This window comes from Miscanthus floridulus, chromosome 9, assembly GCF_019320115.1.
Source record: "Miscanthus floridulus cultivar M001 chromosome 9, ASM1932011v1, whole genome shotgun sequence".
Classification (NCBI taxonomy): Eukaryota; Viridiplantae; Streptophyta; class Magnoliopsida; order Poales; family Poaceae; genus Miscanthus; species Miscanthus floridulus.
In genome coordinates, this window is record NC_089588.1 from 122479853 (window position 1) to 122624031 (window position 144179).

General features: G+C 45.4%; 6 protein-coding genes and 3 pseudogenes across 6 annotated transcripts; 5 read left to right on the forward strand and 4 right to left on the reverse strand.

Moving 5' to 3' along the window:
- Positions 1–7683: 7683 nt before the first annotated feature.
- On the reverse strand, positions 7684–27458 carry LOC136480783 (RHOMBOID-like protein 2; annotated as a pseudogene).
- Positions 27459–32510: 5052 nt separating this feature from the next.
- On the forward strand, positions 32511–35951 carry LOC136482829 (scarecrow-like protein 34). The gene has a single exon (XM_066480016.1). The coding sequence runs from the start codon at positions 32806–32808 to the stop codon at positions 35197–35199; it is 2394 nt and encodes a 797-aa protein (XP_066336113.1). The 5' UTR covers positions 32511–32805; the 3' UTR covers positions 35200–35951.
- Positions 35952–36123: 172 nt separating this feature from the next.
- Positions 36124–38987, forward strand: LOC136482830 (scarecrow-like protein 9). Its single transcript, XM_066480017.1, has one exon. It carries the CDS (start codon positions 36492–36494, stop codon positions 38496–38498), a length of 2007 nt encoding a protein of 668 aa, XP_066336114.1. The 5' UTR covers positions 36124–36491; the 3' UTR covers positions 38499–38987.
- Positions 38988–39324: 337 nt separating this feature from the next.
- LOC136480784 (scarecrow-like protein 14) lies at positions 39325–42495 on the forward strand (annotated as a pseudogene).
- A 3030-nt stretch (positions 42496–45525) lies between these two features.
- Positions 45526–47929, reverse strand: LOC136480785 (ankyrin repeat-containing protein At2g01680-like). Its single transcript, XM_066478237.1, has 3 exons — positions 47628–47929; positions 46387–46969; positions 45526–46290 (listed from the first exon to the last, which is right to left on the reverse strand). Exons 1-3 carry the CDS (start codon positions 47927–47929, stop codon positions 45526–45528), a joined length of 1650 nt encoding a protein of 549 aa, XP_066334334.1.
- Positions 47930–55175: 7246 nt separating this feature from the next.
- On the reverse strand, positions 55176–57330 carry LOC136480786 (uncharacterized; annotated as a pseudogene).
- A 2232-nt stretch (positions 57331–59562) lies between these two features.
- On the reverse strand, positions 59563–62800 carry LOC136480787 (ankyrin repeat-containing protein At5g02620-like). Its single transcript, XM_066478238.1, has 3 exons — positions 61771–62800; positions 60454–61022; positions 59563–60342 (listed from the first exon to the last, which is right to left on the reverse strand). The coding sequence occupies exons 1-3, from the start codon at positions 62798–62800 to the stop codon at positions 59563–59565; spliced, it is 2379 nt and encodes a 792-aa protein (XP_066334335.1).
- A 9949-nt stretch (positions 62801–72749) lies between these two features.
- LOC136482831 (uncharacterized) lies at positions 72750–74442 on the forward strand. The gene is made up of 2 exons (XM_066480018.1): positions 72750–73941; positions 74178–74442. The coding sequence occupies exons 1-2, from the start codon at positions 72780–72782 to the stop codon at positions 74210–74212; spliced, it is 1197 nt and encodes a 398-aa protein (XP_066336115.1). The 5' UTR covers positions 72750–72779; the 3' UTR covers positions 74213–74442.
- A 24192-nt stretch (positions 74443–98634) lies between these two features.
- On the forward strand, positions 98635–99932 carry LOC136480789 (uncharacterized; the record flags this gene model as incomplete). The annotated part of the gene is made up of 5 exons (XM_066478239.1): positions 98635–99015; positions 99132–99191; positions 99280–99298; positions 99393–99450; positions 99539–99932. Coding segments are annotated over 5 exons (537 nt in total), but the record flags the coding sequence as incomplete, so codon positions are not given.
- Between the last annotated feature and the right edge of the window lie 44247 nt (positions 99933–144179).

Consider the following 144179-nt stretch of genomic DNA (forward strand, 5'->3'; position numbering starts at 1 on the left):
ACTCTTATATGTTGTTGGTCCAAATAAGTCCATGTGAAGGGGCTCTAGCACTCTTGTGGTTGACATGAAAGCTTTTGTAGGATGAGTGTTTGCAACTTGTTTGTCGGCTTGACATGCACTACAAAGCTTGTCCTTCTCAAATTTCACATCTATCAACCCTCTCACCAATTCATTCTTCATAAGCTTCTTGAGTGAACTCATCCCAATATGAGCAAGTCTTCTATGCCATAGCCACCCAAGTGATGTTTTAGTGAATAGACATGTCTTCAAATTAGCATCTTCGGAGGTAAAATCCACTAGATATAGGTTATTGTATCTAAATCCCTTGAATATCACTTGATCATCATCCTTCTTAGATACAACAACTTCCTTCTTGGTAAACAAGCATTGGGAGCCAAGATCACACAATTGTCCAACGGATAGCAAGTTGAAACTCAAAGAAGCAACATATAGCATATTTGAGATAGAATGATCATTTGATATTGCTACTTTGCCCAATCCTTTGACTTTGCCCTTTGAATTATCTCCAAATGTAATTCTTTCTTGGCTATCTACTTCTTCATCTAGTGAGGTAAACATACAAGGATCACCGGTCATATGTTGTGTGCAACCACTATCAATTACCCAATGACTTCCATCGGTCTTGTAGTTCACCTAAACACAAGAGATCAAGCTTGTTTAGGGACCCATACTTCTTAAGGGCCCTTAACTTTCTCTACTAGTAACTTTACAACCCAAATTTTCTTAGGCCTATTCTTGTTGGGAGGTCCTAAGAACATGACTTTCATTCTACCACTAGAGTCCTTTCTAAGCATGTAATGAGCATTGAAAGCAAAAGGTCTAGCATGCTTGGGCAAGGGTTGTGGTGGTGGAGTTTGACACTCATGGGCAAAGTGACCTTCTTGTCCACACTCAAAACACCTCTTTGTCTTTAGCTTTGACTTGTGTTGTTGTTGTTGAGCTTGAGCCTTCTTCTCTTGATTTGCCAAATACCCAATTCCACTTCTATCCATCTTCATGATGGTGTTCATGAGTAGCTCACTTTGAAGATGTTGGCCTCTTATGAATTTGCTCAATTTGGTCTTGAGATGTTCTGTCTCTAACTTGAGCTTATTATTCTCTTCTTTGAGCTCATCATGATTTTTCTTTCTTGAGTCTCTTGTTCTCTTCTTTGAGCTTCGCATTCTCAAGAGCTAGATCACTATCATGGTCAAGGTTTTCTAACACAATGGTGTTGGTTATTGATAGCTTTTCAAGATCTTTCTTAAGCTTCTCATTCTCATTCTTGATCTTGACATATTCATCATAGTTATCGGACTCAACCACTTGCTTACCTTTGCTACTAGAACCTTGCTCAATGCTCTCAATAATCAAATCATCACATGATGTAGCTATATCAATCTTAACATCGTTAGTAGCATCATGTGGCTCATTGGATAAAAACTCATGAAAGATAACTAGATTATCATGATTAACCTTAAGTTTGGTATATTCTTCTTTTAGCATGTTATAGCTAGTGATGAGCTCATTATGTATCCCCTCAAGTTTATCATGTTTTTCTTTAAGCTCTTTCTTAGAAGATTTGAGCTCCTTGAGTTTGGATGACATAGCATCATTTGCTTCTCTAAGCTTAACACTAGCCTTTTCCGCTATGTCACATTTAGCTAAAAGAGAATCATTCTTAAGTTCTAGCTTTTCATTCTTAGCTCTTGACTTTCTAATGATCTTAGTGTATTGATTTAGCAATTTAATAAGATCATCATATGAAGGTGATTCAAATTCATCATCTTCACTATCACTATCATCATTGCAAGCATTTTCATCACCACTACTTTCATCATCATTTGATACCTTTCGTTCACCCTTGGCCATAAGGCATAGGTGTGTAGAGAATGATGGCGATGGTGTTGGTGAAGATGATGAAGAGTCAATCACAATAGCGCCCACCTTCTCATTCTCACTATCATCATCAGATGTGCAACTTGATGAATCAATATACTTGAGCCAATCACCGACGATGTATGCCTTGACATTCTTCTTCTTCTTGTGGAAGTCCTTCTTGCCATCCTTCTTCTTGTATGACTTGTTTTTCTTCTTCTCATCTTCATCTTCATCACTTGAGTCATCTTTCTTTCCCTTGTACTTCTTCTTGTGCTTGTCTTTCTTGGGCTTAGGGCATTAGTGAGGTAGATGACCAAGTTCTCTATAATTGTAGCAATCCATCTCTGAGATTGGCTTCATTCTATTGTTAGTGAAGAACTTCTTTTTCTTGCCATCAAACTTGATGCCGTTCTTGTTTAGCTTCTTAAGCATCTTGGTGCTTCTTCTCACCATGAGAGCAAGACTTGCATCATCAATTTCATCATCACTTGAGCTCTCATACTGAATTCTTGCTTTGCCCTTCTCTTGGCTAGCCTTAAATGCAAAGTCTTTGTCTTTCTTCTTGGTAGAGGATGAGCCTTCTTGTGGTGTGGTGTGCATATACATCTTATGAGCATTGATCTTTCCCAAGATTTGGGTTTGTGTAGCGGTGGAAAGATCACCTTGATGAAGCACGGTCACAATATGCCCATATTTGTCAATGGGGAAGACACTCAAGATTTTTCTTACAACATCAGATGGTTACATTTGAGTGAGTCCATGCCCATTGACTTCCTCTACAAGAATATTTGAGCATGAGTACATCTCATTAGCACTCTCTTTAGGAAACATCTCAAAAGAATTAAGCTTTTTCATGACGAGATGATAGCGTTCCTCACGCTCACTCTTTGTTCCTTCATGGAGCGCACAAATGTCTGACCATAGTGCATGGGCGTCCTTGTGGTTCCTCACATGGTTAAACACATCTTTGCAAAGGCCTCTAAAGATGGTGTTTCTAGCCTTTGCATTTCATTTTTCATAATTCACTTCATCGCCTTGAAGGTGCGTGGGATCCCTAGGTTTTGGGAACCCTTGAGAGGCGGCTCTAAGAATTTCAACATCTAGAGCTTCTAAATACGCCTCTATGTGGATTTTCCAATAAGGAAAATCATCTTCCTCAAAGATATGAGGAGGTCCATTCCCGTGAGACATCTTTCTCTAGGCAGTTAAGCCTAAATACGTGAGCACGAGGCTCCGATACCAATTGAAAGGATCAAGATGCCCAAGAGGGGGGGTGAATTGGGCTAATTCTAAAATTCTTTGCAATAAATAAACCCTAACTTAGCCCACTTCACCCCTTGTACCTAGAAAGTGATTCTATTGATCTACCGCATAAAAGTTTAGCATCCTAAGTTCCAATCCTACTTAGCATGACAATTCTAAGAATGTAAAGACAAGAATTAAATTGCTCAAATGTAAATGCTTAAAGTAAAGAGAGGAGAAGGAACACAGAGGTGTTTTGCCGAGGTATCGAAGAGTCGCCACTCCCCACTAGTCCTCGTTGGAGCACCTGCGCAAGGGTGTAGCTCCCCCTTGATCCGTGCAAGGATCAAGTACTCTCTACGAGTTGATTCTTTGACACTCCGTCACGGTGAATCACCCACAACCGCTCACAACTTGAGTTGGGTCATCCACAAGCTTCGCCGGATGATCACTAAACTCCTAATCACCACCAAGCCATTTAGGTAATGGCGATCACCAAGAGTAACAAGTAAGAACTCTCACTTGACCACAACAAGCCTAATGAGAAGGGTGGATGCACACTTGCTACTCTCTTTTCACTAATGAGACCATAATCTTGGATTCTCAAATCTCAATCACCTCACTAGGCTCTTGCTCTCCTTGGCACTCTCAAGGATGTTTCTTAGCTGTTGAAATAGGCAAGAGTACTCTCTTGAATGAATAGAGGAAGTATTTATACCCCTCATTCAAAATGAACCGTTATGTGCTTGAGTCAGCACTCTGTGGGGTGACAGGACACTCTGGTCAAGGTGACCGGACGCTCTAGTTAGTTCTCCCCACCACAGAGCCGTTAAGTTGTGACCGGACTCTGACCAGCCTCCGGTCAGCACTGACCGGACGCGTCCGGTCACAAAAACTGCTCTCTAGACCCTTACTGATGTTGACCGGACGCTGGAGCCCAGAGTTTGGTCACTTCGCTGTTCAGCGTCCGGTCAGTAACCAAAACCTGACCAACGTCCAGTCAGCACTGACCGAACATGTCCGATCAAGATTCTCCCTCTCTGGAACCTTACTGGAGTTGACCGGACTCTGGCACCCAGCATCCGGTCACATTTCTCTCAGCGTCCGGTCGCAACCAGACGACTTCACCTTGATCAAATGAACTGACCAGACTCTACTACCAGCGTCCGGTCACACCGGGACCAGCGTCCAGTCAACATTTGACCCTCCATTCACTTCCAACTCGAAATCATATGTGAATGAAGTTTGCTCCAATTGATCTTAGGGCTACTTTAGAGCTACCTAGTGCTAGATTTGACAAGTTGCACCACACCTAACCGACAAGACTCGCCTAGGTCAAGCTACTAGTCCATACCCCCCTTAATAGTATGGCCAAAGGAAAAATAAAGTCCTAAACTACTCTAAGTGTCTCTTCAACACCAAATGACACTTAGAACTAGTCCATCCTTAACCTTGTCATCCATCCTTTGAAAACCGAAATGATTTCCATCGTAGGGGCATGACAACCATGATTGCCCTATCAATTGACATTACCATGACCTAACTTAATTGCCTCTGCAAAACACACGTTAGTCATAGTAATCACGTATTGTCATTAATCACTGAAACCCAACTAGGGGTCTAGATGCTTTCAAGGTGGAGAGCAAGACGAAGTCAACGACACCGCTAGTTTGGGCAGCGTTGATCACCAGCAGATGAAACATCCCTGAAATCTCTGTAGTGTAAACATAGAGCATATTTGTAAGCTGTTCAATTAAGTAGTGTTGATGCAGCTTATAAAGTTATAGTAGCCTACAGAATGGGTGTAGTTGAAGGATACAAGCTAAATGGGTTATACTGACAAAACTATAATGCATGCATATGGCAGAGAAACCAATAGCCCTTGCTATTAGTGCAAGAAGGGTCACCAGGAATAACTACGATAACAGATAACTTCTCATATTGCATACTGTGAACACGCATTTGCAGGCATACAAACATGTGAGATCACCAGGATTGCATGCATGTATTCATGTGAAACCCCAAGTACCAACAAATCAACAGGTAATGGACAAACCCCTAGTAACAACAAATCAACAACTCTTAGTGGCTAAAAACTCTCCATTCTAGGTACACTACAAACACACTGGTACTCAAGTAAAAACAACCTGAAATCTGAAGTAATAGATGAAGCATTTGAAGCCAAAACAAAACACTGGAACCTGTAACCTATCATAAAGAATTGAACATCCAACTAGAAATGGCTAGGCTAAAGCCCCGTTTGTCAGTGATTCCCGATTTCAGCATCACTCCAAGAGCACAGATAGTAAGTAGAATCAACATCCTGATCCGAATTAATACCTTGGGTACCAATACTAAGGTCAATCATTTCAGTGTAAACAAAAGCACTCTAAGTAATTCCTAGCCTATGATCAAAAAGCAAATAGCAAATTTGGAAATGATGGGCTAAACTCTAGCACCCCCAAGTGCAAGAGCCCCTAACTAATCTTGCCACAAATCCTATTCGATCAGTAAAGCTAGCTCTATAAAAGACCAGCTGCATGACCTCAAAATTGACACTAGCCAGCTCCAGAAGTGAGTGCCAGATCCGGGGTACCTTGCTGGAGCCAGTCGGTGTCGATGCAGACGGGGCCTTACAAGGAGGACGGCGGCTCAGAAACACCTGGAAGGAGCAGACGTTGACCAGGTCTGGCGGTGATGAGGGGTGCGGCGTGGGGGTAAACCTACAAGATGAGGCAGTGGGGCTCAGATCCGGCCGGGTGAGACTGCGGCGGCGTGGGATCTAGGGGGTTATCGTGCTAGAGGGAGTCGCTGTCGATGGAGGCGGGGTCGGGGAGGGAGGCAGAGAGCACTGTCACCGAGGTCCGACGAGAGTGCGGGGAAACCGTAGCCGCTCGGGGGTCAACCTACAAGACGACGAGCTGGGGCTCAGAGGCGGCCGGATGTGAGGACGGCGGCGTGGGATCCGGAGGTTACCTTGCTGGACGAAGGCATCGTCGATGGAGGCGGGGTTAGGGAAGGAGGCGGAGGTCACTGTCACCGCAGGCCCGGCGAGGAGGACGGCGTAGAGAGGCGGGCGCGGACGGATCTGGTGGCCACCGACGCGGCCAGGAGACGCGGTGTTGACGACCACCGAGAATCGGGCGCTGAGACGCGGACGAGCGCCGAGAGGGCAGGGAAACCCTAGCCGCGCGGGCGAAGAGGAAAAGAGGACGCAGGGAGTGGCACACAGTGCCCGGCCGTCGCTTATCTCCAGCCGTTCGGTTGGGGCTGGGCTGCCGAACGGCTGGGCTGAGCACATTCAGCTCAGCAAGGCCTGCCGAACAGGCTGTTCAGTGCATGTTTTTTTTTTTGTATTTGTCATGTGGGACCCACATTGCTTTTTACCATAAACGGATTCATCCCTTTGGTTGGATTACGTGGCTATACTACTTCCGTGCGCTGTAGATGCTCTAACAAAAAGATCGAGACGGCAGTAAATAATCAACAATCTGTTTTGGAACTGTATGTTTGTTCCCATTCTCCCCGGCGAACGACGCGTCCACCCGCACGGATCTCTCCGTTCCTTTTCCTTTAATTACTCTGTACGGTTTATTTCTTTATAGGTTCCACTTCGTCCTTAAATATTTTTCGCCTTTCCATGGTATGTAGATATATTCGGTACATTGGTCAGATTTATCCCATGGCATTGGCTATTGGCTGCACCTGTACGAACATTTATTTTTCATTCTTTTTTTTCTACCATTTTTTTGTTACATATTTATAAGTTATACTATATAGTTATTTTTCGTACATAGTTTTATATTTATGTTATTATATTATGATATTAATTTGTACAACTAAGTTATGGAATATAACTTATACGTCCAATTTTACACCTAAGTTATTCATCAAGTTATATATATTTAAGTTATACAAACAAGTTATACACTTAATTTTTCTTTTTTTTTTGAAAAGTTATCAAGCTATACACATAACTTTTATGCACAATATATGGCCACAACTTATATGTCATACCTTTTACAATATAAAATTCTGCAAAGCAGAACTTATTAACACAAGTTTTTATCTTAACTTTTATTAGGCAGCGTTGGCAAGTTGTATAGAATAACTTAAGTACATAAATTTTTAGAATAACTTATTAACATATGTTGTGTTTCATAACTTTTTGTACATAAGTTGTGTTTTCATGACTTTTGTATTTAAAAGTTTTTGGCATAAGTCATATGTTATAAGTTATACGTTATGAGTTAGTACACATAAATTGCCAATAGAAAAAAATTATTCGAAACACATATAAGTGGGGTCTAGTTTTATTTGTCTCCTCACGTAGAACATACCGGTGCAGACGAAATTAAAAACGGATACACCGTTCAGAAGTTATATCATTTTGAAATAAATATTTTCCTTTTTTTAATAATGTCAGCAGCTCGAGAAAGCGCGCGTTGAGAGGAGAATGGCTGCTGCGCGTGTTGTTCCATCCAGAAAAGGATAAAGTTAGGATTTTTTTTTTTTTTTTGCTAGAAAAGGAAATTTAGCCTGTTCGAAAATCGTTCTGGTCGATTGTTTGTTCATCGTCTCACTCTGCCTCTGACGTAAAGTGAGTAAAAAATGGAGCATATATGATCTATCTATTCCTTCCTTCATGTACACAAAGAATAGGGACTGAGAGGCAGTTGAAAGCAGCTCTGCTCCAAGAATACTAGGTGCAGAGCTGGTTGCAGAGGTCGTTGATCCTGTCCTGCGACGCGTCCGCGGCCGACGCGACGACGTACGTCTGGTTCCTGCCGCCGGCGCAGACGACGGTGAGCGTGTTCTCCTGCAGCGTCCCCGTGCACGTGGTCAGCGACGCGTCGCACCTCCACCTCTTGGTCGGCACGCAGCTGAGGTAGTGGCACCAGGGACAGTGCTCGTTGCGTTGTACCGACGGAACAGCAGCACGGTGGCCACCGTGAACCCGACGACGAGCAGCACGGCGGCGGCCAGCCACAGCACGTACTGGTACGTCTTGTGCTTGCGTTTCACCGAGACCGGCGGCTGAGCAGCCGCCGCCGCCGTCGTTGGTTGCCCGCCAGGCTGCGGCGCTTCTGCCGCTGCTGCTGATACTCGTCTCTGCCAGGCGAACTGCGGGCGGATGAAGACGACGAAGCCGAGGAGGAAGCCGGAGATGAGGCCGCCGATGTGGGCGAAGTTGTCCACCCGGGGGAGGAGCCCCAGCGCCAGGTTCACCACGATCACCAGCACCAGCGTTAGCAGCGCCGCCACCTGAATGAATAAAGAGTTACATACAACAGAGACTACTGTTTAGTGTTTACTCATTAATCAGGCAGATCTTTTGCAAACATACCTTGTTTGCGTAGAGTGACCAGTTTGTTATGAGTTCAGAGAGCATGGAGCCAATGAGGGCGATCAGAGCACCGGAGGCCCCAACGGAGACATTGGACTGTATGAAGAGAGCAGACATTGGACTGTAGATGAGGTAGACCAGACCGATCCTCACTGCACATTGCATTTGCATCATAGGCATAAGTACTCGGACGAAATGAAAATCTGTTTACTTTTTTTTTCTCCTTTGCAGAACAGACACGAAACTGGTCATGAGCACGTTGTCAATCAAAGACTAAACTGTAGTAGTAATTAGTTAGACAATTGAACTGATACCGACTCCAAAGATTTTGTGGTCAGAGAGAGAGGGAGCTAGACACGCCATACATTTCACATTTTGGGTTGGTTGACAAATCAAACCTGCCAAAGCAATTGCATTGCTTGCTTTGCACAATGTCTTATATGCTTCATCAATAACTACTGTCTGTCAGTTTCAGAGGATGACATCACCGGGCCCAAAGTCAAATGATCAACTCAGCAAGCAAACTAGGCTTTGCACACAACAGAACTGAACAGGGGCATGCAACTACCCCAGATCTGGACATCACTGCCGGTTCAAAAACCCATTTCACTGCCAAATTTTGAACCGACAGCGGCATACCGGTAGTGATGTGGGATTGATATCACTGTCGGTCCTTAAAAACCGACACTGATCTACAGGAAACAGTGTCGGTTCCTGGCTCGCCCCGACAGTGTCCAGTTGAACAACACTGCCGGTTTATAGTGCCAACCGACAGTGACGGTTGCTTCAAGAGTGTCGGTTCTTGGCTCAAGCCAGCAGTATTGTGCAAGCCTACACTGTCAGTTCATGGATCAAACCGGCAGTGTTGTCGTAACCATCAGTGTCGGTTGATGGATCAAACCGACAGTGTTGTCGTAACCATCAATGTCGGTTCATGGTTCAAGCCGGCAGTGTTTCCCAAACCACACTGTCGGTTCATGGATCAAACCGGCAGTGTTGTTGTAACCATCAATGTCGGTTGATGGATCAAACCGACAGTGTTGTCGTAATCATCAGTGTCGGTTGATGGTTCAAGCCGGCAGTGTTGAGCAAGCCAACACTGTTGGTTTGTTGCTAACCGGCGGTGATGGTCCGTTCGTATTTTATTATTTTATAATTTATTTTAATTTGTATTTTTTTCATGGAATCGGGTTTCGCTTTATATACGCTACGTAGACGACATGTCCATCAATATTAAACATTACAAATGTTACGGTTACAATTCAAATGTTCTTATCCAGATCTTGATCCTTCAAAATAAAAAAGAAATGTTCTCGGACTTCACAGATTGTGCAATGCTTCTCGACCTTCTTACAATAATCCGGCGAGCCGCTCTGGGCCATACTGGTCCTTGGACTTCATGGATTGTGCAATGAAAAATAGTCCATCTTTTTCCAATACCTCGACTAAGATGAATTTTGCCAGCTCCGATTGTAGTGCGACGATCTCCATGTCTAGCAGCCTTTTGTGCTTAAATTTCTTGCGCCGTCGTTCAAAAAAGATGATATCCAAAGAGGAACAGTAAATCATTTTATTGAATTATTAACAGACATAAATGAAATGGGGATTATACACACCAACTTATCGGCTTCTTTCGATTTCCCGCCGATGTAGCGAAGCATTGCCCACATTACATAAAACCCGCATTCATTGTTTCCCGCCGGCTGTGATAGGTACTTCCCCTCTATTTTGACAACCTTGAATGGGACCGGCTTCCCACCGATATGTCTTCTTCGGACACTGAGCAACATTAAAAGGAGAAACATTAGAAAGCGGTATGTGTGATTAGAAAATAATATGTTATTAAGATCGCTTACTAATTCAGCACTGACACCAGTGCATCCAGATGATGAAATGGTTTTTTCTTCGAGTCCCACACCTCAAGCAGATTTTTGGCAAGATTGACACAAATGAAGACGAAATGGTTGCTGCAATCACAGAATCCTAATTATCGAATAATCTTAACGAAAAAAGAAGCATAAAATTAAAAGCCGAGAACACATACTCGTAGTTGTAGGCTAGAAGTATGTGGGTTTTCTTCTTCATCGTGAATTCATCGAAAACAACAATCAATCTCTGTTTCAGGTCTTCCACATCACATCCATAGAGGCCTAGACATGTCCTCTCATTGACTCGCATGGGTCCAAGAAGCCTATGTAATCCCATTTGCTTTTTAGAATGCAAAATTTTGCTATACACCTACATAAAATTATGGGATGTGCTCAAAAGTTAACAATTTGAGTCTCGAGAGAGTAGTTAATTGTAATATCATGCGTGTAGGGTACTTACATAGTCCACAGTGTCAACAGTTGAACATCGAGATCGCGTTTCTGGTATAGCTAGAACAAGCACTCCCACTCGACATCGAACTTCTCTTCTTCAGGATAATTGAAAACATGTGGCGAATGGATAATAACCTCAAAACCAAAGCTGTCCGTCTCTGTTGCTTAAGCCATGTAATATTCATGTAAATGGCGCATATATATTGTCAGATTTTTATACTCATGATCGGGAACCAAAATATTGCCCCTTACATACTTCATTGCTGGTGTTGTCGTCCCTTGTACATCATAATAGATGGTCGCAGTCTCGTCCATGGTTAATCCTGGGTTGTCTTCGACGTACTTATGTATGTTCCTTAAATCTTTATTGTGTATTTCTTTGTCTCTTGTTGTAGCGTATTTATTCTGTGTTTGCCTTTCGAATTCAAACTTCAACATAAACGAAGGCAGTGAGGCACAAAGATTGAAGAAACTAATACAATCTTCCTTCTTGACGTGTGCTGTAATTTTTTCTTACATCAAGGAGGTAATGCTGCCACTGAACGACCTTTTTCTTTTCTATTGGTCCACTTTGGGAGCACTAGCGACCGAATCCAAGGACCTTTTCTGTGACTGCGAGGATGTCCTTGATCTTGTTTTGGGCTGAGGTGGAGGAGGAGGATGACGACGAGAATTCTGTTTTCCCGTCACTGATGAAGATGGAGTCGAACGAGGAGGAGGAGGAAGAGTCTCTTTTGTCGGGGCTGATGAAGATAGAGTCGGACGAGGAGGAATAGAAGGAGACCTCTGTATTCTCGGGGGTGATGGCTTCGGATGAGGAGGGGAGTGATCTCTGTTGGGAGATGGTGAGTTATCATCACGGGTGGGCAAAGACTCGCAGTCGTCCTCATCATCAGAGGACAATTGGTGGTCAAGCTTAATGAAGCGCTTGCGCCAGGCCACTTAAGAGCCCTTGTTATGACCAAGTTTCAGCCTGTCTTCCGCTACATGGTACTCAATGGGTATCTTGTTATACTTCTTATCAAGTATTATGTCAATGGTGATGCGAGCGTACCCTAGTGGAATTGGGTGGCCATTAATTGTCCCGTCTCCCACAGGCCAGGCCTAGCCGAGCGCCACCTTATCCTTTGTCCATTCCTGTCAGATGTACAACCTGACATTGACGGGTTTAGTGATGTCGTCCACCAGATGAGGCACATTCGCCTCTTCTTCATCGAGCGGGGTCAATCCACAGCTGCTGCGACCCCTAAACTGTGGGCTAAAGGCAGTAGAAGTAGAGTTTTGTGGTACTATTGACCCCTTGGATAGCAAAATTTGCCCGACTCGCACTTCAACGGTCGCCTCAATCTGTGCTTCCATTCTGTCTTCCAACTCTTTTAGTCTCCTCAAATACTCTGCCTCATGTTCCTCTCTACCCCTCAAGCGGCTCCGGTAAGTGTTAGATTCTTGGGGGAATGCTAGTTTCCAAGGAACAACACCGGTTCCTCTAGTGCGACCAGGGTGCTCCTTGGTTCCAAGTGCTTGGGTGAGCATGTCTTTCTCCCTATTAGAAGTGCGAGTCCCTTGCCTCACCTCCTCAGTTACCTAGGAGATCCTCTGGATGAGTTCGCTCATGGGTTGATTTGAGGAGCTAAAGCTCCCATCCTCGGCGTGCCATACATTCCTCCCCATACAGTATATTACCGATCTGGGCTCCCAATCGGTGGTCTCAACCTGAGCGCCTTCCTTAGCAAGGCGATCCATCTTTTGAAGTTCTGCTTCAAATTCTGGCATCTTTTTGGCGTAGCCACGAGAGCTGAGATGATGAGGATTCATCACTTTCTATGAATTCTCCTTATTCTTCCTGCTCAGTTCTAAGTACTCCTCGGATAACCTGTATTCCTTGAAAGCCTGCCAGAAGTCCTTCTGCTTGCTAAACTGTCCACCATCGAAATCTGGCTCTTTATTTTGGAGGACAAAATTCTTGTACAATGTCCCTTGAAATTCTTGAAGCATGTCCCCATGATTTCTTTTGCTTTTTTCTTGACTAACTCCCTGTCATACTCGGCTGGGAAAGTGAAATACTCTAGGATCTTGACATCCTATATGTGATCCTTCTCGCTTTTGGGAACCCTCCACCGGTCATCATCTTTCCCAATCCACTTCCTGTACTTAATCGGGATGAAGTCACTAACAAGTAACCTGAGGATAGTCTTGTATTTGGTCAAAGCTATAGGTGGTGAGAGTGGATCCCCGAATTCATCGAACTCAGTAATGTACCAGTGTGAATTCCTACCAATAGGAATCTTTGACATGCCTCACTTGGATCTGACCTTCCTGCTACCCGAACCCTCTGGCTCCTCGGCCGGCGGAGGCTCCTGCTAGAGACACTAAGTAAGCTATGACCCTATCAAATGATTAGCGTGTGTGGCTACATAGTGATATGATACCAAAGTTACCTAGCCATCTTGGTCATTTTGACCCAGATCGAGCAGGTCGGACGGGGTCCATGGCTGCTTGTTCTCACCGACCTGATTAACACCATCACCGTTTATCGGATCATGCAGCTCTCCCGTCCTAGCGATATGAGCCACTTCTTGTTGCCGATCAGTTCTTCGACGACGGGGTAACAGGCGATGATGAGTCATGGCTGTGACACGATCGTGGTTAGTTTTGGCCGTGGACAACTACTAATAGCATATGTTCATATATATAATATGTTTAATGCAAAGTCTAATAATAAGTCCACATACAACAAAGTCAAATAATAGCATATGTTCACCTAGAACAAATTCATTGTTTGATTGACCACATACAACAAAGTCCACCTACTCTTCTATGAAACTAAGCCTACATTAACTTCCAAATAAGAAAAGTGATGACCATAGCCATAAATAAAAGCATGACATCTTTCCAAGACCAATGAGCAATTCTCCTAATCTTCACATCTCCGGCGGGTGGCTTCTCTTCGATCTCCAGTGCCAGCAGATGGCCATGGTTTGCATTCATTGGACCATAGTAGGCCAGTTGCCCATGGTTTGCAAGGTACGCCGGATGACTATAGTAGGCCCTCAAAGCTTCAGCTTCTGTGTTGTATTTTTTGTGCAAATTACCAGGGTAGCGATTGACTTGAGCATAGCAATCTTCCCATGTTCGATAAATCCCAGGTATGTGACCAACGTGCACTACATACCATGCCATGGTTGCCTATACATTTAAGTAAATTAGGTTGTCATTCAAACATGATGTATTCTTATATAATTTAACATATTTATGAATAACACACGACCATTGCATAGATAGGAGTGTTTAGAAAATAGCTATTCATGTGCCTTAGTAATAGTTGTTAGATGTAGGAAAGATATAAAGAATATTTTTTATTCGTTAAAAACCAAATGATAATTTAGAGAGCCAGTTTAAGACTTTTGGATATACTCCTAGAGATGTCTAAGAGTCTTCAGTCTCACTATAAATCCCCCAACCATCGGCGCGAGGTTCTTTCACAAGTATCAGTGCAGGTAAGCATCTTTCCAAATTAGTGATACTTTGATCTGAAACTTACATGGTTGGTAGGGGCAAATATGCATCTCATACTATCTTAGGAAAGTGACATGCAAAAACTCATAATAAGATAGGATTGTTGGAAAATATTCCTAGTTTAATGCACAAGGCTACATAACTATGTATTACTTGTAATCTTGCATAAGTTAATAATTATGCATCTTTATGCTGATAGCATGGAGAATTCCATGACAAGTTTGGACATATAATAGTTCTATAGGTCTAAAGTATATATACTCCATCCTCACATCCAAAAACATTAAGCATCGGTGGCACAGTTCCAAAAACATTGAGTACCCGCCTGATGGGAGCGCAGTTGCAATTGCAAGCTACGAGGTGAGGCCAACCATTGGTTTCACATATGTATCCGGCCAAGCTCCAATGATGCAAAAGATTGTTTCACAGAGAAAACATAAGTTTGTTTCACAGAGAAAATGCAAGTACTCCAAAAACAAACTACCATTAATGTTCAGAGAGCAATTTCTTTCAAGTATTACGAGTCCCTGCTATGTTTATCCTGATAACCAAAAATAAAATTATGCTTTTGTTCTTATCAGTATACTGATGAATAGAGCTAAGCAACGTGCTACTAAGTAACAATGTACTACTTACTAGCAATGCGTCCAGAAACACAAGGAAACAGATAGCACACACTGTGTGGCAAACCTAGGTTATAGCATTCACAGCTGCATGATCAAACTGATTCAAGTAAGCAGATGTGGGACATTTCATCAGACACGTAGCGGGCAGTGAGCCACGCACTCACCGTGGGGGTGGGAAAGCAGTTGTCTGCACGCTCCTGAAGGCCTCGGTGGTGGGACGGATGGCGCGGTGCTCCAGCTTGGCACGGACGGTGCGGTGCTCCGGCTTGGGCGGTGGACGGCATGGGGCGGTGCTCCGGCGTGGGGAGGTGCTCTGGTGTGGGGTGCTACACTGATGTGGGACGGTGCTCCAGCATGGGGCAGTGCTCCGGCGTGGGGCGGTGGACGGCGTGTGGCGATGCTCCAGCGCAGGGTGGTGCTCTGGTGACGTGGGGGCAAGGGTTGGCACGGGGTTGAAATGAATTGGGATAATTTCAACCCGCGCCACTTTTATAGCAGTAGCTCATCATTGCCGGTTCTGCTTGTAAACCAACAGTGATGGGACACATCACTGTCGGGTCACTCCCTAAACTGGCAGTGATGTGTTGTAGCAGTTAGGTGTTAAGTTAGGTGTTAAGTAGGATAAGTTTTCGTTTTCTTTCGAACTCCTCCTACTGGCGCAAGACCCCTCAACTTAGCCCCCGAGACCCGTGTTCAAGTCCCAGGCGGCCTAAATTTTTTGTTCTATTTTATAAATTATTAATTTATTTTGGGAAATAGCTCATCACTGTCGGTTTTGCTTGCAAACCGATAATGATGGTGTACATCACTGCCGGTTCATTCCCCAAACTGGCAGTGATGTTCTGTAGCAGTTAGGTTTAACTTAGGTGTTAAGTAGGATAAGTTTCCATTTTCTTTCGAACTCCTCCTGCTGGCGCAACGTTTAAGATCCCTCAACTTAGCCCCTGAGACCCGTGTTCGAGTCCTAGGCAGCCCAATTTTTTTGGTTTAATTTTATAATTTATTAAGCGGTCTAAAGGTCAAAATGATAAAATAAATGTGTTGCATCCCTGAATCGAACCGAAGCCTACAAGTTCCAGAGCAGCGGACAAACCATTGAGCTATCACCTGATTTTGGAAAGATTGAAGGAATTTATTCCTTTGACTGATTATCTATCCCTGCTTTGCGCATAGGCCCTTCAACTCCCCGACCACGCTGATCGCGCGGTTCCTATATGAAGAGCCGCTGTTTTAATTACCCGGTGCATGAAGCGTGGTTCCCATGAAGAGTCGTTTAGTTCCCCACGAAGAGACGCCACGTTTATTACCCATCCATTGGCTGCTCGTGCCGATTCCCAATTAAACACAGGCGCACTCTGTCTTCCCAACGCAGGCGTGCTCCGTCTTCCCAACGCAGGTGCAATGGTGGTTCAACTACGGTTCCCAACGCAATGGCGCGCTTCATCTTCCAAGGGGTGTGAGTTATTGCACCGTGACCAGTTCCACCACTGACACGCCTATATAAGCCAGGCCTGGCCCCCATGCACACAGTCGGCCGCCACACCACCGCGCATCAAGAAAGCGAAGCACCGCCCTTCCCACGCACACCTCGCCCTGGCCCTCGACCCGCCGCCACGCACAATGCCTCACCGCTTGAAGACAACATGGGCAAAGCTGAACCCTTCATCCTCACGTCGCCCCCTGATGCCTCCACCGATGTCGTCGTCTGAATCAGACCTTGAGGTGAACCTCGAGGACGATCCGGACCGTGAGACCGCATCGAAGGAGGAACCGGAACCTCTTCCGGTGGAGGAGGTCATCTTCAACTCATTGGAGATGGCTCAGAAGGAGGAGGAGGACCGGCACCTCTACGCCATCACATAGAAGGAGACTGACGACTACATCCTGAAGCGCGTCGTTGAGATCTCCAAGGAGGAGGAGCGCCGCCGCGAGGAGGAGGAGGAATGCTGCCACTAGGAGGAGACCGAGCGGCGTCTCACGATGGATGCAGAATGGCGCCAGTGCAGGGCTGAGCGAAAGAAGCGCGAAGAGGAGCACCAGCAGCAGGGGGACGATGCATGTGGCAGCACCAGCAGTAATTAGTAGCACTAGGGATTAATCAATGCCTTAGGTCGATGTAATAATTTACTGGTGCTAAAAAAACCGTATCATCGAATCCTTTTGTTTGATCATCATCACTTGGGTTGATACTTTGCATTGCATATGACCTCTTGTTTTATTTGCTTACATATTGGATGTTGCATTTTGTATGACCTCGTTTTGCTTACCTCGTTGTCACGAAGACCGTAGTATATGATATGCTACGTACCAGAGATCGAGGGAGACCAACAGGACTGTTGCTCTTCTAGATAATACCGTGTTGCAGCATGTCTGTCATCTATCACATCACTATCGGGCCATTCTTTAAACCGGCAGTGATTTTCGTGTAGTGGTTACAGCATAATTAACTTATCTTTTCCACATCTTTCGAACACCTCCTACTGGCTCAACGGTTAAGACCCCGCAACTTAGCCCCCGATACCCGTGTTCAAATCCCGAGCGGCCCAATTTTTTTGGTATAATTTTATAATTTATTAAGTGGTCTAAAGGTCAAAATGATAAAATAAATAAACCATGACACACATCCTATACTAACGTAGCGGTTAAGTGTCTGAACTCTGTAGCCCGAGACTCGAGCTCAAATCCGAGGGCTGGCACAATTTTTTTTAATTTTTCATATATCATAGCTGGTTTTCAAAATAAACCGACAGTGATAACAAGTATCACTGTCAGATTCTTCTCATCACTGCCGGTTTCTCGAAATCGACAGTGATGTTTATATATATTAAAAAAATTCTTTTATATACTGAATAAATAGAAGCATATGTATTCCTATGTCGAAATGGCTTGAATTTTTTTTTGACAAGCGTGTACACCTAAATTAAGATTCCACACATGATCTTAGGTTTTTTTAATCATTTTTTATTAATTATATTTTTCTGTGTGCTGAATGAGACAAAAGAGGGTGAATTTTATCTTGGACCCAATAGATTTTTTCATCCACCTCCACAAAATTCTTATCCCTAGGGCACATTAGAGCCTGTGTAAAGGTTTGGCACCATTTTGGATCTTTTTGTGGGTAGACTCAGTCCAACCTATAATTAAACGGTGTCGTCGCGTGGAAATTCAATTAAACCTAAGAAAGTAGCAAACCTTCTCCGGAAAACTCCAAACTTGGTGTTTCCTTCACACGTGGCACGTGTAAGCCTAAGAAAAAGTTTGAGACCAATACGACACCGGAATGCCTATGAACCACAGAAACCTTGATAACCTATGTGTATAGTCATGGTTCGATGAAAGGGCATATGTACCTTTGTGAAGCATGTATACTCCGCCTATGTCGAAATGACTTAAAATTTTTTTGGCAAGCATGTACACCCAAATTAAGATCCCACACAGGATCTTAGGTTTTTTTGTTCATTTTTTTATTTATTATATTTTTCTCTATGCCAAATGAGACAAAAGAGGGTAAATTTCATCTTGGACCCAATAGATTTTTTTCATCCACCTCCACAAAATTCTTATCCCTAGGGCACATTAGAGCCTGTGTAAAAGTTTGACACCATTCCGGATCTTTTCAAGGGTAGACTCGGTTCAACCTATAATTAAACGGTGTCGTCGCGCGGAAATTCAATTAAACCTCAGAAAGTACCAAACCTTCTCCAGAAAATCCAAAACTTGGTGTTTCCTTCACACGTGGCACGTGCAAGCCTAAGAAAAAGTTAGAGACCAATACGACACCGGAATGCCGATGAACCACAGAAACCTTAATAACCTGTGTATAGTCATGGTTCAATGAAAGGACACATGTACCTCTGTGAAGCATGTATACTCCGCCTATGTTGAAATGGCTTGAAATTTTTTTAGAAAGCATGTACACCCAAATTAAGACCCCACACAGGATCTTAGGTTTTTCTATTCATTTTTTTATTTATTATATTTTTCTCTATGCCAAATGAGACAAAAGAGGGTGAATTTTATCTTGGACCCAATAGATTTTTTCATCGACCTCTATAAAATTCTTATCCCTAGGGCACATTAGAGCCTATGTAAAAGTTTGGCACCATTCCAGATCTTTTCGTGGATAGACTCAGTTCAACCTATAATTAAACAGTGTTGTCGCGGAAATTCAATTAAACCTCAAAAAGTAGCAAACCATCTCTGGAAAATCTCAAACTTGGTGTTTCATTCACACGTGGCACGTGCAAGCCTGAGAATAATTTTGAGACAAATACAACACTGAAATGTTACATGAATTACATGTATGACAATAATTAAACACACAAAGCCGTACATATTAAAATTAGAACCCAATTAAACTATGACCTTAAAAACCTAGCCAAATAAACATTAATTACTATCAGAATCACTACCGGGATCGATCGGGCCACACACACAAACATACCTTTGTAGCTATATATGGTAATTGATGTCACAGATTATGTATCCGCTTGTATTGATGAAGTCTAATGCCCGTATGAGTGCACTCTCTCGTGCCTCACAATACCGAAAGAATGGTCAGCCATAGATGTAACCTACTGAACGACCACTGTCCCTGTTAGTAATCCTTATGCACTACTGGCGTCCTTCTATAGTGAGCTGGTCAAGGTTTCCATTGTAGAAGTCCCAATCGTACCCGAGTTGCTCCGTAGCTTGGTCTAGAATGGTCCACAAGCCACATGCAGCATAGGTAAGGTCCTGTAGCGCAATCTGCATGTGGAGAAAAAGAAAAAAAATTAGAGAATGTTATTACAATAATAAACAACAAATAACCATGACTCAGATATAAGTGACCATTTTACCACATCCACATGGTTGTAGCTCGCAAACCATTCGCTTGCTTGTGGGATGGGAATATCACCAGCATTCAAAGCAAGTGCCTTGAAGTGCGAGAAATCAGGCACATCATGGCAAATACGTCGAAGTGCCTCTAAACAAATGCGCACGACAGTTAATTGGGTGCTTATCATGTCCGGGCTCTGTATTCCTGTCCCATGGATATGGTTCCGATGATTTGAACCCCTCACATGGATGAAAAAACTGAGTTCACACGTCCATAGCCGACCACTTGCATTAGATGACGTGTTCTCGATGATGTCCAAGGTAAAGAACCAGCTAAGTGTTGTTCGCAGCCAATCTATTGGGGATATAGTCTATGACATATATGCTTGCAACAATGATATTAAACTAATTACAATTATTTGTTAGCATAAAAAAAACAAAAGATGTTGGAAAATATTTCATACAATAGCTGGAATAGGGAACCGTGGAATGGCCATATTAGGAGCGAATGACTCATCGCCAGAGTGGAAACCTGGTTCTTGTGGTGGGGGAGGTCCGTTGTTCATACCATCTGATCGATAAAATGCAAAAAACAAATGAACATAAATTATATGTACAAAAAATTCTTCCAAGTAAAATGTGGCAACATAATTAAATATAGACCGAATGCAAGGAATAAGAATATATGTAAATGTAGAATGCAAAGAAACATGAATATAAATATAGATCAAATGAATATAGATAGAATATTGGAGAAGATAACATATCAATACCATTGAAAAATGCAGGAGCCATAACCAAATCACGTAGAGAGAGTGGATGTCTTGAGAAGTGAGAGTGAAATGTGAGAAAAGAGACTGAGAGAGTTTGTGGGTGGGTGGGATCGATGTATGTGGTCGGCAGTTTATTTTATATAGGGGGGCATGGACATCGCTGCCGGTTTTTAAATAGAACCGACAGTGAAGATGACTATCACTACCGGTTTCTAAATAGAACCGACAGTGAAGATGTACATATGTAAAGGATATATTTATTTAGATACTACAGTGGGAAAGTTTTAACAACAACGATATATTTATTTAGATAGTAATGAAATACATCAAAAAATTACAAAAAAAATTAGAAATAAGTTACATATACGATAACAAAGACCTTACACTAAAATTCCATATACGATAACAAAGACCTATTTGTGTACATGTCAATGTTACCATCAATGTGTATCAACACATTGTAATTTAACCACCTCAGTAGCATTCTTCTAGCACCAACTAGGGTCAAACAACAACACCGAGGTGGTCTACGAGCTATACCGGTTGGAGATGATAAGGTGGCATCGATGAATCCATGCCTCTGCTATACATGGCCTTTTTCTCGGTACAGTCCAGGGCGCATCGGATTCAGCTTGACATCGCACCGATGAACCAATGCCGCTCTGGGACAAGAAATTGCCGAGAGCACACCAGGTCTCTGTGGACATACAGTCCAGAGCGCACCATAGCGGATGGCTCTGTGAACCTCATGGCATCTCTAATCTTTGGCGTTGTTCTATCTTCAGTAGCATTCTTCTAGTATCTCATGTGTGCACCATTTTGGTGGACTACGATGCATAACGATATCTGTGGTTTGTTGTGAGAGGAAAACATTATATCATGGCTGATAAGGCCTAGCTGAAACCAACATGCATGGAGAGGCTAGCTCCTGGCCGATGGCCATTTTATAGGGGCTAGCAGTCGTGGTACATTTTTATTTCTAAACTAAAGTTGTCGGGTAGGTGGGAGCAGTGTTCGAACGGTTGTGGTCATGGGAGCACTATTGGCATGTGAGGAGCATCTACACATCACTGTCGGTTTTAGTTTAAAAACCGACAGTGAATTAGGTCTTCTGTGTCGGTTTGAGCAACCGACTATGATAGAAGCTATCACTGCCGGTTTTAAAACCAAAACCGGCAGTAAAGGGCAATGCCGCCAACTTTAGGTAAAAAAATATAAAAAACAGTGTCGGTTTGGAGCATACCATCGCAGCCTTTTGTAAAAAATATAAAAAAGTTTGGTCCGCCTGAGATTCAAGCGCGGGTCATGGGGTCGAGAGTGCGCGGCCTTAACCGCTGAGTTAGGATAGGGAGTTCTGTTAGAATGGTTTTATTTTTTCTTTTATCCCATTATAATGCACTACTAAATAATAAATACAAAATCAAAAAAGTTTGGTCCGCCTAGGATTCGAGCGCGGGTCTCAGAGTACAGAGTGTGCGGCCTTAACCGCTGAGCTAGAATAGGGAGTTCACTTATTTTTCTTTTCTTTCTTTATTAATTAAAAGAAATAATGCAGTTAGTTTATATTCTAAAATAACACAAAAATTTGTGTCTTGATTATTTAATTCTATGATAATGAATTAATGGTCTATAATTATCAAATAATAGTATTTGTGAACATCATCTTAATGTTTGATTATATAGTCAATAATTAAATTGTAGAGATGCGCACAAAATATAAATTAAATATTCAGTGCGAATTACTGATACAATGTCTGCATAATGATTACATAGTTAACAATAATCTAACTATCTTTAGGTCCATCAACAATGAGGGCCTTATTGTGATCAATTCGTACATAAGCAGGTTCGTCATCCTCTTGAAGGATAGGTAGGGGTACGTTCGCCCTGAATGGAGGCATTTACTGATAGCCCCTGTAGTCTTCTTCGTCCGTCACTCCATCGACACCGACAATCTTCCTTTTTCCTTCTAGGTCTACTTTTAGCCTTCCTTTTGTCTTGTTGTCCCTTGCATAGAAGACTTGCATAACATCTCTTGCAAGGACGAAGGGGTCGTCTCTGTATGCGGTCTTAGTGAGATCAACGGTAGTGAACCCTTCACTGTCAGTGTTGATTTCCTCGAGCTGGACCCACTGGCAGTGAAAAAGAGCTGCCTTCAATGGACCATAGGCTAGCTCCTATATCTCCTCTATGAAACCATAGTATGTCGCCTGCACGTTGCCGTTCTCGTCGTGAGCATCAAAACGAATAAGACAATTTTGGTACGTGCTCTTTCTATCTTGCTTTTTTGTATAAAATGTGAATCCATTGATCTCATACCCTTGGTACTTAAGATATGTACTCGAAGGTCCCTTGGCTAAGGCATCCAGTTGATTATCCAACTTCATTCCAAGCAAGCGACATCGCAACCAGCTGACAAATTCCTCTTTATGTTTTTTATCCAGCCAAGCCTGTGACCTGCTCGGATACAGAGTTTGCAGTGATTGCCTGTGCTCATCAATGTATGGCATCACACCCTCGGCTTGCTGGAGAACAGCGAACTATGCTTGTCTAAAAGAAACAGGGTTGTCTACTATAACAGATTTCTCCCCGATCGTTCCTTTACCACGTAGTCTTCCCTCGTGACGAGATTCTAGAACTCCGACCCTTTTGATGTCTAGATAATATGTGCATAACTCAATGGCCTCCTCCGTTGACCATCCTTCAACCATGCCCTCTTCTGGACAGAATCTATTCCTAACATACCTCCTGAAAACTTTCATCAATCTTTTGAAAGGAAACATCTAATGCAGGTACATTAGGCCAAGGGCTCTAATTTGGTCAACAAGATAAATGAGCAGATGCAATGAGATATCAAAGTCGATGGGAAATGTATCTCAAGCCTAACGAGAGTTTTGGCTATGTCCCGCTGCAGCTGCTCTAGTGTGGACACATCAATGACCTTTTTTGAGATCGTGTTGAAGAACAAGCAAAGCTTTATGATTAGGGCGCGGACCTTTGAGGGGAGGATACCACGTAGGGCAACAGGGAGCAGCTGAGTCATAACGACATGACAGTCATGGGCCTTCATAGGGCCATAGTTGAACTTGAGTTTTCTTATGTTCACTAGCCTCTTCGGGTTCGCATAGTAGCCCATCGGGACTTTGAGTTCATTGAAGAAAGAAATAAGTGCACGCTTTTCTTCCTTCTTCAATGTCCATGACGCAACCGGAAGTTCGAACTGGCCATTCTCTAGCTCCATGGGATACAGCTCCTTCCTGATTCCCATGTGTTGCATGTCTAGGCGTGAGGCTAGTGAATCCTTCGATGTCTCCCCAGTGTCCATCAAGGTGTTAAGAGTGTTAGCGCACACGTTTTTAGTGATGTGCATGGGATCAAGACAGTGGCGTACACTCAAAAATGGCCAGTATGGTAGTTTCTAGAAAATCGATTTTTTCTTCCAAATGCTCCCATCAGGCACTGCTACTGCATTGTCCCCCTTCCCAAGGACAACCTACAGTCTGTTGAGTTCTCGAAGTATCGTAGGCCCGTCTCGATATTTTGGAGCTAAGTGTTTCTCAATAGTACTGTTGAAATCTTTTCTGTTCCTGCGGTAAGGGTGATCCTTAGGTAGGAACCTACGGTGTCCCATATAAACTATCTTTGAGTTATTTGGTAGATTTATGGCATCGGTGTCGTCCAAGCACTGACACATCCAGTATAGCCTTTTGTCTTCTCTCCGAACAACGAACCTCGACCTGGCAGGTCGGTGATTGTAGCGATAAGTACTCCCTTGATTATGACATGTTCCTTTTTGTACTCGTCCCAAACATCTAACACACCCTTTTCAAACATCTCCACTAGTTCATCGATCATTGGTTCCAGAAACACATCGATGTCATTCTCAGGCTATCTTGGCCCTTGGATCAGTAGTGGCATCTAGATGTATGACCGCTTCATACAGACCCAAGGTGAAAGGTTGTATATACAGAGCGTCACTGGCCAGGTGCTATGATTGCTTCTAACCTGGTCAAAAGGATTCATCCCATCTGTGCTCAAAGTGAACTAAAGGTGCCTTACCTCTCCATTGATGTCCTTATAGAACATAGTATTGACAATCCTCTAGTCATACCCATCGGCGGGGTGCCTCATCATTGTATCTTTCTTACGCTCTTCGCCATGCCAACGCAACAGCTTGGCTGACTTTGCATATGCAAACATCCTATGCACCTGGGGAGCTATAGGGAAATACCAAACGACCTTTATGGGACCTCCTCTGGTCTTGATATCCTCATCTGACGGCCCTTCCTTGTACCGTGGAGTTTCACACTTGGGGCACTTGTCCAAGTCTTTGTATTTTTCTCCATGGTACAATATGTAATCATTGGAACATGCGTGGATTTTTTTCAACCTCGAGGCCGATGTGGCAGATCATTTGCTTGGCCAAGTATGTCTTTTCTAGGAACTCATTTTTTTCTGGGAGCATTTTTCTTATTATACCTAACAACTGATCGAAGCATTTATCGCTCAATCCGTTTGTCGATTTGAACTCTAACAGTATGATGTCGGCTTCCAGTTTGCTCATTGGACAATTTTTATACAATGATATTTTGCCATCTTGCCTCATTTTCTCTAGCTTTCTCAGCTATCTTTCACTAAGACATCCGGTCTCTACATTACGTAGCAGCTGAGAAATACCATCGTTATCCTCGGTGTCGTCAGCTAGCGTGTTTCTAAACACATTATTAACTGTGGCCATAGGTTCCGTGTTGACACCGGGTTCCTCGTCAGCATCGTGGATGGCTACGTCAGGCATGTCCACATCATCATCGTTTTCCTGCAGAACATTCACACCAACCTCGCCATGTATAGTTCATATCGTATAGTTTGGCATGAACCCCCTGGTAATCAAGTGCGATCGTATAGACTCAATTTGACGAAAGTTTCTATGATTCTTGCAATCTTTGCATGAGCAGAAGACATGGTTCCCATTCTCAGCATGGGATTTGGCATCGGTGATAAACTGGCTGACGCCATGCATGTACCGCTTGTCTGTTCGAGACAGATACATCCACTCTTGATCTATCTCTGCACAAAAAAATATTGAGACAGTAATTACAAAGAATTAATAAGAAATCGAGCTTCATGAACAACAATTGTAGCTCGAAAGTATAATTTTTGGAAAACATTATTGTACACTAATTATTGAAAAATTGAAATTGATAGCTCCGGCCCTATAATTGAAAATCGTAGTAAAAACAATTATTGCACAATATTAAAGAACAACTATTCTACTCTACTTCTAAGAACTAATTATAGCATCACATACTAACAATGATGATCTTGACCACCATGGAATAATTAGCTAGGAATTTAAATGTGTTCATAGACACCAACCGTTTGGATGATGGATTCATCATAATTTGAGCCTTGCACAAATGTCCAATTAAAAAAATACTCTCTAGAATGGAGAAAGAACTAGAATGAGAATCAAGCAATGTAGTCATCAAAACGAAGCAACAAAATCAAAGGAGTGGATGTTTGTTACTAACCTTAAAGCAAAAAGATCAAACCATTCTTTAAAATCCAAGCGCTAGCTTCATGGTGAAGAGCAGCCGCAACAATGGAGGGAAGGGCCCAAACGCGCGCCTCTGTTCTCGGGATGGAAGAGAGGATGTCTGCAGCCTTTTTGTGCTGTAACCTTATCACCGTCGGTTCTTGGCTAGAACCGACAATGATATAGCCAAATCACTGCCGGTTTGTGGCTTGAACCGATAGTGATAAGTGCCCGCCAAAACACTGTCGGTTCAAACCACAAACCGGCAGTGATGTGGTCCTTCACTGTCGGTTTTAGCCCAGCCCCAATCATTTTCTCATTTTCAAGCTCATAACCGACAATGAAAGTACATGACTGCCGGTTCTCACAAATCCGGCAGTAATGAGGCCGGCAGTGATGTGCAAATCTGACGTAGTGAATGCAATGCAATTTGACAGACTCAACTCTACTGAGTGCTTCTTGGGCGTGGGCCCATACGTACATGTACATTGTACTACAAGTCTACAAGTATATACCATCACGATGAATCTGTAAGATTTGCTGGTTGATGCTTGTGCTAGTAAATCAAATGGTTTGCAGTTGCCAAAACTCCTCTCAGGGGCGGGCATTGTAGCTGCAGCCGGCCAGCGCCAAGAAAAAGTATTTTTTTAAAAATTTACAGATACATCTATATTAATAAATAGTAGAGTAAAGTTGTCATCTTTGGCATTTCTAGAAGAGGTGAATATTAATGGCGCAAGCAAAGCAACCATTTTTCCCCATTGGAAGGAAAGAAGGAAGGAATGGTGGTGGACTGTACGTACGTGGCGGAGGAGGGACCGAGGAGCGGGTTCTCGCGGAGCGGCTGGAAGGCGAGGCGGCCGAGGAATCCGGCGGCGCAGTTGGAGTTGTGCCTGGGGCAGTCGTTGACGTACATGGTGACGAGGAAGATGGCGACGCAGGCCACGGTGGCGGCCGAGACGAGCCACGGCGACCAGCGCCGGTAGTAGGGCCGCGCCCTGATCACCTGCTGCTGCCGGTGGTGGTGCGGGGGGCTGGCGGCGGCGCTGGTATTACTAGTAGGCAACGAGGCGGCGCCCTGCTGCTGCTGGTGGCGGTCCTCGTGGGAGAAGGAGGAGGGCCGCTCCACCAGCACCTGCACGGCCTCCTCATCGCCGCCGCGCGCGCGCTTCATGGGTGATGGAGGGATGGATGGGCCGGCGGCCCCGGCAGGCAGGCAGAGGCAGGCCGGCCGGCGTCGGTGGATGGATGCGTTTGTTGTGAGTTGTGCGGATATGATTGATGTATGGTGGATGTGTTTGTCGTGTGGGATTGATGATTATTTGTTGGAGAAGACAAGAACAAGATGATTGATGGGATGGGAATTGGCGGCCGGGAGAGCGTGAGGAGGGAGGAGACGAATCACTCCGATCGATCTGTAGCCTGTAGCCACTAGAAGGAAGGAAGGAAGGAAGCAGAGGCAGAGCAGAGCTGGGCAGGCGAGGTAGACCGTAGACAGACTGCACGAGCCACAAAGGAGAAGCAGCTTTCCTTCCTTGAGAGTCGAGACCTTGACAACGTAGGTGGGTTTACTGCTTCTTCAATTCCGTGATTAATTGCTTCCTTTATACTCCTCTATTGTATTCCAAAAATATACAGCTGCTGCAACGCGTGATTGCCCAGGTAGTGTGTATATACATTTATTTAACCGTACGCAAGGAAATTAGTTAATTAATAAAAGTGAATAAATGGAAATGAAATAATAAAGAAGGAAATAATTAGTCAACTGCTCTGCAACTGCAAAGGGCCAAAGAGAAGGATTGGGTATGGAAGCTGGTGTAGGTGGCCTGCCACCTGCCAACTCCAGCTTACTCTGCATGCAAATGGATGTCCATGGTTCATATACTTCTTCCGTCCCAAAATAACTGTCGTTCTCGCTTCCCAAAAGATAACTTTGACTAAATATATATTAAAAATATTAATACTTATGGTACATAACTAATATCATCGAAAAGATCTTTGAATCTAGTTTTTTAACAAATTTATTTGGAGATACAAATATTGCACGTATTTTCTATAAATCTAGTCAAATTTGGAACACGGAAACCCAAATCGATAATTATTTTGGGATGGAGGGAGTAGATGACCAAATACATCGTCCTATTTGCCCGCTGCCTTAGACCTGCAAGGGAAGAAATAAGTTACGCTGTGCATTATTTTTTAAAAAAGAAAAACAATAAGTTACGCTGTACATAAAGAACAGTTTTTTTTTTCTTTTTGAGAACTAGATACATAAATAACAATTTATATATGTAGTTGGTTAGCGGGCTTAATTGGCCAACTTATAATCGTGCTGGGTTGAGCTGGGCTACGTGTTTGGTATTGGGTTGGGGGCTACGCTGGCGCGAGCATATGACAAGCGCCATATTAGTGCTGGGCCTCTTATCTAACACATCCTATTTGATTACACTAGGCCCATTTGAAATTAACTGACTTAGGCTATTCATTCTGCCAACGCTACAAGACATCGTTTCGTTAGGACCAGTCCAGGTATTCGCCTCCCCCCAATTAACATCTCTCACCCGAATAAAACCCAATTATAAATCTTTATATTCATTTTATATTTATTTATTTATTATCAATTCTTTTCTTTACTTTCAAGGATTTCATTGGTTTATTCGACTCTCTGTTTTGGCACCGAAGGATTCTTTGGGGTTTTGTCTACCAGATGTTCCTTCAACTGGTGCTATATCTTATTGCTAATTAAAACAAGTATAGTTTTTACGGTCTTCAAAACCTTATATGGCAAGAGCGTTTGTAGTTGATCATTTTCTTTGTCGCCTTTTCAAATAAAAAAGACGACTAGTTTGATTTGTGATGTGTCGATCATGTTATCATTCTTTTATTCTAACTACTACTTCCTTGATAAATATCATAACAGATATGAGACACTATATGATCCTAGAATATTAGTCTTTTTAAGATATCTTCGTAGCCATGTGCGTCTTTAGATATCAGCGTCAATCCGGGCTTATGGGTTGGAGAGCATTTGGATGTTCAGAAATGACGATCTGTTTTCCGAGGATTGTAGTAGCTTAGGATGATCTTTCAGAAAGAACTCGCTTTGGTTATCCATCGACCAAAGAGCAAATACTTTATTGCATAGTATTAGTCAATGGAATAGAGACTCAGTTGTAATTTAATTATTTGGTTTTCTTTGCTTCCTGGTTTCGCTTTGTAACTCAACTCTTGCTTTCATATACAAAAATATAGAATAGAAGCATTAGGAGACAACTAACGCCTTCTGATTCCTTAAAAAACAGCTTCGATCCGCGCATGTCAATGAAAAATTCAGTTTGGTCTTGTGCCTTGCAGCAGTTCCTCGTCAATCAAAAGAAAAAAAACATTGATCATATCTACCTGACCAGCACGGCAGCACCTCTAGGATGAAGAATAATATATAATTATCTACTCCTATATATATGTGTATGTGCATATAAGTTTAGCCTGGTTAAACCTGTGTCAAAGATAGATTCCCAAGTACTATACGTAATAACTAGAGGTTGGCATAGGTGCTTTCTAGGAAGCAGTTGTCCCGTGTTGTCGATTGTCAGTAATATATATCGCATCGATATAATAAGAAGCACCTATGTTGTCAAAAAAAGAAGAAGAAGAAGAAGAAGAAGAAGAAGCACCTAGCTAGCTAGGCCTCCTACATAGTTTATACTAATACTAGCAACTGGGAATTTAATTTGACGCATACTCCGCATGTGTTTAGTTAAACTTATGTTAGTACTAGTATAATATGAGTGATAAGGACTGGAACGATGCATGCATGTATGCATGGTCTCGATCATCACCTTGTTCTCTAAGCTTCTTCTACCTTTCTTTTTTGTATGGTCAAGACTGACTGCTTGACTTTTGGACACATGGTTCCTGTGTGCCACCTGCTCCATATATCGCTTTTGTTTCCTTTCGGATGACGAATACCGGACTGTTTATTCTGGCCTACTTTATCGATCCTTTTTATCCGTTGTTTTCATTTCCTGAAAAATCAAATATTAATATTTATAAAATATAATAAATATCATTAGATAGATCATTGCTTCTATTTTCGTAATAAACTTAATTAGAGATACAAATATTGTTAATATTCCTTACAAACCTAGTTAAACTTAGAAAAATTGACTAGCACACTTTCTATAGCGATAGTTAAATACGGAAAGAGAGAGCGGGAGCGCATGTCTCATTGCTCATGTTACTACGGAAAAACTTTTACGAGGCGTTTAAAAATGGCCTCGAAGACGGGCGGGCATTTGAACCGCCTCGGTTAATGCCTAAGATTAACCGAAGCGGGCATTTTTATTAACCGAGACGGTCACAATCAACCGCCTCGCAAAATCGGTTTACGGAGACATTTAAAAATAACCGCCTCGTAAAATCCATTAACGAAGGCGGGCTTTATAAAAATACCCCTATTTTCGAAGGCGGGCCACTAATAAGAAAAGCCCAAACCAGCCCAATATCACGCCCCACTATATATATACTGTGACTTAGGGTTTCAGCTCTCTCACTTCCTCTCCCTCACCTCTCATTCACCGACGCCCACCTCTCACTCCGCCACTCTCTCCCTCCCTCCACTCTCTCCCCCTCCACACTCTCTCCATCACAACTCCCCAACCTGCGGCGGTGGTCCAGAGCGCGTCGGTGCGGGCGTGGCGGAGCTCGCTCGAGGGCGGGGCGCTGCACGGCGGTGCGGGCCTCTATCCCTCGTCGGTGCATAGATCGACAGTGGTGGCGCTCGGTGCCTTCGACGGCAAGCTCATGCTCGAGGGCGAAGGCTTCAACGGCGAGCCCGTGCTAGGGAGCGGTGGACCCGGCTCTGGCGCGGCAGATCTAGCAACGAGGAGCCTAGATCCGGCGAGGAGGAGCTCAGTGGTGGCGGATCCGGCGTGGGCACAATGGATCCAGCGGCAGGATAAATCCGGCTGCGGGCGACTGGATCCCGGTTCTGCGCGCAGTCTGGTGAGGATGCAGGCACCGGCAAGCAGCTGCGGCGGTAGCGGCGTGTGGATGGGCTCACCGTGCTTATCCACACGTTTTCTTTCTTTTTTTTATTCGATTTACCGAGGCGGGCATCGAACCGCCTCAGAAAACATCCCATTTGCCGTGACCTTTGGAGCGAGGCGGTTACGATGCGCGCCTCTATTAATCATTTCTGCCCGCCTCGATAAAGTTCTGTGTAGTAGTGTCAGGTTTGTGTCTTAGTTAGACCTTGTTTGTTTGTCAAACAAAATAGCTTATATAACTAAAGGTGGCTTATAGGTTAATTATAGGTAGTATATATGGTAAAATATTGACTAGATGCTAAAATAAGCTGATCTTTGATAGCTTATTTCAGTTTATATATGTTGACATCTTAGTGTGATATTTTTACAATAGTACCCGGCCATGACCCTTAAACCAGAATATATAGGCCTTTAGAGAAACAAATAGACCAAATATAGTGTTGGAGATAGTTGTTATCCGCACTAGAAAGAGGAGAGTTTGAGTTTCATTCTCATGTTTTAGTCAATCGATTCTCATTTTAGCCGATTGTTATCGTAACTCGTAGTAGAGCAAACGCACCCTGAAATGCATGCGCAAGTACTCATAGTCATAGTATAGTCTAGTATGGATTATTAGCTAGGCGCATGCCCATACTGTTTTATTGGGTTGGGCACTCAATCTTAGGAAGCAAGTACCCTGGAATGGACCAAAATGGTATCCTAATGCAAAATTAGGGCTTAAGTGTGCAATTTATAAGTATCAGGACAGGGATGAAATATTAAAAACAAGTTTAGGAAGCCGTACGTACAATTTGCATATACTAGGGCATAGATAAGAACTCAAGACAACTTTAAATAGCCCAATGTGCAATTCAAATGTGCCGAGAGCTAGATAAGAATCCACGACAAATTTAAGGATTGTTAGTGAAATTTACTTTGAGTTTATTGTGGAACTGTATTTCACGATCAATCTAGCAATAGTTTATTACACATCACAAATATTTTCTACTTTTTTCTGAATATGTTTGGTCAAATTTAGAAAAGGTTGACTTATTAAGAAACGAGATTTGCGTTTATTTCTGGGACGACGCAGGGGTACATGAAATAGCTAGCCCCGTGCTGATTGGCTGGTGAACGTACTCTCTCTATCTTAATTTATTTGTCGTTTTCGTGTCATAAGTTAGATTTAATTTGTAGAAAATATGTGCAACATTTGTATCCCCAAATAAATTTATTAAAAAACTAGATTCAAAGATCTTTCAAACAATACCAATTATGTACCATAAGTATCAATATTTTTTAATATATATTTTAATAAAATTATTTCTCGGAAAACGAAAGCTACACTCCTATTTTAGGATGGAGTAATCGTGTGACAAAGAAGATGACAGATGGGATATGAGTCAAACGCTCCTGCGTCCCATAAGTCTTGGCAGCGGATGGATCGAGATGTCCATGTTCATGTGTCAACCTCCGACAAGGTATTCAGGATTAAGTTGAGATTGTTTCTGGTCGCCGCCATGGTCACCAAACTCGACATCCTGGAACCTTCCCGCGTGTTGCCCCTCCTCAGCAGGCAGCAGCTCCTTCAAATTTGCCACCGTCAAAGCTGCGGCCGCCATCCTCACTTGCCTTTCCCCACGAAACATCGCACACTAAGCTAAGCAGCAGGCTGATTCGCCACGCAAAGCTCCGATTTTGACCACCGGCGAGCCATGTCCGCCGCGCCGGAGGAGTTCCTGGCCCAGGGGGCCTACCTCGCCGCCCCCGAGCCCTTCTCCCCCTCCATCTTCCTCGACCTGCCCCCGACGCCCCGCCCCAACGGCGATGACCCGACCTCCGACGACCCTGCCTCCTCCGACGACCTCGTCCTCCCCTTCATCTCGCGGATGCTCATGGAGGAGGACATCGACGACAAGTTCTTCTACCAGTACCCCGACCACCCCGCGCTCCTTAGCGCCCAGCAGCCGTATGCACAGATCCTCTCCGACGCCACCGCCGCCTCCTCATCCGACTCCGCCGCCGTCACCAGCTTAGGGACCGGCGTCAACTCCACCCTCTCCTCGTCCTCCTCCGCCCCCGCATCTGCCGACCACACCTGGCCCTACGACCCAATCGAGCTCTCCCAGCTGTTGCGCTCCCCTCCGTACCCGGACATGGGGGTGGGGCTTGATGACTTCACCGCCGATGAGGTCAACGCCGTCTTCTTGCCGGGACAAGACGCCGCGTTCCAGCCGAGTCCGGCGTTCTTGGATACCGCCGCCGGCGGCGGCGGAGGTCAACGGCTGAGCGCTTCCCTCACAGCCCAGAACGCGGGCGGTGGTGGAGCCCAACAGCAGCACGCTTCCCTCGTTGCCCAGGACGCCGGCGATGGCGTGGGCATCCAGAGGTCGGCGTGCGCGGAGGAGGAGACGAAGACAGAGGCCACCACCTTGCCTGCTGGTGATGCTGACCATGCGGCGCTGTTCTCGGCGTTCTTCAGTGCCCAGAATGGGGAGAACATGAACATGCTCAACATGGCGTTCCTCAAAGGCATGGAAGAGGCCAAGAAATTCTTGCCCACCAATAATAGCCTTCTCATCGACCTTGATGCCACCTCTGGCCAATCCTTGCCTACAGACAGAGACATCAAGCCGTCGACTGCCTTTGTTGCTACCCAAGTGAAGGAGGAGGAGGTGGATGGAATATCAATGTTTGGAGGAAGTAGCAATGGCAGGGGCCGCAAGAACCGTCACTCCCAAGAGGACCTGGAAGTGGAGACAGGCAGAAACAGCAAACTGATGATGCCTGAACAAGAAGAAACCGGTGCTAGTGAGCTGTTCGACGAATTAATGTCCGACAAACATGATGGATTCTTGAAACACATGCAGGATCTGCGCATCGCCATGGATAGCGAGTCTGAGAAGAGTGCCAGGAGGGTGAGCCGGAAGGGGGCGCGGGGAAGCCAGCATGGGAACGAGTTTGTTGACCTGCACACCATGCTCATCCATTGCGCACAGGCAATGGCCACAGGCGATCGCCGAAGTGCAACCGAGATGCTGAAACAGATCAAGCAGCACTCCTCTCTCAGAGGGGATGCCACACAGAGGTTGGCCTATTGTTTTGCAGAAGGACTGGAGGCACGACTTGCTGGCACAGGGAGCCAGGTGTACCAGTCGCTCATGGCAAAACGCACGTCGGTTGTGGAGTTCCTCAAGGCATACAAGCTATTCTTGGCGGCCATCAGCCTCAATAAGGTGCATATTATCTTCTCCAACAGCAACATCTTGGATGCCGTGGCAGGGAGGAGCAAGTTGCACATAGTGGCATATGGTGTTCAGTATGGTTTACAGTGGCCAGGCTTGCTACATTTCCTAGCAGATAGAGAAGGTGGACCTCCAGAGGTGAGGTTCACTGGCATTGACCTTCCGCAGCCTGGGTTCCGCCCAGCCTACCAGATTGAAGAAACAGGCCGCCGGCTTAGCAACTGTGCCCACGAATTCGGCGTGCCATTCAAGTTCCATGCCATAGCAGCAAAGTGGGAGACGGTTTCTGCCGAGGACCTCAACATTGATCCAGATGAGGTGCTCGTTGTGAACAGTGACTGCCACTTCAGTAACTTGATGGATGAGAGTGTTGACGTTGACACCCCAAGCCCCAGAGATTTGGTGCTCAACAACATTCGAAAGATGCGACCCAATATTTTCATCCAGATTGTCAATAATGGCTCATATGGTGCTCCATTCTTCCCGACACGGTTCCGGGAGGCACTATTCTACTACTCAGCACTATTTGACATGCTGGATGCAACCATTCCCCGGGACAATGATGTACGGCTACTGATCGAGCGGGATATTGTTGGGCGATCTGCCCTGAATGTTATTGCTTGTGAGGGTGCAGACAGGTTGGATCGCCCTGAGACTTATAAGCAATGGCAGGTGCGGAACCACCGGGCTGGGCTCAAGCAGCTGCCGTTGAATCCAGAGGTTGTAAAGCTTGTGAGGGATAAGGTCAAGAAGTATTACCACAAAGACTTTCTCATTGATGAGGATCATCGATGGTTGTTGCAGGGATGGAAAGGGCGGGTCCTCTTTGCCGTGTCAACATGGGTTGCTGAGGATTATGAATGATAACTCCGTGTACACCAACCTATAACTGATAAGCAATTTTATTGATTACTTATTTGACTTTTTATCTGTCTCTTCCAGTTTTGTTTCTTCTGTATCATTAGACTGTTGTCATTTCCCTTGTGTCTAGGCGTGACTATCAAAGTTGCTCTGTTTAATCAAATTATTCTATTTGGCTGGATATCTTCCATCATTTTCTCATCCAGACAAGTACATGTACATGTGTTCACTGGATTCAGGATTATGTGATGTTTCTGCAATGTGGGAAGAGTCAGGCTTGGATCTGCTGAAAGTTACGATATAAAGATCGTCTGCAGCAAATTTGCTAGGATTCTATTAATACCGATCTTCAATAAAGCTACAGTTGCCTTGGATAAACTTACTGTTCAAAGTCTGATGTTTCTTGTTTGCACTAGTCATTTCGTGCACTATGTTTTTCCTTATGCAATATTTTTGCCTGTTTGTTCAATCTCACAGGTTGAGCATTTGTGGTTCTCTGTCTTGTTTATTTCTTTTCCAGGTATGGGGCACTAACAATTTGGTTCATCTGTCCATGTGTGGAACAGGGGAGTGCACCTGACCAAACGTGGACAAGTTGACTATGACTGCCTGACATTGGGACAATTGAAGCGGGTAGAAGCAGGGCCTTGTTTAGATTGTAAATTTTTGTAATCTGGATACTGTAGCATGTTTCGTTTGTATTTGACAAACTTTGTTCGATCATAGACTAACTAGGCTCAAAAGATTCGTCTCGTGATTTACAACTAAACTGTGCAATTAGTTATTTTTTTTACCTACATTTCATGCTCTATGCATGCGTCCAAAAATTGATATGATGGAGAGAGAGTGAAAAAACTTGGAATTTTGAGGCAATCTAAACAAGGCCTAGGTAAAAATTAGTCTGTTTTTTGTTCTGTTCATCCATGTCACTATATTATGCATATACAACAGAGTCGCAAATTCAGAGTGCCAGGTATTTGATACTGCGGAGTTTGGTCAAGCAAAAGAATTTTTTTTCCAGCTGTGCAGGACAAAACAGAGACTAACCTATTTTATCAGCAGGTGTTTGATTTTTTTTTCCTCAAAAAAGCAGCAGAAGATGTACCCTGGACATTTTTTTAGCAAGCACTGAGGTCAGTGCTCTCGGCCACCACTGCAGCATTCGTCTTCTCCGAACTTTCCTTTGTTGATTGACTGACTACTAGTTCCATTCCGAAAAGCATAACTTTCATCCACCCACACTCTCCACAAGGCATCGCCGTTGTTGGACTATTATCTCACCAAGTCACCAGCAGATGGCCGCCGCCGCGCCGGAGGGCGAGGGCCTCTTCGCTGACCCCGAGCCCTTCTCCCCGTCCATCTTCCTCGACCTGCCCCCGACGCCCCGCCCCGATGGCAACGGCGAGGTCCTGGCCTCGTCGGACGACCTCGTCCTCCCCTTCATCACGCGGATCCTCATGGAGGAGGACATCAACGACCAATTCTTCTACCAGTTCCCCGACCACCCCGTGCTCCTCCAAGCCCAGGAACCGTACGCGCAGATCCTCTCTGACGCTGCCACGGCCACCGTCCCGCCGTCCTGCTCCGACGGCCCAGCCCAGCTCCTCCTGTCCCCGCCGTACCCCGATACGGGACTGCACGGCTTCACCGACGACGCTGTCGGCCCCTTCTTCTTGCCCGCACAAGATGGTGGCAGCCCGGAGTTGGAGCAGAGTCCGGCGCAGTTAAGGGCCGCCGGCGACGACGACGGCGACCACGCGGCGCTGGCCTCGGTCTTCTTCAACAGGGGAGACGCGGACGCGGAGATGCTCAACAAGGCATTCCTGAAGGGTATGGAGGAGGCCAAGAAGTTCTTGCCCACCACCAACAGCCTCCTAATCGACCGTGAGGCAGAGGAAGAGGAGTTGGGCATTAATGGCAGGGGCCGCAAGGACAGGGACAGGCTCAGTTGGGATGACTTGGAGGCTGAGACGTGCCGGAAGAGCAAGCTGATGGTGCCTGAGCCTGAGGAAACTGGCGAGGTGGTCGATGAAATGATTGTCAATGGACTGGAATTGTGCCTCAAAGAAATGGAGGCCCTGCGAATCACCATGGGCAGTGAGGCTAAGAAGAAGGAAAGGAAGGGAAGGTCTAGCTCCAACGAAGCGGTGGAGCTGAGCACCTTGCTCATCCACTGTGCACAGGCCGTGGCCACGGACAATCGCCGCAGTGCGACCGAATTGCTTAGACAGATCAAGCAGCATTCCTCACCGAAGGGTGACGCCACACAGAGGTTGGCACGTTGTTTTGCAGAGGGATTGGAGGCTCGGCTGGCAGGGTCAGGGAGCCAGCTCTACAGGTCTCTCATGGCTGAGCGCGTCTCGGTCGTGGAGTACCTCAAGGCCTACTGGTTGTACCTGGCAGCTTGCTGTTTCAAAATGACGGCATTCAGGTTCTCCAACAGGACAATCCTCAAGGCCATCGCTGGGAGGAAAAAGGTTCACATCGTGGATTACGGCGTGAATTATGGGGTTCAGTGGCCAGCTTTGCTATACCATTTGGCGAGCTTCGAGGGTGGACCTCCTGAAGTGAGGATCACTGGCATTGATCTCCCCCAGCCCGGCTTCCGCCCAGCGGTGCGGATCGAGGAGACAGGGCGGCGGCTTAGCAATTATGCTCGTCAGCTCGGTGTGCCATTCAAGTTCCACGGCATCACGGTGAGGTGGGACACAATTTGTGTTGATGACCTGAACATTGACCCTGATGAGGTACTCATTGTCAACAGTATCATGCAGTTTGGAAATTTGATGGATGAGGGGGTCGACATTGATAGCCCAAGCCCTAGGGATGTTGTCCTCAGAACCATTCGCAAGATGCAACCTGATGCGTTCATCCTTCATGTCATGAATGTCTCGTTTAGCGCTCCATTCTTTGTAACACGTTTCCGTGAGGCGCTGTTCTTTTACTCTGCAATGTTTGACATGCTGGATGCCACGGCTCCACGGGATAGTCACCAGCGCTTTTTGGTTGAGCGGCACCTCTTTAGGCAGTGTAGCCTCAATGTTGTTGCCTGTGAGGGCACGGACAGGGTGGAGCGCCCGGAGACATATAAGCAATGGCAGGTGCGGAACCACCGGGCAGGGCTAAAGCAGCTTCCATTGGATCCAGATATTGTAAAGACCTTGAGGGACAATGTTAGGGTTCAGTATCACAAGGACTTTGTCATTGATACGGATCATAATTGGCTCCTGCAAGGATGGAAGGGACGCATACTCTATGCCATGTCGACATGGGTTGCAGATAATCCTGTCTCAGAACTTTAGCTGCTTTTCTCACTGCATACAGAAATATCGATAATTGCAACTATACATATATGATTCTGAATTTCTGTCTTACCAATGAACTTCATGAGCTGCTCAGCAGCTGTGGTGGAAGGCATGCATACTCTATGCCATGTCGACATGAGTTTCAGAATTCAGATGATGCTATCTCAGGACTTTAATGGCTTTTCATCACAAGATACAGAGATATATGCCTCTGTGTTATGTGGTTCAACACACTTTATTTAAAGATGCTTGGATATAAGCAGTAGATGCATTAAAATGTCTTCTAATAATGTAATAGTAGATGCTTCTTTGGGTGTTCTTGTTGCTTCTTATATCTGCATAGGATCTTAGATTAGTTCTCAGTGTGTTGCTGCAGAACCTGTGTAAATGTACGACAAACTGAAAGGCCACTTGTGGTGCCTGTGTTGTGAAGTCCACTTTTTGTTGAAACATTGTATTCCCTTGCACCTGGAAAGAGTAAACAGACACGTGATTAAGCGTTAAAAGCGCACCTATTATTCTGTTATTCAGAGTAGTGATTTCTGCTGCTTTATTTTTTGGTGATTGTTTCAAATGCAAACTTACTGATACCATACTTTTCCCATTTTCTCTTTTTTTGAAAGAAACTTTTCCCATTTTCTACCTAGTTTCAAATTCCTGGGGACGGTTTCTGCTGAATATTTTCTGAATTCTTTCATTCAGAGTACAATTGAAAGAGGTGTTTCTGTCTTTTTATTTTGGGGATCAAACTATGGCAGGCTTATTCAGCATACCTGACTGATTCTTTTGCTCAAAGCATAGGGAGTACAAATGATATAGCAGCATGCACAGACACAAGGGCCTTGCAAAGAAACTGTTTCTGCAATTTCAGATCAGAGACGTTTTTTGGTTGCCTCAGTCATTTCTCACTATGTTTTCTGAAGACTATTTCTTCCTCTATCGAGTGTTCTAGCATAGAGAATCGTATCTTTTTTTTGGAGGGTGTAATGAGCTCACTCTATGCATCTCTGTCATGTTTATTCATTTACTTTTCAGGTTTTGTACAGTAATGGTTTTGTTCAAGAGTCCATGTTTGGAGCAGGGTATGAACACCTGAGGAAAGGCGGGCAGTCTGATTATTAGAGGCTGGCATATGCAGATCTGAAGCAGGTGCAACTTGGTCTGTCTTTTGCTCTGTCCATCCACTTATAAATTATTCCACCTTTCTGATGCATGTTCAGCATGAGCAAATTCAGAATATTGTCATTGTCATGCGAGGTGACAGAGACATACCACTAATCATGTATGAGGTGCAGTGCATTGTGTGTTTGCTGCGTTCTAGTAATAAGAAAATTCAAAAAAAAAAATTAGGAAGCCGTTACTCTGTTTCAATGTAAGTCTGTAGCAGCCTAGCAGGTGCCTGATACTGCAGCCTGGCACAAGAAGACTGTTTGTTTGCAAATTGACGTCGCCGGAGGGTCCACGGACGGGAGAAGACAAAACAAGAGTCGCAGCAGACTCCATCGCAGTTGCGTTTGGCCTCATCTCGCAGCCGCCGAGGTCGCATCAGAATTTTCAGAACGACCTTCTCGGCGCTTTCCCTTCCCAGTTTCCTCTCTCCCCTCCTTTCTCCCTCTGAAAAGAAAAGAAAAAGATTCCGTTTTTATCCACCCACCAGTCCACCACAACGGCAACCGCTTCTTCCATTTTTCATCCCACCCAGATTACCCAGCCTGGCAGCCACGGCCGCCTCGCCGGAGGTTTTCTTGGCTGACCTTGACGAGCCCTTCTCCCCTTCCATCTTCCTCGACCTGACCGCGACGCCCCGCCCCGACTGCAATGGCGAGGGCAAGGACCCGGCCTCCGACGACCTCGGCCTCCCCTTTATCGAGCGCATACTCATGGAGGAGTGGATCGACGACGAGTTCTTCTACCAGTACCCGGACCACCCCGCGCTCCAGCAAGCCCAGGAATCGTACACGCGGGTCCTCTCCGACGCCACCGCGGATTCGTGTTCGGACGGCAGCCCCACCGTGTCGGGGTCCTCCGGCTCCGACGCGGGAGTGGGGGCCGACGACCTCACCACGGACGCCAGCACCACGTCCGAGCAATTTGGGGATGCTGGCGTCCGGAGTGACGAGAGTCCGGCGCGATTGGGGGATGCTGGCGTCCGGAGTGACACCGCCGCCGAGGAGGAGATGGAGAAAAAGGCCAACCGCACCATGCTTGCAGTCGTAGATGGTGACCACGCTGCGCTGGCCTCGGCATTCTTCAGTGCCCAGCAGGATTGGGGAAGCAAGGCCATGTTCCTCAAGGGCATGGAAGAGGCCAACAAATTCCAGCCTAGAGACATCGACCTGCTGCGTGGCTCTGCCACCGTCCTCCAAGTGAAGGAAGAGGCAAGTGCCAATTGCAGGGGCAGCAAGAACCGGCACAACCGGGACGATGTCCTAGAGGCCAATTTGTGCAGGGAGAGCAAGATGATGGCACCGGAGCCGGAGGAATCTGGTGAGGTGATTGACGAAATGATTGCCAATGGGTTCCAATTGTTCTTCAGAGAGATGGAGGGCCTCCGCATCAGTATGGCAATGAGGCTGGGAAGAAGAAGAGCAGGAAAGGGAGTGGCAACGGACGACCGCTGGAGCGCAGCCGAACTGCTTTGGAAGATCAAGGAGCACTCTTCTCCACGGGGAGACGCCACACAAAGGCTGGCGCATTATTTCGCGGAGGGATTGGAGGCGCGGCTGGCTGGTTCAGGAAGCAAACTGTACAATTCGCTCATGGCAAGGCGCACCTCAGCCGTGGACTTCCTCAAAGCCTACCGGCTGTATGCAGCAGCCTGCTGCTTCAGAGTTATGGGTTTCAAGTTCGCCAACATGACCATTTGCAAGGCTATTGCAGGGAGGAAGAAGGTACACATTGTGGACTACGGCATACATTACGGCATTCTGCTCACCCTCCTGAAGTGAGGATCACTGGAAGTGAGGATCACTGGCATTGATCTTCCCCAGCCTGGGTTCCGCCCAGCTGCTCGGGTCCAGGAGACAGGGCGGCGGCTTAGCAGTTATACTCATCAGTTCGGCGTGCCATTCAAGTTCCATGACATTGCAGCTAAGTGGGAGACGGTTGGTGTTGATGATTTGGACATCGACCCTGATGAGGTGCTCGTTGTCAATAGCATCCTACATTTTGGAAACTTGATGGACGAAGGTGTCGACACGAGTTGCCCAAGCCCGAGAGATGTTGTTCTCAGCAACATCCGGAAGATGCGACCAGATGTGTTCATCCTTTTCATCATGAATGGCACATACAGCTCACCGTATTTTGTACCGCGGTTCCGGGAGGCGCTGTTCCACTACTCTGCAATGTTTGACATGATGGATGTCACGACCCCACGGGATAGTGATCTACGTGTTCTGGTTTTTTGGTGCTTCCTTTTATGGAAAACGGTAAACAGAAGGCTGTATGTTATTCTGAGTAACTTACCAGGCCGTCTGTCCTGAATATTTTCCCTTAATCCTTTCATTCAGGTAGGTACAGCTGAAGGAGGTGGTTAGATTCAAGATTACACTACCACAAAACAAGTAATTGAACAATGTAAAAAGATGATCATATTAGACGCTTTTCGAAGCTTCTGTTATAGAGGGTAGCAGAGATGTTGGTTATGACAACTGTACAAATGTTTCTGACTTCCTCTGAATGAACTCATGAACCTAACAGGTGTGTCCCGTAAATTGTTTGCATTGTCTACTGGAAATCTGTGCTATGTGATTGATATTTCCCTGGTTGGGTGCAGAGCCTGAACCTAAAAAACTGATGTAAAGACTTGTCCTATTTGGCTCTCCGGAACTCTAAAAAAGATGAACTCTTGAACTGCACAGCAGCTGTGGTTCATTCTTGCAAGACGGCCTAGACTGGAGATGAAATTATAGTGATATACATGTATTTCTTAGAACAGCACAGGGTCTTAGATAACAGATATAGTTCCCTGTGTGCTTCTGCAGAACTAGTGAAAATGTACAACAAAACTGAAGAACCCTGTTTATTTTTTCATTGCTAGTATATGGCTTTATTGTTCTGTACTCTTGCAAATTTATAGGCTACTTATTTCAATATAGTGTGGTGAGATTTCTGTCGTGTGAAGTTCTTGTGACATCAGAATTTTGGAGCCTCCCTTTCATCTGAAAAGAATATTAAAAGAAGCATGGTAAAGTATTAAAGTTGTTCAGGTTGTTCATCAGAGCATTGATTTCTATTTTTTTCATTGTTTTGGAGATGGTTTGAAATACAAAATTATTGATACAGTACATCCACCTGGTGCAAGCGGTAGAGTCTTACCGCCTGTGACCGGAAGGTCCCGGGTTCGAGTCGCGGTCTCCTCGCATTGCACAGGCGAGGGTAAGGCTTGCTACTGACACCCTTCCCCAGACCCCGCACAGAGTGGGAGCTCTCTACACTGGGTACGCCCTTTAGTACATCCACCCATTTTCTCCCTAGTTCCAAATTTCTCAGGCAGTTTCTGCTGAGTATGTTATGTAATTCTATTATTCAGACAAGTGCAGCTAAAGGAGATGGCTGTATTCATAATTTTCATGGTATTTCTGCAATTCATTTACTCAGCGCAATACTGAGTGCTGAATCTTGTATGTCAGAAATGAGGAGATGCTTAGAGCTATATAGGTTGTAGATATAGTTGTGGATGTGTTGCAGAGTTTATGGTAACTTGGACTGAAATTTAAAACCCAGTAGCTGTCTAGCTGATAAGCAATTTTACAGATTACATGTTTGACCTTTGATGTGTTTTTCTTTAATGCAATTTGACCTTTCCTGTGTCGAGGGCTTAAAGCCTTTAAAAAATCTGTCTTGTGAAGCACTGGTATTTCTGTTGTAGCATCAGACTACTCTTGGCATTTCCCTTGCGTCTGGGCGTGATTATGCATTAAATTTGCACTGATTATACAGAGTATTTCATTTCTGAATCTTTGGTTTTTTGTGTGGACATTTCTGCATCTTCATCAAAGTCTCAATTTCCTAGGAAATTTATACCGAACACTCCTATTTTCCTCCATTTTGTCATTCAAGAAGGTGCAGCTGAAAGAGGTCATCAGATTCAGGGATCAAGTGTTGACTGTGTTATTTCTGCAACTCGGGAATAGTAGATGGCTGACATCTGCTCGATGATGCATGGTATGAATCATGCAGTTGTGAAAATTATGATGTGACGTTTTCTGCACAAAGATGGACACCTTGTGCATTCTAGTTTGCAATGGTCCTCGTCATATAACTTCCATCTTAGTTATTGGTGAAGAGCAGGAAGGTCCACTGCTCGGAATTTGCATACCAGCTGTCTGTTTTTGTGGCCTCATGGAATATATTGAGCATGGTTACATAATCTGGTTGGATTAAGATGTGAATTATTGTAGAGAGAATTATCTATTTGGCACCGAAACAAATCAGTCTTTCTCATTTAGCATTAAAAAATTTTAACTTTCTTATCTGGCATCAAGTTGAAATTTCGTTTCTTAGATAGCACTACCGTCCATTTATGTTAGTAACGGTGTCAAGTGGCCGGCAAAATGACATAAATGCCTTTGTTTCAGTAGAAGCATGTGGTGCCAAATAGAAAAAAAAATGGACGCAATGTCAAATAAGAAAATCATAAATATCACAAATATATTTGCGAACTAAAAAACAGGATTTTGATAATCTAAGACTGCAAATAAATAATGCACACACTGATACAACTGACATTGACGCTAAAATTTCTTATGTAAATTAAAGAGGTTAGCAATGACAGTTTACTAACTTACGTAAAATAAAGAGTTTAATTAGAGTAGCACATCTCAGGACACTGTACCATCTAACCGTATACAGTATATATCTTGGTGGATTGAATAGATAGTTATGAAAAAATATTGTTCGGGCACTCGGCACTCCCCTGCCAAGAAAATATAGGGCAGTTACACCAACATCTATCTAAAAAAAGAGAAAAGGCTAATATTGACTGCACAAAAGACGAGCAGGATGCTAAAATCATCGGGAGCGGAGGGATGCCTGCGGACGGAAGGGGCAACCCGTGATCAGCGCCTACGCGGGGTGTGGCAAAGGTCGAGCTGGCACGCACGCAGCCGGCAGAGTGAGGCGTGCTGGCCGGAGGGGCCGCGCGCCCGCACCGCCTCTGCCACGCCGCGGGCTGCCAGAGCACCGGCCACCGAGCTCCACGGGCTCCGTCGAGGCCGCCGAGCTGTGGTGCCGCATCGAGGAGCGATTCAACGACCTCGCCCGCGAAGGGCTGCTCTCCCGCGATGACTTCGGCGAATGCATCGGTACGTTGTGCTGCCGCTGCTGCTTGGCTACAATCGCCCGCGAAGGGCTGCTCTCCCGCGACGAGGCAGGCTGTGCCGAAAAGAGCAGCGCGAAGAAAGGTAGGGGTTTTCTGCAAATGTACTTTGAATTTAAGGTTAAATAAGGGGTATAGATCTGCAGTGAACCATTTTAAAAGTTTATGGAGCCAAAAATGTAGTTTCAAAGTTGATGGACCTAGATGACACCTCAACGAAATTTAGTGGACCTCCGGTGCATTTTACTCTTTTTTTTAATACCACCCAGCAAGCAGCAGCAAGAGGTCAGCCCAGCCATGGTGTGAGGAGCACAATGGCTCGGCATGGCTATCTAAATTACAAATTCAAATGCCTTCCTCGTTCAGACTTTCCATGAATCACAAATATCATCCGAATATGCAAAAGAGATCTGTTTCTGCAAGTGCAGTAATCACTGTTTACATTATTAACGAGCATAATAGCTCCCAACTAGTAAGAAACAAAGGGAAAATTAGTAAACACAATGGAAAACATCCGATTCTTCTGATTCAATAAAGTGTCTACAGAATCATAATGCAGATAGATGGGACACATTGATTATTCAGGTACAGGAAGCAGGCTGACAGCACCTTCATTTCACTCCAAATCCATAAGATGACATGAATGATACTGAGTCATGCCATGTCTGCTGTGACCACATATATATTTGTTGACGCCTGCTAGCTTCAAGTTGATGCCAATGGTGCTGGTACTGGTGCCGATGCTGGTGCTTCTATTTTTGGAGACAGGTTTGCTAACTGAAAGATGAATATTAAGGGCCAATACTGTAATAGCATAGCACCCATGATAGTAAGTGCTGAAAATAGGCATGCCTGGATTAGCCCCTTCCTCGTACATAAGGGTGGTAGTAGAAGAAGACGTGTAGAAATGAACTCCAGTTGATTATATAGCAGTACGAGACAAGTGAGGATAGCTATGCCATGTGCAGTGTTCTGAGCCACCGGAGCTGGCACCACATACGCAGCAAGTGCAAAGGCTACAGCCAAGCATGTAATCGAAATGGATACGAAGTAGGAGGCAATGCCTAAGTTCGTTCTTCGGCTCCAAAGGTTCAATAAAGGGTTTCCAGGCCGCATGAGAGCAATGGTTGCAACCGTGGAACAAACGAAGGCGAATGTGTTGGACCAGATGAATGCATCAAAAGCATGCCTTCGAGCAAGTATTGGTGAGCCTCCATTATTGTGATCATCAGCTATGTAACCTCCAGGCACAGCAAAAGTTACTCCAAATGTCACAGTTGCTATTCGAACTGACCCAATACACAGAGCTCCAGTCGACTCTTTCAGCACCTCCGTTTCTTTGCTTCCATCAAATGCTGCTGCGTCTACTCTTGGAGTTATGTTGTCTGCTTCCAGCAAGTGATCCTGGCGACGCACACCCATGACAGCACCGACTTGTGTGAGTGTGAGGTGTATTTGTGCTTCAATACTCTGCAAAAGCAAAACAAAAAGAAGCTAAGCCGCACAAATCTTACTTACTTGTTTGCTTCAGAATAAAATTTAAAATGAAATGAGCGGATGGATTACTTTAAAATTGTAGGACCCTCTTTCCGGAATCTTATATCCGGATATATCCAATGGAGTCTCCCCCCTATTGTTCGGTAAATTTAGGTTTACTTGTGGATTCGCCAATAGAGGACAAAATATCTGAAGGTTCCCAGCCTTGACAGCAAGATGAAGTGCAGTATTCCCATCGTTGTCTACCATATTCTTAATCCATGATAGTGATCGTTTTCTGCAGGTAGCAACGATTACGTCCAGCTTCTCTTTCTCGACAGCTACATGAAGAAATGTCCTTCCCTTAGCATCGCGCAGACCGGCGCTACCAGGACATCTTTTAACAAACATGTCGACGTTCCTGAAAGCACCTACGGAGGCAGCAACGTGAATGGGGAAAAATCCGGCATGGTCTGGTTGATACAGGGCATCTGGATTAGCTTCCAATACTTGCCGACAAATTCTTGATGGCCCAAATTGAATCATAAACTTTATAGCTGCGGCAAAGTGAAGTGGCGTACTCCCGTTTTCATCCCTCTGTGTGGTAAGGCAGAGTTGTGTTTTGTTCCATTCTAACAATTTTGTAACTGCAAACATCACTTTTGTAAGACGACTAATCAAGGTGAGAACAAAACAATTATGTGAATAAATGACATTTTAGTTGGAACACAGAACCAGATTAAGGAAAGACATGGTTATCCTCCTCAAAAGATTATACAAAAGTAAATGTTAATGTGTGTACCTAAATCATGATTGCATTTCTATGTGACCAAGGACTTACATGATCATGTACACAAAAAGAAAACGAGACCATAGACACACCCCACTTTGTTACTGCAATCAGTGAACTAGTCACGTTTTGTAACTCATGCCATCTCAACTTTCAAAAATGTCTAGTGGCATCGTGTTTAATTTACATGCACCCTGACAAATTAAAAGCTGCAATGCCCCTTTTAGAAACTCCAGTAGAAATCCTCAAAACAGGGCTTCTACTTTTTATTTGAGGGTTCCCTTATTTTTGAAGGTCTACTTTTTTTCATCTTCTCCAACAGGAGCCTTCAAATTAGAGTACTTCAAATCAGAGTCCTCATATCCTTTTTAATATACACTTACATAAGATAATAGACCCGCTTGTCATTCTCTGTTCTTCAATCCTTAGTCTCGTCGACATCGAGACGAGCCATTCGGGATTCCGCAGGGGATGAGGAGTCCAAGAACTGTGGCCTAATTGGGCTCATCGCGGCCACGCCGAGCTCTCTCATTAGGCTCACCGGGAGGAGTCTGGGCAGCCAGGCGGGGCGTTGAGCGGCTGCGGTCTTGTTAGGCTTGCCGGGGAGGTATTCGGGGAGCCGCGCGCACGAGATGCCTGCGGGTAGGGGAGGAGTCCGGGGAGCCGCCCCTGCGTCAAAGCCTTGTCCGGGGAGCCTTGTTGGGTTCCCGCAGGGGAGGAGTCCGGGGAGCTGCCCCTGTGTCGGGCGGGGCGTCGTGGGGCCGCGGCCTCGTCAGGCTCCCGCAGGGGCTCACTGGGGAGGAGTCCAGAAGCCGCGTGCAGGAGATGCCGGCATGTAGGCATCACGGCACACTTCATCGGACTGATGGCGTGCAGTGCCGGCCCTAAGGGGTGGGCAAGAGGTGCGACGGCCGAGGGCCCTCGCGGGATGGGGGCCCAAGCCCAAGTATATAATACTCCATACCCTTTAGCTATAATCCATTAGGATTTAAGATTAATGAGAAGATGCAGCGGCCCATCAGCAAAATGAGTCATCGGCCTCTTTCTTTCCGAGAGGCAAGGAGCCGAGCCGCCAACACCCGCACGCGCACATAGCGATCACGAGTCGTGACTTCCGGACTTCTGGCGAGATGGGAGACTGCGAGAGACGCAGCGCCGATCACCAGTTCACCACGCGATCACCAGCGCAGATCACTGAGATACCGATGCTCGAGTTCTAGTCTTCCAGAAGCCAGACGACGGCGTTCCAGACGACGGCGGCGACCAGGCAGCTGAAGCAGGGCTCGACGAAGACGATGACATCTGATCTTGGTTATTGCCTTCTGCCCTTTTTGTGATTTGTAAATCTTAGTTCTGAATAAGTTCATATCCAAATTGTCTGGCCCTAGGTTTTTTTTCCTTGTTCAATTTTTGTCTAGTACTTTGTACTCGTATAGTTATGTTTTTCTTATAATTTAGGTCAGGTGTTAAAATTTTAGAATGTTACCTAAGAAACATTTGTCGAGAGGGGCCGTCGCGACAAGTTCGCCAGAGGGCCCTCAAAATCCTAGGACTGGCACTGATGGCGTGGAGCGCACGACATGCCAGAGATGCGGGAGAAAACGACGGCACGAGCAGGATGGGGGGTGTAACACCCCATCATGTGAAGTTGGCCTATGTGTCCCAAGTGACACATTACAATTGGAGTTGTTGTTGGTGGGTTTAGTATCACCTTAGAAGTTTAGAGGGTGAGAATAAGCTTATAAGCCTTATCGTTCCAAACGTAGCACCTCCGGTTAACCCTTTTACACGAAGCGATGATATATGCAGGCCTGTTCCACATGCAGAACTAGGCCATATAAGGAGGTTTTGGAGCAGCGTGCGGGAAAAAACGGAGGCGCGACGATAGGGCGGCTCACAGCCTTACAGCCCACGCTGTTAGCTGTACCTAAGTGGGCATACGGATCTTTCGCATTTTCTTTTCTTTTCTTTGTTATTGTGTTTCTTTTTCTATGGGTTTTATTCTTATTTTATTTCTTTATTTTTTCTAAAATTTATTTTATTTTTTCCTAAAATTTATTTATTTATTTATGTTTTATGTTTCTTTTTCCTTACGTTCATTACTTTTCCTTTCCCTTTTCATTTTATTTTTCTTTTTTCTTTTATGTGGTCTTTTATTCTTCTTATCATTTTCTTTATCTTTTAATTTTTAATTTTATTCATATTTTTACTCTAATTAATTATTTTTATTTATTTCATTTTATTTCTAAGTTTTTTAGTCTGTTTGATGTAGTCTTTTTCATTTTCTATTTTCATTTCACTATAGTATTTTATTTTAATCATTTTCATGTCTTTCTTTTTTATTTTCAAGTTTTTTTTTCATATGTTAGATGGGAAACGTATCCTGCTCTTGTAGTATACATGTGGATTTCATCAATTTCCTTTTTCCTTTCTTTGTTTGAGTTATTCATTTATTTTTTCTATATATTTAGCATTTGTTATTCATGTTTTTATTTGCATTTTTTGTTCTTTGTTATTTGACTCTAATTAATTACTTTACTAATTTTATTTTATTTTTTTATTTTTACATTTAATGATATATGTGATGTCCAAATGGTATACCTATGATGTTCTATGCTATATTTTGCAATGTTCGTGTATTATAAAAGTGATGTTCTGTGATGTACTTTATGATATTTATGCAGTATGTATGTAATCTTTTTAATTTTTCTTTTTCCTTTTCTTATTCTAAGTTGTTTATTTATTCATTCTATATATTTAGTACCTATTATTTATGTTTTTATTTGTATTTTTTGTTATTTTCGTCTAATTAATTACTTCAATAATTTTATCTTTTACTCTTTTTATTTGCAGATACACGTGATGTTCACGTAGTGTACATGTGTTGTTCTATGATATATTTTGTGATGTTCTGTGATATATTTTGCCATCCTCACGTAGTATACATGTGATGTTCTACAATGTACTTTGCGATATTTATGCAGTATACATGTAAAGTTCTATGATTTATTTTGTGAAGTTCATATAGTATACATGGGATGTTCTATGATGTATTTTGTGATTTTCACAAAACATACCTACGATGTTCACATAGTATACACGTGTTGTTCTATGATACATTTTACACTATTTATGTAATATAAATGAGATATTTCATGATTATCTTTGAATTCCTATGAGATGTTCTATAGTATATTTTAGATTATTTAAATAGTACCCATGTGATGTTCTGTTTAATTTCATCTATTATGTGGATTTTTTTCTTCTCTTATGATTTGATCTATCTTATATTATTTTTCTATATATATATTGGATGTTCATGTAATATAAATGGAATGTTTCACGATTATCTTTGAGTATTCACATGGTATCAAAAAGGTGTTTTATGGTATATTTTAAGGTTCAAAAAAGGTGTTTTGTGGTATATTTTAGGTTGTTCAATTAGTATATATGTGATGTTTTCTTTTATCTATTTTAGGTTGTTTTCCCTTATTTTTCCTATATTACTTTTTATTACCATCTTTTATATTTTTTATATTTTGTTTGGTTTGATCTCATTACGTAGCTTTTCTATTTTTCATGATATGTCACATGGTATATTTTTGTCAACAACATTGTTCTTGTGTGGGTGGAATTGTTTTTTTACTTAAATGATCTGAAAACATTATAATATTTATAATACTTCCCAAGTTATACCAGCCAGCCACATGATGTAGTGGTGAGGCACTTTTTTTCTATTCTAAGACAGAGGTCTTGTGTTCGACCTTTTTATATTATATGAGGAGTAAAATGCATGGATAGTCCATTAATTTGTGAAGGTGTGTCGATTTGGTCCATTAGGTTTGAAAGTGCATTTATGGGTCTAAAATCTTGATCAGTGATGTGTAAAGAGTTCATACCCCTTCGTTTTATGTTTATATTTGTAGAAACCCCCTATATTTCTTTTTCTTTCACAGGCGTATTCTTCATGTGCAAAGGGACCGGATCGGGGCGTTTGCACATGAAGGATAAGCTTGTGAAAGAAAAATAAATATAGGGGGTTTCTACAAATATAAACATAAAACGAAGGGGTATGGGCTCTTTACGCACCACTGATGAAGATTTTGGACCCATAAATGCACCAAATTGACACACCCTCACAAGTTAATGGACTATCCATGCATTTTACTCTTATATGAGCATAGTTGTTTTTCCTCTGTTTCTTGTGTTTTTCGCGACTGAGTAGGCTGCGCGCGAGCCTGGGCCTACGAAAACAGCCCAATTCCACGGAGCAAGCGTGCAAATTTGGGGGGTTAGCGCCTTCGCGACTCAGTGGGCTGCGCGCGAGCCTGGACCTGTGAAAACGACCCAATTCCATGGAGCGAGAGCGCATCGTTGTCAGCACTAATGGCAGAAGCGGAAGCATTCTAAGACGTCGTTTGGTTAATACCAACGAGCACCAGGGAGCGCATCGTTGTGGAATCTGATTGCCTCGAGCTAGTTACGTTGTGGAAGAACAAAGGAAACTACGGTTCAGATCAAGGCGATTCATGATGACGTGGAGGAGATGATCTCCAACTTCACTTCTTTTCAGCTCCTCCATACCAGCAGAGAGACGAATTTTGCAGCACACCTTTGTGCTCAGCATGCTTCTTCTACCTTAGCTTCATTTGTTTGTTTTAATCCTCCTTGCTTCTTGCAACATTTTTTGCAATTTGATTGTAATAACGTTGTTTAATTAATGAAGCGGAGTTAAAAAAAAAGTAGAGACCCTGCTGGAGTTGCTCTTAGAAAGTATGACTTAGGTGTGTTTGACTTAACCAAGATCAAAGAAAAGGCATTCTAGCCCTTACCAATTCCAATCCATCCTAACTGTATGCTCTAAGATTTTTATTGGATAATTACTTCTTGAATTTATAATTTTTGTGAAACATATATATATATATATATATATATATATATATATATATATCCAGTAGGCACAACTACTTTACTTGTTCAACAAATTTGCATTGATAGAGAGTGGCAAAACAATGGCATAATAATTTCAAAATAGAAGACAAGTCCGCGAACAAGTTTGTAAGTTGGAAAAATGAAAGATGCACGCGTGTGTACCTTGGTGTCGGTGTTGGTACCGAAGAACAATGCATTTTGTCCATTTGGCCCAGAGAAGGAAAGCTTTCCATGACTGCACTTATCATATAGTGTTTTCACAATTTCATCTCGTCTCAGCATGATGGCTAGGTACGTATATTTTGATCGTTTATGCTAAAATTTAGCTTATGCTAATGCTTATGCTGAAATATTGCGAGAGAAAAACACTGTTTTATAGCTTCGCCCCCCTTCGGGAAAGGTTGCCAGTTCTGAGTCCTTCCCCATCAGCAGGTCGACTATGTCCTTGTTCCCAACGCGGACAGCCTCATGCAAGGCTGTCTCTTGTGCTTGTTTTCTTTCCGCAGCAGTTCCTTCGTCCTGTCCCCTCCTTCAGCTAGAGCGAGATCAATGAGGCAAGCAACCATTTTGGATTCCCCCGCCTGTACAAACCCACGGGCCATAGAGTCTAGGGGTGCTGGACCCTTGTCGAGGGCAGAATCCACCACCCTCCTCGAATCTTCGAGCTTCCCTCCCCATGAATCATGGGCGAAATCCTCCCTGTTACCTCCATCCATGAGCGCTCGTCGCCAGCATCCACGCAGATTCCAAGGGCTTTTGCTTCCTCATCGCCGGCTGCTGCTAGATTCGCCGGGGATTTGAGGGCTATACGCCGGCGGCTGCTCGATTCAGCGGTGATTTGGTACGGGGATTGGAATGGGAAGAGACGAGAGAGAAGAAATGGGGAACAGTCAAATATAGATTAGATGTCTTGGTGCGTTGAAGAGTTGAACGCCGACGAGCACGATCTGCACTCCCCTCCGAGTAAAATCGCCGGGATCGAACGGGCTGTGGAGAAATCGTCGGGATCGAAGGAGCTGTTGAGAAATCGCCGAGGGGAGTTAGAGAGAGAAATCCTAGAGAGTGTGAACTGAGAAATGGAGACGAGGGGAACTGGAATGGCACGCGGCCTGTCTCTGGCTACTGGACCTGCCGTAGAGGCGTCGGTGGGGTACCAACGATGGATACAGCAGGCCGTGCCGAGCGATCGAAAGATGGCCAGTCGAAATAGAGTCTTTTACCTTTAAAAAAAACATTTGGTAAAATATTTTGTTAGAGAAGATAGTAGAAAGAAAGCTAGGAGGAGTTAGTATTTTCAGCTTTATCTCGGTTTTTGTGGTGTAAGAGGAGTAGAAAAACAGCTTTTAGTGAGAAGCTGTTTTATCTGGACATGTTTGATAGGAGAAGCTGAAAAACAACTCTGTGAACTGAGTGAAAAACCCTGCTAAACAGACACTTAAATATCAAATATCAATATGTTTAGATTAACTCGGGTACTAAATAATATTTTAGTTTACGGTTTGATTAATTAGACCAACAACTAATTTAGGTTTTAATAAGAATAGTTTTTATTCTTAACAAAAGCTACATCAATCACTTTGTGGTAAAAATATTTGTTTATCAGAGATTAGAGAAGGACGACGAATTTAAAAACTCTATAATATTTTATGTATTATTTAATTTTTATGCTTATAAGAAAAACCGAAAGATAGTTGAGAAACAAAAATAACATCTAAAATAGTCATGGAACAGGTAGAAAAAAAGGACAGGAGAAAATCACGAAAAGGAAAAAACAAAGAGAGAGAAAAAGTCACGCAAAGGTAAGGAAAGGAGAAATAAAAAACATAGAAAAATTCACGGGACGAAAAAAAATAGAAAAAAAGCTGAACGGTTAGAAAAAAGAAAAGAAAACGAAAAAGGGGCGTACTCCTTTTTGATATGGACTGATTGTTTAAACTTGGACTGTTAGATTATGATAAAATTTAACGATGCATCTTTTTTCAATTAATATAATAGTGTCTTGGATTTGACGTGGATTCTCTATTTATTAATGACCTGATCTGATCATCAGCTGGATTGGATCGGGCAACCGGACGTTCCTTTTGCTGTCCCGTGCCCGTCGGCCCGCAGGTCAACCCCGCACTTCCTGACACCTCCCACTCCGAGCACTGCTATCATGGGGCAATTTAATTTATTGCCACTCTTATGGTTGCCACTCCTCTAGTTGCCAATGTTAAAAGTGCTCCTATATATTTGCCATTGCATGTAATTCGCCTCCTACGGATTTGCCATTTTCGCCGACGTGTCGTGCCAGATGAACTCACCAGCGTGGAAGGCAGCCTGGGAGGCCTGTTTGGGCCTGGCAAATGACCTTCCTGCCCCTCGCCCTTTTCTTTTGTTCCCAGGCTGGTCCCGGTTGGGTCAGAGGCACCCCACAGCACTCTCGCAGCTTCTCTCACCCCCACTCCTCCTGTGTACTACTGATGGAACATGTATATGGAACATGGTGAAAAATACATGCTGGAACATGGTGCATATATGCTGAAAAATGGAAGCTCAAACTGCCACAAATTACCATAACAACATACATAACTGATCAACAACATGCATAGATCCATACATAAAAGGTCCACGGTCATTGACATTAGTTCTTACAGCAGTGGCACATGACAACCATTAGTGGTACATGGCCATACAAAATAGGTCCTTGATCCATGACTGAATAGTTTCGTTAAAGTAGTGGCACATGATAGCCATTAGTTATACATGTCCATACATAACAGGTCCATCAAGAAAAGAAAACGCATGCAAAATATTCAACACAGAAGCCTTAGTTGGCAGCCTTTGTTGGTGTGAATTTCTTCACCTTGGATGCTAGTTGTTTCTTCCTTGGTGTCATTTTCTTTGGAGCAGCTGCTGGTACTATCTCCAATGGCACCGGTTCCTCCAAGTCCAACCTCCTACATTGAACAAATAGTTAGATTTGTATTTATGGTTTTTTGTCAAGTCAATGGTGGCAACAAACCTCTGGCATGGTGGGGCTGCCTCCATTGATGCTGCTACTAGGACAAGAGCCAAACATGGCGGCTGTGCTATTGCCTCTCTTGCTGCTCCTGCTGCTTCTGCCGAAATCTTCCTTCTCCTTTCCCAAAGTTCCAGAGTCTTGATCCTGATTGCATCAGCTAGTGAGTCTAATGGCAAGTCTTTGAACTCTTTGATCCAAGAATTCCAGGACTCTGCCAGGTTGTTGTTTATGTAGTCACATTTAATTTCTTCTGAGAACTTGCTTCTGGCCCACTTTAGTTTATGATGCTCATTTAACCAAGGCCAAATGTCTGACCTTCCTGCAGTAGCCTTTGCTATTAGCCTGTCAAACTTCTCTTCTGAGTATGCTCTAGCTGCTGGCCACATGTACTGACTAGCATAGGTGGAACCATAGAACCTCTTCTTCATGTTCTCCATCAAATGCCTAAAGCATTCCCTCTGCTCTACCCTGGGGAATACTTGCTTAACTGCAGCCTCTAGGCCCTTGCAGGCATCTGTGCAGATAGCCAAATGCTCTACTGGCCGAAGTGCCTTAGCCAACTGCTCCATGAACCAAATTCAATTTTCCTTGGTCTCAGACTGAAAGAATCCAAAGGCTATTGGAAACATCCAATTATGACCATCTATACCATTGGCTGAAGGCATCTGACCATTCCACTGGCCATTAAGATGAGTAGAATCTACGCTAATGTATGGCCTGCAGCCCTCTAAAAAACCATCAATCTGAGCTTTGAATGCACAGAAAAACCTACTGAAGTGAACCTTATCTCCTACTTGAACAGTGTCTATCTCAACCACACTTCCAGGTGACCTGAGCTCTACCTCTGCTTTGAATCTATATAACCAATCAAAAGAATCATCCCACTTACCAAAAAGCTTATCTACAGCCCTCTGCCTACCATACCAGCAAGTCTGGTAGTTGATCTTGACCTTGTATTGCTTCTCAAGTTCCTTCCTGACTGCCTTTGCCCCCATTGAGGGATCATCTCTAAGCAAAGGAACTGCTCTCTCAGCAATCCAGGCCTGGGATGCCATCCTGTTGAGTACTCTTGATCTAGAAGCACAAGTATGAGTATTCTTGTTTATTTGTATCTGCAAAAGAACAATGACAAATGTCACATATAAAATTTACATATAAAACAATGACAGAGATGTTTATTAAAAAACAATGGCAAGTTATTCAAAAAACAATGGCAAGTTATTCAAAAAACAATGGCAAGTTATTCAAAAAACAATGGCAAGTTCGTATTATACCCTGACACTGCCATCAATCTGAGTTTTTGCTCTAATAATCCATTGGCATCCTCCAGATCTGCAGAAACCCCTAAACCTCTTTTTGTCTGATTTTTCAGTGCCCAACTCAAACTCTTTAACTATAGAATGTTGTTTCACTGCCATTCTAAATTCAGGCATTGATGGATAGATTTGGCCTACAGACATATCAGGATTATCTCTGTCATAGAAATACAAAGGCTCAAACTCAGCATTATCATCAACAGGCATAGCTGCTGCATCCATCTCTGCTTGAAACTCAGGAGGAATGACTGGCACAGGTATCTCGGCTGGACCATCACCACCATCTACAAGATCATCTGCAGCTTTGAATCCCATGGCTTCATATATTTTGTCCTCATCTACTAAGACAGTGGCATCCCCATCTAATTCTTCCTCTTGTAATATAGTGTAAGCTGACCAATCAATTCCACGATCATCTAAGTTAGTATGGTCTGGACTGCTACAAGCATCATCAGTGCATTCAACATTAGCCTGAGCATTAGCTTGCTCTGCTGTTACACCGGATGTGGAATGAACACTATGCTCATTTGGCACATTTGCCTTTCCTGCATCCCATCTAGGCTGTCTGGATGATTCCTTATCCCTGTCAAGCACCTCACAGTTCACATCCATTTCCTTCTCATCCCATCTGGCCTCTATCATCTCCATGAACTGCTCGTTAGTAGTAACCTTCCACTCTGTCCCACTGTCTTTGTCCACACCCCAAACAAGTAACTGCTGATCCCTACCCCAAATGATGTTTGTCCTCATTTCTTCCACAAACTTAGACAGGGAGCACTGGGTGCTAAGATCAAACCACACATCATGCTCTTGCTGAACCATTTCCACACTGTCATCATAATCACCAGTGGCTGTGTATTTATCAACACAAACATGGATTCTAAAAGCATTTCCAGGATCAATCCTGGACAGAACCATAAGCACATTAAAAAAATGTAGAAGAAAGGACTGCTGGATCCCAAAATCTACAGCACATGCAAGCTCGAACTTACCAAGGAGGGCAACCAGTCCCCTTCATCTTAATGCATACGAATCAACAATAACCGCAGTGTGACTACATTGGATGTAACAAAAATAAGATTGAAACCCTAGGTTTAGCAGATTTGGGCGAAATGGTGTTTAGGGGAGTACGATTCGTACCTACTGCTCGTCGTGCGTCGAAGAATGGGGACAGTACGCCGCGCCCCTTCCTGGCCGCCGCCACTGACTTGACCGCCGCCACTGCCTTGACCGCCGTCGTGGCTAGAAGAAAAATGGGGGAGAGGAGGATGGAGGCGGGAGCCGGAGTGGGGGTGGTGACCCGGCCCGAGGCCGGCCTGGCTACACCGACGGGGAGGTCGCCGCCGCCTCCTGCTTGTCTGCCGCCGCCATGAGGTTCAGGGAGAGGGCGCTGCGTGAGTTGGAGTAGAGTCGGTGGCTTCTCGGTCCGGGATCGGTCCTTTGCCTGGCCCAGAAAAGAACGTGAGGTGGAGGAGGGGCAATATGGTCATTTGCCATGCCCAAATAGGGTTCCCAGGCTGCCTTCCACGCTGGTGAGTCCATCTGCCACGACACGTCGGCGAAAATGGCAAATCCGTAGGAGGCGAATTGCATGCAGTGGCAAATATGTAGGAGCACTTTTAACGCTGGCAACTGGAGGAGTGGCAACCGCAAGAGTGGCAATAAATTAAATTGCCCGCTATCGGGCTATCATGTCGTCGTCTCCCCACCTCCACCTCCTCCTCCTCCTCCGGTTGTAGATGCTCGTCGATCCGCATTGATCGATGGAGGGAGGTGAGGCCGACTCCCATGACGTCTTCGTCTTCCGCGAGGGCGCCGGCGCATAGATGCCCTGGGGAGCCGAGGCCGGCACCCCTCGCACGCCCTCCCTCGAATCTGGCTGGCGGGATCTGGCAGCAGGTGGCCACGCCACGGCCGCTTTGCCTTGCGGGCGGCGCGAGAGAAGAGAGCGTCGGTCGCGCAATGGCTGGCTGCACCCTGCCCGTGATTCACCTGGGAGGAGAGAGCGGCCTTCGACGCGGCGGCGTTGCGAGTCGGCGCTGAGTGAGGCCACAGGTGCCTTTTAGGCCTTCGGGGGTGTTGCCGGGCCAGGATTCCACGGCGTGGGCTGTATATAATATCCCTTTTTCTGCAATGATCCTTATCATATAACTTCTTTCGCTTGGCTGATAAGCCACGACTGAAAGTACTGCTGGCTAATTTGATGTGAGAGAAAAATACTGTTCGTTCGCTGAAAAAGTACGGATTATAAGTCAAGCGAATAAGGCGCATCTCACTGATGACTGATCCTGAGTTATTGGTGAAGAGCAGCAAGGCCCACTGCTGGAAATTTGCGTAGCAGCTGTCTGTCAGTCTATTGTATCCTGCAGGTTAGTGATTACAGAATCCGGTTGGAGTAGAACATATTGAGCACCACAGTATTCTGGAATAAACTTTATTTTATAGTATGACGACTAGTGATTCCTCTCGGCTCTCGCTGTTAGTATGCATTTCCTCCATGTCATGTATATATACTGTTTGGAGCACCAGTACTCTGGTTCAACTGTCCATGTGTGGGAGTAGCCACAACTCAGCCATTGGATCGCCGTGAGGAGCACAAAGCCCAATCATCTGGCTATGTAAATTAGAAACTCAAATGCCTGCCTCGTTCAATCTTTGCACAGATCAAAAATATCATCTGATCGAGAATATGCAAAAGCATTTATTGACAAATACATAGTATGTAGTCACCGTTAACATTATTACGAGCATAATAACTCTCAAATAACAAACAATCAAAGGGGAAATTAAGCACAAGGGAAAATGCACATCCAATCCAATGATAGGGTGTGTAAGCAATCAGAATGCAGATAGACGGCACACATTAATTATTCAGGTACAGGACCTCGTGTCTGGATTCTTTCTAAACTTTGGCTCGTTGTATCTTTTTTTTTTCTATCTTAATAAAATGACATGTAGCTCTCTCTCCTGGGTAGTTCAAGAACAGAAATTATTCAGGTACAGAAAGCAGGCTGACAGCACCTTAAATTCAATCCAAATCTCCATAAGAATGAATGATATTGATTCATGCCATGTCTGCTGCTGTGACCACACACACACACACACACACACACACACACACACACACACACATATATATATATATATATATATATATATATATATATATATATATATATATATATATATATATATATATATATATATATTTGTTGCCGCCCGCTTCAACTTGAAGCCAATGGTGCCGGTGCCGGTGCCGGTGCCGGTGCTTCTATTTTCAGAGACTCCTGGTTTGATAACGCGGCCAAACTAAAGATGAATATTAAGGGCCAATAATGTAATAGCATAGCACCCATGATAGCAGGGGCTGAAACTACCAATGCCCGGATTAGCCCCTTCCTCGTACGCAAGGGTGGTAGTAGAAGAAGAAGACGTACAGCAATGAACTCCACTTGATTATATAGCGGTATGGCAAAAGTGAGGAGACATGTGCCAAGTGCAGTGGCATGAGTCACCGGAGCTAGCACCACATACGCAGCAAGTGCAAAGGCCGCTACCAAGCATGTAACCGAAACGGATACGAAGTAGGAGGCCAAGAGTAAGTCCGTTCTTCGGCTCCAAAGGTTCAATAAAGGGTTTCCAGACCGCATGAGAGCAATGGTTGCAACCGTGGACAAAGCGAAGGCCCCTGTGTTGGACCAGATGAATGCATCGAAAGCATACCTTCGAGCAAGTACTGGTGTACCTCCATTATTACTGTGATCATCAGCTATGTAACCTCCAGGCACAGCAAAAGTTGCTCCAAATGTCACGGTTGCTATTAGAACTGAGCCAATACACAGAGCTCCAGTCGACTCTTTCAGCACCTCTGTTTTTTTGCTTTCATCAAATGCTGCGTTTACTACTCCCAGAGTTATGTTATCTTCCAGCAAGTGATCCTGGCGATGGACACCCTTCACAGCACCGGCATGTGTGAGTGTGAGGTGTATTTGTGCTTCATTACTCTTCAGAAGCAAAACAAAAAGAAGCTGAGCGGCACAAATCTTATCTCAGTTGTTCGATCGCCCATGCATGCTTCAGAATAATAAAATTAAAATGAGCGGATGACGGATTACTTGAATATTGTAGAATACTCTTTCGAGAAGATTATATTGAGCAATATCCAATGGAGTCTCCCCTCTGTTGTTCGGTAAATTCAAGTTTACTTGTGGGTTCCCCAATAGAGGACAAAACATGTGAATGCTCTTAGCCTTGACAGCAAGGTGAAGTGCAGTATTCCCATCATTGTCTACCATATTCATAATCCATGATAGTGATCGTTTTCTGCAGGCACCACTGATTACGTCCACCTCCTTTTTCTCAACAGCAACATGAAGAAATGTCCTTCCCTTAGCATCGCGCAGACCGGCGCTACCAGGACATTTTTTAACAAACATGTCGACGTTCCTGAAAGCACCTACAGAGGCAGCAACGTGAATGGGGAAAAATCCGGCATGGTCTGGTTGATACAGGGCATCTGCATTAGCTTCCAATACTTGCCGACAAATGCTTGATGGCCTAAATAGAAACTTTATAGCTGCGGCAAAGTGAAGTGGCGTACTCCCATTTTCATCCCTTTGTGTGGCAAGGTCCTTATTTTGCGGGCAGAGGTGTGTTTCATTCCATTTTAACAACTTCGCAAGATCTGCAAACATCATTCTTCAAAGTGAGACAAAAAAAAAACAATTATATTTGAAACAAAAACTTCTCGGTCAGAATACACAACCAGAGTAAGGAAAGATACAGTTATCCTCAAAAGATCATTGAAAAGTTACTGTTAATGAGTGTGTGTACCTAGCTAAATCTCAATTGCATTTCGAAGTGATCATGGACTTAAAATCATCTACACAAATAGTAAATTATTTCATAGATACACTCCACTCAGTTACGGCAATCAGTGGACTACATACTCATGTTTTGTAAATCATGCACATCTTCAAGTTTCAAAAATGTCTAGTGGTGTCCTGTTATGTGTGCACCCCCAACAAAAGATGGAAACCCCTTTAGTAAGTGGGCACTTAGGTCCAACTTAAACAAGACCAAGCCCGCATTAAAACTTAATGAGGTTCCATAGCTTGAGATCTGTGGAACCAATCAAATGCCTACCCTACCAACACAAAGAAAACGCATTCAGGCCCTTCCTTCTGATCCATCCTTGTGTAAAGATTTTTCTAGGAACAATTCACAATTTCATTAATTATTTGGCCATATTACCACAACTTTTTGTAGAAATATGCATAGGTAGTGTCAAAACTATATATGGCAGTGTTTCAATATAAAGGAGAAGTCTTCGAACCCAGTCTGTAATAAGTTGGGAAAAAAAGAAAGATGCCTGTTCGAGAAAAAAAAAAAGAAAAAGCAAAAGGAAAGATGCATGTGTAGCGTGTACGTACCTTGGTGTCGGAGAATGGCAGCATGCAACGTATTCTGTCCATTTGGTCCCGCGAACGAAAGGTTTCCGTGACTCTTTTCATAGAGTGTGTCCTGCAATAACCACTGGTTTAGCATGATGGCAAGGTACATAGGTGATGCCCCGCCGTCTTCAGGAAAGCTAGCCAATTCTGAGTCCTTCAACATCAGCAGGTCGACTATGTCCTTGTTCCCAACGCGGACAGCCTCATGCAAGGCTGTCTCCTTGTGCTTGTTTTGTTTCCGCAGCAGTTCCTTCATCCTATCCTCGCCTTCAGCGAAAGCAAGATCAATGAGGCAAGCAACCATGTTGGATTTCCCTCCTCGTGCAGCGCAGTGCAGAGGTGTGTCACCCTTGTTGTTTTGCACAAAGAGGAGGTGCTTCGCTTTCCCATGGATGATGCGAGCATTCTCCAAGAAGTTATCACCGTCGCCGTAGCCATAGGTGGTCAACAAATGGCGTTCAGTGCGGGTTAGGCACCAGCGCCACCACTGCCGCTTGTTTTGTTGCACAAGGAGGAGATGTTTCGCTTCTCTGGACCTGGTGAAGAAGTTGTCGCCCTGACCAAAAGCAGCCACCACATGGAGTGCACTGTCACCTTGAGCAGTGACCCCCTCCAAGATTGACTTATTTGCTTCTGTGTCGTCACCATAAGAGCTAGCTCGCCTAGCAGGCAACCTCACATTGGTGCCGCCATTGCTAGAGGCTTGACCGTCATCCCCGTTGAGAAGGGTTTGCAGTTTCTCAGAAGAACCGGAGGACGCCAATGCTAGAAGATGGGGATCCATATTCCCCTGCTGAGGGCGATGCTTCTCAGTGGAAGCAGCAGCCTGCTCCTTGGTCATCACCAACACCATCATCTTTGAATCTTCCTGCTTCTTCACCAGATCCTTCAACTGCTGGACATCACCACTGCCAGTGGCCACCATCAGCTTGGCGTCCATTGGCGCTACTGAAGCACTTGCTTCAATGGGCGAGGTAGGAGCTTCCTCTGCTCCAATGCTCAATGACATCACCCAAGCTAATTAAGCACGCTTATTTGTGGTTGGAAGCTGGATGCTCTATGTTTGGGTGTGAGCAAAACCCCATGCTCTGGATGCATTCTTATATAGTCATACATTCTGACTGAAATACTATAACATATGCATATTGATATAGTTTAATTGTAAGCACTTTATTTAATATAAAAATATAATACTACTACATGCAGAATTCATTGCTATACATTCAATCTTCTCTTCAGCGTCGTGGTACAGGTACAGACGTACATGCTGAAATGATTGTTTATGTCATGGTACGTAGTAACTAAGAGCATAGTCAAGGATCAATGATCCATTTTTTGATAAAATATAAAAGGAGAGTTAATAAAATACACAATAAGTGTGTTAAAGTTTCAAGTTATGATAAAGGAATTGCAACAACTAACAAAAACAAAATTTGAAAACCTGTGGTGGGTAACTTGCCGTTACTCACAATAGGCGAATGACAGTGCTCTCATGATAAAACGATGGAAATAATATGGTGACCGGGTAGGGAGGTGGTTTGGTTATTGGTGAGTGTACGAGTTGAGTTCCGCGGCCAACGGGGCTCAACTAGGATGCACTGTTTTCCTGTCCGTGTCGATTAAGGATTGTCCGTTGCTGTGGATGGTAGTCAGGTCACAGACTTATTATCCTGATCACATACTTGCTTATAGGAGCGGGAAGACTTGTTACTCTCTTGTCATGGGTTCTGGCTCTTTTCGGACCGACTGATTGAAGGCGGGGATATGTGGAGGTCTTAGCACCACAGTAAGGCCGGGCCTCAGTGCTGGGGGCTTTGAGTCCAAGTTTGGACGGGGACCTGGATCCCTCGACAGGAGTGGAATGGGTTAGTCTTGTCTGTGCCCGAGGTGCAGATGAGGCATGTGTTTCGGGGTACCCAGCTGGGCTACATTGATTCACGAATCGCCGTTTCTTAGAGACGGTACCGACTTGGCTATGGTCTAGCACCGTAGTAAGAACTGGAACATGGAAGGAGATAAAATGGTTCTGATTGCTTACCACATGCTTGAAAGTAGCATAGGTGCTTACCTAGAATGGTTAGCTAACAAACTGAAAAGGACGGCTAAAACTTTGAATATAAGGATGCACTATTAGTAATGCTTCCTATAGATGCAATAAACCAGCAAACCAGATAGCCCCAGCATATCCTTGAGAGTCGGAAAATTATTCCCATTAGTCGGGTAAGTCTTGCGAGTACATTGTGTACTCAGGGTTTGTTTTACCCTTGTTGTAGTTGTAGCTTGAGGAGCAGGTCCTGTGTGGAGGATTCTTCTGATGGGCACAGATGAATCCTTGTATTATTTCCGTTAGATGTTTAATTACTTTCCGCTATTTAATATCCGCACTCTGAACTCTGGTATTGTAATGAATAAATTTCCAAGACCCTATGGTGTATGAAATGGACTAAGTGATGTAAGTTCCGTACTCATTATTGTATCCTGGATGAGATTGTGGATTTTCGAGTTCTCCCATGGGGGTGCTCGATGGAATTTGTCTGACTTAGTGTATTCTCTTGGATAGTTAGTGTCTAATGAAAGACGAGTATTCTTGGGAATGTATTTTTTTGGGCGGTTCTGCCACATGACACCAACTTTTAGTCTCAGGTGGTAACACCAACAGGGACAAAAGAGCCTCCAGTGCCCGTGAAATTTAGCCCCACATTAGTCCCGGGCCCCAACACGACCGGGATTAAAGGTGGTCATTTCTCTACTAGTGAACGAAGATGGGTGGGGGACCATGTATATATAGATGGTGAAACATATATAGTGACTTATAAGTTAAGCACAATACCATAGTGATTACAAAGTATCTAATGAAATTATATTAGCAAATGAACACACAGAGAGAGAGAGAGCACATGTCGTTATTTCTGCAAAACTAAATAGTTTTAATTAGTTGTAATGTACTAAATTCATAAACAAACTTCTAATACTTATGTCTATGTGCAGGAGCACACGTTAATGAACACGCTCCCATTAGCCTATGCTAATAATTAACTGCATGCATAAGTATGCCTATTAACCCATGCGTATTTAGAAGTTGTTAACTGTGCATGCCATAACCATACGTATTTAGAAAGTTGTTAACTAGAGAACCGTGCATAGCGCCGGTGGTTGCCTTCCTACCCGCCAGCATTCGAGTCCTACTCGACGCTGGTGTCTCACCGAGTTTTTTTCCCTAGTTTCATTGTAGGCACCTGAGGCGCCTATGGACCACAAAGGGAGGCGACGTGCCCGTCGCTAGCAAAGCCAAGTCTTCGTAAATATCTTGTAGGTGTATATGTGGTAGTATAAGTTCTAGGTCTAGCGTGCACCTTAGTGGTGTTTGTTGGTGTGTCACGTGTGTGCGAGCGTGTGTTTGGTTGTACATTCAGATACTACAACTTGTACTACCAGATCTGAGGAATAAAAAAAAGAGAAAGTTGTTAACTACATGCATGCTTCTAAACCCATTCACCTATAGTTAGAGCATCAACTATATAGTATCAACACTTTGCTAGGGAGGGCAGAGCCGATTGTATAACACTAACCCCCTAGTGTGCCATGTTCGTGGTGTGTCGTTGTCACTATTTCTCGATTTTAATATAAAAGATGCGCAAACCTTTTGCATATTCGAGAAAAAAAACGATGTACATGCGTGCATGTGCTTGCTATATCATTTGTCTAGCTCGTGGAAGGCCATCAAAGAAAACTGCAAAGGTTTTCATTCACAGCTAAGTTTTCAGGCTATTGTGTTGCTACGATGGCTGGCTTTAAGCAACTTTAATTAGTTATATGTATTAAATTCACGAACAAACTTTTAATATATACTTATGTCTGCGTGCAGGACCACGGCTTAATGAAGTAGCTAGTATACCTAATCACATCTTGTCGTGGTTCCATGATCCATTTTCTCACATGCGTTGCGAACAAGAACAGGCTGTCATTCCCGGCCATTCACCTTTGAATAATTAACTGCAAGAATGCGTACTAACCCATGCTGCGTACTAACCCATGCATACTTACTCCTAGAAAGTTGTTAACTGCATGTCTAAGGGCAGTCCCAATGCTAGAAACTACGTATAGTTTCTATACCTATTAATTTTCATAGACACTATGTATAAAAACCATGGTTCCAATGGATAGTTTCTACAGAACAACTTTTTATCCAATCACATACACTCTCTCTCCATTCGCTACCAATCACATCCCTTCGTGTCTTGGTTCTCGTGTAGACATGGTTTCTAACTTAGACCTGGTTTCTATGATTTTTGTTCTCTCTCTTCAATAACTACCTTGCCACATCAGCAAAATGCTTAGGTGGCAGTACAATTAATGCCCATAGAAACTATAGTGGTTTCTGCATTGGGAGTGCCCTAACCATAGTACATAATTCTTTTACTTGTGGTAGTTTTTTTATCTTTACGTACTGGTGGTTTTGTGAACCGCCAGTGTGAAAGGCCAGTGGAAATGATGACGTTTCACTTAGGTTGGCTTAAACCTGCCGCCCGTGTAAATCTACAGTGGAGGTAGGTTTAAGAAAACCACCGGCGTAAATCTTAGATTTTACATTAGCTGTCACTCATACCAACAGCTAGTGCAGGCTCAATTTATACTGGCGATTTTCTTAAGGCCACCATCAATATAGATATATCTCCACGGTGGATCATAGTTATGGGCCTACCGATTTGTTTCTACTAGCGCCTGATCTTTGTGAACCGCCGGTGAAAAAAGCAAGGCAACAAGGAAAACCATTTAGGTACCAGTGACGCGTTCTATACTCATGTGCCTATAGTACTTCCTAATAATTAACCATGCTCTGAGGGCATGCAGTCCCAACCCAAAGACTAGTTTTTGTACTTGCCAAAGTCATATAGACACTACACAAATAAATCATAGTCTTAATGGATAATTTGTTCAAAATAGTTTTTAGTCCAATCATGTATTTTCTCTACTATCATCCATCTATCACATCTCTTCCTATCTTGGTTCTCTTGTAGATATAGTTTCTTGTATAAGAAATTGTTTTCTTCTGTCTCTTCCTTAATTCTGATGTCACATCATCATTTTTGCTTAATGGTCATGGAAACCATCCTAGCTTTTGGGTTGGGACTGCCTGAATAGAGTTTCGTAGCGTTGTTTTAAAAAATGAAGAATACAAGGAAATATGTATGAAACAATCATTTTCAATACATATATTCATTCTTTTGTTTTATAAACATTTAATTTTATGACTTATCAAGAGTTGAAAACCGAGCCAAGAGAGTTTCTTCTGCATAGTACCCTTTTTAAAAACATTGCCACCCTACAAGAAAAATGCTTACATAACAACCTATTAAATGTAGACTGGGATCTGCCTAACGACAATCCTTAAAAGAAATATGCATGCGCTGAGACTGACTGTTAGAGCATCCACTACCCGGCCAGCATGCTAACAACTGTACATGCGTGCATGTGCTTGCTATATCGTTTGTCTACCTCGTGGAAGGCCATAAAAAAACTGCAAAGGTCTTCGCATATGTGTTATGTATCTCGGGCAGGTACCACACTATGCGCCGATGGAGTCCTAGAAATTTTAGTTTGCATAAAAAGAAGCATGAGCATGTATAAAGTGGCCTAAAGTGCAACAGCTCCTTTTTTTAAAAAAAAGTTAGTACTAGTAATAGTAATCAGACTAATAAAGTGGGTCAAGACAGGTGGCTGACACTTCACGAGGGGACGGAAAAGATGAAATTGAGCAAAGAAAAAAAGAGGCTTTGCGTTTTCCAGAACGGACACTACTGGAAACTCGAATACTTCTGTGGGTGATTAATTTTTCTGTGCGTTTTTCTCTATACACACAGAAAAATTCATAATTTTTATGTGCGTTTCAAAAATCCCGACAGAAATATTCGAAAACCCACAGAAAAATTGCATGATTTTTCTGTGCGTGTCAATACACACAGAAAAATTGACATTATTCTATCGGTCTTTTCAAAACTCACAGAAAAACTATATACACGCACAGAAAAACTATATAAAAAAAAGATCTGCGTCAATACACCCAGACGCGGCCGCCCGTCCCTATCCCAAACTCGCCGCCCGCACCCGCCCGAGACCACGCCCGCACTCCCGTCGCTCCTAGGTCTCGCAGCGGCCACCCCCTCCTCTCTTCCACCGTCGCAACGGCCACCCCCTCCTCCATCGGTGAGGCCACCACCCCCTCCTCCACTACAACTCCTCCCCTCCCTTTCCTCGGAAGACGGTGGTGGCTGCCCATGCAAGGCCGGATGGCGGCGCCTCCGCCCCCAGATCTGCCTCCTGCCGCACCAAGGAGCTTCGTAGCCCGCCGCCCCCAGATCTGCCTCCCCCTCCTCTCTTCCACCGTCGCGACGGCCACCGCCGCCCCTAGATCTTGCGCATGAGATCTTGTCGTCCTGGGGCCTGGGCTAGGGTTACCGCCCCCATTTCGCGCCTCTCCTTCCTCCTCTGGTTTGGTGCGCTCTCTCCTCTTCCTCCCCATCGAGCTCGCTTGACCTATATGGTCAACCTCCACCGGTGGATTCGTGTTGGTCCTCCAGTGCTCCGACAGTATATCTCACCTGCCCCCATCTCCTGCCCCTCTCTGTTGAATCGTTTGTGGATTTTGTTTGTCGTCCACTGATATTAGGGTTCATGTTCTTAGATACTTAGATCTGGGCGACATTTTTGTTGATCTACATGTTTACATTTGCTTTCGTCTTGTTCTGCCCTCAGATCTGTGTGATGTGCACCTCTTATTTGTTGTACACATGTGTTGTCGCCTAGATTTTGCACATGATGATGCCTAGTCCGATTTACAAACTTAGCAAAGTGCCTTGGTCGATGATGTTTACTTAACCCTAGGCGCTGGAGGAGCACCCTATGGTGTGGCAACCGCGTCTTGCTTAAGTCCATAGCTCTGATTCTAGTGAGGGTTCTTTGTGCTGAAGCATCTAGAATTTATGACACTGATGTTCAATCTCTTGATATGACTATGATGTTCAAACTCTTGATATCTATTTGGCCAATGATGCAACATGAAAAATAAACCCTGAGGTGGCTGCAATTTGTTTTTTCTGCATTCTGTATGATTCTCATGACTGTCATCAAACTATGGGACATGATCTTAGTTTTCTTCTATCTGTTTTTTTTGCCTTGGCAGCCACCTATGATTGAGTATCTAGAAATTGTACCAACATATCGTTAAGCTGAGGCCTCACTTACTTTGCCAATGATGATATCATATTAAGCATGCCAAGAACTGATGACCTTGGGCTTGTGTTGAGGTACTGGAACTTTGTTTCTTACTCTGTTTGTTTCTTATGCTCCAAGCTCAAGGTCAACCGAGGAGCAACTGATATCTGAGGCCAATGTGTTGAATACTACATCATTTGATCACCATCTTATTATTGGTATTTTGTGTACCTGCGCCTTGTCATCATGTTTTGTTCAGCGCTCGTGACCTGTTTTTTTCTTCTTATTATTATTTTGAGATATAACTGATCTGTTCCTTTGCACTGCCTTACTTTCTCGAGCCTTCTCGTGCTGATTATTTGTTGAAGGCAATGCTTAATTCAATATATTTGTAAAAGCTGGGTCCTTTAGATGGTGCTTTTATTGTAACATAGGAATATTATGGGTTCAACTTCTCACACGGAATATTATGGGTTCAACTTCTAGAAGAATGTTCATTTCCATTTCCTACATTAGACTTGGCATTTGGTCTTCCAATTCCATCTCCAGCATTCCAAGCAAAGCCTCCCCAATCAGTGGAATTGTCCTGCACCTTAGCATGCACTTCCCATGAATTATCTTGATCTGCTGGCTTTGCAGCCGCTCCACCTCCACTACTCCAGCCTCCCCAATCAGTGGAATATTTTGTGAGTTTTCATTTCCATTTAGGTAGATATAGCAATTTAAGATATTTTGTTCTGTTTGCTGCTTAACTAGGATGAGTGAAGCTTCCTGCTGCAAACAATGGCATGGCACATTTGAAAACGACCCAGTGTCTGCGCGCCTTCGCGACTCAGTGTCTGCGTGCGAGCCTGGACCTGTGAAAACGACCCAATTCCATGGAGCGAGCGTGCAAATTCGGGGGGTCGGTGCTCAACTCAGCTCAACCTGGTGGGACGCCAGCACCCCCCTTGGCCTAGAGCCATTAGGAATGAGGCATGGAGCGGGGATTTGGGTGCCCACCCAAATTTGAGATTGCTAGTAGGGACCTGCGGGAGTTATGTTTTGGCCTGAGCTGTGGGCACTAATATTTAGATATGCAGGCTCAAGTAGAGGCCGGCGCAACCGTGCCGGCGCAATGCTAGCAGCTTCAGCTCGATGGAAAGACTCAATGGGGTCAGCGCTAATGGCAGAAGCGGAAGCATTCCGAGACGGCGTTTGGTTAATACCAGCGGGCACCAGGGAGCGCATCGTTGTGGAATCTGATTGCCTCGAGCTAGTTACGCGGTGGAAGAACAAAGGAAACTACCGTTCAGATCAAGGCGATTCTTGAAGACGTGGAGGAGATGATCTCCAACTTCACTTCTTTTCAGCTCCATACCAGCAGAGAGACGAATTTTGCAGCACACCTTTGTGCTCAACATGCTGCTTCTACCTTTGCTTCATTTGTTTGGTTTCATCCTCCTTGCTTCTTGCAACATTTTTTTGCAATTTGATTGTAATAACGCTGTTTAATTAATGAAGCGGAGTTTAAAAAAAAATAGAGACCCTGCTAGAGTTGCTCTTAGAAAGTATGACTGAGGTGTGTTTGGGACTTAACCAAGATCAAAGAAAAGGCATTCTAGCCCTTACCAATTCCAATCCATCCTAACTGTATGCTCTAAGATTTTTCTTGGATAATTACTTCTTCAATTTATAAATTTTGTGAAACATATATATATATATATATATATATATATATATATATATATATATATATATATATATATATATATATATATCAGTAGGCACAACTACTTTACTTGTTCGACAAATTTGCATTGATAGAGAGTGGCAAAACAATGGCATAATAATTTCAAAATAGAAGACAAGTCCGCGAAAAAGTTTGTAAGTTGGAAAAAGGAAAGATGCACGCGTGTGTACCTTGGTGTCGGTGTTGGTACCGAAGAACGGCAGCATGCAATGCATTTTGTCCATTTGGCCCGGAGAAGGAAAGCTTTCCATGACTGCACTTATCATATAGTGTTTTCACAATTTCATCTCGTCTCCGCATGATGGCTAGGTACATATATCCTGATCGCTTATGCTGAAATTTGGCTTGTGCTGATGTTTATGTTGAAATGTCGTGAGAGGAAAACACTGTTCTATAGCTGAAAATTAGCTCCGCCGCCTTCGGGGAAAGCTTGCCAGTTCTGAGTCCTTCCCCATCAGCAGGTCGACTATGTCCTTGTTCCCCCTCCAAGATCGACTTATTTGCTTCTGTGTCATTACAAGAACCTCGACGAATTGGCAAGCTCCCGTGGCTGCCGCTGCAGCCAGAGGCTTGACCGTGTTCCCCGTTGAGAAGGGTTTGCAGTTCCTCAGAAGAGCCGGAGGAGGCCAATGCTAGCAGGCGAGGATCCATATTCCCCTTGTGAGGATGAGGATTCCCCGCTGAAGCAGCTGCAGCAGCCTGCTGCTTGGCCATCGCCACCACCATCATCTTCGAATATTCTTCCTGCTTGTTGACCAGATCCTTCAGCTGCTGGACATCGCCACTGGCTGTGGCCACCATCAGCTTGGCGTCCATGGTTGTCGTCGCTACCGGAGCATTTGCTTGCTGTCCAGCTGGCGAGGTAAGTGTTTCCTCTGCTCCACTGCTCGACGACATCTCCAGCTCCAACTTGGAAGCAGGGATTTCTTTACCCATGGCCAAAAAGAAAAAAAACACAGAAATCAACGATAGATAAATAGAATTACCGGTTTTATTAAAAAAAAAGTTGTCGGTACAAAATTAGAACAAGAAGTGACTCGATTTCTCTGGAAAAGTTACAGAAACTGTTCCCAAATAATCGTTTAACATAAAAAGGCTGGCACAAAACGATATCGATATTAGGCAATATATATGACATTTTCCTGGGTGGACAAGTAAAATTAGAATTTTTGGTGGTGAGAAGATTCTACCTGACCTCGCCGACAGACGAGAATTATCAGTTTTTTATCGGGTTTCTATCGCCCGATAAATTCTTTCCCTAGCTAGGAAGTAAGTAGTTTGTGGCTGCAAGTCTAGTGGGTGGGCTGGTTGCGAGCAAATTCCTATCAGGACATCCTCTCCTTTTATAGGAATAATATGTTGCATTGCCTCGATCGGCCTATCATCCAGAAATGGTGTGCCCACCATCCTATCAAGCGACGACCAAAGGACAGAGACAGACTACTGAATCGGTGAATCCTACTTGTATTACAAAAGTAGTAGTAAGACTTGAACTAATCGCACGTCCATGTGAGAGACAGCTCATCTAGTATTCGACAAAATATGTATTTTTTATGTAAGATTATTTGTAACATGTTGTAAAGATTGGAGCCTGTAACACTAATTTTAAATACTTTATTAATTTCCTTTTTTGTAAATTTAAGCAGAATATTAACATTATTTTCAGTGTCCCTTAACTTTATAGGATCGATTATTATGTAGCATCGTTTGGCATGATATGAGATCGATTTCTCGTAGGATCGAGAAGAACGTTTCAAAAAACTATGAAATTTAGGATACATTGGAGATTGTGTCAGCAGCCGAGTCTTCAGAGTTCTGTTAGCTAGCATAAGACTAGGACTGTCAGTTGGAACTAGAACGGCTACTGTAATCGCCCTGGTCTTCAGCTGATCCAAGCATCTAGGAGTCTGTTAGTATTGCTTGGACAGCAGTGATCTGTATATGTACCTGTACACCGCACACATGAATGAATTGAGCGTTCATCTAACTTACATGGTATCAGCCTTCTATCGATCCCAACCCTCTACTTCCGCATCTCCCACCCATGGCGAGCCCGTCTGCTTCTTCAGCCGCCACCAACCCCTTTGCTGATCCCGCTCCACCCTCTGCCTCCACCTTGGTAATGCTCAACATCCGCAGCCATGTCCCGGTCGTCCTCTCCGCTGACGAGGGAAATTTCCGGCAGTGGCGTTCCTTCATCGAGCTCACCATCAAAAAGTTCCGCCTCCTCGATCATATTGACGGCACCATGGATGCCGCCGCCATGTTCGACGACGCCGAATGGCTCCAGGTGGATGCTTGCATCGTCTCCTGGTTATACACCACTGTCTCCAAGGAGATTTGGAACGATGTCAATCGGCCCAACGCCACTGTCCTCTCCGTCTGGAACGCGATCACCGGACAGTTTCTTGACAACAGTCTGCAACGCGCCGTGTACGCCCAACAGGAGTTTCACAGCCTGTTCCAGGGTGACATGGGCGTCACCGAGTACTGCGGCAAACTCAAGCGCCTCGCCGACACCCTCTACGACTGCGGCGCCGCCGTCTCCGACACTGCCCTCGTCATCAACACGTTGCGCGGCCTGAACAACAAATTCAGCCAAGCAATTGCTGTTCTCTCCACCATGTCTCCCCCACCCACCTTTCTGTACACCAAATCCTATCTTCTGCAGGAAGAAAATCGCATCCGCCACTCTCTGCAGATGGAGGCGCAGACTGCTCTCATTGCGGCGGCCACAACTGCTCCTGCGTCCAGGCCTGTCGCGCCCTCTCCACCAGCATCTCAGGCGCCTGCCACCGGGCACAACGACCGCCGCAAGAAGCGCAAGGCCTCTGACGGGCGCAATCGCCAGAACACCAATGGCGGCCACGCTCCTCTAGCCGGCGGCCCTCATCACGCCGGCGCCCAAACGCCGCAGTGGGCGTCTGCCCACAATCCATGGCAGGGCGTCGTCCAGGCCTGGCCCATGAACGTGTGGCGGCCCAGCGTCCTTGGCTCACGCCTCGGCGTCGCTCCTCCCCAAGCCATGGCGGCGTTCTCGGCGTCGCTACCATTGCCCGACGCCGCCCTGTACGCCGGGAATTCCGGGTCGCTTCCTGCGGGCCTCTACTCCGCCTTCAACAACATGGTTGTCAACACTCCAGGCGGCGGTGGCACCGACTGGTTCCTCGACATGGGGGCTACGGCGCATATGGCGTCAAATGCTGGTATCCTTACATCTCCTCCCATCACCACTGTTCCCCATCACATTGTTGTCGGTAACGGGCAACATCTCTCAGCGCACTGCACCGGCAACACCTCCATCCCCACCTCCTCTTCCTCCTTACAGCTTCGCAATGTGCTTATTGCTCCTCAAATTGTTAAGAATCTCATTTCTGTGCGCTCACTAACTCGTGACAATTCTGTCTCTATGGAATTTGATCCCTGGGGTTTCACCATCAAGGACCTTCGCACCAGGATGGCTCTGCTCCGATGTGACTCTTCTGGTGAACTCTATCCCCTTCGCTAGTCCTTCACCACAGCGGCGCCACCTCCATCTGCACTTCTTGCATCCAACGACAGCGAGCTCTGGCATGCTCGTCTAGGACACCCTGGGGCATGACACTCTTCAGAAGCTGTCCCGTTCCATTGGTTTTTCATGTTCTCAGTCTAATCGCCACACTTGTGATGCCTGCCGTCAAGGCAAACATGTACGCCTTCCATTTAGCAATTCCAATAATATTTCGTCAGTTCCCTTTCAGCTATTACACTGTGATGTATGGACCTCTCCAATTTTAAGCAATTCCGGGTTCAAATACTATCTTGTGATATTGGATGACTACTCACACTATGTCTGGACATTCCCCTTGCGCCACAAATCTGATGTTCTACCCACGCTCATCTCGTTCCACGCATTTGTTCGCACACAATTTCAGGCACCCATAATGTGCTTCCAAACAGACAACGGTAGAGAATTCGACAACTCGGCGTCCCGGGCCTTCTTTGCCACACGAGCTGAACGCGTCCTGCGAACACTCAATGATGGAGTCCGCGCCTTGCTGTTTCAGGCATCAATCCCCCCAAGCTTCTGGCCTGATGTTCTCGCGGCGTCAACATACCTGCTTAATCGCCGTCCATGCCGGCCGCGTGCCAATTCCACCCCCTTCGAACTTCTCTTCGGTGCACCACCAGAGTACAACCACCTCCGAGTCTTTGGGTCCCTCTGCTACCCAAATCTCGCCGCCACCGCGCCGCACAAACTGGCACCGCGATCTGAGCGCTGCGTCTTCCTCGGATATCCCCTTGATCAAAAGGGCTACAAGTGCTATAACCCCGTAACCAAACGTGTAATCATATCACATCACGTCTATTTCGACGAGACTTCTTCCCGTTTGCGCAGGTTGACACAGCAGCACAACCGCCGAGTTGTTCGTGCGCGCCGTGTGAACCGGAGGAGGTGATCATTCCTACCGGTGCGCGCCGCCCTCGACATCGTGCACCAGCAGCCGCATCGACACGAGCTGCAAGGACGGGGCCTCAACCACCTGAGGCATCGCCGCCCGCATCTGGGGGCTCGACCACGACTTCGCCCCCTCGTGCGCAGCCGACGGATGCCGCTGCTGAGCCGGTCACCGCGTCGCTGTCACCCACTGCAGCTACGGTGACCGCGCCGGCCTCGCTTGCTCCAGCGTCATCATCTGCTGCACTGGCATCTTCCCCGACAGTGCCACCTCTACGCCACCCGATGGTTACTCGTGCACGTGACGGCATTCATATGCCCAATCCAAAATATGCGCACGTGGTGACCACGCCCCAACCGTCGCCGCCTCCAACATCCGTTCGTGCCGCACTACGGGACCCAAAGTGGAAAACTACGATGCAAGAAGAGTTCGACGCGCTGCAGCACAATGGCACTTGGACACTTGTGCCCAGACCCGATCGAGCTAACATAATCACCGGCAAATGGATCTTCAAGAACAAATTGCACCCAGATGGCAACCTGGAACGTTGCAAGGCGCGGTGGGTCGTGCGCGGGTTCTCCCAACGCCCGGGCGTCGACTTTCACCAGACCTTCTCTCCGGTGGTCAAGCCAGCAACCATCCGCACGGCTCTTCACCTGGCTGCAACACGTCAATGGCCAGTTCACCAACTCGATGTCAAGAACGCATTTCTGCACGGCAACCTCGCCGAGCGTGTCTACTGTCATCAACCCGCAGGCTTCGTAGACGCAAACCACCCAGATCATGTCTGTCTGCTCGTCAAGTCTCTCTATGGCCTCAAGCAGGCACCACGGGCTTGGTTCCAGCGTCTTGGACAGCACCTCATCAGCATGGGCTTCGTCGCATCAGGGTCTGACGGCTCCTTATTCATCTACACAAAAGGGGGCAATGCGGCATATCTTCTGGTGTACGTTGATGACATAATCCTCACTGCTTCATCGGCCGCCCTTCTGCACAGCATAGTTGATCAGCTACGTCGTACCTTTGCGATCAAGGATCTGGGTGACCTCCACTTCTTCCTCGGCGTACAAGTGCGCCGCGATGCCTCCGGATTCCATCTCAACCAAGCTCAGTACACAGAAGACATTCTGGAACGGGCAGGGATGGCCAACTGCAAGCCAGTCACCACCCCGGTTGAGGTCCAGCCCAAGTTGTCAGCAAATGAAGGCGAGGCTGTGACGGATGGCACCTTCTACCGCAGCATCACCGGCGCGCTCCAGTACTTGACTCTCTCCTGGCCAGACATTGCTTATGGGGTCAATCAAGCTTGCCTTCATATGCATGCCCCGCGTGATGTGCACTGGAATCTTGTCAAGCGCATACTCAGATATCTTCGTGGCACAGTTCAGCTCGGCATCAAAATCTCGGCTACTCCATCAACGACACTCAAGGCTTACTCTGACGCCGATTGGGCTGGTTGTCCTGACACTCGGCGATCGACATCAGGGTACTGCGTGTTTCTTGGTGACTCTCTCGTGTCATGGTCATCCAAGCGCCAAACGACTGTCTCACGATCGAGCGCCGAAGCTGAATACCGAGCAGTGGCCAATGCTACTGCCGAATGCTGCTGGCTCCGCAATCTTCTTCGAGAGCTCCATGTCGTCATTGACAAAGCCACGGTGATCTATTGCGACAACATATCTGCAGTCTATCTTTCCGAGAATCCAGTTCACCACCGACGGACTAAGCATGTCGAACTTGATATTCATTTTGTGCGGGAGAAGGTGGCCTTAGGGCAGTTCAAGGTGATGCACATACCTACACGGTACCAGTTTGCAGACATCTTGACCAAGGGACTCCCTTCGCCATTGTTCACTGAGTTCAGGGAAAGCTTGTGCATTCGATCACATGAAGCTACAACTGAGGGGGGGTGTCAGTAGCCGAGTCTTCAGAGTTCTGTTAGCTAGCATAAGACTAGGACTGTCAGTTGGAACTAGAACGGCTACTATAATCGCCCTCTAACTTACAGATCGGACTTGTGTTGACTTACTAATAGGGTCATTATATTATAGTGCAAGTGTCGCAAGACACTTACGATTGATGAGATGGATCACCAACCGGCCCGGTCACATGGGTGTGAACTGACAAAAACCCTCTTGGCGCGCACACATAATCTAATCCTACTTGATGATAACAACTCCTGAGTCCCGACGAACAAATAATGTAGGATACATTGAACACATAGTGCTGGTTGTCTGGTGAACCCTCAAAAGTCAAATCTCGAGGAGTTATGGATCTGGAGATGCATGCATTATGCATATACACATACCAAGTCACGTTTTTTCTTTTGAACTGACACATCGTTGCCAAGTCAAGTCAACAAATCGTTTCGTAAAGGACAGCCAATGGAACGAAGCTACTAATAATTAATGACCCGACCCACTCAGACTCAGTCTAAGATCCACACCCATCTTTCCTTTCAGCAACGCGCCAGAAATGTGAGTCCGTGGGCCTCGAGGCCCAGGTCTATCTCGCTAATGTGTACAAACACATGTTTGAAAGCCCATCCCTTCTCCCTAGCAGCTGTAAGGCTAGTGCTAGCTGTACCGTATAGTTATTATTATACCCCAAAAAAAAAAGCTAGCGCCCGGAGGTCCACATGCGGGCATCCAGTTCACGCGAATAACCACGCCGTACGCGTTGCGACCCGTTAGTTGTTTCTGACTTCCTGTGAATGAACTCCTGAACCTACTATAGGTGTGCTATGTGATTGATATTTCGTTCCCTGGTTGGGTGCTGAACCTGAACCTAAAAACTGATGTAAAGACTTGTCCGGGTATTTGGCTCTCTGGAACTACAGAAAAAAATGAATCAACTCTTAGAATTGCTCGGCAGCTGTGGTTCATTCTTGCAAGATGGCTTAGACTAGAGATGGAATTTATAGTGACACACCGGTTTTGCGTGTGGACATTTCTGCATCTTCATCGAAGTCTCAGTTTCCCCGGCAGTTCATACTGAATACTCCTATTTTCCACCATTTTGTCATACAAGAAAGTACAGCTGAAAGTGTTGACTGTGTTATTTCTGCAACTCGGGAATAGTAGTAGATGGCTGGCATCTGCTCGATGCATGATGCATGGTATGAATCATACAGTTGTGAAAATTATGATGTGACGTTTTCTGCACAAAGATGGACATCTTGTGGATTCTTTAAATTTGCAATGACCCTCATCATATAGCTTCCATCTTACTGATACTGAGTTATTGGTGAAGAGTAGTAAGGTCCACTGCTGGAAATTGGCATACCAGCTGTCTGTTTTTGTGGCCTATATTGAGCCTGATTACAGAGTATGGTTGGAATTTGATGCGAGTTATTGTACCCTGATTACAGAATCTGGTTGGATTAGAATATACTGAGCCTCCGTACCACCACATTATCCCTGAATCGCTTTGTTTTTGTGGTATGATTAGTGATTCCTCTCGTTGTAGCATCTAGCAACATTGTATGCAATTCTATGTCATGTATGTATATTTGTGCACCTTTTCAGGTTTGGAGTACCAGTGGTCTGGTTCACCTCTGTCCATGTACGGAGATGGGGAGAGAAGCAAAGCATGGAAATTTTGGTTATTGCAACCTGACAGGTACCATTTCTAATCTGATTTTTGCTGTGCCATTCAGATGCATAAGCAATACTATAGCATATAGTGGAGTCTTGTCTGCTGTGTTCATGAAGAACGTGTTGGGGGTCCAAGAACAGAGCCTGGTACTCTGTTTGTAAGTGATACAGGCTCGATCGCTGCCGCCGTCCTATCAGCATTGCATTTCCTTCTCAGATCTTTCCTTTACCTTTGTTGAGTGTATAGAAATCCTCAAAGATTACGATATCCAAATTATTGCACATTGGCAGCCAAATCTTGGATTTTTTTTATACCACCCAGCAGGCAGCAGCAAGAGGTCATCCAGCCTTGGCGCGAGGAGCACATTGGCTCGGCGTGGCTATCTAAGTTACAAATTCAAATGCCTGCCTCATTCAGACTTTCCACGAATCACAAATATCATCCGAACATGCAAAAACATCTGTTTCTGCAAGTGCAGTAATCACTGTTTACATTATTAATTACGAGCATAATAGCTCCCAACTAGTAACAAACAAAGGGGAAATTAGTAAGCACAATGGAAAACATCCGATTCTTCTGATTCAATAAAGTGTCTACAGAATCATAATGCAGATAGAGATTTTTTTTTTAATTTTAACACTTTTTCAAAACTAATTTTAAATCTAACACCTCCGGTTTTTTTTTAAACTAACACTTTTGGCCGCGCCTATTTTCCTGGCGCGGCCAAAAGCCTGTGCCGCGCCATGCATGGTGGCGCGGCACAGGGCTGATGTGGCAATGACCAGGGGCGCTGACCGCTGACGGGGCAGGGCCTGCCGCGCCACCGATCTTGGCGCGGCAGTGCCGCGCCCTGATCCATGGCGCGGCAGAGCCCAATATAACCCCCGCCGCGACCTTCCTCCTCCATTGCCCGAGCAGCCTCAGCAGCTTGCCACGGCCGCCTCCGCCCGCGCCAGCCCGCCGCCGAGGACGGCGGCAGCCCTCCCGGCCCTCCATTGCCGCCTCCCTCCCCTCCCTTCCATTCCTCGGTCGCCTCCCTCCCTCCTCGTCCTCGTTTAAGGTAATGACGCACATTTTATGTTCGTTTGAATGTTAGATAGGATATTAAGGTTAGGAGAAAGATTTTGTCAATGTTAAGGTTAGGAGAAAGATTTTGTCAATGTTAAGGTTAATTATTTAGTTAGAACTATATTTACCATGTATTTTTTTATTGCTATAATTGTCGGTTATATTATTTTAGTTAGATTGCAAATGATTATATTTTACATTAATCTTCGTTGTTTTGCTTGATATTTAATTTGAACCGTTGTATTAGATGGAAGACATGTTTCGGGAGCAGTTATGGCGAAAACGGGGTCGTCCTAGAGAATTATACCCCGACGCTTCTAGTAAAGATGCCCCCCGTTCCTCCTGAGCTCCATGTCCCTAACTGTGACTGTGGGCGTCCGGCCGACGTGTTTCAGTCGAGACATCCGGACACAGCGGCTCGTTGCTTCTACACATGCAGTCGTTTTAATGTTAGTAATTGTTTCCGGAGTGTTTTTTTCTTCATTTGTATTACTATGTTACTAATATTTTGTTCGAATTTTGTTGTGTAAGTCCATGAGAGGTGCTTTTTCTTTCAATGGATCGACGGTGCAGACAAGTTTGACCCCAGGTACCTCCTTTTCGACGATTGGTGGAGATGGCGACATCCACGAGAGCACTTCGAGCGGTGGGTTCCATCTCCCCCTAACCCCCCTCCAATGACGGCTAAGGAGAAGCACTTAGTCACAGTTAGACGACTCGAGGAACCTCCTCTGTGCCATTGCGGAGACCAAGCCGTGATAAACCCTGACAATACGTTGGAGTTTGTGTGTCCAAACAAGCATGAAGTAAGTGCAAAATGTATATGTTGAAATGTTGAGCTATATGTGTCATGTACTAATATCACGTTATATAGGTGTATTCAATGGCGAAGTGTCGTTTCAAGGAGTGGTTGTACGGTCCTAAGAACAAATGGCCCGAAGAACCTCCAAAATCAAAGCAAAAGAAGAAAGAAAGGTTAATTTACAAAGCACCGACAGTCAAGTGCGAATGTGGTGTTAAATCCAACTACGGTCTAGTCCCTTCGGAGCTTGGAATAGGGCATTATTGCGGCCATATGGTTGACTACGAAGAGGTTGGTTATTTTTGTAGTAACCATGAAATCGTATTTTGTTTCTTTTGCTAAGACATATATGATATAATTTTTCTTTTGAACAGAGCACTAGGAAATGCAGGTGGGAATGTTATGATGGTTAGGCTAAGTTCTTGGATGAACTGAAGGGGAGGCAAGTAATTGCACCGAAGAGGGGATATGGACCTAACTACGTCAACCTTTTCGTTAAACATCACAAAGACAAGATGCGTGAGTTTGCTAGATAGCGCGGTATTTGTAACTCGATCGATGTTGTGCTTAACAAATGGGGATTGGAGAGACGGATGACGTTAGAGGAGGAGAGGGCAAGGAAGGAGGAGAGGGAGGAGACAAGAGTACAGATGCAGGTCCTGAACGAGCATGTTGATGCATTATGTGTCAGTGAGTGCTTGGAATATTTTTTTTCGTTGGCTGATTTTAAATGTAATATAGTCACGTTGCTAACTGATTGTATTTTATACATGAAGGGATTGGATGCAGCGAGGACCATGCTGCAGAGGTGGCTCGTGCAAGGTACGAGGAAAAGAAGTTAGACGAGCACAGAAAGCGAGCTAGTCACACCGTTGAAGCACCGATTGTGTTGTCTGATGAGGGGGACGAGGATGAGGACGATACTGCCAGACTCAGCGAGCTCATCGCTCTAGCAGAGGCGGGCTTGCAAGCGGAGGAGGCTGAAGACGACACTGGTAGACTGAGCGAGCTCATCGCTCTAGCCGAGGCGGGCTTGCAGGCGGACGAGGCTGAGGACGACACTGGCAGACTGAGCGAGCTCATCGCTCTAGCAGAGGCGGGGTTGCAGGCGGAGGCGGATGACGACGCGTTCTTCACTCCTGCCGTAGAGGCGGCAGATGAAGTGGAGGCCGCTTACTACAGGCGAAAGGCAGATCAGGGCAATACAGGTGAGCCTAGCCACAGCAACCTACTGCAGTTGAATGAAACTGCTCCTGCGTCAACTGACCATCCAAATCTATGTTATCCTGAGTTGCTTCCCCTTCGATCCCTAATTCTTGTTCATTGCCTCCAAAACCAACATTTGATGGGCCATCCTGAACACCCTGCATCCTATATCCATTCTCCACCACCACCTCAGCCATGGGCACATTGGAACCTTGGAGAACCCTATTGTAGCGGGACCAGTGAGCAGGGTCGCGCAAGGGCATGAGGACATAGTGTGCTCTAGTCTTCCCAGTATCAAACCTCCCCTTCAGTGTGAAATCACCGCCAAACTTTGCATTCAAACGGACACAAATGTCGTTGAAGCTAGGAGGTTCATCAAACCATTCCAATTCTTCTTCCATATCCTCAAACATACCATCTTCTCTCCTAACACTTCCTCCATACAAAACTCTAACACAACAATCCATCTGCAAGACCATTTACAGAAACTTCATCAAATCGTCGACATCTAGACAAGGCTAGCTACAACAACTAATTAGACTAAATCCAATGTATAACTAGACTTAATAACCGTACTAACTAAAATACCTAACTTTACTACATATACTAACTTACTATATTACATAGACTAACTAAACTAACTACCTTTACTAACTACATTTTAATAATTTAACTAACTTTATTAACTATAATAACTATATTAGGGGAGTACCTCGCTGCAGCGCGCTAGACCGGGGTGGGAGGCGCGGGCGTAGGTCTCGGCGGGCAACCGCCATGCGTAGGCCTCGGCGGGCAACCGCCGTGCGTGGCCCGAGGGGGTGGCGCGCCGACGTGCGGGCACGGCGGCCGTGCCGTGCTCGGCGGTGGGCTGCTGGCGCGGGAGGACGCGGCTGGCGCGGCTGCCAGCGTCCTCGGCAGCGGGCTGGCGCGGGCGGAGGCGGGCGTGGCGAGCTCCGCGGCGGCCAGGCTGCAAGCTGCTGCGGCTGCTCGGGCAATGGAGGAGGAAGGCCGCGGCGGGGGTTATATTGGGCTCTGTCGCGCCATGGATCAGGGCGCGGCACTGCCGCGCCAAGATCGGTGGCGCGGTAGGCCCTGCCCCGTCAGCGGTCAGCGCCCCTGGTCATTGCCACGTCAGTCCTGTGCCGCGCCACCATGCATGGCGCGGCACAGGCTTTTGGCCGCGCCAGGAAAATAGGCGCGGCCAAAAGTGTTAGTTTTTTAAAAAAACCGGAGGTGTTAGATTTAAATTTAGTTTGAAAAAGTGTTAAAATTAAAAAAAAAATCCAGATAGATGGGACACGTTGATTATTCAGGTACAGGATGCAGGTAACCAAATCCATAAGATGACATGAATGATACTGATTCATGCCATTGCCCTGTTCGCTTGGCTGATAAGTCATGGCTGAAAGCACTGTTGGCTGATTTGTTGTGAGAGAAAAATATTGTTCGTTGGCTGAAAAAGTACGGCTTTTGACGGCCGCTTCAAGTTGAAGCCAATGGTGCTGGTGCTTCTATTTTTGGAGACTGGCTCGCTAACGCGGCAAAACCAAAGATAATTATGAAGGGCCAATACTGCAATAACATAGCACCCATTATAGTAAGCGCTGAAAATACCCATGCCCGGATTAGCCCCTTCCTGGTACATAAGGGTTTCAGGAGAATAAGACGTGTCCCTATGAACTCCAGTAGATTGTATAGCAATACCAGACAAGTGAGGGCAGGTGTTCTGAGCCACCGGAGCTAGCACCACATACGCAGCAAGTGCAAAGGCTGCAGCAAAGCATGTAATCAACCAGATGAATCCTTCAAGAGCATACCTTCGAGCAAGTATTGGTGAGCCTCCATTACTGTGATCATCAGCTATGTAACCTCCAGGCACAGCAAAAGTTGCTCCGAATGTCACAGTTGCTATTAGAACAGAGCCGATACACAGAGCTCCAGTCGACTCCTTCAGCATCTCCGTTTCTTTACTTTCATGAAATGGGTTTACTCTCAGAGTTATGCTATGTTTGAAGTGATCCTGGCGGCACACACCCATGACAGCACCGACATATTTGAGTGCGAAGTCTATTTGTGCTTCAATACTCTGCAGCTGCAAAAGCAAAACAAAAAGAAGATGAGCAGCGCAAATCTCAGTTGTTCCATTGCCCATGCTTCTGAATAAAACTTAAAATAAATAAAATGAGCGGATGGATTACATGAAAATCGTATAATGCTCCTTTGGGGAATCAATTGCAGTAAAAGAAAAGAGAAAGATCAGAGAAACGGAGGGTAAGATTCATCATACAGACTCGGCGGTGCGCACCTCCTCCTAGCCGCTCTTGGTGTCGCCTACTGCGCCGCCGGCGCTGGCCGGCCCTCCTCCCCTCTCCAGCAACCCAGCCACCATGGGTGGACACCATCGATGCCCCGCCTTTAGTTGCTCCTCCGCTTCGTGAGGTTCCTGGCTCCGACTCATTCTTCGGTTGTCGGAGTCCAAAAGGTGATCAAGAGCAAGTTCGGCTGCTCGGTGTCCCCGACGATATGGAGCCGAGCATTCTTCTTGGTCGCTTCTTTTGGCCGCTGTAAGTACAAGCTCTTCCCTTCTTCGGTTGGAGCCATTCTTCAGGCTACGATCGGGGGTGTCGCCTTTGCGGTTCTTCAGCTTTCTGATAGGGTGTTTCGGTTCTCGGTTTCCTCAAAATCTGTTGGTTTTCATGTTGCCAATTTGCGTTCTTTTGAGTGTTCGTCTTTCAAAGTCTTTTTCCACCTCTGGAGCAATGGCGGCCCGAACTGGATTCGGGAGTGGAGAAGTTTCTGTGCCGAGGAAGAAGCCTCGTGGACTGCTGTCCAGAAAAGTGCAGTGACCGCAAATGGAAATCTGATCAGACATTCAACCACCTTTGCTGATGCCGTGAAAAGCACTCCACTCACTGGAGCCAACAAAGTTCCCATTTCTTCTCATCAGCCTCGAATTAGTGTTTTCGATCGTTTGCTTTTCCCTGCTAACCAAGGGCCTGCTTCTGACAAAGGAAAGAATCCTATTGGGCAAGTTCATCAGGCTAGGCCAAAGCCTATCGGCTCCTATTTGAATTTGGAGCCTGGAGCAGCCTTGGGTCAATGGTCCGCTGCAGGCAATCCTTCAGCAGCTCTGACGTCCGGGATTTGCTCGCGCTGTCTGACCGCAGGACACATTAGGGAGGCATGCAAATCTCCCATAAGATGCTTTGCTTGCCTACCTAGGGGACACATCGCGTTTAATTGCCCGGGCAGCAGTCATTGGGGAGGAAATGGAAAAGGGCCGAGCAGATACGAGAAGGTGGCCGGGGTCGATTTAAATGAAAGGCAAATTGTCGAGTAACCCGAGCCCATTGTGTTGGAAACCGATTTGGGGACTGGGCCGCATCACAGCCCGCCAGTCTTTGACTCTTTTGGGGACTGGGCCAGATTTCAAGCGTCCACCTCTCAGGCGTTGCCGCAGCCAGAACCAATCACAGTGCAGTGGACACCGTCAGTGGGTATGACGAGTGGGCCTATGGCTCCAGAGACCCACAGCCCAGCGACTAAACTATGCCTGATGCCGCTCCGTCTTCCTCTAATAAATCGCCCTCTGTCTGCAACAGTGGCGACCCAAGAAACCCCCCATCTGACAGTGCTACTCAGGCACCATTGCAACAGCTCCAACCTCAGCTCACTCCACCTGACCACCCCGAGCAGTCGGTCATGGCGTACCAATGCGCCGATCCCAATCCCTTCAAGCCAAGAGGGATGCACATCCAGAACATACCAAATAGGCCTATGATGGTGCGGTCTGTAGCTGGGCGGAGGCCATGAGCAAGAAACGAAGACTTGGCCATCGTCACCATCTCTCAGCTGCCTGGTAATGTGCTGCACTTCCCAATGGTTGATGAGGTCGTCAGGGAGTTCTTTATGCATAGAAGGGTTTAGATTAAAGATGTACAGCCCTGTCACCTAGGCCAAGATTTTGTGTGGTTTGAGCATGAATATGATAGGGATCGCTTTGTGATTGATAGTCCACATCCTTACAGGGGGGTTCATTTCTCGCTCGTAAGGCATAACCAGGGCAGAAACTGGAGGAGGCTTAACTTTAATCAGGAATGTTGGGTGATGTTGATGGGGCTGCCAGAGGATTATTGGGAGGATGAGTTTATTGACACTGTTCTCGGACCTTTTGCCAGAATAATAAGCTGGGACAGTGACCCCGATCACCTTACTAGGCTGATTGTTAGGGCAAGGGTGGTTGATTTGGAATCCATTCCACATTTCTCTGTCTTCTCTGATGGGCCAGGATACAATGCCCAGTCTTGGACAGTTCAATGTGAGATCTTGCAGCATGAGCATCTGGGTGTTGATCCCCCGGATGAGGAACAAGTACCGTAGCTCTTGGATGACGGTCCTCCGTTGTTTGACTTTTTTGGATTGGGTCAACAAGTGCTCGCTCCAATTGCTGCCCATGATCCACTGCCCAATATGGAGGCAAATCTGAATGAGCAGGAAGAGCAGAACATTCAGGTTCAGCAGGAACCCTAACAAGGCTAGGATTGTTTGGCCTGAGGAGTTGCCAGCTCTGCAACAGCAGATCGATCTGAATCAGGCATCGGTAGCTATGGAACATGACCTAAATGAGGCACCAATGGGTGAAGATCCTTTGGAAATGATCATCAATCTAGCACAAGGAAATGACCAAGAAGAGGAGCAGCAAATTGAACTCCCACCCCCACCTCAAGCCTAGCAACCGGAAGTTGTTTCTGAAGTTGAGGCCGATATCCCAATGCCCATGCATTTCCCTGTGATGGTGCATGAAGAGGAGCTCATGGACCTTGATGACTTGGCAAACCAGCAGGAGCATGTGGTAGGACAACAGGAGAACTTAGATGGGCAGCAAGAAGCAATGGTTGTTCAGCAGGGGCAAATGAATGATCAGCAGGGGCAAGTGGATGGTTTGATGGTTCAGGAAAATATCCAAATTGGTATGGTCAGGACCTTCTTCTTCAATGCCCTGGATTTGCCAAGACCCACTGATCTATCCTTGTTGGCGCCAAAAAAACCAGCCAACTTTCAAATCAGTGAATTGGCAGACAAGGAGGCCTTAATGGTCCCAAAGGAATGGGTGGGCTTCTTTCAGGTCCTTCTTCAAGCATCGGCCCAACACAAATGGGCCAAAAGTCTATTTGAATCTGGTTTCCCGCATCTTTTGCACATGGGGGCCCGGGGGGTGTCCTTTATCTCTGGCTGCAAACCGTCCTCCACTGGGGCCCTGTGGCATGCTTGTTTCTGAACCATCCTCTGTTAGAGAGATTGAAGAAGCCCTACCCAAAGAGGACAGTGAGGAGACCTCGGCCAACAAGAAGAGAGGAAGAAAGGGAAAGGCAGACACACCCATTGTGGAATCAGTTGTCAGAAGAAGCGACAGGGTGAGGGCTAACACTAACGGTTTCAAGGTGAGCTCTTGCAGGATCAAGAATTGCCTGGGTTGTTCCAATGACCCACCAATCTTGTCACCACTCTCATTGAAGAATATTGGAACTTCTTTGTGCCAACTTCAGGAGGAGCAGCTAGAGGAACATGTTCTCATGGGGAAGAACAAGCTGGAGCCAGTAGGAAATAAAGTGAAGAAAAGCAAAGGGGACAAAGGCAAGACCTCTGAAGGCCAAGACGAGGAGAAGAACAAAGATGATGAATAGAATGACAACTCATTGCTCCAGGGTGGTTGAGACTTGGTCTCCCTCTTTTTGTTTAGCTTTTAAGTTGTTTTCTTTCCTTAGCAGTAATCTGTTAAATCTTTTATCCTGGTTTGGGGCCCTGCTTGGCACTGGCTATATCTGAACTTGTGTGTTTTCAGCACTGAATTGGCTATTATCGTGTCTTTCTGTTACCTTGGATATCTTTTTCCTGGGTGTGGTGGTGTTTCCCTGGTAGGATTGTACCCCTACCAGTTGCTTAGTTTGTTTCTTCCTTTGTTTTTATGGCACACAATAGAGCTTGGAAAATACTAAAATGGAATGTCAGAGGGTTGAACTCTGACAGAAAATGGAACTCTATCAGAGACAAAGTGGTTGAAAGCAAGAGTGAGATCATCTGCTTACAGGAAACCAAAAAGGACAGTTTTGACTCAGACTTCATCAAGAAAATCTGTCCTGTGGATTTTGACTCCTTTGAATTTCTTCCCTCAGTAGGTGCATCTGGTGGAAATTGTTGCTGCTATTTTCCCACCTTTGCCGAGTGCAATGGTCATTGCACTCGGCAAAGCCACAACAATTTTTTTTTGTTTTTTGCTTTTCCATGTAAACAACAGTGCATATATATATATATTAGAAACCACAATTCAACACAATATATTAGAAACCACATATATATATCACAAACGACCAATTATGTCCGAAATCCACAATATATTACAAACCACAAGTTCACAAGTTCAATACATAAACGCATGCCTACATAAAACCGACTCCGGAAGCGACTCATAGCGAATGTGAGGGTTGCGACGCCCCAACTTGCGATGCCAGCGACCCTCCGAGATGGTTCGATGCCGTCCCCGATTGATGCTGCACAAAAGAGAAGAGATTGCACGTGAGTGACAAGATAAAAATGTAAGCAGTTTAAAGAAAAGTTGAAAATTTTGGCAGCACCTCCCCTGCACGGGGAGGTTTCCAAAACCTGCAAGAAAAACGTCGGCACGAAGGCCGACAACCACATTTCCAGCACGAAGGCCGACACATCAACAAACCCGGCACGAAGGCCCACACATCAACAAATCCGGCACGAAGGCCATCACTAGGTTTGACACTAAGCATGAGCATAGAAAGTAAAGCATCCATACTCATACTCACCGGAGTAGAATCTGGACGATGTGGTGGTGCAAGCAGGTTGGCTGGGATCTCCCAACCTTGTTGCAGCCCAAGTTGTTGCACGAACTGGAGCAAACCTGCTTGCTGGGCCTCCAAAGCTTGTAGCCTCTGACGCTCGGCCTCCCGCTCAGCCAGCTGGGCCTCCTGCTGGGACCGAAGTTGCTGCAGCTCGGCCTACAACATTTGACACCAATGTTTCAATAATGCATAGCTAAGGAATGTAAATGATAAAGAACGATGAATGAAACTAGAATACTTACCTGGAGTGCCACCACCGATGACAGCCGTTGCCTTATGGGCACGCTAGAGCTCATGCTCGCTACTCAGAGGCGGTGGAGAGGAGTAGAGCCCATGTCGAGGATGTCGTCGCCAATCCAGAAACGGCCATGCTTCTTGCCTTCCCCCACCCTCATCAGGAGCTTAGGATCAAGGTGCTCCTCGGTCCTCGGATCATAGTCGGGCCCGTGGACTGACCTTGCCGCCTCCGTGTAAGAAGTGAGGCGGGTGTGGATACTGGAGTTGGTGTACACCTCTGGGCCCGCAACCGGGTTGTACTCGATGTTGGACTTTGCTGGGCCCATGTGGGCTAGAGCATACGCCGTGAGTTGGCCAATTGGCTGGCCACCGTGCGCCGCCGACTGCGAGAAAGACAACAACATGTGGTAAGAAATAATGCAAAACTGAGCGCGGCTAGATAAGACAAATGGTGGAGACTTACATATGTCTTCGCATACTTGCTGAGGCTGGCGCTGTTCTGATGGTGAGGTACACCTGGCATCATCATACGGTACTCGCTTTTCTCTTGGTGCGCCCTCTGCCAGTTCGTGTCCAACCATTTGTCCACTATAGCAGCCCAGCAATCGAGGTGGGTGGCGCACCAGTTTGGAATCACCTACAAGCCATCATAAGATCAAATTAGGCATAGTTAATCTCAGAAGAAATCAATAGGAGATGTTTTCTATTTACCTGTAGGTACTGCTCCCTGGTAAGAACCTCTGTCTCCCTTCTTGACTGTGTCTTGTTGATTCTTCTGTTACGGAAGGTGGCGTTGTAGTCTTTGTGCGCCTGGAGGCAGGCCTCGTAATACAAGTCCGAGGCACGCCTTTTATAGGAAGCGTAAGCCACCTGATACACCCTATCCTCCTGTCCCGGCTGGCATCTGAAGAAGTCCTGCATAAAGACACGAGGTATCCATTATTTTGTTTAAAGAATGTGCATTGAATGCAATGAATTGAGGGCCGTAGTGCGAGAAAGGCTTACCCACAACTCCTGAATCACCCGATCCGCCAAGTTTCTATGCTCAGTGTCGGTGGCGACGAGGGTGTACTGGTCGAACAAGGGTACCACTGGGTCCTCATCCTCTGACGCCCACACCAGGCCAGGGAAGTGTTCCCTGCACAGAAATCCCAGGATCCCATTGACATTGCGAGCCTCGATCCCCTCCTCCACAAGCATCCAGTTCCTGCACAAGTGGTTAACAATAGTTATTATTAGCTCTTATTATCATTTTTCAACATATCAAATGAAGAACATATGAAGTTACTTACTTATCCCCCTCGGGTGCAATCAGTGGGCGGCGGTGAGGAGGAATCGGTCGCTTCGGGAGCTGGCTGGGACCTCGCAAGTAGGGTTTGGAGGCTGTAGAGGAAGTCGAACCCCCTGCCCCCTCCTCGGACGTGTGCGGAACCACCTCCTCGTCGTACATCTGTGGAGCCACCTCCTCGCCCACCGTGGGCAGAGGGCCGTCGTCATCCCTAGAAGAGCGCGAGGAGCCGCGCTCGTGGTCAGTCGACGGCTCCCGCCTAGGCCTGCCCCTCGACCTCCTCTACCTCTATGACGTCTCCACCTCCACCTCCGTCTCCTCAGCCTATGGCGTGTCCCTCGATCTCATGTAAGTTGAGTGACAGCTCCTCCTAGTGGGCCCCATCACTTGCAATTAAAAAGAATAAACCAGTATTAGTCAAGATAAACGAGAAGTACTTAGCAAGGTATGCAAAAAAAAGAAAATGTAATTACAAAATAACTTAGTATTACATGTATTTCTAATATTCTTCATGATCGGGATTATCTGAACGATAGGTATCGCCATCACTATCAAGAGCCTCCAAATCATCAATAGCCTCATCCTCATCGTTGTCGTTGCCTAGTTGTAGTCCGTCAAGCATTTTCAAGTCTCTCAGATCATGCACCTCATCTACAGCTTCCTCGTCAACAACCCATTCCTCGTCTACTTCCATTTCAATCTCTCCTGTTAAGTCTATCTCAAGCATCCCTGGTAGCCCTCGTCTTGTTGATAGAACTCCTCGTCATCATGCGTGGGTGGGTTCAAGTTGTAATCATCATCGTTTGGGTGAGGTAATTTACCATGTGGTGATACCTTGTGCACAATATACCAACCCTGAAGACGTGGGTCGGTTTTGCAAGCATATGGACAATAATAAACTTGCCAGGCTTGTTGAGCCACAATATAGACATCATCTCCTGGATAGAAGGAATCCTGTCTAGTTTCGACTATCCCAAGTTTAGGGGACTTTTTCGATACTGTAGGATTAAACCACTAGCATTTGAATATGACTGGCCTAGGTGCTTTTTCACCATGGTATTGGAGCTCGTATATTTCTTCAACTGTGCCATAATAGTCCTCCTGCTCAGCGTCGGGCGTAACTACTCCGGGCGTATATACTCCGGTATTCGTGGTCTTTGCATTGGGCCGACTCTTCTCGTAGCTTGTTGTGTGAAAGCGATATCCATTCATGTCATAAGCGTTAAATGACGAGACCTTATAGTCAAAGCCTTTGCCCACTTGTCGTAATTCGGCACTTATAGACAAATCACTTTGGCACTGCAAGGTAAAGCAGGAGAGAAATGAAATTAGGTAACTAGGAACGCCAAACTTGGAATGAGCTAAGTTGGTCAAAAGGTACCTTTCTTTGGAACCATGTAATGAAATCAGGCGAACCATGTTCAAGAAGGGTCTCTCGTTCATGGTCAGAAGGTGGCCTTGGATGATGCCAGTATTGGTCAAAAAATTCCCTGCACCGACAAGCAACAAGGTTGTTGGATGTAGAAAAGATGACTGGCTATGTAACAAGTTCGTTGAGAATTTACCTTTGATACTTGTCGACTTCGTCAAGGTTCGTCAACATGTAGAGCATGATCTTGCGCCACTCTTCATTGGTCAAGAACTTTTTGGATGCTCCACTTGATCTCCCGCGTTGCCCTTTGAATAGGCTGAGGGTCGATTCATTTTCATCCTCGTTGTAACGAGGGGGTAGATTATGCACGCTAGGAAGGTTGTCACTATAGTATAATGTTGTGAAGTTTGACACCTCCTCACGAATGAATGCCTCTGCTATGGAAGCCTCAATCCTGCCTTTGTTTCCACATTTCTGGCAAACAGTCTTTAGACATCTCTCGATTGGATAGCACCAACGGTTCTGCACGGGCCCCCCCATTCGGACCTCGTTCGGGAGGTGCAAAATCAAATGCTGCATCGACAAGAAAAAGTCAGGTGGAAAGATCTTCTCCAACTTACAGAGCAACTTGGGTGCCATTTTTTCCAACTCCTCAACCACTTTCAGAGAGATCTCCTTGGCACAAAGTTGGCGGAAGAAAAAGCTCAACTCTGCCAGCACCTTCCAGGCATGCTCAGGGATGTAGCCACGAACCATCGACGGAAGAAGCCGCTCAATCCATATGTGGAAGTCATGACTCTTCATCCCTAACACTCGGCCAATATCTAGGTTCACTCCCCTCCTCAGATTCGCTGCAAACCCATCAGGGAAACTTAACGTCTGCATCCATTGTATCACTTCTGTCCTGTGCTTCTTTTCCAAGACGTAATCGGCCTTAGGCCTTTTCCATGGTTTGCCGTCTCTTGGAGGCAGCATCTGTAGCTTTGGTCTGTCGCATAGTGTTGCCATGTCTACTCTAGCCTTAAGGTTGTCCTTTGTCTTGTCAGGAATGTCCATGAGTGTTGCCCAAAGTGCTTCGGCGACATTCTTCTCAGTGTGCATTACATCTATGTTATGTGGAAGGAGAAGGTCATCAAAATAGGGAAGCCTCTCCAATCCCGACTTATGAGTCCACATATGTTCCACACCATAGCCCACAAAGCGATCTTTGTTTGGATTATCTTTCTTTGGATTAACATTCTTTCTTTTACCCTTCTTTGGATTATCTTTCTGTGTCGGGACCATGAGAGCATCTATCTGAGCATGAACCTGGCCACCAGTCATCTTCTGAGGTGCAGGGTCGGTCACCGTGACACCTTTCGTGAAGTTCTTGGTGTCTTCTCTGAATGGATGGTCAAGAGGGAGGAACTGCCGATGCTTGTCGAACGACGAGAACTTGCCACCCTTCTTCAACCAAATGAACTGTAGAGCTGCCTTGCATACCGGGCATGGAAACTTCCCGTGGACACACCAGCCGGCGAATATCCCATATGCCAGGAAGTCATGCATAGAGTGCAAGTACCAAACATACATTTTGAAGTTCTTCTTTGTAGCTTGGTCGTAAGTCATACGCCTTCATTCCAAACCTTGATCAATTCATCATAAACTAGCTCCATGTACACACCCATTTTGTTTCTCGGGTGTCCAGGAATTATCAACGTCAAGAATATGTTTTTTCGTTGAAGTAGGGCCCCGGGGGGGGGGGAGATTGAGGGGGATAGCAAACACGGGCCAACAAGTGTATGGGGCCAACATCATTCCATAAGGATTGAACCCATTCGTTGCCAGTGCAATACGTACATTACGGGCCTCTTCATCTTTGCCACGATGGTTGCCATTAAAGCTTTTCCATGCTTCACCATCTACTGGATGTACCATCTTGTCAGGATTGTATCGAACTCCATTCTTGTGCCATGTCATCTGTTTCGCGGACTCCTCGGACATGAATAGCCGTTGGAGCCTCGGTATGATCAGAAGGTATCGTAGGACTTTCATGGGGATCCCCTCATTCTGCTCCTTCTTGCCATCACCTTTGTCTACCTCTACATACCTAGAGGATTTACACTTTGGACAGTACTTTGCATCCTTGTGATCTTTCCTAAATAGGACCACTACAAGAAATCCGTCTTTCTATGACAAAATGCCTCATGACGGGGCCTGTTTTTGTCATATAATGTAACATAATATGACAAAAATTTCTCTAGCGTCATAAAATTAGAAGACCTAAAACTATTTATGACGACATCATTTTTTTTGTCACGTAAAGGTACCAAGTTTCGTCACAAAATGGCAGGCGCCAGAAGCCAGTCGATGATTGTGAATTTATGACGATTCATATAGTTTTTATGTGACGATAGTAGTCGTCACTGAATGTTTTATCAAATATGACGACCCCAACGTCATAAAATACCCAGTAGGATATGGACCCTTGACCAATGTCTGTTGGGCTCGGAGCTAGGCCTTGGACCATGTAAAAATGTGGAGGGCGCACGTGTGGAGGGAGACAGGCTGGGCCTAAAATATTAGGGCCAAGAGATATTTTTCTTTTTTTGGGTTTCAAAATCTGGTTTGAAGTTTTCATTTTTTTGGAATTCGAAATTTAAAATTTTAAAACTTTGTCAACTTCACAATCGTTTCGGCTGAAACCCAAAATGATTTCGGCTGAAAAAGTGATGAATATAAAAGTTGTAGAACTTATCAAGATCTAACTTTTTTATTTTGGTGATTTACAAATCCGACAAAGTTATAGTAACGTTGTTCACAATTTCTACATCTCTGTCTTAGTTTATGAAACTTTGAGAGAGATATGTAAAATTTATAAACAATGTTACTATTACTTTGTCGGATGAACAAATGACTAAAATAAGAGTTGTAGATCTTGATGAGTTGTACAACTTTGATGTTGATGACTTTTTCAGCCGACATCATTTCGGGTCTTAAAATATGGCTTCAAGTTGTAATTTTTTAAAATTCAAAATTTGAATTACTCAAACTTTGTCACATTGAAACATAAACAAAATACAATGATAGAGCATGATTTTAGAAAAATTTAGGAAAAAAATGCATCGCATTTGGAGTTAGTATGTGGGAGAAAGACTAGTTACAAATTTTAGCTGCAGATTAAAAAGAAAAATCACTTGTTCTTCATCATGAACAAGTGACGAACAAGAATGATTTCTCTTTTTAATCTCCTTTTAAAACTTGTAACAAGTTTTTCTCCCACATAGTAACTCCAAATGCGATGATTTTTTTTTTGATTTTTTCTAAAATCATGATCTATGTAGTTATTGTATTCTTGTTGTCATGTGTCAAAGTTTGAAGAATTCAAATTCTGAATTTTATAAAATGACAACTTCAAACCAAATTTTGAAACCCAAAATGATTCCGGCTGAAAAAGTGATGAATATAAAAGTTGTATAACTTATCAAGATCTAACTTTTTTATCTTGGTGATTTACAAATCCGACAAAGTTGTAGTAACGTTGTTCACAATTTCTACATCTCTGTCGTAGTTTATGAAAGTTTGAGAGAGATATGTAAAATTTGTGAACAATATTACTATCACTTTGTCGGATGAACAAATGACCAAAATAAGAGTTTTAGATCTTGATAAGTTGTACAACTTTGATGTTGATGACTTTTTCAGCCGACATCATTTCGGGTCTTAAAATATGGCTTCAAGTTGTAATTTTTTAAAATTCAAAATTTGAATTACTCAAACTTTGTCACATTGAAACATAAACAAAATACAATGATAGAGCATGATTTTAGAAAAAATTAGGAAAAAAAAGCATCGCATTTGGAGTTAGTATGTGGGAGAAAGACTAGTTACAAATTTTAGCTGCAGATTAAAAAGAAAAATCACTTGTTCTTCATCATGAACAAGTGACGAACAAGAATGATTTCTCTTTTTAATCTCCTTTTAAAACTTGTAACAAGTTTTTCTCCCACATAGTAACTCCAAATGCGATGATTTTTTTTTCTGAATTTTTCTAAAATCATGATCTATGTAGTTATTGTATTCTTGTTGTCATGTGTCAAAGTTTGAAGAACTCAAATTCTGAATTTTATAAAATGACAACTTCAAACCAAATTTTGAAACCCAAAATGATTTCGGCTGAAAAAGTGATGAATATAAAAGTTGTAGAACTTATCAAGATCTAACTTTTTTATTTTGGTGATTTACAAATCCGACAAAGTTATAGTAACGTTGTTCACAATTTCTACATCTCTGTCTTAGTTTACGAAACTTTGAGAGAGAGATGTAAAATTCATGAACAATGTTACTATCACTTTGTCGGATGAACAAATGACCAAAATAAGAGTTGTAGATCTTGATGAGTTGTACAACTTTGATGTTGATGACTTTTTCAGCCGACATCATTTCGGGTCTTAAAATATGGCTTCAAGTTGTAATTTTTTAAAATTCAAAATTTGAATTACTCAAACTTTGTCACATTGAAACATAAACAAAATACAATGATAGAGCATGATTTTAGAAAAAATTAGGAAAAAAAAGCATCGCATTTGGAGTTAGTATGTGGGAGAAAGACTAGTTACAAATTTTAGCTGCAGATTAAAAAGAAAAATCACTTGTTCTTCATCATTAACAAGTGACGAACAAGAATGATTTCTCTTTTTAATCTCCTTTTAAAACTTGTAACAAGTTTTTCTCCCACATAGTAACTCCAAATGCGATGATTTTTTTTTCTGAATTTTTCTAAAATCATGATCTATGTAGTTATTGTATTCTTGTTGTCATGTGTCAAAGTTTGAAGAACTCAAATTCTGAATTTTATAAAATGACAACTTCAAACCAAATTTTGAAACCCAAAATGATTTCGGCTGAAAAAGTGATGAATATAAAAGTTGTAGAACTTATCAAGATCTAACTTTTTTATTTTGGTGATTTACAAATCCGACAAAGTTATAGTAACGTTGTTCACAATTTCTACATCTCTGTCTTAGTTTACGAAACTTTGAGAGAGAGATGTAAAATTCATGAACAATGTTACTATCACTTTGTCGGATGAACAAATGACCAAAATAAGAGTTGTAGATCTTGATGAGTTGTACAACTTTGATGTTGATGACTTTTTCAGCCGACATCATTTCGGGTCTTAAAATATGGCTTCAATTTGTAATTTTTTAAAATTCAAAATTTAAATTACTCAAACTTTGTCACATTGAAACATAAACAAAATACAATGATAGAGCATGATTTTAGAAAAAATTAGGAAAAAAAAGCATCGCATTTGGAGTTAGTATGTGGGAGAAAGACTAGTTACAAATTTTAGCTGCAGATTAAAAAGAAAAATCACTTGTTCTTCATCATTAACAAGTGACGAACAAGAATGATTTCTCTTTTTAATCTCCTTTTAAAACTTGTAACAAGTTTTTCTCCCACATAGTAACTCCAAATGCGATGATTTTTTTTTCTGAATTTTTCTAAAATCATGATCTATGTAGTTATTGTATTCTTGTTGTCATGTGTCAAAGTTTGAAGAACTCAAATTCTGAATTTTGTAAAATGACAACTTCAAACCAAATTTTGAAACCCAAAATGATTTCGGCTGAAAAAGTGATGAATATAAAAGTTGTAGAACTTATCAAGATCTAACTTTTTTATTTTGGTGATTTACAAATCCGACAAAGTTATAGTAACGTTGTTCACAATTTCTACATCTCTGTCTTAGTTTACGAAACTTTGAGAGAGAGATGTAAAATTCATGAACAATGTTACTATCACTTTGTCGGATGAACAAATGACCAAAATAAGAGTTGTAGATCTTGATGAGTTGTACAACTTTGATGTTGATGACTTTTTCAGCCGACATCATTTCGGGTCTTAAAATATGGCTTCAATTTGTAATTTTTTAAAATTCAAAATTTAAATTACTCAAACTTTGTCACATTGAAACATAAACAAAATACAATGATAGAGCATGATTTTAGAAAAAATTAGGAAAAAAAAGCATCGCATTTGGAGTTAGTATGTGGGAGAAAGACTAGTTACAAATTTTAGCTGCAGATTAAAAAGAAAAATCACTTGTTCTTCATCATTAACAAGTGACGAACAAGAATGATTTCTCTTTTTAATCTCCTTTTAAAACTTGTAACAAGTTTTTCTCCCACATAGTAACTCCAAATGCGATGATTTTTTTTTCTGAATTTTTCTAAAATCATGATCTATGTAGTTATTGTATTCTTGTTGTCATGTGTCAAAGTTTGAAGAACTCAAATTCTGAATTTTGTAAAATGACAACTTCAAACCAAATTTTAAAACCCAAAATGATTTCGGCTGAAAAAGTGATGAATATAAAAGTTGTAGAACTTATCAAGATCTAACTTTTTTATTTTGGTGATTTACAAATCCGACAAAGTTGTAGTAACGTTGTTCACAATTTCTACATCTCTGTCTTAGTTTATGAAAGTTTGAGAGAGATATGTAAAATTTGTGAACAATGTTACTATCACTTTGTCGGATGAACAAATGACCAAAATAAGAGTTGTAGATCTTGATGAGTTGTACAACTTTGATGTTGATGACTTTTCCGGCTGGAATCATTTATAACCTCAAAAATCTATTTGAATTCTAAATATTTTGAAATTCAAATTTTAAAAAGTTCAAATAAACACGGATGGGAAAATAACCAATATGAAAGTTGTAGATCTTGATGAGTTCTAAAATTTTGTAGTTGACGACTTTTTCATTTGAATTAATTTATATTCTTAAAATAATTATCATAAATTTTACGATAAATTATAAACATAATAAACGCGCTGTATTAACATCAGATTCAGCCCAAACGTAGATTCAGCCCATCCCAAATTGATCTGCATATCATTCCTGGCCGTTGGATCGATCAACGGACGGCTCACATTCATTCCGCTTGAAATAAATAACCTAAACCCTACCAACTGCTCACATTGTTTGGATCTCCCACCCCCGATCTCCCCACTTCACCGCTCGGCCTCCATCCCCATCTGTTTGCCTCCGCTGCTCCAAGGACGGCAGCGGCCCCGCGTCCCCGTCGCCGCTCCCGCAAACGCCGTCGCGGGACAAGGAGAAGCCGCCGCACCAGCACCCGCAGCAGGCCTCCTTCCCCGGCGCCGCGGCCTCTTTGCAGCCCCCGTGCCCCTGGAACCTCCGCACTGCTCGCGTCGAGATCGGACGCTTCGGGGAAGGCGTCCGCGCCGGCGTGTGGAGGGCACCCGCCGCCGCCGGCGGCGGCCCTGCCCACGAAGAGGGCCTTCGCCGCGCTCACCAGGGACGAGATCACCGCGGACTTCACCGCCATCCGCGGCAGCCGCCCGCCGCGGCAGCCCAAGAAGCACCCGCACGCCGTGCAGCGCCAGTCAATGTAACGATTTTTTTTCTACCTCCTCTCTCCCCTCTAGCATGTTCTAGTCTGGTGCGCGGATTTTCGGCCGCCGTTGCTCAATCCTGTCTGGTTTCGCTCGTATTGGTTGATTGCAGATGCTGTACCCGGGGTTGTCTCTCACCGACGTTAATCTGGATTCATACAAGATCGACGAGGTAAGAAACCGTTTTTGTAAACGGTTGTGGGATTTGCTTGGTTCTTGGGCTGATTTTGTTGGTTTTGCTCCCAAATTGCTTTCTTCAGACGTGTCTCGCCCTTGGAGGTAGAGGATTAATGTGGGATTTTGAGTAGAACTGTCGAGGTCGTGCTATTGATGCTTATACATCGGTCTTCTCTGCGTTGCGTCTTTCTTGCAGATAGGCATCTTAGAGTCATAGTGACAGAGCAGAAGCCAGGCCGGGAACAAACAGAAAGGTGAGGAGATTTTTGGTGCATTAGTTATTCATGCGTCCTCTGAATTCTGCTTTTTAACTTCATCCGATAATTTCTTGCATGGATATAGGAGAAAATTTCTTGTGTAGATCCAGGAGAATAGCAACAGGACTCAGGGCACCAAGAATAGCTAGGAAAGAGCAGAGACCAGAACAACTGTAAGAAATACTGTGATTTTAGAGTTCATTTGTTTATCTGATTATGCATTCTTTGGTCTCTTGCATCATACCCACCGGCGCGATCACCGGCGCTCAACATACCCACTAGGCCTTGCTGCAGTTCTTCTCCACAGCTAAAGAGGAAGAGGTCCTGCTGCTGTTCCTCCGTCCCAATGACCAGGCCGGCCAGCCATGCCCTTCTGCTGAACAGATAGGCACATGAGACTTTAAGGTTAGTGTGCCTTTGAATGTGTAGATCGGAATATAAGGAATTTTACTAGGTTATGGTTCTTCTCTTTCTACCTTCTTCAGGTTACAGCAACGGTAGCATGTAAATTGTATGTTCCTGTTATAATATATTCATATCCCTTTAAAATCAATTGGATTGTAAGTGCTTTATCAAGATGCTGAAAAGAACAACTCTTCTGATGCTGATAAAACACCTAGCAACAGGCAGATCTCATGGTTCCCTTCTGCAGATTGGGATAGAGAGAGATGACTAAAATATATAATGTCAAGTTGTTCTACGGATATTGAAACACCATATGGCACTAATCCACCAGGTATTCGCACCTTCTATTCCCTCGCTACTGTGCGAAACCGAGCAGCTGTAAGCCTTGTTTTGGTGATAAAAAGTATGAGTTTATAATTGAGGCGTCCTGTCATGTGGGCAGCACAAGGCCATCCACTAGCACTGTCTTAATATTGTTGATGTAATCAACATCCTATGTAGAACAGGGAATCTTTTTGCACCTTTCATGTTAACATTCCCCGTAATTATGAGACCAAATGTTTTAGAAAAAACTTTACTATTACTTCTTAGTTTCCCGGATTGTATACATGCTCAAAGATATTGTGTAAAAGTTGAACTATGGAATAAAAACATTTGTTGTTTTCATGTGTGTCTCCAAGATAAATCCGTTGCGTTAGCACGGGCATTATACTAGTTCATATAATGCTCATGTATCACTGCATAGGTTTTTATTTCCTGCCCCTAACCAGTATGATGGTCTGCTATTTTTTTAAAGGGAGTTGTTTTGCTATTTGTGCCAGACAGATCCATTGTGCCAATGTGAAGCTTAGTTGATCTATTAATTAAATCTACTATGTCCTCTTCAAGGTATTGATATCTCCAATTAAGTTACATTCTTTGTAATTTTTTCAAGAATCCAACACCAAGCATGCATACTTGCTGATTTGTTATTTTGTTTTGTGTTGTTTTGTTCAATTGAAAGTTGCAGCAAGGAGAGAAGTGAGGGACATGTGAGCTATAAATGCTTGCAAGGTGCAAATTCTTCAACTTTGTAGTAAAGGACATGGGGGCTAATGTATTGCTGGAACTACAAACTCTGTCTTATCATAAGCTATATGAAGTTATTTGCATATGCAAAAGACAAACTTGTGTGATGGTTGAACCTATTTGCGCTATGTAATATATCATATGATTTGGGTTCTAAGTGAATGATGGCGTGACTTTTATGTCTATGTTATATGACCTGTGCTAAGATTCATCACTGAATGAATATATAATGCGCGACGCTTCTTAACCATGGTTAACTACACTATAGATGACGGCTTCTTATCGTCATAATAGTGAGCATTAACCAGGATACGTAGTCGGCATTTGTGACGGTTAATATATTGAGTGACGGGTTGACTAAATAATATGTGACAAATACTATCGTCATAAAAGGTAACAATATGTGATGACCAAATGGTACCGTCACAAAAGGTCATCACATTTTGTGACGGCTTTTCATACAATCGTCACACGGTACATTATGTGACGGTCGTTATATGACGACCGGCGTGACGCCGCATTTTCGTCATATAATACATTTTATGACAAATTCAGTACTTTACATGACAATTTCGGTTTGTCATACAAGCCCAGATTTTTTGTAGTGGACGCACCCCTTCGGACAATAATGTATCTGCTCATACGGCATCTTCAGTGCCCGAAGGAGTCTCGTTGGCTCGTACAAGCTGCTCGGCAGATGATGACCCTCCAGAAGCAAATCCCCAATAATTGCATCATAGCATCGAAGCAGGCTCGAGTCATGTTGTGCTGGGACTTCAACCCCAGTAGGCGCCCAATGGCATCCAGTTGAGAAACCGTTGTCTTCTCATGTAGGAACTTCTATGCCGATTCCAACATGGCCAAGAACGCCTTAGCACTTGGCTCTGGCTCCTCCTCCTCATCCTCCTGCTCGACCTCCGGAGGCCTTTCAGCGAACATCGCATCCTCATAGTCACCTAACCATCCTTCTACCCCGCCATCACCATCAAATGCCTCCAAGCGCCGTCTCATGACCTCCTCTCTAGGACGACAGGCTTCACCATGGTACACCCACCGGGTATAGTTTGGCATAAATCCAAACTTGCAAAGATGCTTCATCATGACTTCCCTTGTTTTTCTTTTCTTGTTTTCACAATCGCTGCAGGGACAGAACGTGTCTCTCGCTCCCTTAGCTTCCTTAAATGCATGGTCCAAGAATTTCTCGGTCTTATCCATCCATTCACGGGTGATTTGAGCCTGACTTGGGCGTCCCATGTACATCCACTCACGGTTCTCCATCCTCTAGTATATACACATAACAGAGCAATATCATATACACATAACGGAGTAATATAACCATCAGTTGCATCTGCACGGCGTGCCTGCTGTCTAATAGGTGAGGATAGGTCCTAATCCCACCCGTGGATGCGTAGATGAGGTTAGTTTCCATGCTCTACTCCGATCCGGGACAGAATTTCGGCAGCACCTCCCTGCTGTTCTCCCGATACACATCCTAGAAGGGAGAGTGTGTATCCGGAGAACAATAGGGAGGTGGTGCCAAAACTCCATCTCGGATCCGAGCAGAACATGGAAACTAACCCATCTACGCATCTGCGGGCTGTCCAAAAAACGTGGACAATCCAAAACAGATACAGTCATAGATATGCAAAGATCCGCATACCTCCAACCGTATCTGTTTCGGACGGGAGACGCCTAACTGGTTATGTACGACAACTGTAAGCAAGATAGGTCAATTATACCTAGGGTGGCGGTGGAGAAAGGCTAGCGACGCAGTGATGAGTCGGTGCAGTGGCGAGACGAAGCAGTGCAGGCACGACCGCAGCACCGACGAAGACGATCGGGATCGCCAAGGTGCTTCGGGTCCCCTCCGACAGCCCCTGCTCTGCAAAAGAAGAAACACATCACTATTACTTGAAAAAATCGGTAGAACCTCCCCTGCACGGGGAGGTTTCCAAAACCTGCAAGAAAAAACCAGCACGATGGCCGACGTCCACATTTGGGGCACGATGGCCCACACATACACAAACCCGGCACGAAGGCCGTCAACACATACATGGCACCAAGGCCGACACCCCTGGAGCCTTTACCTTTTCTCCGACGAGGGACGGGGACGACGGCGTGGACGAACGGCGATGTGCTGGGACGACGGAGTGGACAAACATCGTCGACGAACGGCGTGAATGGTCATCGGACCGAGGTCCGTCTCCTCCTCCCCCTTCTCCTTCTTCTTCCTCCTCCTTCTTCTTCTTCCTCCTTCCTCCCTTCTCCTTCTTCTTCTTCTTCCTCCTCCTCCCTTCTCCTTCTTCCTCCTCCCTTCTCCTTCTTCCTTCTCCCTTCTCCTTCTCCTCCCACCTCCCTTCTCCTCCTCCCCTTCTCTTTCTCCCCTCCTCCTCCTCTCTGTAGGGATGGCTGGGCCGGGGGCAGGGCACCGCGGCCGGGCTCCTCCTCCTCTCTGCAGGGACGGCCGGGCCGGGGGCAGGGCCGGCCGCCGAGGGGCGGTGTGGGGCCGGGGCGTCGCCGGGGCGGCGGCGCGGGACGGGGCGGCGTGGGGGCAGGGGTCGGAGGGCGCGGGCGGCGGCGCGTGGGCGGGGCCGGCCACCGAGGGGCGGTGTGGGGCGCGGCGGCCGGTGCGGCGGCGGGAGTGGCGGCGGCGGCGCTGGCGCGGGTGAGGGGCGGGCGTGAATGAGGATAGGGTTGGAGGAGGATGGGCCGTGGGCCCTTATTCTAGAAGGGATTTTTTTTCGAAATATCCTTTGCCTAGTGCTGCGGCCTGGCACTCGGCAAAGGCCCTCTTTGCCGAGTGTCAGGCATGGCACTCGGCAAAGTATTTTTGTTTTTTTTAATTTTGATTTCAAATTTTTTTTGTAGGCCTTATCTATTGTTTACAAGCACATGTTAAAATTTGGGACCTTTTTATAACTTTTTGCTATATTTCTTGAATTAATTTTGTTTACTTGCATTTTTTCCGAAAAAGTAAATTTGAACTGCAGGTGCATGAAATAATGAAATGTAGCCATTCAAAAAATGATAGTCATGTTGTAGAGTGTATTTTGAGGCCATATGCAGGAACTCACCCAAAATTTTGAACGCCTTGTTCGCCAAACATGATGACCCGCTTGTGGTCGGAGTGTATTTAAATTATAGAAAATGCAAACAAAGTCCGAAATTCACGAAACTTGTCGAGGTGTCGTGTGATCGCATGTGGAGGCTATGATAAAAATTTGAGAAGGTTTCGAGCAACTTGCGACGTCGGATGCCTAAAACCCAGACATCTCCACATGCGACGTCGCATGTGGAGATGTGTGGGTTTTAGGCATCCGACGTCGCAACTTGCTCGAAACCTTCTCAAATTTTTGTCATAGCCTCCACATGCGATCACACGACTCCTCGACAAGTTTCGTGAATTTCGTAGTGTTATTATTTTCAAGAATGTATAGAATGCAAGGAAATAGGGATGAAACAATCATTTTCAATGCATAGATTCATTCTTTTGTTTCATAGATATTATATTCTATGACTCATCTAAAGTTGGGAACCAAGTAAAGAGAGTTTCTTCTGCAGTCTATTTTAAAATGTTGCCACCTTATAAAAAAATATTTACGTAGTAAATATACTATTAAATGCAGATAAAACTCTAATTGAGACTGCCTAACAATCCTTAAAGAAAAGAAATATGCATGCTCGGAGGCTGACTGTTAGAGCATCCACTACCCAGCATGATATCAACTGTACATGCGTGCATGTGCTGCTTGCTATATCATTTGTCTACCTTATTACCGGATACAGGAGCTTTGACGAGTGTCAGGGACACTCGGCGAAGCCCCAAAAATACTCGGCAAAGAATTTGCCGAGTGTTACACTCAGCAAACGACACTCAGTAAACGTTTTAACGGCAAACGCTAATTTGTCGAGTGTTTTTAGCGTAGCACTCAGCAAAGAACTTGTTCGCCGAGTGTCCGAAAGAATACACTCAGGAAACATAGAAACACTCGGCAAATTTGAGGATTCCGATAGTGCCTCGTGGAAGGCCATCAACTAAAACTGCAAAGGTCTTCGCATATGTACTCCCTCCTGTTGTTTTTAGATGTATTTCTCTTGGGTGCATGGACCAAGAAAATTGCTAGCCTTAGTTAATTGTTCTCGTTTTTTAACTTCCACTTAATTTATCTTCCTCATTTCTCGCGTCCTGCATGCATGCAAATCCTTTTCGCAACGCTTTTCTGGCATGCATGTAGCAAAGAGCAAGGCTTAAGAATCTTTGTAGTCTATCTTTTAACCCACTCATATAGTAGTTATCTCTTCACTATTAATATATGGTCTGTTTGTCTTGCTCATAAAGTTTCTTGTTCTTCGCGGTTCTAAACTTATACTCCGTAGGGTGTTTCTCTTCTCTCTCCTCTCCTCTCTCGTTCGTCTCGGCATTCAACCCGCTTAGAACTTTTTACTATACTTGCTTTAAATAATACTACTTAGGCTTCATGGCTATTAATATTGCATGCAATCGAGGCGTACATGCAGGCTTTTGATTGTTTTTCTCTTCCACCGAAGCACAGAGACAGAAACATGACAATCTTTTCTGACTTAAAAAAAAAACAAATGCGACAAGTAAAAAAAACCCAGAGGGAATATTATGTATCTCGTGCAGGTAACCACCACTTTGCGCCGTGGAGTCCTAGAAATTTTAGTTTGCATAAAAAGAAGCGCTCGCGTAACGGGTCTAGCCAGAGAAAAGGCGCATAAAGTGCAACAGCTCCTCTTTTTGTTGTTGTTAAAGTTAGTACTTAGTACTAGTAACTAATAGTAATCAAACTAATAAAGTGGGTGCAGGTGTCTACCACTTCACGAGGAGACAGAAAAGATGAAATTGAGCAAGCAGAAAAAAAAAGCTTTGCGCTTTCCCGGAGAGATGATGCTTTCACACGGTAATAACTACTCTCTTGTTATCTTACTCGATGGACACCCATATCATTATTCTGTGCCTTTGTATATCCACTATTAGTATGTCCGTGCTAATGTTACAATAAAATACAAAACTGTCAGTAAGCATTCCAGTAATTATGCAACCAAGTTGATAAGGCCAGTCTAGTTTTCATTTCATTGTTTCCATGTCGTGGCACTATTATTTAAAACTGAGTATGAAACAAGCACTCTCAATGCACAATTTCATTTTACAGTTTCATAGGCTAGCTGCGACATTTAATTCGTGTATTCTATTATGATCAAGTATGCCAAGTGAACTATATAGCCATTTGATATTAGTGTAGTATTATTATACTAGAACTGTCACATGGCAAATTAATGTTGTAAATTAAAATATTTTAATTATGTTCAATATTCATAGGATATGAAATGGAGTATCTCAACTAGGAGCTTTCACACGTGAACACATTTCAGAGAGCTATTTGCACCACTCTATTATTCACAATTCAAAGTGGTATTTTCACCACTGCATTATTGTCACACCCCAAAATTTCTATTTTGGATTGTGAATAGAAAACACTAAATAAAATAAATAATTTTGTAATTTTATAAAATTTCCAAGATTTAAGTAGGGTCTTTACAATTTAAATAATGCAAAATGTGACTTTCTCAAACTTTTAGAATGTAATTTAAATGGTTTGTTGCATTCATGCCGTGCATTTATTTTAATTGTATGAAAAATAAATTTAAAAATTCGATTAAGTCTCGAATAAGTTTTGTTATATTTCCAAAAAATTCAAAACAAGTTTCAAATTTATTTTATAAAATCAAGTTTCAAAGTGATAATTTATTTATTATTTGTTTATAGAAAATACAAAAATCATTTTGGCTCAAATCTCTTTCACCACTTGCCAAACTGACTACTCTTCGATCCAATGGGTAATATGGTTTTCCACATTAATTCTCCCACTTGGAAGGATTTGCTCTTGACTTTCTTGTTATATGCCTTGGCAACTCGAGCCTTGTCTTTCTCTATTTCCTTGAGAGCCTTTAATCTTACATCAGTCACCTTATCGATATTATCTGTCATCAAATCGTGATACATAACAGCGGATAAATCATTTTGTTTAGCAAGCCAGTATGCATCCAAATTTACTTTGACGGGTAACACGGCCTCTTGACCATATACTAACTCAAAAGGAGTAACCTTTGTATCACCATGCCTTAAAATGCGATGTGCCCAAAGAGCTTTAGATAAAACTTCATGCCACCTCCTTGGATTCTCCTCAATCTTCTTTTTAATAAGCTTGATCAAAGTCTTATTACTAGACTCAGCATGGACATTAGCTTCTTGATAGTATGGAGATGAATTAAGCAACTTAATCTTATATAATTCGGCAAATTCCCTCACTTCTTTGGACACCAACGATGTCCCTTGATCTATTGTTAATGTTTGAGGATGCCGAATCTATGAATGATATGCTCAGTAATGAACTCAATTAACTCCTTGTGTGTCATATTCTTTAAAGGAACTGCCTCGGTCCACTTTGTAAAGTAATCCGTAGCAACTAGCACAAAACAGTGTCCCTTTGAAGATGGGGGATGTATTTGGCCTATGAAGTCTAGCCCCCAACCACGAAAAGACCATAGTTTGATGATAGGATGAAGAATAGCAGCAGGCACAAGCTGAATATTTCTAAACTTCTGGCACTCTTCGCATCGGCTGTAGTAACGAAAGCAATCATCCATCGTAGTAGGCCAATAGAAACATTCTCTACGCAATAACCACTTCATCTTCGGGGCCGATTGATACGTAACACATACTTGAAAGCGCTCCGCTGAACACTTTTATTAATTTTAGCACTTGGATCACGTAGATATCTCAACAAGGGAGTCCTTCAATCTTCTAAATTGCCCCAAACATCACTGGGAGTTACATCGGGTCGATTTGGTAGCTTCTTGGGCGAATTCACTGAGCTGGTCACAGGGGAGTCGGCTTAGCCGACTTGGAGGAGTCGGCCTGGCTGTCTAGGGCAGTTGGCCTATCCGACTGGGATTTTGCAGAGGGTGAGTCGACTGAGCTGACTGGGGTAGTCGACTTAGCCGACTAGACTGCACCTACACGAGAAAAATTTAAAATTTCATGCATCGGCTGTTTTTGAATATGAAAATTACGCCCACCGACATCATAGCTAGATGCTTGTTGGGCTAACATGTTGGCCTTTTGATTTTCATTCCTCAGAATATGCCGAATTCAAAATTCGGCAAAATAGTCAATAATTTCAAGGCAAGCATCAAGGCAAGTTCTTAGTGATCCTTCTAAACATTAAAATTCAGAAGCAACTTGTTGTACCACCAGCAAGGAATCACCGTAAGCTTCAACATATGACATATAGTCTATGACATATGCAACAATCATATTATGAATGAATATACAAGAATCATATTAATTAGCTAGCATGTAAAAATTAAAATATTCCATACTATAGACGGATCTGGGAAACGCGGAACGGCCCTATCTGGCGATGGCGCGAATGGTAGATCGCCAGGGTAAAAACAATGTGGCTGTGGAGAGGGAAGTTCGCCGCCATTCATCATACCTAAAAAAATGAAAAATACTTCCAAATAAATATAGAGAACCCCCATATAAATATACCATGCAATATATTAGAGATACATATATAAAATGTGTGAAAGATACACATATATAAATATATTAGAAATTATCAATATATATATATATATATATATATATATATATATATATATATATATATATATGCCAAGTAAACTTAGACATTTTGGACATAATTTTTTAAACGATTATTAACTACCATCAAGAAATAATGTTGCTAACAAAGATCTAGAAAACTATAAATGTTTAAGGTTATGTAGAAAAGATGTATAATAAATAAAAATAAAATCCACCATTCTTATACCTAATTTAAAAAACCACACATTTCTATGTTTATTACTAAATCATGGAATGATCTACATTATTAGCATTGAAAGATTAGAAGATAAAGTTGCTAACCTTTAGAAGATTGAAGATGAAGCTGGCGGCCTAGACAAGAACTTGCTCCCCCGAGCAAGAACACGGATGAACACACACGAGCACAAGCAAAGACCAAAGAATTGACCCATGTCTTCAGCTGGGGGATAGTGGAAGCGGCTATATATAGTGGGGACATTTTAGTCCCCGTTGGTAGAGCCTATCAGGACTAAATGATCAACCTCTAGTCCTGGTTGGAACCACAACCCGGGATAGAAGACCAACGAGAACTTTAGTCCCGGTTGGAAGTACCAACCGGGATTGAAAGTCGGACTTTAGTCCCGGTTTGAACTGCAGACCGGGACTAAATGTTTCTGCTGCAAAAAGCGTGCTGCACTATCCGTTGGGCAGGGTACTTTAGTCCTGGACTCCCGGTTAGAGGCTCCAACCGGGACTAATTATTTCTTTAGTCCTGGACCCAAAAATGGCCGGGACCAAACCCTAAAATCGAAATTCTGTTCTCTAGTAGTGTTGGTTCTATGAAGGTTGTGGATTGGATTACTTTAGCACACATTGGTTCAGATTCATTGCAAGTGCGCTGCTGTCCGCCCATCATAGCAAGGTATCCCCGGACGCTAATGTGTGGCCGAGGCTTGGTCGTTGTTGCTGCTGGCCACGTATCCCCGGACGCCGATGCTGCCCAGGACCGACCCTCTACCCCGACGTGGACGTCGCCTAGGCCTGACGCCTCGACGCAGGGAGCGACGCCGGATCGAATTGGATTGGTGACCCGGATGTCCGCCTCGACGCTTCGACGGTCAACGCCCCATGCCATCACCCTGGCCACCCGACGCTGACATGCTCGCATCGCCGCCCTACCGACCAGAGGAGGCAGGACGATGGCATGTCCCCGTACCAAAGCGGCCTCGCCATGCACCGGTGGCGCTGTCGTGGCCCCGCACGCGAGGTCAGCTCCTACAGCCCCTGGGCGAGGTCTGCCCGCGCCACCGCGGCCTCGCTGGACTTGTGCACCGCTCGTTGCCATCCTCGCGTTCGGTGCTGCCCTGCATGTGGCGCAACTCGCCGCTTGCCCTGGCCTCGGGGTCTCGAGGATGGCGGCCCGGCCATCACGTCGCGCTGCAGCGACGAGCGCACGGCGACGGGGACGAGGATGACACGACTGTAACGAAGGTAAATGGTGGGGCCCAGCTGTCATCGACTATAACAGAATACTTCATCCCTTCCAAATTACAAGTCGTTTTGATTTTTTTGCAAATCTTGTAATCAATATTTTAACTCATAAACAATCTTAAATGAGAAAACTTTCAACTACAAAGTTTTAGATCTCGTCTAGCACTACAACTTTCATATACGACATTTCTCCATCCAAGGTTATTTGAAAAAAATTAAAAATTTGAAATTCAAAATCTGAGACTTAATTTATTTATTTGGAACCCTAAATTATCTCAAACAAAAAATTTATCAACTACAAAGTTTTAGATTTGGTCAAGCTCTACAATTTTGATATAAATTTTGTCTTCATCCGACTTTATTGAAAAAAAGATATAAATTTATTAGTATTGCAGCTATTTTTAAGGACATTTGACTTAGTCAACTGCCTCTGAAATAAAACCACCTCTAAAATGACTCATTTTTAGAGACGGTTGACATAAGCAACCATCCTTGAAAATAACATTTTCAGAGACGGTTCTCTTAATGGAACCGTCCCTAAAAATGGATATATTTTTAGAGGCGGATTTCTTAATGGAACCGTCCCAGAAAATGGATCTTTACCGACGGTCATGGAGCTACAGTGCTCTCTGGCGACGTTAGAGGCGGCGTGCTAGTTTAACCGCCTCTGATAGAAAAGGGAGGCGTCCCTAAAAATCTTTTTTTACTAGTGTTGGTACACCCACTTTGTTATGTATCTAGGTATAAAAATATGTCTAGATACACAGCAAAATTGATTTACCGAAAAAGTCAAAGCGACTTATAATTTGGAATGGAGAGAGTAGATTTTAATAGAAATCGCAACCAGGCAAACACAAAAAAAATTTTGAAAATTTTGATGGCAACGAAGGAAGTGTTATAATTTTTAGTGGCAACGAGGGAATTCTCGCCATGCAACATGTCTTCATACAGAATTTTTGTTGTTATCTAATTATTCTCTTCTACATATTATCTAAAAGAGTACACTATTTCCTACACAAGTACTCTTTTATTTATGTAGCCTGTGAAACAATAAAAAAACAATGCATTGTAAGGACTATTGCAATTATTACTTAGGTGTTGTGTTGCACATGTCACACTCTTGGAAGTATCAATATGAAAGTCTCCATTCCATTGGGATTAGCCTTAGCGAGTTCGGCAAAATGTCATATCATCTGGATGTAATTAATTCATCCAGTGTTCCATCTGAAATTATCCAGTAATAATTTCTGCGACAAATTAAAATTATGGTGAATTCACCTAGTAGTATATATCATGTTCAATGATGCCACACATCGATCTGTTTGAACCTTTCACATCCAAGCAACTGAATGCATGCAGGGAATGGTCCATTTGGAGCTGAATGTAGTCCCCGAAGGCATCTCGGGGTACAAGTGGTTCGACTTCGACATCAAATTTGAGCATCATGCCATTCCACAAGGTGCTGTTGCCACACAACCTGTGACATGGAGATGGAGATTGGATTGCCGCAAACAGGGCGGTGATGCCACAGAAGTTGTGACCCACAACATGGCTTTTGATTCCGAGCGCAAGATGGATGTCATCTACTTGGTCTTGTTTGGCTGATAAGCCATGCCTGAAAGTACTGTTGGCTGGTTTGGTGTGAGAGAAAAAAACTGTTCGCTAGCTGATAAGCCATGGCTTATAAGCCAAATACGACCAAGCGAACAGCCTGGATGTCCGATACTGTAAAGGCACTGGTAGAGAACCGAGCTTTACTCCCGGTGGGGAACCCCCTCTAGTCCCGGTTCCCCACCCGGGAGCAAGCATCCGGGACTAAAGGGGGGGTCCTTTAGTCCCGGGTCAGGAACCGGGACTAAAGGAGGACCTTTAGTCCCGGTGGGTAACACCAACCGGGACTAAAGGTGCCTCCTGACATGCCACGATGGCCGGCACCTTTAGTCCCGGTTGGTAATACGAACCGGGACTAAAGGTTTTTTTCTTTTTTCTTTTCTTTTCATTTTTTGTTTTCTTTTCAAAATAGGTTTTCGAAGTCGTATTGTACGCTGCTAATTATACATTTATACGCGCATATAGTATGTTTCGGTTCAAGCACAATGAACGTATTAAATCACACAATTCAAGCATAGAAATATATATATATATATATATATATATATATATATATATATATATATATATATATATATATATATATATATATATATATATATATATATAGGGAGAGGCTATTCAGTAGCCGGCTACAAAATAAGTTATTCTGTAGCCACCTCCATTTACTATAATTTTATATACTAATTTACAATAATGTCAATACATATTTACGATAGTTGGGTTACTATAACACATGGGGATATTTACCACTTAGTAAGGAGTTACTATAATCTCGTAAATTAACATAGTAATTATTGTAACTCAAAGTGGCTACAGAATAAGTTATTCTGCAATCAGCTACAGAATAGTAGTTCTATATATATATATATATATATATATATATATATATATATATATATATATATATATATATATATATGCATGCATGCATCATATATATATTTACATGCATGCATGCATATGTGTATTTTACATTATATTATTTCATGTGCATATATTACAAAAGATTGCATTATAGTTGTTGTGACATAACAAGTTTCTTCTCATCCTCTAGCTTGGCTTCAATGGCAGTGTTGGGTCGAAGTAGAACTCGCCCTTGGAATCGATGACCTGCTCATTAAAAAATCCGGCTATAGACTCTTGAATTGCTTTGATTTGGTCTTGCCGTATGACCTTTTCCTTCAACCATCGAGTCTACAGGTTTGAATTAAAGGAAAATAAATTAATATATGTACATATATATATATAAAGACATAGTAACACAATCAATAATAATAATTAAATGAATATATAGTGTATTTTTAACGTACTTTGAGTCTCTCTGTAGAAGTTCTTTGGGAGAGCACCTTGATAAACTTGCAAACATAGTAACCACAATAGTTGTTCCACTGTTCCTGCCTCAGACACCACTTTACGAGAAAAAGATTTGTCATCCAATCTGGTGATCCGGTGAAAGCTATATGTTTAATTAATAAAGGTGATGCGATTCAGGGGACTTACTTTCAATGGGATTACATTCAGTGGCGCTTTGCATTTTTCCATGTGTTGCTTCTCAATAAAGGTTTTCCAAACACTGCCCAATAAAAAATTTGCCACGTCATCAGATATAGTTAATCATCATGTTTGTGTGTATATATAGTTGCTAGAGATCCCGAAATTACCTCTGGATAATATCTATCATATCTTGGTAGTCTTGTTGTGGTTTTCTCATCGAGTCATAGATTATCAAGTGACTTTTCACCAGATCGATGTCCATCAATATCCAGTGATTGCTGCATGTGTTTATAGGATATAACGTATAACACTCATTAATTAACTAGAATCAACATATGAGCCATTAAGGCTATGATCGACATGATTAACACTCACTTGAAGTTATAGGGAAAGAGTATATCCTTCTTGTGGCGTTGGTTCACTAAGAAGTTCATGAGGTTACTCTCTGACTCAGACTTCCAATTAGTCATTGGAGTAATTGGGTCTTTGAATACTATATGGGGATCAACAAAACCAATTTCATTGCAGCCTTCCTTTCTGAGCTCTGTCATTGTAAATCTGCATATATATAGTACTTGTTAGGATAATTTATATGCATATACACACATATGATGAGTTTAATAATAGATCGAAAGAATTATTACTTACAGGCAATAGCAGCTAATGATAACTTTGTCCAGAGAGGTCAGGTGGCATAGTTGATGAAATTCTGCAAAGTCAACATACATAACATCATCGCCACGGAACCAATGTTCGTCTCTAATTCTGACACCAACGCAGAAGTCTCCACTGGTAGACGCCTGCATGTACCACTTGTTTAGCAGGTACTAATCGGGAGCCGGTCCCGTACAAGGTAACCACAGTGGTGCACAAATTTCATTTTATTCGGCCCCCCCGGTTCTCCTGTATCCACATTGAACTCCGAGATGATGAAGCGACCCTCCAATGGCTTTTTGGGACCTCGAACATTTTTACTCTTCGTTGTAGTTGTTGATGTCGATCCAGAGGGCTACAAAACATAAACATTATTTTTAATGTCATGAGCACACATAAGACATATGATAATATATATATATAGCTAATAATAAAAAATATATACTTGGCCAATATGTTGTTGCTCATTTTGTTCAAGAGCTAAGTACTGACTCCCGTCATCTACATCCTCTTGCACGTTATTTTTAGCACCATCATCGCCGGCAACTTGAGTGCCAGTGTTGATCAAATTCATCATCAACTCCTCCTCATCCATATTTCTCGGGTCGGCCATCTAGCTTCAAAAAACAAAACCAATATATAGTACGTCAAATCTTTGCTTATTACATGCGTAAAATCTACAAACAATATGCATTATTAAATCTTGCCCCTCGATCACGGACGCAATTCGCCACACTAGGACGAACTACGTCGGTACTAGGGCGAATTAGGGCACGAGAAAGGGCGGTGTGACAAGAGTGGCGGTGCTCCACTCCACCGTATATATGTCTGTACACATGGGTGAACGAGGGCGGCGGTGCTCCGCCGTATACATAGAAACGCATGGACGAAATGCATATGAATACAAATGACGTATATATACGTGTCGGCGCGGTGGCCGGTGTGCTGACGACGATGACGTGAGGCGGGCCGGCGTGCTGACGACGACGACGACGTGAGGCGGGCCGGGGCGGTGTCGGTGCGTGATGTTGTGATCCTATGTACCATGTGAACCATGTAGTCATTCATCATATGAGAAAATTCTATATTAATAATGTAAGTATAAGTCATTATGAAATGTAAGTATATGTGTCTTATTGCTCATATAACCATTACTATTTCCGAAATGATAAGAATTTATTTTCTTCTTCTACAGGCGATCTCTGATGCTATGATATAAAGTTTGAAGATAGTCTTCCCGGAAAAAAAATATGTAATGCTCATATTACTTTAGCAACATTAATATATTATATATGTATATTCAAAGTTCACAAATGAAGAAACATTGAAGTTTTCCTTCATTTGTCTGTAGCCATGCATGCAAGTCCAACAAAAACTGCTAACATCATCACATGTGATATTTTTGATAAACTAAAAAACGCTTAGTTTACAAACTGGGTATCAAAATTGAGTTCCTATTTGACCATTATATATCCTACAACAAATCCTTCAAAAAAAAGACCCTACATGAATATATTTGGATAAAATTTCGTTAACAAACATTGATCTATGAAGATAGAAAAAATTCTTCTATTGAAACTGCATCTTGAAATAATGGCATATCATATAGTGATGAATATATGGCGGTTGATGGGCTGGATCATTTTCAGCTTTAGTGACAACGACAATGGTTGCCATCCTGAGGAGTTTGTAACGAAAGTTCATTAGCGGATGGTTCATAGCGTTGTTTCCAAATAATATGTAGCGTGTTTATTATACAAGCCATGGATTTACATCGATCTAATTAATTTCTAAAGTAATTTCATTGGTGATCCTTAATTATACTTGTCATGAGTTCAGGTCCCAGTGATCTTAAAATGTATTTTTGTACCATAAAATGCAGTTTTTGACACTCTAATTAAACTTGCTAATTTATCCATATAATATCCAAATATTCAAAACTTGCCTTAAGATATGTTTTTATTTAAAATCATTTAGAGTTCCAAATATTCATTTTTAGTTTCTAGATTTTGTGATTCAAAATTTGGAATTTTCAATCGACCTCGACCGTTGACATGGCTTACACCAAAGTTGTAGTTTTCGACGTGATCTATAACTCGGCAGTGGAGGGCTCGGACGAATGTACAAAGAGATCGACGAATATATCACCTCGATCAAGCTCGGCAGTGTACTGGAGGGCCTCGGGCCGGCGCGGTGGGGCAACGCGGGTGGAGGGCCTCGGGCGCGGAGGAGGGCGCGGTGGAGGGCCACGGGCAAGCGCGGAGGAGGGGCACGGGCGCGCGCGGTGGAGGCCGCACGAGGAAGAAGACGGCGGCGCCGGTGTCACGGAAGGCGAATGGACGCGGCGCGAGGAAGAAGAGGGCGGCGGTGTTCGACGAGGAAGAAGACGAGCGGATCGATCTGCGCCAGGCGCTGGAGGTTATATAGCAGAGAGAATTACTCCCGGTGCCAGCCACCAACCGGGAGTAAAAACCCTTTACTCCCGGTGCGTATTACCAACCGGGAGTAAAGGTGCCTTTACTCCCGGTGCGTGTTACCAACCAGGAGTAAAGGTATACCTTTACTCCCAGTTGGTAACACGCACCGGGAGTAAAGGCTTTTTTTTTGGCGGGCCACGAAACTGCAGCCCACCTTTACTCCCGGGTGGGCTTCCCACCCGGGAGTAAAGGTGGCCTGCAGTTTCGTTTCCCGCCTGTTTTAAGCAATAGTCTTGTTAAATACAATAGAAATGCAATAGTTTTTATTAAATACATAGTAAATTAAATAAAAGGCATAAAATTATTTTGTTAAAAATATGAATTTTATTTTTGTTTATTGCACATAGGAAAAATCGATAACCTAACTTTTTTTATTTTTTGTTAGAATTATAAAACATAATGTAACTAATATTTATTATTTCGTTAATGCAAAAATGTAGTGTTTAATTAAAATTATTAAAATTATTGGTTTTGGACAGGAAATTTGTTTTCACATCATTTTAACGTTAATATTTTAATTTTTCATCACTCAGTATCCTAATTTACCTTTTTGAGAGAGAAATCCCACCAAATCAAACATTGATTTAATTTGAAACATGACATAATAAACATCTGAATTCACAATTATTACATAATATCTCAAACACACACTATATTAAATCACTATATCATCAAGTGGGCACAGCAGTGAACTTCTTCTTTACGTATGTCCCTTGGTTATGATCGCTTCGTAACCATGGAGTGTCCTCATCATTTACCAAGATGCTAGGGTCTTTGTTCACTTTGAAGGGCAGAATTCGGTCATCCTTTTCATATTCTTCTGACATGTCCGACTTGTCCTCAATTCCCACGATGACTCTTTTCCCTGAAAGAACTATGTGGCGCTTTGGCTCTTTGGTTGAGTCATTATCGTTTTTCCCTCTTTTTGGTTTGGTAGACATATCATTGACATAGAACACCTGATTCACATCCTTGGCAAGGACGAATGGTTCGTCTTTGTACCCAATATTACTAAGGTCTACTGTTGTCATTCCATACTCGTTGTCTACTGTTACCCCGCCTCCGGTCACCTTGACCCATTGGCACTTGAACAATGGGATCTTCAAAGTAGGTGCATATTCTAGTTCCCATATTTCATCTATGCGTCCATAATATGTCTGCTTATTCCCATTCGGGTCTGTGGCATCTATGCGGACACCACTGTTTTGGTTGGTACTCCTTTTATCTTGGGCTACTGTGTAGAATATGTTCCCATTTATCTCGTACCCTTTGTATGTGACGATATGCCATGATGGTTGCATAGCCAATAAATACAGTTGCTCATAGATGCTCTCATCACCTTGACATTTTTTTCGCAACCAACCGCCGAAAGTTTCCATGTGCTTATGCGTAATCCAAGCTTCAGTCTTCCCTGGAAACTCGGATCGTAAGAGATCCTTGTGTGTCTCAATATACGGATCTACCAAAGAGGAGTTCTGTAGAACTGTGTAGTGCGCTTTATTGAAATAATCATCATCCGTACTAATATATGTTTTCCTCCCTAGTGTCCCCTTTCCGCTTAGTCTCCCCTCATGTCTCGATTCAGGAACACCAATCGAGTCAAGGTCGGGAATAAAGTCAACACAGAACTCAATGACCTCTTCTGTTCCATAGCCCTTGGCGATGCTTCCTTCTGGGCGAGCACGGTTGTGAACATATTTCTTCAGGACTCCCATGAATCTCTCTAAGGGGAACATGTTGTGTAGGAACACAGGACCGAGAGTGAAAATCTCCTTGACTAGGTGAACTAGGAGGTGTGTCATAATATCAAAGAAGGAAGGAGGGAACACTAACTCAAAGCTGACGAGACATTGAACCACATCATTCTGTAGTTTAGCTAGATCAGTTGGATCAATTGCCTTCTGAGAAATTGCATTGAGGAATGCACATAGCTTTACGGTGGCTAGACGTACATTTGGAGGTAGAATTCCTCTTAATGCAACTGGAAGTAATTGCGTCATGAAAACGTGACAGTCATGGGACTTTAAGTTACAGAATTTCTTCTCTGGCACATTTATAATACCCTTTATATTCGAGGAGAATCCAGATGGTACCTTGATGTTGTTTAAGCATTCAAACATGATTTCCTTCTCCTCTTTGCTTAGAGTGTAGCTAGCAGGACGTAAGTAATGGCGTCCATCATCTGTCTTCTCTGGATGCAGGTTGTCTCTTTCTCTCAAACAACGCAGGTCCTGTCGTGCTTCAAATGTGTCCTTAGGCTTTCCATACACACCCATAAAGCCTAGCAGGTTCACACAAAGATTCTTCGTCAGGTGCATCACGTCGATCGAGCTACGGACCTCCAGGACTTGCCAATAGGGTAGGTCCCAAAATATGGACTTTTTCTTCCACATGGGTGCGTGACCGTTAGCGTCTTTCGGAATAGGTTGGCTTCCATGTCCTTTTCCAAAGATGACTTTCACATCATTGACCATATCGAGTACATCCTCACCGGTTCGGTTGCGAGGCTTGGTCAGGTGGTCTGCCTTCCCTTTAAAATGCTTACCTTTCTTTCTTACGGGGTGATTTGCAGGAAGAAATCGACGATGGCCAAGGTACACGACCTTTCGACATTTTTTCAAGAATACACCTCTAATATCACCGAAGCAGTGTGTGCATGCATTATATCCCTTGTTTGACTGTCCTGAAAGATTACTTAGAGCAGGCCAATCATTGATTGTTACGAACAACAATGCTCGCAGATCAAAGTGTTCCTGTTTGTACTCATCCCACACACGTACACCTTCTTTATTCCACAAAATGAAAAGTTCGTCAATAAGTGGTCTCAGGTACACATCGATGTCATTGCCAGGTTGCTTCGGGCCTTGGATGAGCACAGGCATCATAATGAACTTCCGCTTCATGCATAACCAAGGAGGAATGTTGTAGATACTTAGAGTAATAGGCCAAGTGCTATGACTACTGTTCTGCTCTCCAAAAGGATTGATACCATCTGTACTTAAAGCAAACCTTAAGTTTCTTGCGTCATTTGCAAACTCCGGGAATTCTCTGTCGATTGCTCTCCACTGGGACCCATCAGCAGGGTGTCTCAACATATTGTCTACCTTACGGTCTTCTTTGTGCCATCGTAACAATTTTGCATGTTCTTTGTTTCTGAACAGACGTTTCAAGCGTGGTATTATAGGAGCATACCACATAACCTTGGCAGGGATTTTCTTACGCGGACGTTCGCCCTCAACATCACCAGGGTCATCTTGCCTGATCTTATACCGCGACGCATGGCATACCGGGCATGCATCCAATTTCTCGTACTCTTTGCCACGGTATAGGATGCAGTCATTAGGACATGCATGTATCTTCTCTATTTCTAGCCCCATAGGACAGACAACTTGTTTTGCTTCGTAGGTAGTGGCGGGCAATTTATTGTACTTCGGAAGCATCTTCTTTTGGATTTTTAGTAACTCTCCAAATCCCTTGTCAGATACACCATTCTTTGCCTTCCATTGCAGCAATTCTAGTGTGGTTCCCAATTTTTTCTGCCCTGCATCACAAGTTGGGTACAACAATTTCTTGTGATCTTCTAGCATCCGCTCGAACTTGATCTTCTCCTTTTCACTTTCACATTCTCTTTGTGCATCACGAATGACCTGACAAAGATCATCAGCCGGCTCATCTTCTGCGGCTACCTCTTCTTCAGCTTCTCCCATTGCAGTATCATTGAAGCACGCACCATCAGGAATAATATCATTGTCGTCCCATTGTTCTTCTTCACCTTCTTCCATTACAACACCGGTTTCTCCGTGCTTTGCCCAACAAATATAGTTTGGCATGAAACCCGACTTGAACAAGTGTGAATGAAGAGTCCTTGAGCAAGGATATTCCACCGTATTCTTACATATGGCACATGGGCAGCACATGAAACCGTCGCGTTTGTTTGCCTCGGCCGCACGTAACAAAGAATGCACGCCGTCAATGAACTCTTGGGAGCGGCGATCAGCATTATACATCCAATAACGGCTCATCTGCATTACATGACATAAATATCATATTAAAACCTAGATCATAATTAATTATTTATACAACATGCGTGCCACCACAAAAGATACAAATTTATGAAAGCATCGCTACAATGTAGACAATCCCAACTACCACTAAAAGAACTAAAGCTAAAATACATTTCAGGAGCACAAGGATTTCGCGACCAATCTCAACTAAAACAGACAGATCCCCCGATTGTGCAACATCTTTGGGCTTCTTCGGCTGGATCACTGCCTCATTAGCCGCCGTATCTGCCTGTTGTGCAAGATATTTTTGCACGAGTTCAACATACTCTTCCTCCCAGTAGAAGCCTGAACATCGTCCACTGCCATCCCACTGAAATTAAAACAAAAAATTAGAACTTTAATCACAACCATCATGAAAATAGGTATAAACTAACCATAATCATTAAATACGATAAAATAACTCACATTGCGATCCGGACACTTGTAGAAGATACGATCCTTGTTGGGACCCTCCTTTTTCACTCGGTACTCCATCACAATCTTCGTCTCATCACGACACTTGCCGCATAGAATGAGAGGAAGGCCCGGCCTAAGTCGCTTTGGAAACCCATGAGAGGCCGAGGACCCGGAAGCAGTTGCCATCTACTCTCTATACTCATTTTTTAATACACTATAAATTTCTCCTTTTATAAACAAATAAAATTAACAAACTATAAAATTATCTAGATCTCTAAACAATGATATTTTTAATGGTCATTGTGTTCTCGTCTTTTACTGCGGCAGGTAAGTAATTCATATGATATTTCCGCAAATTAACAGAAGAATGGGAATGTACACACATAACAGACTACTACGTTTAGGTACGGTGATTGACAGACTACTGCGACGATATCGGGACATGTGAATAAATAACCATCCGTACTAGTTGACCTTGCTTACGTGATCAGCTCGGCGAGCATGTCTCCACCGGACGGCACCGTACTTGGTCAAGGAAGAGCTCCGATTCTACGAGGAAGGGAACACGGTCTTCCACGACCGTTGTCGCTCTCCCTCGTAGAATCAAAGCTCCTCCTTGACGTCCGTTACCGCTCGGCAGAGAACATCCTCGCCGACCTGAACACGGTCCGCAAGTTCAACTAGTAAGGATTTGCTATAATTTTCTAACTATTTTCTAACTTTATATTTATATATACTTTAACCTTCTTTCATGTAAATATACAAGCTTGAAGTGATTTTGAGCTCAAATTACTTACAAATGAAAAAAACCACAATAAAGAACCATAAATATATATAGTGAACAAAACGGCATAAGATAATGGTAAAAAATGAGAGTATGAGATTGGTAACCTTTACAACTGAAGAATCGACGGAGGAATCGAAGAAATCGACGGAGGAATCGAAGAATGGATGGAGGAACAATGGAGGGAGGGAGGAAGCAAGAACACTACTGCAGTGAGCTTCAAAATGTGCTGAGCTCGGGCTCGGGGCCGGGAGGAAGGAGGAGACGGCCGATTTATAAAGGGAGAACATTTAGTCTCGGTTGATGGATCCAACCGGGACTAAAGGTAACTTTCCAACCCCGGGCGCAGCCACGGCCCGGGAGTAGACCTTTACTCCCGGTTGGAGCCACCAACCGGGAGTAAAAGTATACCTTTAGTCCCGGTTAGTGGCTCCAACCGGGACTAAAGGTCCCTGCCACCTCTGTCTGGCGCAGTAGCCGTTGGGCAGGGACCTTTAGTCCCGGTTGGAGCCTCCAACCGGGACTAAAGGTATTTCTAGTCCCGGGGGCAAAAAATTCCGGGACTAGAGCCCATTTTGATCGAGGATTAAAGGTCTGTTCTCTACTAGTGAGGCCAAGGTGGAGGTCAAGCTGCGGCACCGAGGCGACCCATATGGTCCCACCGCAAGGGAGGACGGAGAGAGCAAGTGCACTGTTCATGGTGAAATTGCAGCACGCATCGACGGCTTCGATCATCGGATCGTGCTCTTTAGAATTAATGATAAATCGAAGGCTGAAGCCTTGGCACAAGGGCCGACCCTTCGACTGCAGCGGTCTGACGTTTGGGTGCCACGCGATAAGCGGGTCCATATTGACATGAAGCACCTGCTTGTTACCTTCGGCGACCTAGAGGTCAGTATACCTGATCGTTGTCTCAGTTTCGACTTCGCAGAGTTGAGTCCATCTTCGGGAGACAATGACAGTGAAGTTAAAGTGAACATCGCCTGGGACGGCATTCCACAAAAGGTATCGAAGAGATCGTGTCCGCACCAGATAATATCTGGAGCGGTTCATGTTTGCCAAATCAGATTGCTTGTTTCCTTTTTTTTAACAAATCATATTCACCTGATGTTTCATCATGCATTATCCTGCAGAGCACAGTGAAACCAGATAAAAATGACAAAGTACGGTGGATCGTCGGTGATGATGCACAAGCGTTCACTAAATGCATCGTGGAGCTGCGTGAAAAGGTCGCCACGCGCAACCACGAGCATGTCCTCGAGGACTACAAACGCAAAGATCTCCGCGGGGTATCCTAACCCGCGTTCATGGAAGGCGAGGAAGGAAACAACCTCGCCGGCCCGAGGTTGCGGGAAATCCTCCCCCACAGGAGCCCTCCAGTGCGCCACCTCCTTCGGCGGCAGAAACCCCTTCTCGGCGAAGGCAGCTAGCACCGACTCCCTCACGACGGATGACCTCCAGCTCACATTGTGCTCCGGGTTCGTGAATGGATCTGTGAGTTTTCTCCTCTCCCTCGCTCAGCCCTTTTCTCTCCTAGGAACCGCCGTGGCACTCAAACGCTCTTGGCGAGAAGGAAGAAGGAGAAGAGGCGGCAGATGAGGAATAGGCGAAGGAACGGAACGGAAGCCCCCTCTTCCTTCCCCTACTTAAAGAAAGAGGCACAACAGTTGGAAAAGGCGCAGCGATTGGGGAAAGGCGAAACGACGGGTGCGAAAAACCCTCTCCCTTCCCCAATTCAATGCGGATGGGATACGATGGGACGCGCCCTGACCGATGGGACGCACCCAGCCCGACGGAACAACGCCTGGTTAGACGGGACGTGGCTTGGGTATGGCCCACCACTACCGCACACCAGGCACAAGAAACAAGGCGCCACTGCACGTAGGCGGCCCTCCACCTTCCCAGGCGGGACTTGGAAAGGCCCAATGATGGGATCTCTGCCAGGAGAGACCAACGGGCTTCCTGAGTCAATCGGACGGCTCAGGCGAACGCCGAGAGACAGGTAAGGAGCAGAGGGAGGACCCATGTGGGCCATGCCGACTCCGTCACGAACGATGAGCGCGGATCCCAGTCGGACATATCCGATAGGAGCTCTTCAAACCCCGTCACTCGAGTTATCAAGGTAACATTACCAAACCCCACTATTTCTTTATATGAACATTCATTCATCCATGCACACATTCATTCATTCCATACATCCAAAAGCATCGCATATGCAGTTAAATGCATCACAACCCTCCGTGTTGCGTCACGAAGTGGCAGTTGCCTCATTCAACATGAACAACGACCGACCAGGGTTCGAAGGCCAGCCCACGAAGGGCTCGAGGCCGCCTCGCGTCAAACAGACCCCGTCACGAACGATGGACCCGGACTTCACTCGAACGTGCCCGTTAGCGAGCACACCGAGCCCATCACTCGAGCCATCGAGGCAAGTGACGTTAGCTGAGCCCCTCCGGTTGCAGGAAACCGCAGACGGGGTAACGCACAAAACTCAACCGACCCCTACCAAGCCCAACAGGGCTCAAGGGCTCCAGACACCCAAAACGCCTCGGTTGCGCCTGGGTCCACGACTCCGACTCGCCCGATCCCCATGCGCACAAGACACTTGGATCCGTGACTCCAACTCGCCCGATCCCTCGACACGCCGACGCCTAGATCCACGAGTCTGTCTCGTCCGATCCCTTGGCACGCCCGACGCCTGGATCCGCGACTCCGACTCGCCTGATCCCACGGCGCGCCCAACACCTGGATCCGTGAGTCCGTCTCGTCCGATCCCTTGCGCGCGCGACGCCTTGGTTAGCGACTCCGACTCGCCTGATCCTCGAATCCGCAACTCTGATTCGCCCGAACCCTCGGCACGCCCGACGCCCCGGTAGACGAAACTCCGTCTCGCCCAGTCCCTCGGCCACGCTCCTAGAAACGATGGGCCAGAAACTAGAAAAGGGAGGCTACGCCGACCAAAAATGCACACACTCATGCCCACTGACAAACCCCCCAAGCGATTTTGCCCGAATCGCCTGGGGGCTCGGGGGCTACACCCGCGGGTGCGCTCGCACGCACCTAGTGACGAAACAAAAGTTCCCCCGCTGGCAACACAAAAAACCCCCTAGACGATTCTACCCGAATCGCCTGGGGGATCAGGGGCTACACCCGCGGGTGTACTCGCGCGCACCCACCATCAAGACAAAAATCCCCAAGACGATTCTACCCGAATTGCCCGAGGGCTCGGGGGCTCCTGTCGGGTTCATAAACCCGGGGTCCCCTCATGGACCAGCTTCCTAGCAAAAGCTCGGCCCAGCAACCTTCCAGGCATGTCAGAACCCAAGCAGTGTTGTGGGCGCCGACATTTGCCCTACAGTGTTGTGGGTGCCCACAACTCCCATACCAGACGAGCATGGTAAAACCCCTTGCATGCCTTTGGGCATCAACAGTATGGCAGGCACCGACATCTGCCATACCAGAAGAAGACGACACAACCTCCCACATGCATCTGACATTAACAGTGTTATGGGCGCCTACAAATCATCTTGTACCTAACGACGTGGGCAACAAGACTTAGCACACGTACACTCTCTCACTTGTAAGGCCATCCCGTTCATCTATAAAAGGGGTGCGCTCTCTCCCAAAGAGGAGGATCGATCGATTCAACACACAACAACAGAACCACCAGGTTCAAACCTCGAGCACACACTCAAACACTTAGCACATAGCCGAGCTCCTGTCACTCTCGGTCCTTCAAACTAGAGTCTGACCTGGCCTCTTGCACCCCCCATCTTTCTCCTTCTCGTTTGTAACCCCACAGCAAACTTCGAGCACCTGGGCTCAGGATTAAAGTCACCAACCGACCCAAACTGGACGTAGGGCACATTGCCTGAACTAGTATAAACCATGTGTCATTGAGTGCTAGGCCACATCCGATCACAACGTATGGCAAAACTACAAATATTTACGTGTTGGTCACTTTCTGCACCGACAGTTGGCGCCGTCCGTGGGGAAGACGCCATACGTTCACGCTTTTGGTCATCGGATGGCCCACTTTTCCGCCATCTTCGCTATGGTGGGCTCAAGTGATACAACTCGCTTTGGCTCACTAGAGTCCCCCGCACTCCCAGCTGTTGGGATGTGGGGGCCTCCTGTCTTCAACCCATCCTAGGCCTTCCTCTTCGGAAGCTTGGACTTTGTCACCGACCGGCTCGGCGTACTACACCTCCGCGAGGAGGCACTTGTTCTGGCACCCGTCGAAGGGGCGCCCTCCAACAGTTCCGGGACACCCGACAACTTCAACAATGAGGCGTCTGCACTTCGTTTCGAGCAAACGCTCTGCTCAAACCCTGCTGAGCATGGCGAGGAGCTACGACAAAGGCGGTAGAACCAGCCGCCGCTTGCGCCGGCGCGCTCGGCGCACCACGGTGCGCCCCGTGCGCGTGACCCGGCGAGCGGCGCTTGGGGTCGCGCCCGCGAGGTCTAGCGCAACATCATGGATGGGAATGATCCCCCACAGTTTGCCCGGGCCGGCCAGAACATCGCCGCTGCGGTGATGCTTCAACGCGATATCCCTGAGCCTGTCGACCCCCAGGAGCGGGCGGTCCATCGGAACCTCCGGGCGCTGATGGAGACCGTAGCCGTTCAACAGGCGGAGAGCTCTGCATCGTGACACCGACTCATGGCCTCTCTCCCCACTATGGGAGTGGGGACGCACCAGACGAATCGCTCCATCCGCTCACCGCTATAGCCGCCGAGCGCGGCACAGGAGGCCACAGCTGCACCATGGTTCGACCCGACGCCTGCTCCACACTGGCCCCCTGTGCGCGAACGGCTCAGATTGAACCAAGACGCTCGTAGCATCTTCAGCAACCGATGTCGGACCCGGCATACGATGACGTCCATCGGGCGACACTGAGGGTAGGCAACGCGGACCCCGGCCAGACCGATGAGGGGAGCGGTGGAACGCACCCTAGACATGGTCGCTGGCTGGACGACTGGAGTCCCAGCTCGAATGGCCCGGGACCATGGGCCTTTGGCCGACGCATCCAGAGAGCGTCGTTCCCACAGCTCTTCCGAACGTCCACCAACATCACCAAGTACACCAGGGAGACGAACCCCGGTATATGGCTCGAAGATTTCTGGCTCACCTGCCGAGCCAGAGGGGGGGATGATGACCACTTCTTCATTCAGTACCTCCCCATCTACGTGGGGGAGCATGTTCGAGCATGGCTCGAGTTCCTCCCGCATGACAACATCCGCGACTGGGCGGACCTCAAGATGGTCTTCGTCGGGAACTTCTAGGGGACGTATGTTTGCCCTAGGAACTCCTGGGACCTCAAGAGTTGCCAACAGGAGCCTAACGAGTCCCTGCAAGATTACATTTGCAGGCTCTCTAAACGATGCAACTCCCTTCCTGATGAGGACATGACACCCATGCATATGACCATGTTTGGCATATGGTATGGAGAGGAAGGAGGCCAGCAAGGGTGTCCAAGTAAAGAAGGAGGCCCGAGGCTAATTTGGTTCGATTCCCCGAGGTAGAGGCCCAAAGCAACTCAAGTTCGAGTCTGCCTCGGCCTCCAGGACCAGTCTGCCTTAAACTAGTCACCCAGGACGCATCCGGACTCCGTTTTTGACGATCCATATATGGATGGAAAGATAATTTGATAAGGAAGCCAATCCAAGTGGTATCATGTCAAAAGCTATTGGGAATCAACGGGAATCGTGGTCACAATTTAGCATCCAGAATCTGTCAGGGAGCTACGACACCGTCTTTTGATCCATTGGACCGTGTATCGTGTTTGGGCCCATTAGGGGCCGCGTCCAGGGTAGGCGATGACCCTAAGACCTTTATAATCATACGCCGCCGCTGTCATTAGGGTTTGGGTTTTGCTTAGATGGATGGGGATCCCGATCTTCCGTCAGGTAGAGGTAACTATCGTTGTGGCGGAGAATGACACACCGATCCGGCTTCAGATCGAAAGATCGAACCCTGCAATCTTAGCACCACAGCTCCTCTGGTTATCAACCAAGTCACGAACCAGGTTGACCTCGCCAAGAAGGCTAATCCATGCCTGCGCAACGAAGAACACAAGCAAGAACAAGAAAAAACGCAACCAAATTGCAGATGAATGATTTAACTCTCAAAGTTGGGGTCTCACAAACCGATGAACGACGAAACTGTTCTTGACAGAATAATCTAAGCAAAACCCAAACCCTAATGACGGTGGCGGCGTATGATTATAAAGGTCTTAGGGTCGTCGCCTACCCTGGACGCCCCCCCTAATGGGCCCAAACACGATACACGGTCCAACGGACCAAAAGACGGTGTCGCAGCACCCTAACAAATTCTGGATGCTAACTTGTGACCACGATTTCTATTGATTCCGAACAGCTTTTGACATGATACCACTTGGATTGGCTTTCTTATCAAATTATCTTTCCATCCATATATGGATCGTCGAAAACGGAGTCCGGATGCATCCTGGGTGACCAGTTTAAGGCAGACTGGTTCTGGAGGCCGAGGCAGACTCGAACTTGAGTTGCTTTGGGCCTCCACCTCGGGGACTCAAACCGAATTAGCCTCGGGCCTCCTTCTTGACTTGGACACCCTTACTGACCTCCTTCCTCTCCATACCATATGCCAAACATGGTCATATGCATGGGTGTCATGTCCTCATCACTTCCTGATGTCGTCGACGCGGATGTCATCAGCGCATTCCTCTCCGGGACAACCTGCGAGTCCCTGATCCACTAACTTGGGTCTCTGAAGCCCCGAACCACCCGCGACCTACTAGACGTCGCCATGACCCACGCCTCCGGTGAAGAGGTGGTCAAAGAAGTCTTCAATGAAGGCCGGGACAAAGGCAAGTCTAAGCGCGAGGATCAGGATGAGGGCCCCTCCACGCAGAAGGGCAAAAAGAACAAGAAGGATCAGCGCCAACCGGCCAACTCCGCACTAGTCGCCGTGACTGATCGCACGGGCAAGTAGCCCCAGTAGGGCCTGCCTGACCACTTCGATGAGCTCATGGATAGCCCATGCACCAACCATGCCTACCCCATCAAGCAACTCTACAAGGACTGCGAACTCCTCAAGCGCTTTCTGTGATAGGCCAGCGGGCCAAAGGAAGGAAAGGGCAAGGAGGTAGCAGCCAAGAAAGGGGGCGTGGCGGGCAAGGATGTGGATGACTGAAAGTCCCTATATGGTGACCGAAGTAATCTGACCGGGCACCCTCTGACTGAAGGACGACAACAACAAACATTCTCACCAAAACTTGGAACATCGAACAGCTACATCGTTTCTTCCCCTAAAATTCGGTCTTACCATTTTTTACTTAACGTTTGCTCCTATAAAGCACCCCGGCCCGAACACTTTCGGCCTGGGTCGCTCAGGGGCTCCACGGAGGTGCCATACCACCTCTCTTTTTTGTTTACTATCATATGGTAAAATACCTTCCTACCCGAACGAAAGGGTAGTTTGTTCCATTAATTACCTTACGTAGCTTTGCTTTAAATATTCTGACCGATCACACCCCGCCTCTACCTACGGTAATGAGCAGCTGAGCCTCGCAGGCCATGCCTGGGCTCTTAAGGTTGCAACCTACGGAACGATCGGGCAGGTGTGAAAAAGAAAGAATAAAAAACAGAGCTATGCTAGGGTAAAAACAAGGAATGGACGGGACAAGCTTCCCCGAACGAAGCGATTCCATTACAAAAACGAAACATGTTGTATTCATTAAAACACAAAAATGTTTACACGGGGGCTTCCCCATGAACTCATCCCTTACGTATGCTAAGTACTTATACTTTACAAGCTATTGTGGCTGCCCGACGGCATCGGCTGTCGGTACGACCAGCGAAGGCACGGGCTGCTCGCTCTTCGGCTGGACGACATTCGGCTCTGTCGGAGGTGGGGCAATGTTCATCTCTAACCTGGGCTCCACTCCATTTGCAGGCTGGGCGACGTCCCCCTGGCACGTGACTTTAGCCGCGTCCGCACGACGAGCGTCCATCACCCACTGCACGGAGACTTGCCCGACCACCAACCGTGTGCGTGGTAGCAAGCTCTCCCCGAGCGAGTGGATCTCCTCCGCGCTCCAGCCACCGGCGTACCCACTGTAGATGGTGGTGAAGTCTAGGTCTAGATGGTGCGTTGCCACCGAGGTCAGCACCCCCGATGTCCCATAGAACATCCCGTCGGTGATGAGGGCCCAAACCTCATCTGGAACCTCCGCCAGCCGGATGGCGGGCGCGCTGGTACTTGGCGCCGACCCGAAGACCTCTGAGACGATGAGCTAGGCAACATTGCATATCTGGTCAAGTTCCCCCTCAAGAGCATGTCGCTCTTCAAGGGACTTGGCTAGCATCTCCGCATTTCGGCTAATCGTCGCCTTGGACGTCTCCAGGTCCTGCTCCAATGACTCCACCTTTCCGCCTAGCTCTCGAAGAAGGACAACAAGATTAGAACCAAGCTAAAGGAAGAAACCAACACATCAAAAGCAGAAAAGGTACATACCGAGGTAGGTGTTCTCGAGGATGGAGAGTCCCTCCTCCTGCCGAGTCACCTGATCACGCAGACAGGCGTTTGCCTCCTCCGTCCCCATCACCTGGCCCCGAAGCGCGAGCGCTTCCTGGTCGGCCTCCGACGGGGCCTTTTGCTCCGACTCCAGGGCCTTCCGCTCCATCTCCAGGGTCTCCAGGGTACTTTGAAGCACCACCTCAGTGTCCACCAAGGACTTCTACAGCGCTGCCTCAGTCTCCGCCTAGCGGACCTTCGCCGCCTCAAGCCCCCGCTCGTCGGCAGTCACCTACTCTGCCGCGAGTAGCTCCGCCGCCTGCGCCTTGGTCACCTCTACCACCTGGTCCTGGGACTCACGGCGGGCAGACTCCAGCTCGCGCTCGAGCTCGGCCATCCGGGCGTGCTCCTCCTAGAGGAAACAAGACTTGCGGCATGACATCCCCTCCAAGCCCTACAAAGCAAGGAGCTAACACGCTAAAGCAACTAGCAAGGAACCAAGGAATCAAGGACAAATCACAAAGAACTTACCTCTGCGACGTGGGGCAGGTCAACCATAACCGCTCGATGGACAGACTTCACCTGCTCCAAGGCCTCCTCAAGCCTCGCCCTGGTTTGGGCAAGATCGGACTCCATCGTCACTCTGCTCTCCCCTAGGTAATGCTAGAGCGCCACCTCCTCGTCGTTGCTAAGGATGAACCGAGCCTTCCTCAGGTCACCGGGGCAGGGCCACACCAGATTACGGCTCACCCCGAACCTACTGGAAGGCCCAGCCGACGACCGGACCACCGCCAGCTCCTATGACGGCGCCAGCGGCTCCACCTCATCACCTGCTTCGCCGTATGATTTCACGGGCCACCGGCAGGCGTTTTGGCTCTGGCCCAGCCGCACCTCCCCCCGGCACCTCTAGCTCCGACCAGGAGGGTGAGCCGTATGACCCTCCGCCCGGCGAGGTAGGGAGCCCAGTCTCCCTCTCCTCTTCCACCATAGCCAACGGAGGAGGGGACGCAAGTGTTACCTCCAATGCAACCTCTGTCATCACCACTGGGATGGCCACCAACACCGTCGCTGCCGCTGCCACCATACTGGCGACCGACCCGAGGGGCGCCGCCCCCGGAAGGGAAGGACCCGCCACCACCACCCTGCTCTTCCCACCACTCGCCACGGTGCTGCAAGGTGGGCCTCCAATCCTCCCGCACGAGAGTTGGGGCGATGCTCAACCCTGTCAGCATCTGGCCGCTGTCGAAAAAATACAGGTCAGTCGCACTCCAGAAAACTCAAACAGCAAGATCAAAAAGAAACAAAGAAAGGCATACCGGGATGTAAGCGGTAGGGCTCTGAAGCCCCGACCCGATGTCAATGGGCCCGCCGGGCGAGGACCGCTCCCGGGCCACGGCCCTCGCCCCCTCACTTCAACTGGGGGGAAGTCGACCCAACCGGCTCCTGCTCAGCCCGTGAATCACCATGACCTTCGGCTCGGGGCACGCCGACCAGAGCAGCAAGCGGGGCATCCTCCCGTTGCGGTTCACGCACTGGCGCTAGCCCCGATGATGCGCGGGTGCGAGCCCGCTCCTCCGACCGCCTGACGTGTCCCGCCGCACCCACAACAGGCGGGGACGAGGCCAACGATGCCTCCGAAGGGCGCGGTGACCGCGTCCGCTTTGCCTCCCGTTCACCAACGGCATCCGAGCTCACGGCATGCTTCCTTGGCATGGAAATGTCGCCGCGCCTCTCCACCTCCAGCTCACCGCCAGCGGATGCAGCCGTAGGATCGTGATGCTCCACCGAGGTCGCAATGACCTCCCGGCCTTCCTCCTCCTCGGAGAAGATCACGTCATCGCCCACCTCTATGGGGTCCTCCGAGTCGAGCTTTGACTCGACATTGCTCCTATTTTCCCCGGTCCGCACATGCCGGGTGATCTCCATCTCCTTCTCATGCTTCCGCCGAGCCTTCTCGGTTTTCTTCTTCTTCCTCTCAACCGCCGCCTCCTTCAGGGCGGCCTGCCAGGCCACCCCCTCCGGCCCCTTCGGAAGGAGCGGCTGGGACTTGTAAGCTCCGAGCCCCTACGGAACGGATGACACGAAGTCAAGAATACAGGGGAACAGGATTGAAAGGGACACAAAGTAAGGAAAGGAGAATGTACCAGCTTGGACAACCTTGAAGCATTGAGGGCTCCTTGCTTCCCATCAAGGGACTCCTTGGGCCTTAGCTGTAGCACCCGATCGAGGCAACTCTAGACCTCGTCATTCGGTAGCTCCTCCGGCGATGCACGGTCGGGGTCCGCCGGACCGTTGTACAGCCACATCGGCCGCATCCTCTCCGCCAGTGGGGCGACCTGATGGTGGAAGAAGGTGTGGAACACCCGCACCCCGTCGAGTCCCTGCCGCACCAGCATCTATAGTTCGACCTCGATAATCTCCATCTTTATTTCCTCATTTGTGCTCTGATACCACATGTGGCAGAACCACCTAATTTAATGCCTCCCAGGAGTGCTTGTCTTCTATTAGACACTAAGCACTAAAGGGAGAACACTAAATTACACAGTTCCGTCGGGCACACCCTAGGGGAGAACCCGAAAATCCACATTTTTGCCATCAGGATCACAAATGAGATAATAAAGCTTACATCATTCTTAACCATTTCTTACATCACTTTAATGCAACATCAGAGTATAATATTTATTATTATAATAGCGGAATGAAATCATATTATTAGAGTTATGAACAATTTTAGTTAACAGCGGAATATAAACAGCTATTCATGGCATGATGAAACATTGATAAATGAACTATGACAACAGATTATAAAAACTTCTGTTTATAAAAACATTTAGTGAGAGTAATAAATGAAGACTATGATCGCAGCGTAAAGGAAATCCACTCTGAGCCCACCAGGAGGAATCCACACATAAGAGTAAGCTTTAGCATCCACCTGTCACCTGCAACAGGAGGAATAAAACCCTGAGTACTCAATTATACTCAGCAAGACTTACCCGACAGGAGGAAAGAAAAGACTCCAAGGATATGCAAGGCTATCTGGCTTGTGGGTTTATTGCATCCGCAGGAAGCATTACTAAAAGTCAGTCCTTATATTTGCTTTTTATTAGCAGTGCATTAGTTCATTCACTAACCATTCTATGTACGCACCTACGCTACTTTCATGCAGGTGGTAAGCAATCAGATTTCCTTTTTCCATCTTTCATCTTCCAGTTCTTACTATGGTGCTAGAGTTAAGACAAGCCGTACTGGATCGCCCGGCGATTCACGAATCAACGCCCCCAGCTGGGTACCCCGAAAACACACGCCCCGCTTGTACCCCGGGCACAAGCAGGACAAACCCATCACCCTACTGTCCTGGGTGCCTAGGACTCAGTGCGGTGCAAGGACCTCTTAACCCAAAAACCACCAAGACAGTCGGTCCGGAAAGAGCCGGATCCACGACAAGAGAGCAACAAGTCTTCCAAGCGCCCATACCCAAGTATGTGCTCGGGATAATAAGTCTATGACTTGCCTTAGAGTCTTATGCAACGACCGGTCCTTAACCGACACAGACAGGGACAAGCAGTGTAACCAAGCTATGCCCACATCCACGGTGACACAACCTCTTACACCCACCAATACCCAAACCATATCCCTGCCCGGTCACCATTTTCCTTTCCACCATTTATAATTTCAAAGTGATAATAATACAGTATTATATTTCCTATATCTCGCGAGTGACAACAATCACTCGACTTCTACCGGAGTCCTCTAGCATAGCAATCTACATGATCCTATCATACTAGTAAGACTCATAGGATATATATATATATATATATATATATATATATATATATATATATATATATATATATATATATGCAAGTGGGTTTCATTTAACTCCTTAAAACTTAATGCACAAATATAATTTAAACTGCAGAAAACTAGGGGTTATGTACTGGGGCTTGCCTGGGTAAAATATAACCAAAAGTTAGTATTTGCAACTTCAGATCATCCTCATCATCTGAATAGAAAGTCCGTCACATCATCTCCTGGAGAGAATACCATCACACCATTTGCAGATTCCCACTCATCCTTCACTTGATCCATTGATCCATCATCGTACCTATATGATATGCATTGATGCAAATGCATAGATATAAACAATCAACGACAGCCGAAATGCTTAGAAATCCGATCATGCCTTATAAGCTAACGAGCTAGTTCTGACAACGACCGTACTCAGGCTACATACCCATATTGTCAGATAAGGCGTTATTTCCCAACAACCATTTTAGTTATATAAACCAAGGTTGTTTCTTTATTTCATTCCGTCGATTTAATCATTATTCAAAATAGGGCATCATTACCTATCTAGCAAGCTAATTATTCTAGAGCTACAAAAATTACAGTGAGCGGCTAATAATATTAGTAATTTACTGTGAAATTTTCAGAGTCAACGCTATCACCGATTTATCATAGAAATTCCTACAAGTCCACATTTTAACAATATTAAACATGTTAAAATAATTAGAACAACCCTAAAAACATACCAAACCTATGCGAACAAAATACACTATTAGGTAGATCATTATTTGAGAAACTCAACAAAACTAGTTTGGCATTTTTATGATTTTTCTATGATTTACTACGAATTTTACAAGTGCTCTACAATTCAAAAAGACCGGTGGCTACAAACTCGCCCAGCAGCCCACCACAGACGGGCGCGCAGCGGCCCAGAGCACAGCGCGCACACATGGCCCAGCGTAGGTGGCCCAAACCGGCCCAAGCGGGCGCGCGGCCGACGGCCTAGGACGTGGCTCAAAGGCACGGCGAGCGCTGCCCAGCCAGTAGGCCCATGCGTGGCGCAGGTGCGGCCTAGGCGCAGCGGCAGGCCGGCCCAGCGCGAGCGACACCAATCCGGCCTAGGCGGCAGGTGATGCGGCAAATTTGCAAAGCGGCCCCTGCACTTTCGCTAATTTAACCTGTGGTACTCTAGACACTATTCACTCCTATTAACATGAGTCATGTATTTGCAACGAGAACCTCGTATTCGTTTCAATTCGCCGTTCTCACCATCCTTCCTTCCTCAAAATAGAACACGGCGCAGAGGAGCAATTCGCCGGCCCAATCGGCAGCTCGCCGACGGTGGAGGTGAAGCGAGGCGGCGCGGGGAAGTGCCAGCGGCTTCGGCCGCACCCAAGGACAAAAATAGTGTGGTCGGGCGAGACCCTCCATGCAGGCACACGGATGGCCGCGGGATGATGGCAGCGGCTGCCTTGTCGGTGCTAGGTAGCAGGCGGCGGTAGGCAAGGGCGGGCTCCATGACACCAAGCAGACCCGGCGCAACCCTAGCTAGGCCCTGCGTGAGCCGTACGACGGCATTAGCAACAGGGACGGGGCGGCGCGTGGCCACAGCGGGCGCTGCTGGAGGAGCAACGGCGACTACGGCATGGGCGCACGGGAGGAGCAGTGCCGAGGGGCATGGTCCAGCATGGACCAAGGCGGTGTGACAGGGAAGATGAGGAGGGGCACCGGTGCGAGGAGAAGCAAGGCGAGGTGGCTCGGCGCGCGGCAACCCAAGCCCAGGCGCGTTCGTGGGGAGACAGGGCGATGGCGGGCATGGCCCTGGCTGGTGCTACAGGGCAGCGGTCCAGAGTAGGGAAGGGAGAACGGCGCTGCAGCCCGGCGCGCCATGAAGTAGCAGGCCAAAACGGACCGAGGCTCGTGCGCGGGGAAGGCTGGCACCGGCGGCGAGAGACGCAACGGAGACGTGGCGCGGGGAGGAAGAGGAGGGGACGCCGGCGACTGCAGGATCAGAGGTCCATCATGGCAGTGGCTCTCGCGTGCCTACGTGCACGGTGGCCGGCGACGGGAACATCCACAGGTGCCGCAGGAGGCCGCCCGGAGCAGCGGCTGTGGGCGCGGCCGGGCAGGACACGCGGTGCAGTGGCTGAGGTGAAACAGAGAGAGGATGAGCAGCATAGGAGCGCGAGAGGAAGGGCGAGGAGCCACACATGGCTCAGGCACACCAGCGCATGCGGTGGCCGGGCAGCGGCGTGGTGCTGTGGTAATAAAAAGGAGGGGCAGCGGTAGAGGAACGACGGCATGGCGTCAGTGCGAAAGGACAGCAGAGGCAGGCAAGGATGAGACCGCGGTAGCAGAGACAAGCAAGGTAGAGAGCAGAGAGCACGCCAAGAGGCACAAGGTGAAGCGACGGAACTGGCAGTGAGACAGAGAAACATAAGAGGCATTGAAAAGCAGGCACGCGAGAGAGAGCGGGGAAAAGAAAAAGGACCTTCTGCTGCTTAAATGCTTGGTGCGACTGGTGCTCACATAAAAAAATCGGACGCGACACAAGCGAGGGAGAGAAGGACAGGGGCGCAGGCAAATGGACACGCCGTGGTGCAGATCTATGCAGAACCACGACGAGAGATGTGATGGTAATAAATGCCATGCAATGAGTACGCTGTACGCCAGAAAAATAAACAAAGCTGCTGCGCTCTGTCTCTCGTCAGTTCGTGCTTATCAAAATAAACTCGTGAGCATATATATATATATATATATATATATATTGTTCTATTTGTTAATGGATTTTATTCTATTTATAAAAGTTGCTTTTCATGCTTAATCTAACAGAACAAACCATTCGCTAGAATTGCCGTTCAACATGCCTAAATACCTTTACGCACTGAGTAATTTAACTTGGGTGTTTATTTGAGTCCATAAAACTAAGTCACACGGGATTCGCTTATCGCATCAAATACATTTTAAATCCAAAAATTCTGAGAAACTCGTTTCGAAAATTTCACTTAGGCCTAAATCATGGTGCTAAATAAGATCGTAACACCAGAGGTGTTACAACCAACCCCTCTAAAAAGAATCTCGTCCCAAGATTCGAAGTAAGAACCAGAAGAGGGGAAACGCGATTAAATTTGTAGATCATGGATTACACGAAAAATTACACGACTTCGAATACTAAACCACATGGGGATTTAGAGATACATGGTTAAGAGAAATCTAATACAACTGAGACTTAATCCAGAAGTCGAGATAGACGAGGGCAATGGAGAAAGAACAGGATAATGATTATCCAAAACATGGCGTAGCACTAACAGATCTAGAAACATGACTGTAAGAATTAAAACATCGTGAACCTAAGACCAACTAACCAAGAGAACTTGAACTTCTTCGGAAACCAGATCCTTTCTTCTCGGATTACACCATCACCTCAGACTGACGAGCCTAGTCCCACGAATGACGACTGAATCTCGTAGCTCTACTCCGAATGCGAGGGGAATGGGGATGAAGAAGAAGAGCAAGGACCAAGGGTATTTTATAGAGGCGAACGGAGGTGGGGCACAACACACTAGAAGGAGAGACGGTATGGATGAGGTACAAAGATGGTTCATGCGGGGGAGATAAACACGGCCATGGTACGCTCCCTGCACATGCGAGCGGATGGAAAATAAAGGAGAGGAGATAAGAGAGTGCGCTCGATGAGGGAGGCGTGCGGGTGGTCATGTCCCCAAAAGAAGAAGGAAAGGAGAGGGAAGGGGGGGGTCCGGTATGAGGGACGAGGCGTGAGAGTCGAGAGCCGACCGGATGCTAGGAAAAGGAAAAAGCACACAGTGCACAAAGACAGCGAGTGTGGCACGTTGCCGTGGCCACGCGAGAGCGGGGAGCTAAGGGCCCGATATAGACAGCGTTCGTAGGGCATGCAGCGAAACAATCTGGCATGCGTAGCACAGCCAACTAAACACAGGCTTGAGACTTGACATCCACTCAGGCTTTTACAATTACTCCCGACTATCCATGACTAACCTTTTTCCTACTACTCTTCTTTTTCTTTCCCTTCGTTGTCCACCATGTGTACCAACCTCTATATGAACTGAGAGCACGACATACACACTTCCTCCAAAACCATGTTCTCTTACTTTCTTTGAGAGAACACTATTTCATCAACCCGTTGCAGATTTTCCATTTGAACACCTGAATATTTTCAAGGAGAATATTTTGTAGCAAAAACGGTACGACGATGTAACTTGGTAAAGGTACTTGGTTAACAACCTCGATACTAGCGCGTGCCGAGCAGCGTCACCATGTGGCGGCTGTTCCATCGGGAGCCCTCGGTTTTGTCGTAGCACCATAAGCTATTAACCAGGCAACTACTACCAACTTACACGCCATGAAGGCGGTGGGGTCATAGACCACAGAATAAAGGGAGTATTTGCAAGGGAAGATTCAAACAACAAGGGTTCCCTTTACAACAAGGGACAAGGAATTCAAATCCAACATTGGATTTGATTTAAAGATATTCAAGTGTTCTACTGGGACATCCACAATTAGTTGATATAGTGTCCAATGTTCTCCAATCACCACTAGTTTGCTAATATCTGAATGGCAACTTCTCTTGCAACCCTCTTAATATCGCCTTTGAAAACTGTAAGCACGTCAAACGAGAATTAAGGGTAGATGAATGCAATAACACAGCGAAATAAACAAAATGCATATTCCGACGGTCTTATACGGGTACATCATATAGGCATCCAGTCTCCCATTCATGGCACATCATTCACCTATGGTCGGACGATCTCAACAACTATGAACGACAACAACGGCAAGAGTATAATACCGGAGGACAGCGATAAAAAACACTACTACTACGGTTACAGCAATCCCAAGGCAACTAATCTACTCCAGACCACACATCTTTAGTCCTAGGCTCGGCGGATTCTTCTACCCCCTAGGCTATGGGTCTGCATCTTCTCTTGGCACTGGCTGAGCGAGGGGAACCAAGGGCTCTACTTCTGACACTTTTGAGGGTGGAGGTGCTGGTGGCATTGCAACACCAGTACTTCTTCTTTCTGGTGGATGGATAGGGATTCCCTCCAAGATCAAGGGATCCTGTCGTTCTACAACCAGCGTCCTCCGCTTGGTGCTAGTGACAAGATAGGCCTCCCGTAGCTGATGGACATGCTGATCTTCAGCCTCCTTCAGAGCTTCCGACATGGCAGTCTCCCGGCTCTCAGTAGCTGTAGCACTGGCATGCATTTCGGCAAGCTGCACCTGGAGCATCCGGGTGAAGATCTCGGCTTCCTCGGCTCACTGGAGGCAGATCCTTAGTTCCAAGGCTTGCCAGTCATACTGCTCATCCAGAATAAGCTGGTACGTGGTCAAGTGCACCATGGTAGGACTATCTTCTTGCGCCTCAAGCCCTTGCAAAGCCTCCATGCGAGACCTCCATGCCCGCCGATTCTTGTCCAAAGGGGGAAAGAACCTCATGGGGGTACGGGCAATGGGCTCCTCATAGATCTGGTAGAGGTACCGCAAGGCTTTGCGGGCCATAACCTGGTAGGTGTCAATGAAGCCAAACCCAGTTGCGATCACACTCCAGGCTTCAATGAGGTCAGGGAACTCCTCACTCTTCCCGATGTAGACGGTAACCTCACACCGCTCGGTGCCATGCTCCTCATACTCATGGCCCTCATACTCGGGACGATCTTTGACTCCGAGCTTTTGTAGGGTGGCATGCAGGATTCTAGGAAAACCCTCAACATTCAGGTAGTAATACTAACCTAGGCTCCTGCCATTTCTAGCGGTGGTTGTGAGGAAGGCTGAGTGAAAAGCTTGCTCAAAGGAAAAGCTGGACTAGCTAAAGTGCACCAAGTGGTGGTACCAATGGCTAAGCCAGGCTCTACTTATAAAGGCGGAGCACCCAGTGGTCCTGGCGTGGTTCACCAGGGTTCCTGCGTGGGGTCACTACGAATGAATCGACCAAATTTTTCACATGTTTGAGGCGAGCGACGTGCGATTCCATTACTGACTGGTACGACTATAGGGCAAGGGTTCGACAAGAGCATAGAAAAGGGGTATGGGGAGACGTGGGCCACGACAGGCGTGAACCACGGGCGAACGCGAAACACGAAGCCACAGCGCAGAAATACTCTGAACAGAAATGAGTCAGTCGTGCACAATACGACACGCGTGACACCTATGGATGGCATATCTGCCAGCAATACGACACTGTAATGCACAAACAGGATATGCTTGAATGCACGTCCTATATGTCCTTTCACTGTTGCCAACATATAGGGCAACCGTTCTCAAATTTTTGGCACATCATTCTCTCCCTGTAACTAGTCGATACTATCGGACTATGCTCGAGTCAGTGTACCTATAGAAAAATTGATTAAGCCTACCTAAGTCAGCAGAGTGCCATCTATCCTAGATACATAACCATAGTAATAGGGCTACTTATATAACTTCGCATACCAACATCCTATTCTTTTGAAAAGAATTTGTTGTCAAATTTTATTTTAGAAAAGGTTTTCGAAGCTTTATTTCCTCATTTGCGCTCTGATACCACCTAATCTAATGCCTCCTAGGAGTGCTTATCTTTCATTAGACACTAAGCACTCAAGGGAGAACACTAAATTACACAGTTCCATCGGGCACACCCCAGGGGAGAACCCAAAAATCCACATTTTTGCCATCAGGATCACAAATGAGATAATAAAGCTTACATCATTCTTAACCATTTCTTACATCACTTTAATGCAACATCAGAGTATAATATTTATTGTTATAACAGCGAAATGAAATCATATTATCAGAGTTATGAACAATTTCAGTAAACAGCGGAATATAAACATGTGATCAGGATTACAGCGGAAATAAATAGCTATTCATGGCATGATGAAACATTGATAAATGAACTATGACAATAGATTATAAAAACTTCTATTTATAAAAACATTTAGTGAGAGTTATAAATAAAGACTATGATCGCAGCGTAAAGGAAATCCTTTCTGAGCCTACCAGGAGGAATCCACACATAAGAGTCAGCTTTAGCATCCACCTGTCACCTGCAACAGGGGGAATAAAACCCTGAGTACTCAATTATACTCAGCAAGACTTACCCGACAGGAGGAAAGAAAAGACTCCAAGGATATGCAAGGCTATCTGGCTTGTGGGTTTATTGCATCTGTAGGAAGCATTACTAAAAGTGCATCCTTATATTTGCTTTTTATTAGCAGTGCATTAGTTCATTCACTAACCAATCTATGTAAGCACATGTGCTACTTTCAAGCAGGTGGTAAGCAATCAGATTTCCTTTTTCCATCTTTCATCTTCCAGTTCTTACTACGGTGCTAGAGTTAAGACAAGCCGTACCGGATCGCTCGGCGATTCATGAATCAATGCCCCCAGCTGGGTACCCCAAAAACATATGCCCCGCTTGTACCCCAGGCACAAGCAGGACCAACCCATCACCCTCCTGTCCTAGGTGTCTAGGTCTTTGTCGACGAAATATGGTCGGCAGTCTACCTAGGGGTATGCCCAAGGTAGTAGATTATCGGCAGACAGATGCGCAAGCCCCAAACAAGACGGTGACGCAAGACAGACACGAGGTTTTATCCAGGTTCGGCCGCCAAGAAGGCGTAATACCTACGTCCTGTGTCTGATTTGTATTGCTGTATGTCAATGAGAGATATTTTTTAGAGGGGTCCCCTGCCCGCCTTATATAGTCCGGGGGGCAGGGTTACAGATCTGGAAACTAATCCTAGTCAGTTACAATTGCCATATGTGGCTGGATAAGGATTCCTATTCTAACCGACCAGGATCCTGCTTGGTCGCCAAATCCGTCTTGATTCCTTGTGCGGGACTCCGATCAGGTTAACTGGGCCGCACGTCATCTTTCGGGTGGACTAAACCCATCGATCCGGGCCAGCCCAAGCTTAGCCGTAAGGGTATAGGGGTTAATACCCCCACAGCTAGTCCCCGAGCATCATGTATTATGCTGCGACACGCCATTTTAACCTTCTCCGACAAGCGAGGCTTGAATTCTTGACGCCTCCGACCACCGTCATCACCGGAGAAGTAGGTTGTCCGAAGAATGTATGGTGCTCTTAAGAAAAAAGAAAGAGATTTCTGTCCTGAGAAGTGTGCCCACTTGTATTTCTGAAAAGAAATGTAAGTGGTCTTGAAGCATAGCATCCTTAAACATCAGAAGCGTAGGGGTCGAAAAACACATTCACTGCAAGGTGAAGTGTGCCCACTTAGTCCCCGAGCTTGCTGGAAGGCAAAGTATGAGCCTTGTAGCAAGGTCTAAAAGAAAAGTCTCTTAACTGTATGTGAGTACAAATCACATGTAGCCAAGGAGAACCATTATTCAAGCAGTGGTCGGGGCAGTCCCCGAGCATACTAATAATCCCCATAATCATTCAAAACACAGGGGTCGATTTAAACAAACACATTCACCGCAAGGTGAAGTGTGCCCCCTTAGTCCCTGAGCCTAGTAGTAGGTGACGCAGGCACGTGGTGCCAGGGTCTAAAAAAGAAATTCCGCTGAGGTTAAGAATCCAATTGCCGTACAGGCAAAACAAGATACACCAGCAAGTGCATCGTATCGACATAGTCCCCGAGCTTGCTGGAAGGCGAAGTATAAGCCTTGTAGCGAGGTCTAAAGAAAAAGTCTCTTAACTGTATGTGAGTACAGATCACATGTAGCCAAGGAGAACCATTATTCAAGCAGTGGTCGGGGCAGTCCCCGAGCACGGCCGTGGTCGGAGCGATCCCCGAGCACAAAAGTGGTCTGGGTAGTATCCAAGCACAGTAGTGGTCTGTGCAGTCCCCGAGCACATTAGTGGTCTGGGCAGTATCCAAGCACAGTAGTGGTCAAGGCAAACCCACGATCACTTGCGCTTCTTGTACTATTATTTTGTGTACTTTTCTCTATTCTCTGCCAAGGCCAGTCTGACACGTCTGGTCAAAAAAGTAAATAGGTATAGTACGTCATTCTGTCTTCTTTTTTTTTTGCAAACAGTCGGTTGACACCTGTATTGAGGTGTGTCAGTGTGGGCCCCCTTACACCATCAACGAAGAGGTGCATACACTGTTAATGAAGAAGCGCGTTTATTGGCGCAGATTTCGAGGTTGTGTGAACAACCGTCTGCGGCGCGTCACACGACTCCTAATATTCTCGGGCGGACGAAACGACGGTGCTCTTTGTTTTATATAATGCAGATCTGGTAAGTTACTCATACCATTCCCCATTGTCATCCGCCGCCGCAACCTTCCTCTTCCTCCTACCAAAACCCTATTCCCCCAAAAATCATCGCCAATCCCCTCGGTCTCCCGCATCCACCCACTTAGTAAGAACGAACTAATGGCGAAGAGAGACGCCCAGAAGAAAGGCGGGGTCATGGCGAAGGAATGGTGGAAGTCGCGGAGCAACGAGCAGACCATCGAGGACCTCGTCGCCATGGGAGTGCTCCACAACAAGGCACTTGCGGGATGGCGTGCGCCAGAAGGAGAAAGCTTCCCCGATCCACAACCAGGTGAGATTGTGGTTTTTGAAGACTTCTTCAAACGGGGTTTTGGGATTCCAGTGCACCCTTTCCTTCAGGGTCTCTGCTTGTACTACGAGATTGGGATTTGCAATCTGCATCCCAACTCGATTCTTCTTGTCTCTACCTTCATCCATCTCTGCGAGGCTTATGGTGGTTTCCAGCCCCATTTCGACCTCTTTCGCCGCCTGTTCTATCTTCGGAAGAAAGGAAGCGGTGGCTCGAAGATCGCCGGAGGCGTCTACCTGAACCTGCGTGATGGCATGAAGGCTCAATACCTGCACTGCCCCTGGAACACCTCATTGGACGAGTGGTACAAGAAGTGGTTCTACATCCGTGAAGAGCCGAACACCATCACTCTGTGCGATGTGGGGCTGATTCCAGAGAAGAAAAGTAGCTGGTCGGAGAAGCCCAAAAACTTGGAGCAGATCGCCAAACTGCTCGGGATGATCCCGTGGGGAAGGCTTGATGGCCCGAGCGTGGTCGGCAACTTCATCAGCCGAAGAATTCAACCCTGCCAGAAAAGGATTCATCCTGGCTTCGAGTACCAAGGAGGCGCTGATCCAACGAGGACCAGGAAGGAGCCGCTCGACAAGATGGAGATCAAGGCCAGGATTGGAGAGCTGTTCAACCTGGCCGATCCCAATTATGTTGCACTGAACGCCATCAAGCACGCCTTCAAGCTGGCTCGTCCTCCCCTAAAGGTAAATGACGCCTCCTTTTAACTGTAGAGTCATGTTGTATCAAGAAAATAACTGTCTTTTCCTTCATTTTGTGTCTCAGTGTAATGGCCGTGACCGAGCAGAAGTGTTCGTGTCGCCTCCCCCCGGTGTAGAATG

Coding starts and splice junctions, on each gene's coding strand:
- LOC136482829 (XM_066480016.1), top strand. CDS start 32,806: ATGTCCGCCGCGCCGGAGGAGTTCCTGGCCCAGGGGGCCTACCTCGCC.
- LOC136482830 (XM_066480017.1), top strand. CDS start 36,492: ATGGCCGCCGCCGCGCCGGAGGGCGAGGGCCTCTTCGCTGACCCCGAG.
- LOC136480785 (XM_066478237.1), bottom strand. CDS start 47,929: ATGCCTACATGCCGGCATCTCCTGCACGCGGCTTCTGGACTCCTCCCC. Junction 46,970..47,627: donor GGCTGCCCAGACTCCTCCCG/GTGAGCCTAATG, acceptor CACCTTGATTAG/TCGTCTTACAAAAGTGATGT. Junction 46,291..46,386: donor GAGGGTCCTACAATTTTAAA/GTAATCCATCCG, acceptor TTGCTTTTGCAG/AGTATTGAAGCACAAATACA.
- LOC136480787 (XM_066478238.1), bottom strand. CDS start 62,800: ATGTCATTGAGCATTGGAGCAGAGGAAGCTCCTACCTCGCCCATTGAA. Junction 61,023..61,770: donor TGCCATTCTCCGACACCAAG/GTACGTACACGC, acceptor TGATGTTTGCAG/ATCTTGCGAAGTTGTTAAAA. Junction 60,343..60,453: donor GAGTATTCTACAATATTCAA/GTAATCCGTCAT, acceptor TTGCTTCTGAAG/AGTAATGAAGCACAAATACA.
- LOC136482831 (XM_066480018.1), top strand. CDS start 72,780: ATGGCGAGCCCGTCTGCTTCTTCAGCCGCCACCAACCCCTTTGCTGAT. Junction 73,942..74,177: donor GCATATGGCGTCAAATGCTG/GTATCCTTACAT, acceptor TTCACCATCAAG/GACCTTCGCACCAGGATGGC.